The 110,746-nt window shown below is 41.9% G+C and overlaps 4 protein-coding genes and 10 pseudogenes across 10 annotated transcripts; 9 read left to right on the top strand and 5 right to left on the bottom strand.

The window, feature by feature from the left end:
- Positions 1-8,935: 8,935 nt before the first annotated feature.
- Positions 8,936-15,449, top strand: LOC122109354 (T-cell surface glycoprotein CD1b-like). Of its 3 annotated transcripts, none has more exons than XM_042681669.1 (6): positions 8,936-9,163; positions 9,455-9,721; positions 10,526-10,708; positions 13,213-13,491; positions 14,251-14,344; positions 14,917-15,449. In XM_042681669.1, the coding sequence occupies exons 1-5, from the start codon at positions 9,103-9,105 to the stop codon at positions 14,334-14,336; spliced, it is 876 nt and encodes a 291-aa protein (XP_042537603.1). In that variant the 5' UTR covers positions 8,936-9,102; the 3' UTR covers positions 14,337-14,344; positions 14,917-15,449. The 3 variants fall into 3 exon arrangements, with proteins under 3 accessions (XP_042537603.1, XP_042537602.1, XP_042537604.1); XM_042681668.1 differs by having other exon boundaries at positions 8,943-9,163; positions 10,526-10,804; XM_042681670.1 differs by having other exon boundaries at positions 9,084-9,163; positions 9,556-9,721; positions 10,526-10,804.
- A 2,596-nt stretch (positions 15,450-18,045) lies between these two features.
- LOC122109231 lies at positions 18,046-18,655 on the bottom strand (annotated as a pseudogene).
- A 3,184-nt stretch (positions 18,656-21,839) lies between these two features.
- LOC122109355 lies at positions 21,840-24,653 on the top strand (annotated as a pseudogene).
- A 4,960-nt stretch (positions 24,654-29,613) lies between these two features.
- On the top strand, positions 29,614-35,250 carry LOC122109352 (annotated as a pseudogene).
- Positions 35,251-35,540: 290 nt separating this feature from the next.
- LOC122109230 lies at positions 35,541-39,082 on the bottom strand (annotated as a pseudogene).
- Positions 39,083-42,232: 3,150 nt separating this feature from the next.
- On the top strand, positions 42,233-45,839 carry LOC122109593 (annotated as a pseudogene).
- Positions 45,840-49,992: 4,153 nt separating this feature from the next.
- LOC122109733 (T-cell surface glycoprotein CD1b-like) lies at positions 49,993-56,218 on the top strand. Its single transcript, XM_042682319.1, has 6 exons — positions 49,993-50,216; positions 50,509-50,775; positions 51,228-51,506; positions 53,910-54,188; positions 54,950-55,043; positions 55,632-56,218. The coding sequence occupies exons 1-6, from the start codon at positions 50,156-50,158 to the stop codon at positions 55,651-55,653; spliced, it is 1,002 nt and encodes a 333-aa protein (XP_042538253.1). The 5' UTR covers positions 49,993-50,155; the 3' UTR covers positions 55,654-56,218.
- LOC122109229 lies at positions 55,973-59,513 on the bottom strand (annotated as a pseudogene).
- A 5,070-nt stretch (positions 59,514-64,583) lies between these two features.
- On the top strand, positions 64,584-70,701 carry LOC122109228 (annotated as a pseudogene).
- A 6,648-nt stretch (positions 70,702-77,349) lies between these two features.
- Positions 77,350-83,916, top strand: LOC122109732 (T-cell surface glycoprotein CD1b-like). Of its 2 annotated transcripts, none has more exons than XM_042682317.1 (6): positions 77,350-77,527; positions 77,819-78,085; positions 78,898-79,176; positions 81,602-81,880; positions 82,631-82,724; positions 83,299-83,916. In XM_042682317.1, exons 1-6 carry the CDS (start codon positions 77,467-77,469, stop codon positions 83,318-83,320), a joined length of 1,002 nt encoding a protein of 333 aa, XP_042538251.1. In that variant the 5' UTR covers positions 77,350-77,466; the 3' UTR covers positions 83,321-83,916. The 2 variants fall into 2 exon arrangements, with proteins under 2 accessions (XP_042538251.1, XP_042538252.1); XM_042682318.1 differs by having other exon boundaries at positions 77,448-77,527; positions 77,920-78,085.
- Positions 83,917-87,367: 3,451 nt separating this feature from the next.
- Positions 87,368-87,977, bottom strand: LOC122109227 (annotated as a pseudogene).
- Positions 87,978-90,997: 3,020 nt separating this feature from the next.
- On the top strand, positions 90,998-94,741 carry LOC122109393 (T-cell surface glycoprotein CD1c-like). 4 transcript variants are annotated; one of them, XM_042681753.1, is made up of 6 exons: positions 90,998-91,314; positions 91,602-91,805; positions 92,533-92,811; positions 93,027-93,305; positions 93,923-94,013; positions 94,146-94,741. In XM_042681753.1, the coding sequence occupies exons 1-6, from the start codon at positions 91,254-91,256 to the stop codon at positions 94,165-94,167; spliced, it is 936 nt and encodes a 311-aa protein (XP_042537687.1). In that variant the 5' UTR covers positions 90,998-91,253; the 3' UTR covers positions 94,168-94,741. The 4 variants fall into 4 exon arrangements, with proteins under 4 accessions (XP_042537687.1, XP_042537688.1, XP_042537686.1 ...); XM_042681754.1 differs by having other exon boundaries at positions 91,602-91,868; positions 93,027-93,201; XM_042681752.1 differs by having other exon boundaries at positions 91,602-91,868.
- Positions 94,742-98,961: 4,220 nt separating this feature from the next.
- LOC122109394 lies at positions 98,962-105,159 on the top strand (annotated as a pseudogene).
- Positions 104,914-108,453, bottom strand: LOC122109226 (annotated as a pseudogene).
- Between the last annotated feature and the right edge of the window lie 2,293 nt (positions 108,454-110,746).

The raw sequence follows: 110,746 nt of genomic DNA, 5'->3' as shown, positions 1-110,746 counted from the left end.
TTTTGGGTCTGGTCATGGGGCCTGAACTCTGGGCCTGGGCGCTGTCCCTCAGCTCTTCAGCTCAAGGCTAGCGCTCTACCACTTGAGCCACAGCCCCACTTCTGGCTTTTTTCCTTTTGCTTATGTATACAAGGCAAGTGCTCTACCACTGAGCCACCTTCCCAGCCCTTGATACATTTTTAAAAATGTGATACAATAATGTATTTCTTTCTGTTTCCTCTGGATGGATTAGTTGTTTTTTGCTGCTCCTGGGGCTTGAACTCTGGGCCTGGGCACTGTCCCTGAGCCTCTTTCTGCTCAAGGCTAGCTCTGCCATTTGAGCCAGAGTGCCACTTCTGGCTTTTTCTTAGTAGTTTATTAAAGATGAGTCCCCTGGACTTTCCTGACCAGACTGGCTTCAAATGGCAAACCTCAGATCTCAACCTCCTGAGTAGCTAGGATTACAGGCATGAGCCACCAGTGCCTAGCTTGCTTGGATACCTTTTAATGATCACCAACCCATTGTTAAAATTTGTCCATTCAACAGAACCTTCAGGACTTGGAGTTAATGGAAAACATTCTGCTAAGAATGTGGAAACAAAGGTTCAAGGAGGTAAATTGACCTTTCAAAAGTAAATATGAGCTATGCTGAAGTCATTTGAAGGAATTGGGGTAGGCATAAAAAGAATTAAAGTCGAGATTAGAGTGGAAGTGAGAATGCTGTAGGCATCCCAGCACTCTGCAGGGCACATTGTATTCTCTGACATACAATTTGTATGAAGATAATTGTTGGCCAGAAGAGACAGGAAGTCGCTACAGAGCAGAAACGTTGCTGAATCAGAGATCAAACACAAGTCCTGAGAGTCTGATGTGATCTCAGGGAGATGTTGCACCTGCTGCTGTGTTGAGCTCTTCTCTTCCCAGGTGCGGAGAACAGCATGGTAAAAGTAACTCTGCAGCTCCCTGTTGCAAAGGCTCTGTACTTAGCCAGGTATGCCTGGCCACTAAGTCTCTGAGCCTTGGTGTCTTCAGCTGTCTTCCATCATTCTGGAAGTTGGGGCTGGAAGGAAGCCTGAGTCTCTCCAATAGGCTTGTCCTTATGGGTTGCACAGAGTCTGGGGTCTTCTTTTCTACATCTTTTCAGGATCCAGGTCTTATTGCCTTCTCATATTTCTTCCTTTCTCTTCACCATGTTTCCTTTCTTCTAGAGCCTTCCCTGGATCAAACTCTTTCCGTGTCATCCAAATTTCATCTTTTGCCAACAGCACCTGGAAGCAATTATCAAGGCTCAGGCTGTCTAGGTGAACTGCAGACTCATGGGCTAGGACAGTGACTCAGGCACTGCCATATTACTAAAGGACTGGTGCAAGGGCAAGTTCGGTGAAGAGGAGACAGCTGAGCTGGTGAGCTGAACTCTTTGCGATCGGTCTTCACTCTCACTTGAGAACTTCAAGTCAGCATCACTGAGTTCAGTTGGAATGTGAATCCAGTCCTCAGACCAGGCAGGATCCAGGAACTTTTCAGTCTTTGGTTCAGGACATTCTCCTCCCCTCCTTTCTCTTCCCCTGCCCTCTCTCCCTTCCCCTCCATTCTCCTTCCCTTCCTCCAGTTTATTCAGCATGAATAAAAGCATTGGAGAAAAAGAGATCAGCTAGCAGTTAAATTATGTGCTTCCTTTTATTTATTATTTTAGTTTACTATTTATTTAATATTCATACTTCATGTTTTCTTTATTTTTAATATCATGACTTTAAGTCATGGGTCAAGATGTTGCGTGAAGGTTTTCCTTGTGTTTCTCACTTGAATGGACCCTAGTTTGCAGTGAAACAAAGATTTGAATCACTGGTCTCACTCAGGCTAATTTCTTTGGGCCCTGATCTCACTTTTTGTACAATGCAGATTGTGTTTCCCAACATAAGATTTGATTCAGCCCTCTCAATCATGTCAAGTTCCCAGCTGAAGTAGCAATTCCAGGTAGTGACTTTTCCAGGTTAGTCTGAGTAAAGTGTCATACCCCACTACTGTCACATTTTATTCAAAAATTTTTTTAAGTATCTATTTTGAATATTCATTTTTCAGAGCACTCTATTTTTTTACATATTTGCTACTATTGTCATTTAAAATATGAGCCATGTAACACTCTAAATTTAATCTATCTTGCTCAAAGTTATATCCTTCTGCCTAATGATGGCCTGATTTAGTGTGCATTTAAATGTATATGTAAAAATACAAATCTGTTTGAATGAGAAAAAGACACTGAATTTTGACTCATTGAAGAACTTTTATTGCCATCAGTCTGTCTCTGAAGGCCTTAGATCTCCAGCGTGCTGGTGTCACACTGGAGATTCAGGTGACATAGTTACAAAGTAATTTTATTCATTATGAAGAACGACATTATGCCATTTGCTGGGAAATGGACAGACCTGTAAAAATTATATTTAGTGAGGTCAGTCTGGCTCAGGGAGACGAAGTTATCTCTCATGTGGAAGTTCTATCTAAATTATATATATATATATTCAGGGTCATATGCATGTACACAAACATATTAACTAAAGTATGGTATATGCAGGGGAAGATTCCAATGGTGTAACTCATTTCAACAACAAACTTGCAATTTAACAAAATGAATCCAGGAATTTTGAGCATGTTTTGTGTGTGTGTGTGTGTGTGTGTGTGTGTGTGTGTGTGTGTGTGCATGCGCGAGTGTGTGCTCATGTGCATGCATGCACGCACATGCATGCTAGGAGCACAAGAATGGGGAGTGGAAGGGTGGGCAAATGCAGTCACAGTATTCATTGTACCTGTGTGAAAGTAGATCCAGGTTACTTGAGGGGATCAGTGGGGTTGGAAGAAATGGGGGAAATAATGAAAAGCAGAACATCGATCAAGGTACATTGGTCAAGGTATGTTGAATTGAACCCCTTTGTGTGACTACTTGCAAAGAATGAAAGAAAAAGATGCAGGTGGATCACTGGCAGTGTTCCAAGTTGGTAAAATGCCAACTCTCAGTGCGCTCCTACAGGTTATCACCATTTCACATGTGGTAAGATGTAGACACACACATGGAACATGGGAAGGAGAAAGGAGATCCCAGAGATCCCATTGGAGTATTCCGTATTGTGAGTGGCAAGGCGAGATACCAATTAATTGCTTCTCTGGGTTTCTCTTCTGTTCTACTTTGGTGATCCCCAGGGACTCTCCTAGGGAAAGATGACTCTTATGCACTGTGACATTTTTTGGGAATGTCAAGGTGCCTGAGTAAGATAACTGAATACATACTAGTTCTCCTTCTGGAAAGATACTGGCTTTGCAGAATATCTTTCTAATATATTCCTCTTGGAAAATGGGGTAAGTTGACAACAAAAAAGCTTTTTGTAAGTGGACCAGGATAGGTAGAAATAGAATTGTGGACCTCTGAGAATATTACCTGCAGATGAAAGAAGATATGCTGCACTTAGTCTTGGGCTTCTGTTCAAATGAGAAAGAAAGCTTTAGGCACTGATTCTCCAGTGTACCCACAGAAGACACCTAGAGGTTTTTGCTACTTATACTTTATCCATATTGAGTTAAAGCAGATCATTACCTTTTCTCCATTAACCACTTTGCTCCCTCTATCACTTTCTTTTATAAATGATCCCATCATTTTTATTAGTTTATCAAGATGAAACTTATTTCCAATTTTCTGATAATTTTCACTGAATAGCCAGACACTTGAGCCTCCTTTATAGTCTATCAGACTTTACATTCCCTCTTCCATAATCCTGACCCAAGAGTGAACACCATAGACAAAAACACAACATATGTTATGAATTACTTGTTATGACTGATAATATAATAATGATTGCACATTGAATGTTAGTGTGACTTAAATGCCATTACCAGTGTGAAAATGAAAAAGTACATGACATTGTTAAAGCTATTTGGATAACAAAAATAATTTGAATGAAAAAGGAAAACAAGATAAAAGAGAAAAATAATTTGAATGGCATCTCTTTAGAGCAGACATTAACACACTTACTGGCCAGTTACTATTTTTCTCTTTCTACAGATGAGAGCAGCAGTCATTTAACTAATGAGTAATGGAGACAATAATGTTCCAAAATTTCTGCTTTAAATAACAAACCACTCATTTGAAAAATAATGATTAGAAGTCTTTTGTCTTAGTCTGATTTCTACTATTTTATAAAAATACTTTAGACAATCATCTTCAAAAGGGAAAGTTTTATTTTGGCTTATAGTTTTTGAGGCCTCAGTCTTGATCAGTTTAGTTCTGACATCTAGACCTACACACATACACACATATCTATCACCTGTGCAGAAGCTGGACATTCTATAGCAGCTGTAAAGTGAAGGAAGAAGGAGGAGGGAAAGACAGAGAAAGAAAGAGAGAAAGAGAACAGCAGACCAATATTTCAGTTTCCTTCAATGGTATGATTTTTGTCACCTATGATCTCCTTGTAGGCAGAAGCTTGTTCCTCCTCTTCCTCCTCCTCCCCTTCCTCCTTCTTCCTCTTCTTCCTCTTCTTCTCCTTCTACCCCTTCTTCTCCTTCTTGTTCCTTCTCCTCCTCCTCTTCCTCTTTCTCCTCCTCTCCTCCTACTTCCTCTTCTTCTTCTTTCTCCATCTTCCCCTCCTCTTCCTCCTCCTCCTCCTTCTCCTTCTGCCTCCCCTTCTCCTTCTCTTTCTCCTTCTCTCCTTTTTCTTGATCTCCCCCTTCTCCTTTTCTTTCCTTAATCCTTCTCTAGATTTCAATATGCATTTACATTTTGCTAGCTAGGTAGGTTTCATGTTAAGTACTCAACACACACACAAAGTAGGATGAGGTGAGACTTTAGGAGGTTATGGATATGTCCTTGGACTTCAGTGTGCTTATGATTTATGAGTATATCTCTATGACCAAACACTGACTTACATATATTAAACATGTAGAGCTTCTTAGATACCAATGACCCTAAATAAAGAGATTAAGAGAATTTTTTTGTTGGTCATGGGGCTTGAATACTGGGCCTGGATGCTGACCCTGAGCTGTTCAGCTCAAGGCTAAAGCTCTATCTCTTGAGCCACAGCACTATTTCTGTTTTTTTTTTTTTTAGTGGTTTATTAGCGATAAGAGTCTTATAGACTTTCCTGCCTGGGCTGGCTTTGAACCAGGATCCTCATATCTTAGTCTCCTGAGTAACTAGGATTATAGGCATGAGCCACCGGCACCAGGCGATGAAGAGAATTTTTGAAGCACAAATGCCACTGTCTCACAATGATTACAAACTGAAATGTGATTATATCTACACAGAAATTACAGTGACCCAAATCTGCTCACCTGCACTCGTGTAGACTGAACCTAGTGAATGTAGGCCTCACTTGTGGTGGAAGGCTCATAACATCGCCTCTGAGCATCAGTTACCAAACTGCACCTGCTTTGTTATATCCATTTCCAGTGCATGTTTCCATTTGTCAGCTGTCTGCTGCCCACAACATCCCTCACAGCAACATCCATATTGGGAAAATGTTATCTTGTCTAGAGTGCAGCCACCTGCTTTTCTTTGGATGAATGATCTTTGGATGCCTTTATAGAATTTCAGATTCTCCACAGAGGCTTGAGATATGCATAATCTTCCCAGCTCCTTGTCACTTCAGTAGCCAGTTCCAGAAGTGGCTTTGCCTGTGTTTGGTCTCCTGAAACCTCTTGTGTGCAATAGCATCAGCTCCTGACTCTCAATGTGTCTTGGGAATCAAGAAATTATTTCCTTTCTCCTTTTTCTTCAGGTTGGGTAGATTGGCAAAACGAAATCAAACAGGTCTCAAAAGATATATGTAAAGTCACCTTGAACTCAGCATGCTAAAGAACCTAAGATGTGTTTTTTCTTTTTCTTTTCTTTTTTTTTTGCCAGTACTCATCCTTGAACTCAGGGCATGGGCGACGTCCTTGAACTATCTGTGCTCAAGGCTAGCACTCTACTACTACCTTCTTTTTGTTCTTAATATATATTTTTTATTGTAAAGATACTGCACAGAGTTGTTACAGTTACATGAGCAAGTTAATGAGTCCATTTCCTATGGAGAATTGTTACCCTTTCCTTTATTTTCCCCTACCATCCCTTTCCTCCCCACCTCCCCAACTCTTCCCTTCTCTCCCTGCCCCCTGCAAAGTTGTAAACTTTGTTTTCAACATAGTGTCTGTACATCTCATTGGTACAATGGGTCATCCTTGATCCTTATTTCAGCATTTTGTTATTTCCCTTTCCCTCCCCAAATTAGAAAAAAATTTATATACAAGATGCAGGACAATGGAATCAAATACAGTGACAACAGGGGTTGTAACAAGGGGGAATAACATACAAAGAAACAAAAGAAATCACATAGTACACTATAAGTACATTAAAACAAACAGCAACAAAGATGAAGCCTCTTGTGTCCCTATCTTGGGGTTCATTTCGCTTAGCATCAGCTTGTATAGTCATATGTACATAGCTTTTGACCTCTTCTGCTTGTCCTAGACAGATACTAGTTATTGCAAATAAGGGAAACCATGGGACCTATGTTTCTTTGAGTCTAGCTTACTTCAATTAGTGTATTTTTTCCAAGTCTTTCCATTTCCTAACAAATGGGGCTGTGTCATTCTTTCTGATGGAGGTATAGAAATCCATTTTTTATACATACCACATTTTCCTGATCCATTTATCTACTGAGGTGTATCTGGACTGGTTCCATATCTTAGCTATGTCTACCACTACTCTTTTTATATTTTTTATTGTAAAAAACTGTACAGAAGGGTTACAGTTACACGAGCAACGTAATGAGTACATTTTCTATCAAACATTGTTACCTCCTCCTTTGTTTTTCCCCTACCATCTTTTCCCTCCCACCTCCACAACTCTACCACTGCTCTTTTTTTCTACCACTACACTTGAACTACAGTGCCTCTTCAGGCCTTTTCTGAAACATAGGTCTCATTGTTTCCCTTATTTGCAACAATTAGTATATGTCTAGGATAATCTTAGCAGGTGAGCAAAATAGCTCAATAGCTATGTACATATAGCCATGTAAGATGATGCTAAGTGAAATGAATTCCAAGACATGGACAGAAGAGGTTTTCCTTTGTTGTTGTTTTTTAATGCACCGTGTGATTTCTTGTTTCTTTTGTGTGTTGTTCCCCCTATGGTATACCCCCTGTTGTCACTGTATTTGATTTTGGTACCCTGGGTTTTGCATATATGTTTATCTGAATTAAGGAAGGGTAGGGGAACAACAGAATGGTGAGACAAAGGACAACAGGGGAACTAATGCGACAGTGACAGTCACAAGACAACATGCTGGAAATGACCTGTGTAACTTGCAGGGGGTGGTAGGAGAGAGAAAATAGGAGAAAATGACGGAAGAGGTAACAAGTTTGACAGGAAATGTACTTATTACCTTACTTATGTGACTCTAATCCCTCTGTACATCAACTTGACAATAAAGAGATACATAGAAGATGAAAAAAAAAAAAGAATCGCCTGGACTTTCCTGCACGGAGTGACTTTGACCTCCAGTCTTCAGATCTCAGCTTCCTGAGAAGCTAGGATTACAGGTGTGAATCAATGGTGCCCAGCTTAAAATACATTTTCAATACCTGTCACTGCTAAAATTATTCTTTAAAACATTAGGATATTTCCGTTAGCATGCCAGTACGGTCCATATGTATGTCATAAGCGTTTATATTCTACACTTAAAGCAAAAACGTATATGTTATGGATGTGCTGGGTGTTTTGATTCCATTTTTATTAAATAATTAGGCTACTAGAATTCATGTGAAAACAACAAGGGCTCGGAAAATATGAAATAAAAGCATTAGTTTCAAAGGAAAAGATACTAGAATATTATATATGGTACTTCACTTCTGATCAGTTTTAATATACAGCTTTATCTACATCCCATTCTATTACTGTAAGTTTATTGAGATGCATGTGTCTGTGTATAGACAGGCAGAACAAAACAGGGAAAATAGGCAAAGTATTGACAAATAAAATATATATTGAGTAATACATATTAGTTCTTGTCTACATGATAATCAAAACACCCTCAAAGGATCCCATGGTCCAAGAGCTGGTGGCTCACAGCTCTAATCCTAACTATTCAGGAACCTGAAATCTGAGTATTGGGGTTTGAAGCCAGACTGAATAAGAAAGTCAGTGAGACTCTTATGTCCAATAACTGCCAGAAAACCAGAGGTTGAGCTGTGGTTAAAGTGTTAGAGTGCTAGACTTGAGCCAAAGAATTCAGGGATAGAGCCAGACCCTGAGTCTAAAACTAAAACTAACATAAATACATTTGTTTGAACAAATTTTGAGGTACTTATCAGCTTTTAAAATCATCATCCTACTTTCATTTAATTGTGGATATTTAAAATTTTGTATTTAAATATTTCAAGCTCACAGATATATTTATTCTTTATATTTGGCAGCTTGGTTAACAAATAAAGAAAATAATGTTTTTCTGCTGTCTTTTCAGTTGTGAAGTTCTGCTTTTTCCACTGGGACCTTGGCAAATTGTCTATTTTTGATTTTTACTGTTTTATTGGAAAATTCTGGAAAGTTTAATGAAGTAGAAGAGAAGATGAGAACAGGCACCCAGGACTAAGAATATGAGATTAGGGAATCCAGACAAGGAAATAAAACAGGGAATGAAGCTGTGGACAACAGGAGGAAAAGAATCATGACATTAAGGGAGAAGACAGAATAGTGGGAGGATGGAGGATGAACTGGGTGCATAAACCAAAAACTCCTTCCATGGTTCAAATGCTCATGAAGCTGAGCAACTGTTGTGTATTCCCCTGTATGTATAGATATGACATCGAAGCTTAGAGAGGTTGAGAAGCTTGTATTGTGACAAGGGGAATTTCTTTTGAGATCATCTGATGAACCTGGAGTCATGGAGAGAAGCTGCAGGGCAAGGAAGGAAGAGGGAAGTGAAACCTGGAGTGGAGAAGGCAGGCTGTGCAAGAACACATTTCCCTCTCTGATCTGCAAGTTCTATGAAGAGAGTTTTCAAGTGGGAGAGACAGGAAGTCTGTACGGAGTCCTGAGCAGCAGCATTGCAGAATCAGACATCAAGCAGAGCCCTGAGCTCCTGAGGTCCTCTCTGGGAGATGCTGCTCCTGCCACTTGTGTTGCTAGCTGTGCTCTTCCCAGCTGGGGACAATCAGGATGGTAAGAGCAACTGGGGTAGCAGCCTGCCCTGTGGCGGAGGGTCTGGATAAAGACAGGCTGCACTTATCTGGTGAGCTTGGTCCACTAGGCTCTGAGGCCTCCTGCCTCCAGTGTCTTGACCATTCTGGAAGTTGGGGCTGAAGGCTGAGGCCCAAGGCTCTTAAAGAGACAGTGCTCATTGGTTGCACAGATTCTGAGTTTGTGCTTTCACATCTTCTCAGTGTGCATGCTTTCATCCCTCCTCCATCCCATTCCTAAGTTTCCTTTCATGTTTCTCCCCTTTATCCACAGCCTTCCAGGAGCCAATCCGTCTGCACTGCATTCAGATCTCATCATTTACCAACAGCATGTGGGCAGAAACTCAATTTTCATGTTGGTTGGATGATTTGCAGATTCATGGCTGGGACCGTGAGTCAGCCACTCCCATATTTCTGAAGCCTTGGTCCAAGGGGAATTTCACTGATGCTGAAGTGAAAGAGCTTGTGGAGATATTCCGAGTGTACTACTTCGCCTTCATTGAGGAAGTGCAGAAACATGCCAGTGATTTCCAGTTGCAATGTGAGCACTGTTGCCTCTCCTCCTCTCTCCTCTCCTGAGTCCCCCTCTCCACCCCTGTCTGCCTGCACACCTTTCTCTAGAGAAATCTCTACATCTCTTTGAAGTACTCAGATCTGGCTGCTTTTCCTTTGGTCTCTGATGGAGGAAATCACTTTCTTTGTGACCATGGCATTGTTTTTCTTGTAAGAAACTTGTTCTGCCTTTCCTTCCCTGTGCCTGAATGCCCTAAAATGTGACTTCTTCTTACTCAATTTTGGTGACTTTATCCTTCCTGATTGGTCCTCCCTAAGTGAGTATCCTATTTCTCTCAGGATGCTGAATTTTTTTTTTGCTGATCACCGGGCTTGAACTCTGAGCCTGGGTGATGTCCCTCTGCACTTTAGCTTAAGGATAGCACTCTACAACTTGAGCCACAGCAACAGTTAGGGCTTTTTTTTTTTTACTTATGTGATGCTGAGGAATTGAATTCAGAAGCTCATGCATGCCAGGCAAGCACTCTACCACTGAGCCATCTTCCCAGCCCCAGGCTGCTGAAATTTTGACTCCAAGTCCCTGATTCTCAACCCACCTGTTCTATCTCCTCTCCTCCATCACACACCCTACTCTGGCCCATCCGTGGCATGCTTGCCCCTTCTTAATGCTCCTCTATCTGAGAGCCTCTAAGTGTTCTAATAGTTTCAGCGCATCATTTCATACTCCTGAATTATATGCTCATCAAATCTGAAATCCTGAACCCTTTCCACAGTCTTTATTTCCAGTTTGACGTTTAGTAGCTGAACTTTTATCTGTGTTCCTCCTCCTTAGATCCCTTTGAGATCCAGGGCACAGCAGGCTGTGAACTGCACTCTGGGGGAGCCATCCTAAGCTTCCTGACAGGAGCATTAGGAAAAATGGATTTCCTGTATATCAAGAATCACTCCTGTGTACCTGCACCAGAAGGTGGCAGAAGAGCTCAGAAATTCTGCACATTCATCCACCAGTACAAAGGTATCTTGGAAATCGTGGACACTCTCCTCTATAAAACCTGCCCCGGATATCTCTTGAGCCTTCTTGAAGCGGGAAAGGAGGATCTGGAGAAGCAAGGTTTGTCCTGCTCTGTTTCCCTTTTGACCACCTTCCTTAAACTTAAAGAGCATCATAAAATTAATTTATTCCAAGTAAAAATACAAAGTAATATTATGACATTGACCAGATATGAAAGGCCCTCCCAGAAACAACTCTATTGATGATGAAGAGAACTCTCCTTTAAAGAAAATATGAAATAAAATGAAAAATGTGTAAGTCTGTATAATTTTTCTTTTAGCAAAACAACTTTTTTAGATTCTTTTTTTATTAATAAGTTTAATTTATCGTGAAAATACCATACAGAGGGGTTACAATTACATGGGAGGGTAATGAGTACATTTCTTATCAAGCATTGTTGACTCCTCCTTTGTTTCCCCTTCCCATAACCTCCCCCTTTGTTTCCCCTTACCTTCCCTGCTACCCCTCCACCCGCGCCCACCCCAAAGTTGTAAAGTTTGTTTTTTGGCATAATGTCTTGTACATCTCATTGTTGTAATGGGTCCACATGTATCCCTATTTAAACCTTTCGTTTTTTCCCTTCCACTCCACAAATTATACCAACATCAAATACAGTGAAAACAGGGGTTATACCGTGGGGGAGGGACATACAAAGCAACAAAGAAATCATCTTATAAATACATTAGAAACAATAGCACGAAAGAAAAATCATTTGAGTCCTAACACCTAACATCAACTTATCTGAACTTTTCTGCTTGTCTCAGACATATAATAGTTATTGTAAATGAGGGAAACCATGGGACCTATATTTCTTTGGGTCTGGCTTACTTCACTTAATATAATTTTTTCCAAGTCTTTCCATTTACTAAAAAAGGTGGCAATGACATTTTGTCTGATGGAGGCATAGAATTCCATTGTGTATATATACCACATTAGCTTGATCCATTCATCTATGGAGGGGCATCTGGATTGGTTCCATATCTTAGCTATGGTAAATAATATTGCAATAAACATAGTTGTACTGGTAGCTTTAGTATGGTCTTGTTTGTGATCATTCGGGTAAATGCCCAAAAGTGGGATTGCTGGGTCATAGGGGAGCTGTGTCTGGAGTCTTCTAAGAAACCTCCATACAAGTTTACACTCCCACCAACAATGCAGTAAGGTTCCCTTCTGTCCATATCCCCTCCAGCATCTGTTGTTATTAGAGTTCTTGATTATAGGCCATTCTAACTGAGGTGAGGTGGTATCTCAGTTTTGTTTTGATTTGCATTTCTTTTATGGCTAGGGAGGTTGAGCATTTTTTCATGTGTCTATTGGCCATCCTTCTTTCTTCTTCAGAGTAGTTTCTCTTTAAGTCTTTAGCCCACTTATTTATTGGACAGTTCTTTCTTTGAGAATTTGTTGTTGGGGATTTAATTTTTTGAGTTCCAGATATATTTTTACTATGAGACCTTTGTCTATTGTATGGCTAGTGAAGATCTTCTCCCAATCCGTGGGCTTTCTATTGATCTTGCTAGCTATGTCCTTTGCCATGCCAAAGCTCTGCAACTTCATGCAATCCCATTTGTCCAACCTGTCATTGATTTGTTGTGTTTCTGGGTCTCTATGAAGAGAATTTAAGCCTGTGCCAAGAAGACCTAGGGTTTCTCTTATTCCATCCTGTAATGTTTTCAGGGTGTCTCCTTTGACTTCGAGGTCTTTGATACATTTGGAGTTGATTCTGGTGCAGGGTGATATATAAGGATCTAGCTTTCGTTTTCTATAAGTGATTAACTAATTTTGCCTGCATCACTTACTGAAGAGGCTGTCTTTCTTCCATTCTATTTTTTTTAGCTCCCTTATTGAAGATTAGATGGCTATAGATCTGTGGGTTCATTTCTGGGTTTTCAGTTCTATTCCATTGGTCCTGAGGTCTGTTCTTGTGCCAGTACCAAGCTGTTTTGATTACTATTGCTTTGTAGCAGAGTTGGAAATGTGGTATTGATATTCCTCCAGCAATGTTTTTGCTATTCGGGGTCTCTCATTGTTCCATATGAATTTTTGGATTGTCTCTTCTATTTTCTTGAAGAATGAGGTTGCAATATTGAAAAGTATCATATTGAATTTGTAGATAGCCTTGGGAAGTATTGGCATTTTCATGATGTTGAATACCAGCATGAAGGAAAGGTACATATTTGACAGTAGAAAAATGATTTCAGTGAATTACAATGTTTAAAGTTTGCAATGAAAATAAATCCTCAATAAAGATGTATACCATTTTTCTTTTTCTCTTATTTTTATACAAACAGAACAAACAGTTGCATGCAATAACAAATTGTAGAGCTTAGAAGAAAGAGTGAGAGTCCATCAGTCATTGATTTTGTTACCAAGAAAGTGGGGGGTCAATGTCCAAATATGTGGACTTTGAAGTCCATATGCCCCAGGGTAGAGTTATTTTCTAGTATTGTCTCTGCCTCTTCCTGCTCCAGTGAAGCCTGAAGCCTGGCTGTCCAGTGGCCCCAGTCTTGGGCCTGGCCATCTGCGGCTGGTGTGTCATGTCTCTGGCTTCTACCCAAAGCCTGTGTGGGTGATGTGGATGCGAGGTGATCAGGAGCAGCTGGACACCCAGAGAGATGACTTCCTGCCCTATGCTGATGGGACGTGGTATCTGCGAGCAAGCCTGGATGTGAAAGCTGAGGAGGCGAAGGGCCTGAGCTGCCATGTGAAGCACAGCAGTCTAGGGGGACAGACCATCGTCCTCTACTGGGGTGAGAGAGAGCTGGAGGTCTGGCTGGGAGTGGGAGCAGGTAGCTCTAAAGCAAAGAGGGAGAGGGTGTGTAAGGGACAGGGAATGATGAGGAGGAAAGGCTAGAAGACATTTGGTGGGCGAAAGGGGACAGGAGGCAGGCAGAATGGGGAGGTATAAGGAAGAAGATGATCCAAGGACATTTAGAAAGATACTGAGCTGGGCATGAGAGCATTTTCTTGTAACCTCAGCACTAGTGAGTTTGAGACACAGCATGACAATTTAATGGCCAAATTACATTATACAGGGAGACACTGTCTCAAAAGTGGTGATGGTAACGTGTGTTTTCATGTGTTCACACTCAGTAAATTGTCCACCCTTAAATAGACGCAGTTCTTAGCTGGGTGATAGTGTCTCATGTGTGTAATCCTAGCTCCTTGGGAGGCTGATCTCTGAGGATCGAGGTTTGAAGACATCCCAGGCAGACAAGTCCCTGGGGTTCTCATGTCTAGTTAACCAGACAAAAGTCAAAAGTGGAGATGTAGCGGGAGTGGTAGAGCACCAACGTGGAGCAAGAAAAGCTAAGGGAGAGTGATAGAGTCTGAGTTCAAAGTCCAGTAGTGACAATATCCTATCTATCCACTTTATCTCAGTAAAGTTGTTAACCTCAGACTCCCCCCAAAATTGGGATGATAGGAGGATGGTTAGGTAGGCAAAGGAAGGCCAGGTAATGGAGCAAGTGTCATTAGAAGTGACAATTGATTACTCTTCCAATCCACAGGATACTCTGTCTCTGTTGGTTTAATCATTGCTGCAGTAATAGTGCCTTGCTTGATCCTTTTGCTGTGCCTTGCACTGTGGTTTTAGAAGCGCTGGTGAGTTTTTTTAACCCTTCTTTACTGTCTGTTCCATACTTTTTGATCTTTCATGTACTAATAGCCCATTAGTTGTCCTCTTTCTACCAAGAGTTTCCTCTTAACCTTGATCCCTGGGGAGAGGTAATTTAAAGAATTTTGGCAAAATACATCTAACATAGAACTTTTACCATCATTAGTGCTTCTAACAATATTAAGAACACAGATGCTATTTTATTTGTTCTCCTTGCAATGTGAAACTGTCCTCACATTTGAAGCCATGTTTCCTTCCCCGTTTCCCCGGGCCCTGGGATAGTGACTCTTGTACTTTTGCTTTCTACGGATGTGATTGGAATTACACGGTATTCATCCTGTGACTGGCCTCTTACTCTTAGCCATCTGTTGTCTGAATATATCTCTATGGCAGCTACGTCAGAATTACCTTTCTTCTTCAGGCTGAGTCCTTTCCACTGCATGTCTAAATACCATCGAGCACTTGAGCTGCTTCTTCCATTGGGTTCTGTGAAGAATGCTGTATATGACTCTGTTCATATCTCTTATATATATTTTTTTAAAACTTATGTTCTTTACAGGTCATATGATGATATTCCATGAGCCCCAATCTTTCTTCTCTCTCCTTTGGAATAAGTACCAAGATGCCGAGAAACCTGTGAACTCAAGAGATAGTTTTGTTATGTCAATAATTATTGTTTTGGCAGGAAAACATGTGCTTCATATAATTTCTTTTGTTAATGTGTGTTACAATGACTGATTGCTCATATGGCAAAAGAACTCTATATCTTTTCATCTTTCCTACTTATTGAGAATGTATGCATTTGGAATTAGTTTGAGAATATATGGTTCTAGTTTTTCATCTACCTTTTCATCTACAAGCCTTATCCTTGTTAGGTATTGTTATGAATGAGTTTTTGACTTCATAAGATGAGTTGAGATATGTTTCCTGTCTTGTTACTCTCCAGAGTATGGGACAGCATGGCTGTGTTTGTGAAGAATTGGATGAGTTCACTTGTTTAGCCTTTTATGTTGGGAAATATTTTGTCAGGAAAGTTAAATTTTATGGTCAGATTTTTTCTCATTAATTTTCTGGGCTTTATTTCTTGTTTAATATCATTTTTTTAATATCATTCTTGTTTAATATCATCTTGTTTAATTACATATTACACAAAATTAAAAGAACAATATATTTGGTATTTATAAATTATTAAATGAAAATACAGGAATATATATTTATCTTTACAGAGCTTTGCTTTTCTTCTAAACTAACCAAATCTTCTGCCATTTTATGATATTAAAAAGTAAACTAGTGTATGCATGCCCGAGAATAAATGGGGAGTGGGATTAATAATCGCAAGGCTGATTTATTTCTTCCTTGGCCTAAGGAAAGTTGCTGTTTGTCCCTTTGGGCTTAGGAGAGCAAGAAACATACTCTCTATCTATTCAATCTTTAAAATGGTTATTACATTTATTTCCCTCATTTAATAAGGGAGCCATACTCAGACTTCTTGGCCAAGAAACTCTAGCTTCTAAAGAGAGTCTCTAGTGTTCCCTGGAAGAAGAGTCTCTGGGGTTTCCATTGCCCCTCACATTAAGGGTAGAACAGATCAAAACTGTCCACTGTGGTCCCACCTAAGGTATGCTTCTAGGAATACAGACCAAGCCCGTTCCCCTTCCAGAAAATAGCCTCTTCTTCCACTCAGGTGTGAAGTCCTCAAAACAGGAATTTCAGTCACCTCAGCCTGGTCCCTGTTTCTCCTCACTTCTGAAGGCCCCCAGGAATACTAACTGGATTGTTGTCCTGTGGTGGACGGTTGATGAAGCCTCTGCTCTGGACCTGGGGGATCTGATGACTTATTCAGTGGTTTTCCAATGTCTTTCAGAAGCAAACCCCCTGATGCAAATGAAATGTTACCCTGAACCCCAATATGAAATACAGCTACAAGGGGAGCTGTTCTTGTTAAGGGTGAGTTGCCCAGTCTGCTCACCTCTCCCAACTCACACCCCTTTACCTCCCCAAGGACTCCAGAGGCTCAACCCCTAAAATACTTTGATGCTTTGCCAAGCAGTGTGTAAACCACTGGCCTAGTTTGTCCTGATCAAGTCAGAGGTTTCCTCCTATCCCAACTGCTTGCCATAGATAGGCTCTGAGTTTATGGTTCAGCACACTGAATAACAGACCAAGTGGCTCATACAGTTTAACCACCTCCCCCATAAATACCATTAAAAACTGCAGCCCTCTCTCAAAAGCAAAAGTGTGGACTAAATACCTGAGGCCAATTTGGTCCCACATTCCAGCAAGCATGATTAGGATGCCACATTCTAGGACAGGGAAAAATCTCGAAGCAGTCAACGGTGGACTGGCTAAGCTGATGAGTGCTCAGGACCATGGCAGGGTTCTAGAGCACTGTGAAGGAAATCAGTGTTGGAGAGCAGCAATTTGAGCACCTTGGAAAGTGCAGCAGTGAGGTCTTACTCAGGGCCTGTGTTTAGAATGAATTTTTCCCTCTAAAGAAAAAGCTATAGTTTGGATTTGTTGTAGAGGACTGTTGAGGCCTAAAGTTAGTGTCCTCAGACTCTGAAGTAGAGACTAATAATGTAAATGCAAACAAGGTGGCTTCAAAGGAAATATGAAAATGCTTGTAGGTATTCTAGAACCCACACACCTGGCCCCTGATAAAGCAGCACCAAAGCCCACCCCAAAGCATATGCCAGTAATGGAATACCTGTCACCATCACACCATGGGGCTCAGAGCTGGAATGTTCCTCTCAGGGCATCAAAAATCTCACTGAGACAATGCAGGACGCAGACTGTATTCTAGATGAGCATTTATGCCCATAGCCAGGAAAGGAAAATCAGAGCCCCAATTTAGAGTTTCAGTGTAGGTGCAGAGGTCCCCCAAATAGGCAACAATTGTGTCCCAGTGGGAGGGAAGGGTAGCAGGCAGTTTCAGCTACCAAAGATTCCACCCACCCAGGCTCCACAGCCCTGCCCTCAATCAGCACAGGAGGCAGCAGCAAGTGCATAATGCACACAGAGGGGATGTGGAAGGAACAAGGCCAGTTTCAGAACAGCTGTTTTCTCCAAAGCCCTGCCAGTGACTTTCTGCAGAGAGGTGCCAGAGTCCTCCCTCGGTCTGGATACAGAGTTTCTTGCTTAACCTTGAGGCATGGAGAAAAGGGGTGAAATTGTGGGGGTCGGGGGAGGGAGAGGAAGGGCAAAGACCTATCCCTTCTTGTTCTTGACATTGCAAGAGGGAATGTTTTCTCCGTGAAGAATCTTACCATCACCAGATTAGACAAACAGTCCAGCAAGCACAGGAACACACATGCACATGCACACACATCCAAGCAGCCCTCAGCCATGGCCACTGCTCCCAGTCACCTCATTACCAAGGTTTCATTCCAAAGGGATGCAACTTCTGGGGTCTCAAATCCCACTCAGCCAATGGGGGCACAATTCCTCATGCAAGTCCACCTTCCTTGGAGTTGTAAAGCCAGCCTCAAGTGGTTTCCTATGTCCATCCACTAGAGCATCCAATAGATCATTCCCCCATCTTCCCTCCCAATTCCTGGAATGGTTGCGTCTCCTAGATTCTCACCTTCTTAAAACATTCCCCAATATCTCCTGCTCACTCTTCCAGACACCTGCCTGGCTCCCTCATGCATGACCTTCCTTACCTTGCCCTTCCCTGCTCCATTACCATTCATTTCCCATCTTTCCCCCACCTTGTTCCAAAGGCATTCTTTGTGCTGCCTTTGCTCTCCTGCCCACCTCCTTCCTCAGCCACACTTAGCCAGACCTGGCCCCAGACTTTCTCTGACTTGCTACCAAAAGTGCTCCTAAGGTTAGTTACCAGGGTCCTCAGCGCCATAGCCCCAGTCAGCAAGGCCCTCACTGATGCCCAGTGCTCCTCCCACAGACAACGGGCCTCCTCCAGGGCTCCATCCCATATAGAGCTGTGAACTCTGCCCAGCCCGCCCTGCTGTGGATAAAGTCGGCCAGGCATGTGTCCAGGTATGCCATCATCCACTCCTGCCCCAATTGGGGCTCCCTTGGAAAAGTTCATCAGAGACCTGGGTGAAGTTGCTGGGCTGCGTCTGCGGTCCCATGCAGCTGAGCTGCCAGAACAGAGAAGGAGTGTGGGAAGTGGGTCTCAGATTCATCTCCAGCTGCCTCCATGGCTTGATGCAGCATGTCAGCTTCTGGACCCTCCTCAGGCCCAGCTCCACAGACATAACCCTCTGCCTCACTTTATAGTCTACGAAGTCAGCCACCAGAGCCCGCGTGTATGGGGCTGAGGCTGGGGTCACCATCCAGGCGACCAGCCTGGATGGCAGCCGTGAGGACCCAGCTCTGGTGCCAAGGAGCTTCCAGCTGGGGCCTTTCATCTTCCTGGCCCGCGTGGAGCTCTGGTAAGGGGAAGAAGAGATCAGAACTTGGTGGAGAAGGGCTGGCTTGAGAGCTGGCCTGGGAAGGGCTGGGATCTCCTGGGACTGAACCCCTGCAACCAACGTTCTACCAGCTGTGGTAGAGTCCATGTTCTACCAACTGTGGCTGAGTCCATGTGCTTTGAGCCCCTATAGAAACTTCCTACCTACAATACCCTAGGTTTTCAGTACCTTTCCTCCTGACTCTTCCTTTGTATTCCTTTAAACCACACTTCTACATTTTCAGATCTAGTTAGGTTGCTGTCCCAAGTGTCAGTTTGATTTTTTCTGGTACTCACTTTTCCATTATTATAATGAAATAGGTCAGAAAATCAACTTAGAAAGAGCACATGTTTATGTATCTCATGTTCCTGGAATTTCTAGTTTAAAGTTGGGCAGTTCTATTGTTTTGGGTCTTTAGCAAGAATGCAGCTGACAAGGATAAGAGTGTTTCTCAGAGTAAACCATTGACAGCCTGAGTGAGGATGCAGAGAGCAGGGAGAGACAGAGAGAGAGGGACAGATAGAGGGAGGAAGGGAGGGAGGGAAATCTGTAACACATCCAATTTGTAGTGGAGGGAGGGAGGAAAAGAGAGAGAGAAATCTGTAACACATCCAGTTTGTAGCAGTGAGTAAGGCCATGCATTTGGGGGCTGAAAGGAAGAAGGCTATATGCATCACACACTTAAGGCAAATAATCAGCAGCTCTAGCAGAAGCAAATATTTAATCTCTTTTTTTCTAGATCTCATATAGGTTTGGATTTAGGAGAAGGGAAAAGGAGGCTTCTTATAGAATTCTTATAAAATTAGCCATTATACCTGAATGTTAGATGTACAATGTATAATCAGTCACAGCTATAGAGCCTTAGAGAAGTTGTCTTCCTCATTTGTAGGCTTCATGCAAACTGGGAAGCCTTCCTCCGCCTCCCACCTCTGCCATTCTGGAAGCTGGTGCCACAGGGCAGGCTTAAATGGTTAAACACATAGGTGGCTCCTCCCTCCAGCATTCCACATTCTCTTATTCAAATCTCAATCTTATAGCTCTCACGCAATTACAAGAGAGTAGGGGAATTTGTGTTTCTCCTGTCCCTGGACTCCCATGGCAAAAAAATCCCCCAATGTGACAAATGTCTGGCTTTCTATCTGCTATGGATTTCTAAAACCCCCAAAGTGAGAACTTGCTGGAAATGAAGGCAAAACCTTGTGCTTTTGAGGAACTTGTATAGGGTTTATGCTGTGTCTCAGTGTAACCCGTGTTGTTAGTTCATGGACACTGTCAGTTTTCTGTGGCAGTAATAGGAAAAGATGATTGAGGGGACACCCAACCTCTTTATTAATACAGACAAATGTGATATTCAGGGGGCATATGTGCACATAGGATATATATATATATATACACACACATTAAAAACAAGAGTATAGAATCAAATGTATACATTTGTTAATTTAAAAAGGAAGAATTGCACCTTCACCTTCATGAATGTTAATTTGGGAACACTATCATAATAGATGTATTGTCTGGGATCTAAAATTGATGTTATGTTCAGATGTTGAGATATAACATTGACCGTAACAGAATTACTAACAAACCAACCACTAAGTAGCTCCCATAACTTACCTATATAAATTCAATATAGACAAATGCTGTCTTTTTAGGATGATGTATATTTGGTGCTAGTTGGGGTTTGAATAAGGGCCTGCTGTTTTTTTTTTTTGGTCGTGGGGGCTTGAACTCTGGGTCTGAGCGCTGTCCCTCAGCTCTTCAGTTTAAAGCTAGGACTCTACCACTTGAGCTACAGTGCCACTTCCAGGGCCTGCTGTTTTTAAGGTTTTCATTGCTCAAGTCTGGTGCTGCACCACTTGAGCCATAGTGCCACTTCTGGTGTTCTGTTGGTTAATAGGAAATAAGCGTCTCAGAGTGTCTTGGTCATGCTGGCTTTGAACTGCAGTCCAAAGGTATCGGCTTCCTTAGTAGCTAGGATTCCAAGCATAATCTATTGGTTCTTGGCTGGACAATATATTTTGATGAGGTCACAAATTTACCTTAAATATAGATATTGGTTTTCACTGCAATGCTGCCTTTGTCCTTGCTATCACCCAAGAAGTTATCCTTTACGTGGAAATGAATACTGCACAACTAAAATCTTAATTAAAGGCTCATCAGGCAGTCAAAATGCATTCCTGGGTAGTCAAATGTTGTTTAAGAAAATGTTTAAAAAGCCCACCAGGTTTGTAGGTGGGATTCCATGCATGGAAATATTATTCACCAGAGTGCATTACAGTCCTGAGTGTCCTTCTGCAGTTGGGAATGATGTGACAGATGAGATTATCCTGTCAATCTCCATATGCTCCCATGCTTGAAGAGATACCTGTGGACAGATAGGTATTTTGGTGAATAAATATGTGAATTAGAGTCAGTAGAAGGGCTTATTCATATTTTTATAGACGTGTGTACTAACAATGACCGCAATCTCATCACTAAGGCAGTTTTGGGTGCCTGGAGCAGTCACAGGAGATGTGAGACCACAAATTCTCCAATTTACAAAAGAACCAGTGAATCTCAAGAAATGAGAAAGGATAAAGGGTGAGACGGAGCAGAGATGAGTTTCAGGACACCTGGAATTGGGAGGGAAGGCTGGGTTGATCAGAATAAGAGACATGTAGAAGTCAGGATGGCCGAGCAGTCTAATCACTGCGTTCAGAATAAGAGACATGATTGAGTGTAGAGACACAGTTATGTATAGAAACTGGGCAACCATACAACTTCTCATTTGTAATTTTACAGCTAGATGAAGTGACCTTTGCATGTCACACAATCCTTGGAAGAGGAACAGCTGAGGAAGAGAGTTACATGGGGGCAGAACTTAGTGAAAAGGAGGGTGGCTGGAAATGAGAGAGGAGGGAATGACTTGAGTTCAGATGGGAGTGAAATGAAGGATGGAGTAGGAAGGTGAGGCTTAGAAAATACAAAAGTTTTCTTATATTCAGTTGCTGTTGGAAACCATTGTTTGTTGGTGGGAGAAGCAAGACAGAAGCGAGTTGAAGCAGGGTAGCTTAGTTACTAGCAGACATCAAAGATCAGCTTTGTTTAGAGAAGGAAACACACATCTGCTTATGCTATGCTGTTTCTTCAACTTCCACTGCTGGCTGCTCTCCTCCCAGGCAGTGTCAATGCGGAGGGTAAGAACATCTCTGTCAGCTACTGAGTCGTGTGGATGGGAGTGGATTTTAGTTGGCTTTCTAAGATATTGTACTGTGAATGCTAAGATGCTTATAATCTGCATCATTGTGTCCAAGTTCAGTTGATTGTTTTTGAGCATGGTGCTAGAGCACCAAGGGCTTGGGGAGGGAAATTATTATTGATGAACTGGTTATTATCCTTGTCTCTCTAGTAACTGGTTTGTTTTCTATCTTCTCTCTGTTTTGCTTATGTTTTCACTTATGCTACTGGACATGCATCCATCCATAGTGATCCATGAACATACCACATTGCCTCTCAGCCAGATCTCATACTATGCCAATGAATCCTGGGCACAAACTCTGGGGTCTGCTTGGCTGGATGAATTACAGACTCATCGTTGGGACAGTGAAACAGAAACACCAATTTTCTTGCACACATGGTCCAACGGAAACTTTAGTAATGAGGAGTTGACAGATCTGGAGCTGCTTTTCCGTGTGTATATGATTGGGATAAGTCAGGAGATTCATACCTACTCCACAGACTTGGGGCGTAGGTGTAAGTTTAACCAACTGGGAGAATTCTTCAGAGGGTTCTTGTAATTGAAACCCTTTCTCTATTCCTTTTGATGAGATTTTTCATCATCTCATCTCACAACAAAAGTCTCCATGCCTCCATCTCTCCAGTTATGTGTTGAACATTAATCAAAATTACCTAGATTTTTGCCACTTCAACAGTCTTTTCTATTGTGCTTTGTTGTGTTTTTTTGTGATCTTCATCTGTGTCATTAAGTTAGAGGTAGAGAACTGTCTTATCCTATGCTTGAGTCTTTTAAAATATAATCCCTTCTGCTATTTCTTCAATTTCTTTAGACATTTGGAGTCATTATCTAGCTCTTGTGATGCTGAGTCTATGCATCATGAGATTTGGGCTCCCTTCTGTCTGTAGTTCCTGGTCTGTATTATGTCAGTCTCACCTCTTATTTTCCCTGAACTTCATTGGTCAATCTTTAATTCAAGGACTTTGTTTGTTATTTCCTTCCTTCTCATCTTCAGCAGATATTTGCTCTCCCTTGTTTCTGACTGGATGTTTCTTTGGCTCACTCCCCTACAAAATATGACGCATCTTTGCACTCTTCTTTTTGAGACGAGGCCCTTAGATTCTAACCTGGCTTTCATTTTTGTTTATTTGAACTCTTTATCTCATTCTTTCCTTTCTGAAGATCCTGTTGAATTACAAGTGAGACTTGGCTGTGAGCTGTCCTCTAGCGAGAGTGCCAAAGGCTTCATGCAGGTGGCCTTGGAAGGATCAGATTTTTTAAGTTTTCAGAACACAACCTGGGTGCCATCTCCTGAAGGTGGGAAACAGGCCCAGAAGGCGTGTGATCTCCTCAATCTGTATGAGGGCATCAAGCAAATCGTAGAGAACCTTATGAGCAAAACCTGCCCTCGGTTCCTCTTGGGTATCCTGGATGCAGGAAAGATGTATCTTCAGAGAAAAGGTCAGTTCAACCTTTCCCTTAAAGGTGTTTTCTTCATGTTTTCCCCTTCTCACCTTCCTGTTTGAACTCAGGACATGGTGGAGGACAAGAGGGATTGGGTTGCAGGGTGAGAATTCCCTAAGGGAGACAAAAGCCATTAGGCAGATATCTATGACTGAAGCCATGTGTTAGGTGCACATCTGTCCTCATGTGACTCCCTCTTGTATTCTCTACAGTGAGGCCAGAGGCCTGGCTGTCAAGCTCCTCTATCCTTGAGTCTGGCAGACTAATGTTGGTTTGCCACGTCTCTGGTTTCTTCCCAATGTCCATTTGGGTGATGTGGATGAGGGGTGAGCAAGAGCAACTGGACAGCAAACGCGATGATGTTCTTCCCAATGCTGATGGGACTTGGTATGTTCGTGTGATCCTCGAGGTGGAGGCTGAGGATGCTGTTGGTTTGTCTTGTCATGTGAAACACAGCAGTCTAGGAGACCAGGACCTCATTCTCTACTGGGGTAAAGTTAGAGGTTGGGTGTGCCAGTGGGTTTTCATTGAGACTGAAGGTAGAAATGGGGAAAGTTGGTGATATCAGCTGCAGATGAGGGATGTCATGAAAAAAATACATACAGAAACGAATGCCTGATTCATGGAATGAAGAAGTGGAACATGAATGAGAAATGGATCCAGGAAATCTGGAGGGAAGTTAAGGAATTGTCATGTGAGCTGGGTAGTGTTGTGCTCACATCTGTAATCCTAGCTAAGTGGGAGGCTGAGATCTGAGGATCGTGGTTTGAAGTCAGCCAGAGCAGGAAAGACTGTGAGACTGCTATCTCCAATCAATTACCCCAAATCTGGAAGTGGAGATGTGAGTGAAATGGTAGAGCACCAACCGTGAGCCAAAGAAGGTCAGGACTGCTCAAGTCCAGACAATGCCCAGGCCTATATAATGCTAGCTTGAGAAGCAGCACATAAACAGCAACAAACCTCAGAGAAGTATAGAAATAGAGTGTCTGAACCAGATTGATTGCTGTGGCTTATGCCCAATACACATATTAAGCCAGGCAGTCTAGGGATGATTCAGATGTGTGCATGAGATTCAGATGGTGTCTTTGGATGTCTTCCATATCTACAGGACACAGTCTTTCCATGAACTTGATCATCTTGGCAGTGGTTGTGCCCTTGATCCTTTTGATAGTCCTTGTGTTATGGTTTAAGAGGCGTTGGTGAGTTCCTGTGTTTTCTTATGTCTTCAGAGTCGTCTTATTGTATACTTTTATATTCTCTGTTACCTTGCTCAGCCTTTCTCTCAACACCTCCTCCTGACCCAGGTTTCTGTCACTTCTGTCTTGTCACAGGTCCTATCGGGGTATTCCATGAGAAGTCTCACTGTGTTTCCTACGTTGTATTGAGAAGCCAGCAGTCCTGGAGCTCAGGACAACCAAGTGATGCCATCCTTTCTTCCATGTATCTCATCTGATTCTCTTTTTGTCTGAGAATCACTCCTGAGTATCATTCAATTTGATTTCTGCAACTCTGTACATAATGGCACTTCAATTTTCAGTAGTGGACAAATTGCAAGTCTATTTCTGATGTTTCTTTAGAGGTAGGTTTTACAGGACCTTTTAGCAGGAAACCACAAGCATGCATCATTTCCTGCTTGTCTTGCAGGTACTTGAGCTTTCTTCTCCATTTTATGTTTAAGTGTTTAGGGGGTAAGGGCATTGCAAAGTGCCATTCATCTATATAATTCTGCTTGCTGAAAAATTAAGCAAAACATTCAAAGAAGTAGCATGTCCATGTTGGATCAACTCATGTTGGTAGATTTTGTTTTATCATTTTGTTTATTCCTAACATTTGAAACATTCATGGCACTCTTTGTTTGAGGGCTGACATAGCTTAGAAATTCCAACATCGGGGCTGGGGAGGTGACTCAGCGGTAGGGTGCTTGCCTTCCATGTCTGAGGCCCTGGGTTTGAATCCTCAGCAGCACATAAGCAAAAAGAAAAAAAGTCGGAAGTGGCACTGTGGCTCAAGTGGTAGAGTGCTAGCCTTGAGCTGAAGAGCTGAGGGACAGCGCCCAGGCCCAGAGTTCAGGCCCCATGACCAGACACCCAACCCCCCCAAAAAAGAAATACCAACATTCTTTAGTTCCCTCTCCTTATGGGTAAATATTAAGGAAATACTGCATCTAACCTCCTTCATACATGCATTTGTCAAATTCTATGTGTCTTAAGATAGATGTATTTTCTGGATTTTTTTTCTTTTTTTATTTATTTTTATTTTTTAACATGTTCTGTTTTTTTTTTGTATACATTTTTATTGTAAAAATACTGTACAGAGGGGTTACAGTTACATGAATAAGGTAATGAGTACATTTCCTATCGGACATTGTAACCTCCTCCTTTTCTTTTTCCCTACCATCCTTTCTTTCTTCACCTCTCCAACTCCTCCTCTCCCATATCCTAGAAGTTGTAAAGTTCTGGATTTTTTTTCTATGAATAATATTGATTGATTTTTACAATTTAGAATTGGAAATAATTGTGTGTATTTATATCATATAATGTGGTATTAGAGTGCACAAACACACTGTGAAATGATTAAATCAATGTACATGATTAGATCATAGGACTGATTTATCTATTACATTTAATTTAGAATCTAGGCCATAAAATTTGAAACCAGGTAGTATCATGCTTTTATTTTTATTTTCATTCTAAGTATATTGTGCTTATTCTTAGTGCTTTATGATTTCATGTCATTTTTATCTATTCTTATTTTATTTAAATAGGGCCACTTAGATTTCTATGAGCACAGAAAATTAATCTGGAATCTGTAGATTGTTTTAGATAGACTGGATATTTTAGCCATATCAGCATTTCCAATTTCAATGATCATTGGATTTTTCCCTTATTTGTTTTAACTTCCTTGATCAATGGATTACACTTTTTGTGTATTAGTTTTGACTCTCCTTCCATTCTTATTTCTAATTATTTTATTCTTTTTCATGTTATTATAAGCATGATTCTTTCATTGAAAATTTAGTATAAAGGTATTGTACAGAGGAGTTACAGTTACATAAGTAAGTCAATGTGTACATTTCTCGTTGAATATTGTTACCCCTCTGGATTGTCTCCCACCTGACTTCCTGCCCCTATGTTTTAAAGTTCATTTCCAACATAAGGTCTTGTGGGTATTGTTATTGCATTGATTCACCCTTTGTCTTTTTTCTCACCATTTGGGGTTATTTCTTAATTTCCTGGGAACCTATCCCACTGAACATAGGCCTCACTTGTGGCGGGAGGCTCACAATGCATCCTCTGAGCATCAGTTACCAACTGCACCTTCTCTGTTGCTTCCAATCTGTGCATGCTTCCATTTGTCAACTGTCTGTTTCCCACAGCATCACTCAAACAGCATTCACGTTGGGAAAATGTTATCTTGTCTAGAATGCTACCACCTGTTCATTTCAGCTCTCTGAATGATCTTCGGATGCCTTTATGGAATTTCAGATGCTCCACATAGAGGCTCGAGATATGCAGAGCTTTCCCAGCTCCTTGGCACATTGATAGCCAGTTCTAGAAGACGCTTTGCCTGTGTTTGGTCTCCTGAAACTCTTGCGTGCAATAGCATCAGCTCCTGACTCTCAACGTGTCTTGGGACTCAAGAAATCACTTCTTTTGTCCTTTTCCTTCAGGTTGCATAGTCAGGCAAAATTACCTCTTCACAGTAAATGAGATCACAGAGGTCTCAGAGGATTTAGGTAAATTCAGTTTGAGCTTAGTATGGTATAAGACTATAATGTGTGTAAACACACACATGTACAATTTAGGTGTTAGGGCATTTTCCAGAGCCGGTCTGGGCTCTCTAGCTCTTGAGCTATGTGCCAATTTTGGTCTTTTCTGAGTTGTTTATTGGAGATAAGAGTCTCAAGGACCTTCTTACCTGGGATAACTTTGTACTGCAATGCTCAGATCTCAGCCTTAAAACATTAGGAGACTCACCTTCGTATGCCAATACGGTCCATTGGTGTGGCTCTAACACATTTAATGCCAAGAGAGAAATTTTTTGGCAGGGTGTGTGTTTTAGTTACATTTTTATTAAAAAAACTAGGCTACTAGAATTCATGCAAAAACAATAAGGACTCAGAATACATGAAATAAAAGTATTGTTTCAAAGAAAAAGATACTAGAGGGGGTGGGAAGGTGGCTCAGTGGTAGAGCGCTTGCCTTGCATGTGTGAGGCCCTGGTTGGATTTCTCAGCACCACATAAGCAAAAAGAAAAAAGCCAGAAGTGGCGCTTTGGCTCAAGTGGTAGAGTGCTCACCTTGAGCTGAAGAGCTGAGGGACACCGGCCAGGCCCAGAGTTCAGGCCCCACAACCGAACCCCCCCCCCCAAAAATAAAAAGATACTAGAATATTATATATGATATTTGTGTATTTCTTGTCAGCTTTAATAAACAGCTTTATCTACATCCCATTCTATTACTGTAAGTTTATTAAGATGTGTGTTTCTGTTTGTAGAGAGGCAGAAGAAACAGGAAAAATAAACCAAGCAATCACAAATTAAGTATACATTGAGTGATACACATGACATCCTGTCTACAGATAATCAAATTACACTCAAAGTCTAGGAGTTGGTGGCTCACAGTTCTAATCTTAACTACTCAGGAACCTGTGATTTGATCTGAGTATTGGTGTTCAAAGCCAGCTCAAATAGGAACCTTGAGGAGTCTCATATGCCCAATAACTCTCAGAAAAACAGAAGTAGAGTTGTGGTCAAGTGTTAGAGTGCTAGTCTTGAACAAAAGAACTTAGGGAGAGTGCCAGGTCCTGAGTTCAAGCTCCATATTTGACAAAAACAAAAGTAATCCTATGGTTAGTCATTGTTGATGGGTACCATAGACCAGAAGAGAACATACCTTTTACTAATACCAGGGAGAAATCCAACTCCAAGGAAGAACAAAAATATCTTCATTATGCTAGCCACCATGAATAGAACTTGACATATTTCTGTCCAGTGTATCCTGGTCCCAGCGTTGCCAAGGAAAACACACCCCCCTTGAGCACTGGAGAGAACAATACTTTCTTTCCATGGAGAAGATCCAAAATAAGATCAGCTTCAACAGGTGGCTGTTGAAGAACCCACAGTCAGCGGTGTGCTCTCAGGTTAACTCTAAGTAACTGGCATGCATACTGTCATCTTGTGTGGCAACAGAGGTGGCTCAGACCTCTCCCTCTTGGAGCCTGAAAACCTGAAAGCTGGAGGTGAGCTTGAGGACCATTTGTACCTCTGATTAACTGGACCAATAGAACCCATTTGAATTTGCAATAGGGAAATACACCCCACACAAGCTGATAAGCCTAGCAGAGATTGAGTATACAGTGTATCACATGAAAAGGAGGAGTGGCAGGCCCAAGCCTATTAACTGGACAAGTGGTGGCAAACTAAAACTAAACTAACATCAATAGATTTGTTTGAACAAATTTTAAGGTACTTATCTGCTTTAAAATCGCAGTCCTGCTTTGATTTAATTGTGGCTATTTAAATTTTTATGTTTAAATGGCCTGAAAATGTTTCAACTCACAGATATATTTATTCTTTATATTTAGCAGCTTGGTCAACAAAAAAAGAACATAAGGTTTTTCTACTGTCATTTCAGTAGTGTTGTTCTGCTTTTTCCACTAGAACTTTGGCAAATTGTTTTTTTTTTTTTTTTTTTAACAATTTAATTGGAAAATTCTGGATAGTTTGATAAAGTAGAAGAGAAGATGTGAAAACAGGAACCCAGAACTAAGAATATGAGATTAGGGAATCCAGACAGCGGATAAAACAGGGAATGAAGCTGTGGACAATAGTAAGAAGAGTCATTACATTAAGGGAGAAGACAGAACAGTGGGAGGATGGAGGATGAACTGGGTGCATAAACCAAAAACTCCTTCCATGGTTCAAATGCTCATGAAGCTGAGCAACTGTTGTGTATTCCCCTGTATGTATAGATATGACATGGAAGCTTAGAGAGGTTGAGAAGCTTGTATTGTGACAAGGGGAATTTCTTTTGAAGTCATCTGATGAAAATGGATTCATGGAGAGAAGCTGCAGGCCAAGGAAGGAAGAGGGAAGTGAAACCTGGAGTGGAGAAGGCAGGCTGTGCAAGGACACATTTCCCTCTCTGATCTGCAAGTTCTATGAAGAGAGTTTTCAGGTGGGAGAGACAGGAAGTCTGTACGGAGTCCTGAGCAGCAGCATTGCAGAATCAGACATCAAGCAGAGCCCTGAGCTCCTGAGGTCCTCTCTGGGAGATGCTGCTCCTGCCACTTGTGTTGCTAGCTGTGCTCTTCCCAGCTGGGGACAATCAGGATGGTAAGAGCAACTGTGGTAGCAGCCTGCCCTGTGGCGGAGGGTCTGGTAAAGACAGGCTGCACTTAGTCTGGTGACCTTGGTCAACTAGGCTCTGAGGCCTCCTGTCTCCAGAGTCTTGACCATTCTGGAAGTTGGGGCTGAAGGCTGAGGCCCAAGGCTCTTAAAGAGCCAGTGCTCATTGGTTGCACAGATTCTGAGTTTGTGTTTTCACATCTTCTCAGTGTCCATGCTTTCATCCCTCCTCCATCCCATTCCTAAGTTTCCTTTCATGCTTCTCCCCTTTATCCACAGCCTTTCAGGAGCCAATCCGTCTGCACTGCATTCAGATCTCATCATTTGCCAACAACACTTGGGCACAAACTCAAGTTTCATGCTGGCTGAATGATTTGCAGATTCTTGGCTGGGACTGTGAGTCAGCCATTCCCATATTTCTGAAGTCTTGATCCAAGGGGAATTTCACTGATGCTGGAGTGACAGAGCTGTTGGAGCTATTCCGCGTGTACTACTTCGGATTCATTGATGAAGTGCAAAAACATGCCAGTGATTTCCAGTTGCAATGTGAGCACTCTTGCCTCTCCTCCTTCTCTCCCCTGCCCTGAATCCCCCTCTCCACCTGTATTTGCCTGCACACCTTTCTCTAGCACAATCTCTACATCTCTTTGAAGTATTGAGATCTGGCTGCTTTTTCTTTGGTCTCTAATTGGTTCTCTCTAAGTATCTTACATCTCTCAGGATGCTGAAATTTTGACTCCAACTCCCTGATCCTCAACCTACCTGTTCTATCTCCTTTCCAGCATCACACATCCTACTCTGGCCCATCCATCCCATACTTTCCCCTTCTTAATTCTCCTCTATCTGAGAGCCTCTTAGTGTTCTAATAGTTTCAGCTCATCATTTTATATTCCTGAATTATATGCTCATCAAATCTGAAATCCTGAACCCTTTCCACAGTCTTTATTTCTAGTTTGCTGTTTAGTAACTGAAATTTTATCTGTTTTCCTCCTTCTTAGATCCCTTTGAGATCCAGGGCACAGCAGGCTGTGAGCTGCATTCTGGGGAAGCCATCCTAAGCTTCCTGAGAGGAGCGTTAGGAAGTCTGGATTTCCTGTATATCAAGAATAACTCCTGTGTACCTGCACCGGAAGGTGGCAGAAGTGCTCAGAAGTTCTGCATATTAATCTACCAGTACAAAGGTTTCTCGCAAATTGTGGACACTCTCCTCTGTAAAACCTGCCCCGGATATCTCTTGAGCCTTCTTGAAGCGGGAAAGGAGGATCTGGAGAAGCAAGGTTTGTCCTGCTCTGTTTCCCTTTTGACCACCTTCCTTAAACTTAAAGAGCATCATAAAATTAATTTATTCCAAGTAAAAATACAAAGTAATATTATGACATTGACCAGATATGAAAGGCCCTCCCAGAAACAACTCTATTGATGATGAAGAGAACACCCCTTTAAAGAAAACATGAAATAAAATGAAAAATATGTAAGTATGTGTAATTTTTCTTTAAGCAAAAAAACTTTTTTACACTCTTTTTTATGAATACGCTTTTTTATTGTGATACTGTACAGAGGGGTTACAATTACATGGGCAAGATAACAAGTACATTTCTTATCAAGCATTCTTAACTTCCTCCTTTGTTTCCCCTCACCATCCCTCTGTCCCTTCCCTCCCTTCACCTCCCCCACCTCCAAAGTTGTAAAGTTGGTTTTTTGACATAACTTCTTGTACATCTCATTGTTGCAATGGGTCCATGTGTATCCCTATTTAAACAATTTGTTTTTTCCCTTCCACTCCACAAATTATACCAACATGGAATACAGTTAAAATAGGTGTTTTATTATGGAGGAGGGACATACAAAGCAACAAAGAAATCATCTTATAAATATGTTAGAAACAATAGCAAGAAAGAAAAATCATTTGGGTCCTAATCTTGGGGTTCACTTCACCTAACATCAGCTTATCTGAACTTTTCTGCTTGTCTCAGACATATACTAGTTATTGCAAATAAGGGATACCATGGGACCTATGTTTCTTTGGGCCTGGCTTACTTCACTTAATATAATTTTTTCCAAGTCTTTCCATTTCTTAACAAATGGGGCAATGTCATTCTTTCTGATGGAGGCTTAGAATTCCATTGTGTATATATACCACATTTTCTTGATCATTCATCTACGAAGGATGGTTCCATATCTTAGCTATGGTAAATAATGTTGCAGTAAACATAGTTGTTCTGGTAGCTTTAGTATGGTCATGTTTGTGATCATTCGGGTAAATGCCCAAAAGTGGGATTTCTGGGTCATAGGGGAGCTCTATGTGGAGTCTTCTGAGGAACCTCTATACTACTTTCCAAAGTGGTTGAACAAGTTTACACTCCCACCAACAATGAAGTAAGATTCCCTTCTGTCCACATTCCCCCCAGCATCTGTTGTTATTAGAGTTCTTGATTATAGCCATTCTAACTGGGGTGAGGTGGTATCTCAGTGTTGTTTTGATTTGCATTTCTTTTATAGCTAGGGGATTGATTATTTCTTCATGTGTCTATTGGCCATCCTTCTTTCCTCTTCAGAGTAGTTTCTCTTTAAGTCATTAGCCCACTTATTTATTGGACAGTTCTTTTTTGAAGATTTGTTGTTGAGGGATTTAATTTTTTGAGTTCCAGGTATATTTTAAATATGAGACCTTTGTTCATTGTATGGCTAGTGAAGATCTTCTTAATCAGTCGGCTTTCTATTGGTCTTGCTAGCTATGTCCTTTGCCATGCAAAAGCTCTGCAACTTCATCCAATCCCATTTGTCCAACCTTTCTTTGATTTGTTGTTTCTGGGTCCCTTTTAAGAAATTTTCAGCCTCTACCAAGGAGACCTAGGGTTTGTCCTATTCTGTTCAGTAATGTTTTGAGGGTGTCTGCTTTGACTCTGAGGTCTTTGATACATTTGGAATTAATTCTGTTGCAGGATATAAGGATCTGGCTTTAGTTTTCTACAGGTGAGTAACTAATTTTTCCAGCACCATTTATTCAAGAGGTTGTCTTTCTTTCATTCTATTTTTTTAGCTCCCTTATTGAAGATTAGATGGCTATATTTCTGTGGGTTCATTTCTGGGTTTTCATTTCTATTCCATTGGTCCTGAGGTCTGTTCTTGTGCCAGTACCAAGCTGTTTTGATTACTATGGCTTTGTAGTAGTGTTTGATATGTGGTATTGACATTCTTGCAGCACTTTTTTTTTCTGTTAAGGATCTTTTCGGGGTCTCTCATTGTTCCATATGAATTTTTGGATTGTCTCTTCTATTTTCTTGAAGAATGAGGTTGGAGTATTAATAGGTATCACATTGAATTTGTAGATAGCTTTGGGAAGCATTGGCATTTTCATGATGTTGAATACCAGCATGAAGGAAAGGTACATTTTTGACAGTAGAAAAATGATTTCAGTGAATTACAATGTTTAAAGTTTGCAATGAAAATAAATCCTCAATAAAGATGTATGCCATTTTTCTTTATCTCCTATTTTTATATAAACAGTTTCATGCAATAACAAATTGGAGAGGTTAGAAGAAAGACTGGGAGTCCATCAGTCATTGATTTTGTTATCAAGGAAGTGGGGGGTCCATGTCCAAACATGTGGACTTTGAAGTCCATATGCTCCAGGTTAGAGTTATTTTCTTGTATTGTCTCTGCCTCTTCCTGCTCCAGTGAAGCCTGAAGCCTGGCTGTCCAGTGGCCCCAGTCCTCGGCCTGGCCATCTGCGGCTGGTGTGTCATGTCTCTGGCTTCTACCCAAAGCCTGTGTGGGTGATGTGGATGCGAGGTGATCAGGAGCAGCTGGACACCCAGAGAGATGACTTCCTGCCCTATGCTGATGGGACGTGGTATCTGCGAGCAACCCTGGATGTGAAAGCTGAGGAGGCAAAGGGCCTGAGCTGCCATGTGAAGCACAGCAGTCTAGGGTGACGGGCCATCGTCCTCTACTGGGGTGAGAGAGAGCTGGAGTTCTGGCTGGGAGTGGGAGCAGGTGGCTCTAAAGCAAAGAGGGAGAGGGTGTGTGAGGGACAGGGAATGGTGAGGAGGAAGGGCTAGAAGACATTTGGTGGGCGAAAGGGGACAGGAGTCAGGCAGAATGGGCAGGTAGAAGGAAGAAGATGATCCAAGGACATTTAGAAAGATACTGAGCTGGGCATGAGAGCATTTTCTTGTAATCTCAGCACTAGTGAGTTTGAGACACAGCATGACAATTTAATGGCCAAATTACATTATATAGGGAGACACTGTCTCAAAAGTGGTGATGGTAATATGTGTGATTGCATGTGTTCACACTCAATAAATTGTCCACCCTTAAATAGATGCAGTTCTTAGCTGGGTGATAGTGGCTCATGTGTGTAATCTTAGCTCCTTGGGAGGCTGATCTCTGAGGATCGAGGTTTGAAGACATCCCAGGCAGACAAGTCCCTGGGGTTCTCATGTCTAGTTAACCAGACAAAAGTCAAAAGTGGAGATGTAGCGGGAGTGGTAGAGCACCAATGTGGAGCTAGAAATTCTAAGGGAGATTGTTAGAGTCTGAGTTCAAAGTCCAGTATTGACAGTATCCTATCTATCAACTTTATCTCAGTAAAGTTGTTAACCTCAGACTCCCCCCAAAATTGGGATGATAGGAGGATAGTTAGCTAGGCAAAGGAAGGCCAGGTAATGGAGCAAGTGTCATTAGAAGTGAAAATTGATTACTCTTCCAATCCACAGGATACTCTGTATCTGTTGGTTTAATCATTGCTGCAGTAATAGTGCCTTGCTTGATCCTTTTGCTGTGTCTTGCACTGTGGTTTTGGAAGGGCTGGTGAGTTTTTTTTTAACCCTTCTTTTCTGTCTGTTCCATACTTTTTGATCTTTCATGTACTAATAGCCCATTAGTTGTCCTCTTTCTACCAAGAGTTTCCTCTTAACCTTGATCCCTGGGGAGAGGTAATTTAAAGAATTTTGGCAAAATACATCTAACATAGAACTTTTGCCATCATTAGTGCTTCTAACAATATTACGTACATTGATGCTGTTTTATTTGTTCTTCTTGCAATGTGAAACTGTCCTCACATTTGAAGCCATGTTTCCTTCCCCCCTTCCCCAGGCCCTGGGATAGTGACTCTTGTACTTTTGCTTTCTATGGATGTGATTGGAATTACACGGTATTCATCCTGTGACTGGCCTCTTACTCTTAGCCATCAGTTGTCAGAATATATCTCTATGGCAGCTACGTCAGAATTACCTTTCTTCTTCAGGCTGAGTCCTTTCCACTGCATGTCTAAATACCATAGGAGCACTTGAACTGCTTCTTCCATTGGGTTCTGTGAAGAATGCTGTTATATGACTGTGTTCATCTCTCATATATGTATATATATATATACATATTTAAAACTTATGTTCTTTACAGGTCATACGATGATATTCCATGAGCTCCCAATCTTTCTTCTCTCTTCTTTGGAATAAGTACCAAGACGCTGAGAAACCTGTGAACTCAAGAGATAGTTTTATTATGTAAATAATTGTTGTTTTGGCAGAAAAACATGTGCTTCATATCATTTCTTCTGTTAATGTGTGTTACAATGACTGATTGCTCATATGGCAAAACAAAACTATGGTTTCATCTTTCCTGCATGTTGAGAATGTTTGCATTTGGATTTAGTTGGGAATATTTGGTTCCAGTCTTTCATCCACCTGTATTTGTTTCTAGCCTTATCCTTGTTAGGTATTGGTATGAATGAGTTTTTTACCTCATAAGATCAGTTGAGATATGTTTCCTGTCTTCTTATTCTCCGGAGTATGGGGCAGCATGGCTGTGTTTGTGAAGAATTGGATGAGTTCACTTGTTAGGCATTTTATGTTGGGAAATATTTTGTCAGGAAAGTTAAATTTTATGGTTAGATTTTTTTCTTATTAAATTTCTGGGCTTTATTTCTTGTTTAATATCATCATTACATATTACACAAAATTAAAAGTCCAATGAACTTGGTATTTATAAATTATTAAATAAAAATACAGGAATATAAATTAATCTTTATAGAGCTTTTCTTTTCTTCTAAACTAACAAAATCTTCTGCTATTTTATGATTTAAAAGAGTAAAATAGTGTATGTATGCTCTAGAAAGAGTGGGGAGTGGGATTAGTAATTGCAAGGCTGAGTTATTCCTTCCTTGACCTAAGCAAAGTTGCTATTTGTCCCTTTGGGCTCAGGAGAGCAAGAAACATCCTATCTATTTAATCTTTAAAAATGGTCATTATATTTATTTCCCTCATTTAATTAAAATGAAATGGATTTTAAAATTGGGAACCTGGGGCTGAGAAAGTGGCTCAGTGGTTGTGTGCTTGCCTTGCATGCCTGAGGCCCTTGGTTCGATTCCTCAGCACCAAATAAGCAAAACAAATAAAGCTGGAAGTGGCGCTGTGGCTCAAGTGGTAGAGTGCTAGCCTTGAGCTGAAGAGCTGAGGGACAGCGTCCAGTCCCAGAGTTCAGGCCCCACGACTGGACCCAAAAAACAAAACAAAACTGGGAGCCATACTCAGACTTCTTGGCCAAGAAACTCTAGCTTCTAAAGAGAGTCTCTAGTGTTCCCTGGAAGAAGAGTCTCTGGGGTTTCCATTGCCCCTCACATTAAGGGTAGAACAGATCAACACTGTCCACTGTGGTCCCACCTAAGCTATGCTTCTAGGAATACAGACCAAGCCCGTTCCCCTTCCAGAAAATAGCCTCTTCTTCCACTCAGGTGTGAAGTCCTCAAAACAGGAATTTCAGTCACTTCAGTCTGGTTCCTGTTTCTCCTCACTTCTGAAGGCCCCAGGAATACTAACTGGATTGTTGTCCTGTGGTGAATGGTTGATGAAGCATCTGCTCTGGACCTGGGGGAGCTGATGACTTATTCAGTGGTTTTCCAATGTCTTTCAGCAGCAAACCCCCTCATGCAAATGAAATGTTACCCTGAATCCCAATATGAAACACAGCTACAAGGGGAGCTGTTCTTGTTAAGGGTGAGTTGCCCAGTCTGCTTACTTCCCCCAACTCACACCCCTTTACCTCCCCAAGGACTCCAGAGGCTCAACCCCTAAAATACTTTGATGCTTTGCCAAGCAGTGTGTAAGCCACTGGCCTAGTTTGTCCTGATCAAGTCAGAGGTTCCCCCGTACCCCAACTGCTTGCCATAGATAAGCTCTGAGTTTATGGTTCAGCATACTCAATAATGACCAAGTGGATCATGTAGTTTAACCACCTCCCCCAAGAATACCATTAAAAACTGCAGGCCTCTCTCAAAAGCAAAATTGTGAAGTAAACACCTGAGGCCAATTTCATCCCATATTCAGGCAAGCATGACTAGGATGCCACATTCTAGGAGCAAGGGAAAAATCCCCAAGCAGTCAACTGTGGTCTGGCTAAGCTGATGAGTGCTCAGGACCATGGGCAGGGTTCTAGAGCACTGTGAAGGAAATCAGCGTTGGAGAGCAGCAATTTGAGCACCTTGGAAAGTGCAGCAGTAAGGTCTGACTCAGGTCCTGCGTTTGGAATGAATTTTTCCCTCTAAAGAGAAAGCTATAGTCTGGATTTGTTCTATAGGACTGTTGAGGTCTAAAGTTAGTGTCCTCAGACTCTGAATTAGAGACTCATAATGTAAATGCAAATGAAGTGGCTTCAAAGGAAATATAAAAAATGCTTGTAGGTATGATGACTGATAAAGCAGCACCAAAGCCCACCCCAAAGCATATGCCAGTAATGGAATACCTGTGACCATCACACCATGGGGCTCAGAGCTGGAATGTTCCTCCCAGGGCATCAAAAAATCTCACTGAGAAGCAAGGACCCAGATTGTATCCTAGGTGAGCATTTATGCCCATATCCAAGAAAGGAAAATTAGAACTCCAATTTAGAGTTTTGAGTTTAACACCCTCAAAGGGAAAAACCAGAGCCCCAATTTAGAGATTCAGTATAGGTGCAGAGGTCCCCCACATAGGCAACATTTTAGGAACCATTGTGCCCCAGTGGGAGGGAAGGGTAGCAGGCAGGTTCAGCTACCAAAGCCTCCACCCACCCAGGCTCCACAGCCCTGCCCTCAATCAGCACAGGAGGCAACAGCAAGTTCAAGATGCACAGAGGGGATGAGGAAGGAACAAGGCCAGTTTCAGAGCAGCTGCTTTCTCCAAAGCCCTGCCAGTGACTTTCTGCAGAGAGGAAGGGCAAAGACCTATCCCTTCTTGTTCTTGACATTGCAAGAGGGAATGTTTTCTCTGTGAAGAATCTTTCCATCAGGAGATTAGGCAAACAGTCCGGCATGCACAGGAGCACACGTGCACATGCACACACATCCAAGCAGCCCTCAGCCATGGCCACCTCTCCCAGTCACCTCATTACCAAGGTTCATTCCAAAGGGATGAACCTTCTGGGGTCCCAAATCCCAGCCAATGGGGCACTATTCCTCATGCAAGTCCAACTTCCTGGGAGTTGTAAAGCCAGCCTCAAGTGGTTTCCTATGCTAATCCTATAGAGAATCCTATAGATCATTCCCCCTTCTTCCCTCCCAATTCCTGGAATGGTTGCTTCTCCTAGACTCTCACCTTCTTAAAACATTCCCCAATATCTCCTGCTCACTCTTCCAGACACCTGCCTGGCTCCCTCATATATGACCTTCCTTCCCCTGCCCTTCCCTGCTCCATGACCATTCATTCCTCCCCTTTCTCCCCTCCCCCACCCCTCACCTTGTTCCAAAGGATTCTTTGTGTTGTCTTTGCTCTCCTGCCCCCCTCCTTCCTCAGCCACACTTAGCCACACCTGGCCCCAGACTTTCTCTGACTTGCTACCAAAAGTGCCCCTAAGGTTAGTTACCAGGGTCAACAGCGGCATAGCCCCAGTCAGCAAGGTCCTCACTGATGCCCAGTGCTCCTCCCACAGACACCAGGGCCCCATCCTGTATAGAGCTGTGAACTCTGCCCAGCCCGCCCTGCTGTGGATCCAGTTGGGCAGGCATGTGTCCAGGTATGCCATCATCCACTCCTGCCCCAATTGGGCTCCCTTGGAAAAGTTCATCAGAGATCTGGGTGAAGTTGCTGGGCTGAGTCTGCAGTCCCATGCAACTGAGCTGCCAGAACAGAGAAGGAGTGTGGGAAGTGGGTCTCTGATTCATCTCCAGCTTCCTCTATGGCTTGATGCAGCAGGTCAGCTTCTGGACCCTCCTCAGGCCCAGCTCCACAGACATAACCCTCTGCCTCACTTTATAGTCTACGAAGTCAGCCACCAGAGCCCGCGTGTATGGGGCTGAGGCTGGGGTCACCATCCAGGCAACCAGCCTGGATTGCAGCCCTGAGGACCCAGCTCTGGTGGCAAGGAACTTCCAGCTGGGGCTTTTCATCTTCCTGGCCCGCGTGGAGCTCTGGGAAGGGGAAGAAGAGATCAGAACTTGGTGGAGAAGGCCTGGCTTGAGAGCTGGCCTGGGAAGGGCTGGGATCTCCTGGGACTGACCAGCTGTGGTAGAGTCCATGTCAAACCAGCTGTGGCAGTGCCCAGGTTCTACCAACTGTGGCTGAGTCCATGTGCTTTGAGCCCCTACAGAAACTTTCTACCTACAATACCCTAGGTTTTCAGTACTTTTCCTCCTGACTCTTTCTTTGTACTCCTTTAAACCACACTTCTACATTTTCAGATCTAGTTAGGTGGCTGTCCCAAGTGCCAGTATGATTTTTTCTGGTACTCACTTTTCCATTATTATAAAGAAATAGGTCAGAAAATCAACTTAGAAAGAGCACATGTTTATGTAGCTCATGTTCCTGGAATTTCTAGTGTAAAGTTGGGCAGTTCTATTGTTTTGGGCCTTTAGCAAGAGTGCAGATGAGAAGGATAAGAGTGAGTCTCAGAGTAAACCATTGACAGCCTGAGTGAGGATGCAGAGAGGAGGGAGAGACAGAGAGAGAGGGACAGAGAGAGGGAGGGAGGGAAAGAGGGAAATCTGTAACACATCCAATTTGTAGTGGAGGGAGGGAGGAAAGGAGAGAGAGAAATCTGTAACACATCCAGTTTGTAGCAGTGAGTAAGGCCATGCATTTGGGGGCTGAAAGGAAGAAGGCTATATGCATCACACACTTGAGGCAAATAATCAGCAGCTCTAGCAGAAGCAAATATTTAATCTCTTTTTTTCTAGATCTCATATAGGTTTGGATTTAGGAGAAGGGAAAAGGAGGCTTCTTATAGAATTCTTATAAAATTAGCCATTATACCTGAATGTTAGATGTACAATGTATAATCAGTCACAGCTATAGAGCCTTAGAGAAGTTGTCTTCCTCATTTGTAGGCTTCATGCAAACTGGGAAGCCTTCCTCCGCCTCCCACCTCTGCCATTCTGGAAGCTGGTGCCACAGGGCAGGCTTAAATGGTTAAACACATAGGTGGCTCCTCCCTCCAGCATTCCACATTCTCTTATTCAAATCTCAACCTTATAGCTCTCACCCAATTACAAGAGAGTAGGAGAATTTGTGTTTCTCCTGTCCCTGGACTCCCATGGCAAAAAAATCCCCCAATGTGACAAATGTCTGGCTTTCTATCTGCTATGGATTTCTAAAACCCCCAAAGTGAGAACTTGCTGGAAATGAAGGCAAAGCCTTGTGCTTTTGTGGAACTTGTATAGGGTTTATGCTGTGTCTCAGTGTAACCCGTGTTGTTAGTTCATGGACACTGTCAGTTTTCTGTGGCAGTAATAGGAAAAGATGATTGAGGGGACACCCAACCTCTTTATTAATACAAACAAATGTGATATTCAGGGGGCATATGTGCACATAGGATATATATATATATACACACACATTAAAAACAAGAGTATAGAATCAAATGTATACATTTGTTAATTTAAAAACGGAAGAATTGCACCTTCACCTTCATGAATGTTAATTTGGGAACACTATCATAATAGATGTATTGTCTGGGATCTAAAATTGATGTTATGTTCAGATGTTGAGATATAACATTGACAGTAACAGAATTACTAACAAACCAACCACTAAGTAGCTCCCATAACTTACCTATATAAATTCAATATAGACAAATGCTGTCTTTTTAGGATGATGTATATTTGGTGCTAGTTGGGGTTTGAATAAGGGCCTGCTGTTTTTTTTTTTTTTGGTCGTGGGGGCTTGAACTCTGGGTCTGAGCGCTGTCCCTCAGCTCTTCAGTTTAAAGCTAGGACTCTACCACTTGAGCTACAGTGCCACTTCCAGGGCCTGCTGTTTTTAAGGTTTTCATTGCTCAAGTCTGGTGCTCCACCACTTGAGCCATAGTGCCACTTCTGGTGTTCTGTTGGTTAATAGGAAATAAGCGTCTCAGAGTGTCTTGGTCATGCTGGCTTTGAACTGCAGTCCAAAGGTATCGGCTTCCTTAGTAGCTAGGATTCCAAGCATAATCTATTGGTTCTTGGCTGGACAATATATTTTGATGAGGTCACAAATTTACCTTAAATATAGATATTGGTTTTCACTGCAATGCTGCCTTTGTCCTTGCTATCACCCAAGAAGTTATCCTTTACGTGGAAATGAATACTGCACAACTAAAATCTTAATTAAAGGCTCATCAGGCAGTCAAAATGCATTCCTGGGTAGTCAAATGTTGTTTAAGAAAATGTTTAAAAAGCCCACCAGGTTTGTAGGTGGGATTCCATGCATGGAAATATTATTCACCAGAGTGCATTACAGTCCTGAGTGTCCTTCTGCAGTTGGGAATGATGTGACAGATGAGATTATCCTGTCAATCTCCATATGCTCCCATGCTTGAAGAGATACCTGTGGACAGATAGGTATTTTGGTGAATAAATATATGAATTAGAGTCAGTAGAAGGGCTTATTCATATTCATATAGACGTGTGTACTAACAATGACCGCAATCTCATCACTAAGGCAGTGGTGGGTGCCTGGAGCAGTCACAGGAGATGTGAGACCACAAATTCTCCAATTTACAAAAGAACCAGTGAATCTCAAGAAATGAGAAAGGATAAAGGGTGAGAAGGAGCAGAGATGAGTTTCAGGACACCTGGAATTGGGAGGGAAGGCTGGGTTGATCAGAATAAGAGACATGTAGAAGTCAGGATGGCCGAGTGGTCTAAGGCACTGCGTTCAGAATAAGAGACATGATTGAGTGTAGAGACACAGTTATGTATACAAACTGGGCAACCATACAACTTCTCATTTGTAATTTTACAGCTAGATGAAGTGACCTTTGCATGTCACACGCCCCTTGGAAGAGGAACAGCTGAGGAAGAGAGTTACATGGGGGCAGAACTTAGTGAAAAGGAAGGTGGCTGGAAATGAGAGAGGAGGGAATGACTTGAGTTCAGATGGGAGTGAAATGAAGGATGGAGTAGGAAGGTAAGGCTTAGAAAATACAAAAGTTTTCTTATATTCAGTTGCTGTTGGAAACCATTGTTTGTTGGTGGGAGAAGCAAGACAGAAGCGAGTTGAGGCAGGGTAGCTTAGTTACTAGCAGACATCAAAGATCAGCTTTGTTTAGAGAAGGAAACACACATCTGCTTATGCTATGCTGTTTCTTCAACTTCCACTGCTGGCTGCTCTCCTCCCAGGCAGTGTCAATGCGGAGGGGAAGAACATCTCTGTCAGCTACTGAGTCGTGTGGATGGGAGTGGATTTTAGTTGGCTTTCTAAGATATTGTACTGTGAATGCTAAGATGCTTATATTCTGCATCTTTGTGTCCAAGTCCAGTTGATTGTTTTTGAGCATGGTGCTAGAGCACCAAGGGCTTGGGGAGGGAAATTATTATTGATGAACTGGTTATTATCCTTGTCTCTCTAGTAACTGGTTTGTTTTCTATCTTCTCTCTGTTTTGCTTATGTTTTCACTTATGCTACTGGACATGCATCCATCCATAGTGATCCATGAACATACCACATTGCCTCTCAGCCAGATCTCATACTATGCCAATGAATCCTGGGCACAAACTCTGGGGTCTGCTTGGCTGGATGAATTACAGACTCATCGTTGGGACACTGAAACAGGAACAGCAATTTTCTTGCACACATGGTCCAACGGAAACTTTAGTAATGAGGAGTTGACAGATCTGGAGCTGCTTTTCCGTGTGTATATGATTGGGATAAGTCAGGAGATTCATACCTACTCCACAGACTTGGGGCGTAGGTGTAAGTTTAACCAACTGGGAGAATTCTTCAGAGGGTTCTTGTAATTGAAACCCTTTCTCTATTCCTTTTGATGAGATTTCTCATCATCTCATCTCACAACAAAAGTCTCCATGCCTCCATCTCTCCAGTTATGTGTTGAACATTAATCAAAATTACCTAGATTTTTGCCACTTCAACAGTCTTTTCTATTGTGCTTTGTTGTGTTTTTTTGTGATCTTCATCTGTGTCATTAAGTTAGAGGTAGAGAACTGTCTTATCCTATGCTTGAGTCTTTTAAAATATAATCCCTTCTGCTATTTCTTCAATTTCTTTAGACATTTGGAGTCATTATCTAGCTCTTGTGATGCTGAGTCTATGCATCATGAGATTTGGGCTCCCTTCTGTCTGTAGTTCCTAGTCTGTATTATGTCAGTCTCACCTCTTATTTTCCCTGAACTTCATTGGTCAATCTTTAATTCAAGGACTTTGTTTGTTATTTCCTTCCTTCTCATCTTCAGCAGATATTTGCTCTCCCTTGTTTCTGACTGGATGTATCTTTGGCTCACTCCCCTACATAATATGACGCATCTTTGCACTCTTCTTTTTGAGACGAGGCCCTTAGATTCTAACCTGGCTTTCATTTTTGTTTATTTGAACTCTTTATCTCATTCTTTCCTTTCTGAAGATCCTGTTGAATTACAAGTGAGACTTGGCTGTGAGCTGTCCTCTAGCAAGAGTGCCAAAGGCTTCATGCAGGTGGCCTTGGAAGGATCAGATTTTTTAAGTTTTCAGAATACAACCTGGGTGCCATCTCCTGAAGGTGGGAAACAGGCCCAGAAGGCGTGTGATCTCCTCAATCTGTATGAGGGCATCAAGCAAATCGTAGAGAACCTTATGTGCAAAACCTGCCCTCGGTTCCTCTTGGGTATCCTGGATGTAGGAAAGATGTATCTTCAGAGAAAAGGTCAGTTCAACCTTTCCCTCAAAGGTGTTTTCTTCATGTTTTCCCCTTCTCACCTTCCTGTTTGAACTCAGGACATGGTGGAGGACAAGAGGGATTGGGTTGCAGGGTGAGAATTCCCTAAGGGAGACAAAAGACATTAGGCAGATATCTGTGACTGAAGCCATGTGTTAGGTGCACATCTGTCCTCATGTGACTCCCTCTTGTATTCTCTACAGTGAGGCCAGAGGCCTGGCTGTCAAGCTCCTCTATCCTTGAGTCTGGCAGACTAGTGTTGGTTTGCCACGTCTCTGGTTTCTACCCAATGTCCATTTGGGTGATGTGGATGAGGGGTGAGCAAGAGCAACTGGACAGCAAACGCGATGATGTTCTTCCCAATGCTGATGGGACTTGGTATGTTCGTGTGATCCTGGAGGTGGAGGCTGAGGATGCTGTTGGTTTGTCTTGTCATGTGAAACACAGCAGTCTAGGAAACCAGGACCTCATTCTCTACTGGGGTAAAGTTAGAGGTTGGGTGTGCCAGTGGGTTTTCATTGAGACTGAAGGTAGAAATGGGGAAAGTTGGTGATATCAGCTGCAGATGAGGGATGTCATGAAAAAAATACATACAGAAATGAATGCCTGATTCATGGAATGAAGGAGTGGAACATGAATGAGAAATGGATCCAGGAAATCTGGAGGGAAGTTAAGGAATTGTCATGTGAGCTGGGTAGTGTTGTGCTCACATCTGTAATCCTAGCTAAGTAGGATGCTGAGATCTGAGGATCGTGGTTTAAAGTCAGCCAGAGCAGGAAAGACTGTGAGACTGCTATCTCCAATCAATTACCCCAAATCTGGAAGTGGAGATGTGAGTGAAATGGTAGAGCACCAACCGTGAGCCAAAGAAGGTCAGGACTGCTCAAGTCCAGACAATGCCCAGGCCTATATAATGCTAGCTTGAGAAGCAGCACATAAACAGCAACAAACCTCAGAGAAGTATAGAAATAGAGTGTCTGAACCAGATTGATTGCTGTGGCTTATGCCCAATACACATATTAAGCCAGGCAGTCTAGGGATGATTCAGATGTGTGCATGAGATTCAGATGGTGTCTTTGGATGTCTTCCATATCTACAGGACACAGTCTTTCCATGAACTTGATCATCTTGGCAGTGGTGGTGCCCTTGATCCTTTTGATAGTCCTTGTGTTATGGTTTAAGAGGCGTTGGTGAGTTCCTGTGTTTTCTTATGTCTTCAGAGTTGTCTTATTGTATACTTTTATATTCTCTGTTACCTTGCTCAGCCTTTCTCTCAACACCTCCTCCTGACCCAGGTTTCTGTCACTTCTGTCTTGTCACAGGTCCTATCGGGGTATTCCATGAGAAGTCTCACTGTGTGTCCTACGTTGTATTGAGAAGCCAGCAGTCCTGGAGCTCAGGACAACCAAGTGATGCCATCCTTTCTTCCATGTATCTCATCTGATTCTCTTTTTGTCTGAGAATCACTCCTGAGTATCATTCAATTTGATTTCTGCAACTCTGTACATAATGGCACTTCAATTTTCAGTAGTGGTCAAATTGCAAGTCCATTTCTGATGTTTCTTTAGAGGTAGGTTTTACAGGACCTTTTAGCAGGAAACCACAAGCATGTATCATTTCCTGCTTGTCTTGCAGGTACTTGAGTTTTCTTCTCCATTTTATGTTTAAGTGTTTAGGGGGTAAGGGCATTGCAAAGTGCCATTCATCTATATAATTCTGCTTGCTGAAAAATTAAGCAAAACATTCAAAGAAGTAGCATGTCCATGTTGGATCAACTCATGTTGGTAGATTTTGTTTTATCATTTTGTTTATTCCTAACATTTGAAACATTCATGGCACTTTTTGTTTGAGGGCTGACATAGCTTAGAAATTCCAACATTGGGGCTGGGGAGGTGACTCAGTGGTAGGGTGCTTGCCTTCCATGTCTGAGGCCCTGGGTTTGAATCCTCAGCAGCACATAAGCAAAAAGACAAAAAGTCAGAAGTGGCGCTGTGGCTCAAGTCGTAGAGCGCTAGCCTTGAGCTGAAGAGCTGAGGGACAGCGCCCAGGCCCAGAGTTCAGGCCCCATGACCAGACACACAATCCCCCCAAAAAAGAAATACCAACATTCTTTAGTTCCCTCTCCTTATGGGTAAATATTAAGGAAATACTGCATCTAACCTCCTTCATACATGCATTTGTCAAATTCTATGTGTCTTAAGATAGATTTATTTTCTGGATTTTTTTTCTTTTTTATTTATTTTTATTTTTTTAACATGTTCTGTTTTTTTGTATACATTTTTATTGAAAAATACTGTACAGAGGGGTTACAGTTACATGAATAAGGTAATGAGTACATTTCCTATCGGACATTGTAACCTCCTCCTTTTCTTTTTCCCTACCATCCTTTCTTTCTTCACCTCTCCAACTCCTCCTCCCCCATATCATAGAAGTTGTAAAGTTCTAGATTTTTTTTCTATCAATAATATTGATTGATTTTTACAATTTAGAATTGGAAATAATTGTGTGTATTTATATCATATAATGTGGTACTAGAGTGCACAAACACACTGTGAAATGATTAAATCAATGTACATGATTAGATCATAGGACTGATTTATCTATTACATTTAATTTATAATCTTGGCCGTAAAATTTGAAACCAGGCAGTATCATGCTTTTATTTTTATTTTCATTCTAAGTATATTGTGGTTATTCTTAGTGCTTTGTGATTTCATGTGAATTTTTTCTATTCTTATTTTATTTAAATAGGGCCACTCAGATTTCTATGAGCACAGAAAATTAATTTGGAATCTGTAGATTGTTTTAGATAGAATGGATATTTTAACCATATCAGCATTTCCAATTTCAATAATCATTGGATTTTTCCCTTATATGTTTTAACTTCCTTGATCAATGGATTATACTTTTTGTGCATTAGTTTTGACTCTCCTTCCATTCTTATTTCTAATTATTTTATTCTTTTTCATGTTATTATAAGCATGATTCTTTCTTTAAAAATTTAGTATAAAGGTATTGTACAGAGGAGTAACATTTACGTAAGTAAGGCAATGTGTACATTTCTCGTTGAATATTGTTACCCCTCTGGATTGTCTCCCACCTGACTTCCTGCCCCTATGTTTTAAAGTTCATTTCCAACATAGGGTCTTGTGGGTATTGTTATTGCATTGATTCACCCTTTGTCTTTTTTCTCACCACTTGGGGTTATTTCTTAATTTCCTGGGAACCTATCCCACTGAACATAGGCCTCACTTGTGGCGGGAGGCTCACAATGCATCCTCTGAGCATCAGTTACCAACTGCACCTTCTCTGTTGCTTCCAATCTGTGCATGCTTCCATTTGTCAACTGTCTGTTTCCCACAGTTTCACTCAAACAGCATTCACGTTGGGAAAATGTTATCTTGTCTGGAATGCTACCACCTGTTCATTTCAGCTCTCTGAATGATCTTCGGATGCCTTTATGGAATTTCAGATGCTCCACATAGAGGCTCGAGATATGCAGAGCTTTCCCAGCTCCTTGGCACATTGATAGCCAGTTCTAGAAGCCGCTTTGCCTGTGTTTGGTCTCCTGAAACTCTTGCGTGCAATAGCATCAGCTCCTGACTCTCAACGTGTCTTGGGACTCAAGAAATCATTTCTTTTCTCCTTTTCCTTCAGGTTGCATAGTCAGGCAAAATTACCTCTTCTCAGTAAATGAGATCACACAGGTCTCAGAGGATTTAGGTAAATTCAGTTTGAGCTTAGTATGCTATAAGACTATAATGTGTGTAAACACACACATGTACAATTTAGGTGTTAGGGCATTTTCCAGAGCCGGTCTGGGCTCTCTAGCTTTTGAGCTGTGTGCCAATTTTGGTCTTTTCTGAGTTGTTTATTGGAGATAAGAGTCTCAAGGACCTTCTTACCTGGGATAATTTTGTACTGTAATGCTCAGATCTCAGCCTTAAAACATTAGGAGACTCACCTTCGTATGACAATACGGTCCATTGGTGTGGCTCTAACACATTTAATGCCAAGAGAGAAATTTTTTGGCAGGGTGTGTGTTTTAGTTACATTTTTATTAAAAAAACTAGGCTACTAGAATTCATGCGAAAACAATAAGGACTCAGAATACATGAAATAAAAGTATTGTTTCAAAGAAAAAGATACTAGAGGGGGTGGGAAGGTGGCTCAGTGGTAGAGCGCTTGCCTTGCATGTGTGAGGCCCTGGTTGGATTTCTCAGCACCACATAAGCAAAAAGAAAAAAGTCAGAAGTGGAGCTTTGGCTCAAGTGGTAGAGTGCTCACCTTGAGCTGAAGAGCTGAGGGACACCGGCCAGGCCCAGAGTTCAGGCCCCACAACCGAACCCCCCCCCCAAAATAAAAATTTACTAGAATATTATATATGATATTTGTGTATTTCTTGTCAGCTTTAATAAACAGCTTTATCTACATCCCATTCTATTACTGTAAGTTTATTAAGATGTGTGTTTCTGTTTGTAGAGAGGCAGAAGAAACAGGAAAAATAAACCAAGCAATCACAAATTAAGTATACATTGAGTGATACACATGACATCCTGTCTACAGATAATCAAATTACACTCAAAGTCTAGGAGTTGGTGGCTCACAGTTCTAATCTTAACTACTCAGGAACCTGTGATTTGATCTGAGTATTGGTGTTCAAAGCCAGCTCAAATAGGAACCTTGAGGAGTCTCATATGCCCAATAACTCTCAGAAAAACAGAAGTAGAGTTGTGGTCAAGTGTTAGAGTGCTAGTCTTGAACAAAAGAACTTAGGGAGAGTGCCAGGTCCTGAGTTCAAGCTCCATATTTGACAAAAACAAAAGTAATCCTATGGTTAGTCATTGTTGATGGGTACCATAGACCAGAAGAGAACATACCTTTTACTAATACCAGGGAGAAATCCAACTCCAAGGAAGAACAAAAATATCTTCATTATGCTAGCCACCATGAATAGAACTTGACATATTTCTGTCCAGTGTATCCTGGTCCCAGCGTTGCCAAGGAAAACACACCCCCCTTGAGCACTGGAGAGAACAATACTTTCTTTCCATGGAGAAGATCCAAAATAAGATCAACTTCAACAGGTGGCTGTTGAAGAACCCACAGTCAGCGGTGTGCTCTCAGGTTAACTCTAAGTAACTGGCATGCATACTGTCATCTTGTGTGGCAACAGAGGTGGCTCAGACCTCTCCCTCTTGGAGCCTGAAAACCTGAAAGCTGGAGGTGAGCTTGAGGACCATTTGTACCTCTGATTAACTGGACCAATAGAACCCATTTGAATTTGCAATAGGGAAATACACCCCACACAAGCTGATAAGCCTAGCAGAGATTGAGTATACAGTGTATCACATGAAAAGGAGGAGTGGCAGGCCCAAGCCTATTAACTGGACAAGTGGTGGCAAACTAAAACTAAACTAACATCCATAGATTTGTTTGAACAAATTTTAAGGTACTTATCTGCTTTAAAATCGCAGTCCTGCTTTGATTTAATTGTGGCTATTTAAATTTTTATGTTTAAATGACCTGAAAATGTTTCAACTCACAGATATATTTATTCTTTATATTTAGCAGCTTGGTCAACAAAAAAAGAACATAAGGTTTTTCTACTGTCATTTCAGTAGTGTGGTTCTGCTTTTTCCACTAGAACTTTGGCAAATTGTTTTTTTTTCTTTTTTAACAATTTAATTGGAAAATTCTGGATAGTTTGATAAAGTAGAAGAGAAGATGTGAAAACAGGAACCCAGAACTAAGAATATGAGATTAGGGAATCCAGACAAGGAGATAAAACAGGGAATGAAGCTGTGGACAACAGTAGGAAGAGTCATTACATTAAGGGAGAAGACAGAACAGTGGGAGGATGGAGGATGAACTGGGTGCATAAACCAAAAACTCCTTCCAGGGTTCAGATGCTCATGAAGCTGAGCAACTGTTGTGTATTCCCCTGTATGTATAGATATGACATGGAAGCTTAGAGAGGTTGAGAAGCTTGTATTGTGACAAGGGGAATTTCTTTGGAAGTCATCTGATGAAAATGGATTCATGGAGAGAAGCTGCAGGCCAAGGAAGGAAGAGGGAAGTGAAACCTGGAGTGGAGAAGGCAGGCTGTGCAAGAAGGACACATTTCCCTCTCTGATCTGCAAGTTCTATGAAGAGAGTTTTCAGGTGGGAGAGACAGGAAGTCTGTACGGAGTCCTGAGCAGCAGCATTGCAGAATCAGACATCAAGCAGAGCCCTGAGCTCCTGAGGTCCTCTCTGGGAGATGCTGCTCCTGCCACTTGTGTTGCTAGCTGTGCTCTTCCCAGCTGGGGACAATCAGGATGGTAAGAGCAACTGGGGTAGCAGCCTGCCCTGTGGCGGAGGGTCTGGATAAAGACAGGCTGCACTTAGTCTGGTGACCTTGGTCAACTAGGCTCTGAGGCCTCCTGTCTCCAGAGTCTTGACCATTCTGGAAGTTGGGGCTGAAGGCTGAGGCCCAAGGCTCTTAAAGAGCCAGTGCTCATTGGTTGCACAGATTCTGAGTTTGTGTTTTCACATCTTCTCAGTGTCCATGCTTTCATCCCTCCTCCATCCCATTCCTAAGTTTCCTTTCATGCTTCTCTCCTTTATCCACAGCCTTTCAGGAGCCAATCCGTCTGCACTGCATTCAGATCTCATCATTTGCCAACAACACTTGGGCACAAACTCAAGTTTCATGCTGGCTGAATGATTTGCAGATTCTTGGCTGGGACCGTGAGTCAGCCATTCCCATATTTCTGAAGTCTTGGTCCAAGGGGAATTTCACTGATGCTGGAGTGACAGAGCTGTTGGAGCTATTCCGCGTGTACTACTTCGGATTCATTGATGAAGTGCAAAAACATGCCAGTGATTTCCAGTTGCAATGTGAGCACTCTTGCCTCTCCTCCTTCTCTCCCCTGCCCTGAATCCCCCTCTCCACCTGTATTTGCCTGCACACCTTTCTCTAGCACAATCTCTACATCTCTTTGAAGTATTGAGATCTGGCTGCTTTTTCTTTGGTCTCTAATTGGTTCTCTCTAAGTATCTTACATCTCTCAGGATGCTGAAATTTTGACTCCAACTCCCTGATCCTCAACCTACCTGTTCTATCTCCTTTCCAGCATCACACATCCTACTCTGGCCCATCCATCCCATACTTTCCCCTTCTTAATTCTCCTCTATCTGAGAGCCTCTTAGTGTTCTAATAGTTTCAGCTCATCATTTTATACTCCTGAATTATATGCTCATCAAATCTGAAATCCTGAACCCTTTCCACAGTCTTTATTTCTAGTTTGCTGTTTAGTAACTGAAATTTTATCTGTTTTCCTCCTTCTTCGATCCCTTTGAGATCCAGGGCACAGCAGGCTGTGAGCTGCATTCTGGGGGAGCCATCCTAAGCTTCCTGAGAGGAGCGTTAGGAAGTCTGGATTTCCTGTATATCAAGAATAACTCCTGTGTACCTGCACCGGAAGGTGGCAGAAGAGCTCAGAAGTTCTGCATATTAATCTACCAGTACAAAGGTTTCTCGCAAATTGTGGACACTCTCCTCTGTAAAACCTGCCCCGGATATCTCTTGAGCCTTCTTGAAGCGGGAAAGGAGGATCTGGAGAAGCAAGGTTTGTCCTGCTCTGTTTCCCTTTTGACCACCTTCCTTAAACTTAAAGAGCATCATAAAATTAATTTATTCCAAGTAAAAATACAAAGTAATATTATGACATTGACCAGATATGAAAGGCCCTCCCAGAAACAACTCTATTGATGATGAAGAGAACTCTCCTTTAAAGAAAATATGAAATAAAATGAAAAATATGTAAGTATGTGTAATTTTTCTTTAAGCAAAAAAACTTTTTTACACTCTTTTTTATGAATACGCTTTTTTATTGTGAAAATACTGTACAGAAGGGTTACAATTACATGGGCAAGATAACAAGTACATTTCTTATCAAGCATTCTTAACTTCCTCCTTTGTTTCCCCTCACCATCCCTCTGTCCCTTCCCTCCCTTCACCTCCCCCACCTCCAAAGTTGTAAAGTTGGTTTTTTGACATAACTTCTTGTACATCTCATTATTGCAATGGGTCCATGTGTATCCCTATTTAAACAATTTGTTTTTTCCCTTCCACTCCACAAATTATACCAACATGGAATACAGTTAAAACAGGTGTTATACTATGGAGGAGGGACATACAAAGCAACAAAGAAATCATCTTATAAATATGTTAGAAACAATAGCAAGAAAGAAAAATCATTTGGGTCCTAATCTTGGGGTTCACTTCACCTAACATCAGCTTATCTGAACTTTTCTGCTTGTCTCAGACATATACTAGTTATTGCAAATAAGGGATACCATGGGACCTATGTTTCTTTGGGCCTGGCTTACTTCACTTAATATAATTTTTTCCAAGTCTTTCCATTTCTTAACAAATGGGGCAATGTCATTCTTTCTGATGGAGGCTTAGAATTCCATTGTGTATATATACCACATTTTCTTGATCATTCATCTACGAAGGATGGTTCCATATCTTAGCTATGGTAAATAATGTTGCAGTAAACATAGTTGTTCTGGTAGCTTTAGTATGGTCATGTTTGTGATCATTCGGGTAAATGCCCAAAAGTGGGATTTCTGGGTCATAGGGGAGCTCTATGTGGAGTCTTCTGAGGAACCTCTATACTACTTTCCAAAGTGGTTGAACAAGTTTACACTCCCACCAACAATGAAGTAAGATTCCCTTCTGTCCACATTCCCCCCAGCATCTGTTGTTATTAGAGTTCTTGATTATAGCCATTCTAACTGGGGTGAGGTGGTATCTCAGTGTTGTTTTGATTTGCATTTCTTTTATAGCTAGGGGATTGATTATTTCTTCATGTGTCTATTGGCCATCCTTCTTTCCTCTTCAGAGTAGTTTCTCTTTAAGTCATTAGCCCACTTATTTATTGGACAGTTCTTTTTTGAAGATTTGTTGTTGAGGGATTTAATTTTTTGAGTTCCAGGTATATTTTAAATATGAGACCTTTGTTCATTATATGGCTAGTGAAGATCTTCTTAATCAGTCGGCTTTCTATTGGTCTTGCTAGCTATGTCCTTTGCCATGCAAAAGCTCTGCAACTTCATCCAATCCCATTTGTCCAACCTTTCTTTGATTTGTTGTTTCTGGGTCCCTTTTAAGAAATTTTCAGCCTCTACCAAGGAGACCTAGGGTTTCTCCTATTCTGTTCAGTAATGATTTGAGGGTGTCTGCTTTGACTCTGAGGTCTTTGATACATTTGGAATTAATTCTGTTGCAGGATATAAGGATCTGGCTTTAGTTTTCTACAGGTGAGTAACTAATTTTTCCAGCACCATTTATTCAAGAGGTTGTCTTTCTTTCATTCTATTTTTTTAGCTCCTTTATTGAAGATTAGATGGCTATATTTCTGTGGGTTCATTTCTGGGTTTTCATTTCTATTCCATTGGTCCTGAGGTCTGTTCTTGTGCCAGTACCAAGCTGTTTTGATTACTATGGCTTTGTAGTAGTGTTTGATATGTGGTATTGACATTCTTGCAGCACTGTTTTTTCTGTTAAGGATCTTTTCGGGGTCTCTCATTGTTCCATATGAATTTTTGGATTGTCTCTTCTATTTTCTTGAAGAATGAGGTTGGAGTATTAATAGGTATCACATTGAATTTGTAGATAGCTTTGGGAAGCATTGGCATTTTCATGATGTTGAATACCAGCATGAAGGAAAGGTACATTTTTGACAGTAGAAAAATGATTTCAGTGAATTACAATGTTTAAAGTTTGCAATGAAAATAAATCCTCAATAAAGATGTATGCCATTTTTCTTTATCTCCTATTTTTATATAAACAGTTGCATGCAATAACAAATTGGAGAGGTTAGAAGAAAGACTGGGAGTCCATCAGTCATTGATTTTGTTATCAAGGAAGTGGGGGGTCCATGTCCAAACATGTGGACTTTGAAGTCCATATGCTCCAGGTTAGAGTTATTTTCTTGTATTGTCTCTGCCTCTTCCTGCTCCAGTGAAGCCTGAAGCCTGGCTGTCCAGTGGCCCCAGTCCTGGGCCTGGCCATCTGCGGCTGGTGTGTCATGTCTCTGGCTTCTACCCAAAGCCTGTGTGGGTGATGTGGATGCGAGGTGATCAGGAGCAGCTGGACACCCAGAGAGATGACTTCCTGCCCTATGCTGATGGGACGTGGTATCTGCGAGCAACCCTGGATGTGAAAGCTGAGGAGGCAAAGGGCCTGAGCTGCCATGTGAAGCACAGCAGTCTAGGGGGACAGGCCATCGTCCTCTACTGGGGTGAGAGAGAGCTGGAGTTCTGGCTGGGAGTGGGAGCAGGTGGCTCTAAAGCAAAGAGGGAGAGGGTGTGTGAGGGACAGGGAATGGTGAGGAGGAAGGGCTAGAAGACATTTGGTAGGCGAAAGGGGACAGGAGTCAGGCAGAATGGGCAGGTAGAAGGAAGAAGATGATCCAAGGACATTTAGAAAGATACTGAGCTGGGCATGAGAGCATTTTCTTGTAATCTCAGCACTAGTGAGTTTGAGACACAGCATGACAATTTAATGGCCAAATTACATTATATAGGGAGACACTGTCTCAAAAGTGGTGATGGTAATATGTGTGATTGCATGTGTTCACACTCAATAAATTGTCCACCCTTAAATAGATGCAGTTCTTAGCTGGGTGATAGTGGCTCATGTGTGTAATCTTAGCTCCTTGGGAGGCTGATCTCTGAGGATCGAGGTTTGAAGACATCCCAGGCAGACAATTCCCTGGGGTTCTCATGTCTAGTTAACCAGACAAAAGTCAAAAGTGGAGATGTAGCGGGAGTGGTAGAGCACCAATGTGGAGCTAGAAATTCTAAGGGAGATTGTTAGAGTCTGAGTTCAAAGTCCAGTATTGACAGTATCCTATCTATCAACTTTATCTCAGTAAAGTTGTTAACCTCAGACTCCCCCCAAAATTGGGATGATAGGAGGATGGTTAGCTAGGCAAAGGAAGGCCAGGTAATGTAGCAAGTGTCATTAGAAGTGACAATTGATTACTCTTCCAATCCACAGGATACTCTGTCTCTGTTGGTTTAATCATTGCTGCAGTAATAGTGCCTTGCTTGATCCTTTTGCTGTGCCTTGCACTGTGGTTTTGGAAGGGCTGGTGAGTTTTTTTTTAACCCTTCTTTTCTGTCTGTTCCATACTTTTTGATCTTTCATGTACTAATAGCCCATTAGTTGTCCTCTTTCTACCAAGAGTTTCCTCTTAACCTTGATCCCTGGGGAGAGGTAATTTAAAGAATTTTGGCAAAATACATCTAACATAGAACTTTTGCCATCATTAGTGCTTCTAACAATATTACGTACATTGATGCTGTTTTATTTGTTCTTCTTGCAATGTGAAACTGTCCTCACATTTGAAGCCATGTTTCCTTCCCCCCTTCCCCAGGCCCTGGGATAGTGACTCTTGTACTTTTGCTTTCTATGGATGTGATTGGAATTACACGGTATTCATCCTGTGACTGGCCTCTTACTCTTAGCCATCAGTTGTCAGAATATATCTCTATGGCAGCTACGTCAGAATTACCTTTCTTCTTCAGGCTGAGTCCTTTCCACTGCATGTCTAAATACCATAGGAGCACTTGAACTGCTTCTTCCATTGGGTTCTGTGAAGAATGCTGTTATATGACTGTGTTCATCTCTCATATATGTATATATATATATACATATTTAAAACTTATGTTCTTTACAGGTCATACGATGATATTCCATGAGCTCCCAATCTTTCTTCTCTCTCCTTTGGAATAAGTACCAAGACGCTGAGAAACCTGTGAACTCAAGAGATAGTTTTATTATGTAAATAATTGTTGTTTTGGCAGAAAAACATGTGCTTCATATCATTTCTTCTGTTAATGTGTGTTACAATGACTGATTGCTCATATGGCAAAACAAAACTATGGTTTCATCTTTCCTGCATGTTGAGAATGTTTGCATTTGGATTTAGTTGGGAATATTTGGTTCCAGTCTTTCATCCACCTGTATTTGTTTCTAGCCTTATCCTTGTTAGGTATTGGTATGAATGAGTTTTTTACCTCATAAGATCAGTTGAGATATGTTTCCTGTCTTCTTATTCTCCGGAGTATGGGGCAGCATGGCTGTGTTTGTGAAGAATTGGATGAGTTCACTTGTTAGGCATTTTATGTTGGGAAATATTTTGTCAGGAAAGTTAAATTTTATGGTTAGATTTTTTCTTATTAAATTTCTGGGCTTTATTTCTTGTTTAATATCATCATTACATATTACACAAAATTAAAAGTCCAATGAACTTGGTATTTATAAATTATTAAATAAAAATACAGGAATATAAATTAATCTTTATAGAGCTTTTCTTTTCTTCTAAACTAACAAAATCTTCTGCTATTTTATGATTTAAAAGAGTAAAATAGTGTATGTATGCTCTAGAAAGAGTGGGGAGTGGGATTAGTAATTGCAAGGCTGAGTTATTCCTTCCTTGGCCTAAGCAAAGTTGCTATTTGTCCCTTTGGGCTCAGGAGAGCAAGAAACATCCTATCTATTTAATCTTTAAAAATGGTCATTATATTTATTTCCCTCATTTAATTAAAATGAAATGGATTTTAAAATTGGGAACCTGGGGCTGAGAAAGTGGCTCAGTGGTTGTGTGCTTGCCTTGCATGCCTGAGGCCCTTGGTTCGATTCCTCAGCACCAAATAAGCAAAACAAATAAAGCTGGAAGTGGCGCTGTGGCTCAAGTGGTAGAGTGCTAGCCTTGAGCTGAAGAGCTGAGGGACAGCGTCCAGGCCCAGAGTTCAGGCCCCACGACTGGACCCAAAAAACAAAACAAAACTGGGAGCCATACTCAGACTTCTTGGCCAAGAAACTCTAGCTTCTAAAGAGAGTCTCTAGTGTTCCCTGGAAGAAGAGTCTCTGGGGTTTCCATTGCCCCTCACATTAAGGGTAGAATAGATCAACACTGTCCACTGTGGTCCCACCTAAGCTATGCTTCTAGGAATACAGACCAAGCCCGTTCCCCTTCCAGAAAATAGCCTCTTCTTCCACTCAGGTGTGAAGTCCTCAAAACAGGAATTTCAGTCCCCTCAGCCTGGTTCCTGTTTCTCCTCACTTCTGAAGGCCCCAGGAATACTAACTGGATTGTTGTCCTGTGGTGAATGGTTGATGAAGCATCTGCTCTGGACCTGGGGGAGCTGATGACTTATTCAGTGGTTTTCCAATGTCTTTCAGCAGCAAACCCCCTCATGCAAATGAAATGTTACCCTGAATCCCAATATGAAACACAGCTACAAGGGGACCTGTTCTGTTTAAGGGCGAGTTGCCCAGTCTGCTCACCTCTCCCAACTCACACCCCTTTACCTCCCCAAGGACTCCAGAGGCTCAACCCCTAAAATACTTTGATGCTTTGCCAAGCAGTGTGTAAGCCACTGGCCTAGTTTGTCCTGATCAAGTCAGAGGTTCCCCCGTACCCCAACTGCTTGCCATAGATAAGCTCTGAGTTTATGGTTCAGCATACTCAATAATGACCAAGTGGGTCATGTAGTTTAACCACCTCCCCCAAGAATACCATTAAAAACTGCAGGCCTCTCTCAAAAGCAAAATTGTGAAGTAAACACCTGAGGCCAATTTCATCCCATATTCAGGCAAGCATGACTAGGATGCCACATTCTAGGAGCAAGGGAAAAATCCCCAAGCAGTCAACTGTGGTCTGGCTAAGCTGATGAGTGCTCAGGACCATGGGCAGGGTTCTAGAGCACTGTGAAGGAAATCAGCGTTGGAGAGCAGCAATTTGAGCACCTTGGAAAGTGCAGCAGTAAGGTCTGACTCAGGTCCTGCGTTTGGAATGAATTTTTCCCTCTAAAGAGAAAGCTATAGTCTGGATTTGTTCTATAGGACTGTTGAGGCCTAAAGTTAGTGTCCTCAGACTCTGAATTAGAGACTCATAATGTAAATGCAAATGAAGTGGCTTCAAAGGAAATATAAAAAATGCTTGTAGGTATGATGACTGATAAAGCAGCACCAAAGCCCACCCCAAAGCATATGCCAGTAATGGAATACCTGTGACCATCACACCATGGGGCTCAGAGCTGGAATGTTCCTCCCAGGGCATCAAAAAATCTCACTGAGAAGCAAGGACCCAGATTGTATCCTAGGTGAGCATTTATGCCCATATCCAAGAAAGGAAAATTAGAACTCCAATTTAGAGTTTTGAGTTTAACACCCTCAAAGGGAAAAACCAGAGCCCCAATTTAGAGATTCAGTATAGGTGCAGAGGTCCCCCACATAGGCAACATTTTAGGAACCATTGTGCCCCAGTGGGAGGGAAGGGTAGCAGGCAGGTTCAGCTACCAAAGCCTCCACCCACCCAGGCTCCACAGCCCTGCCCTCAATCAGCACAGGAGGCAACAGCAAGTTCAAGATGCACAGAGGGGATGAGGAAGGAACAAGGCCAGTTTCAGAGCAGCTGCTTTCTCCAAAGCCCTGCCAGTGACTTTCTGCAGAGAGGAAGGGCAAAGACCTATCCCTTCTTGTTCTTGACATTGCAAGAGGGAATGTTTTCTCCGTGAAGAATCTTTCCATCAGGAGATTAGGCAAACAGTCCGGCATGCACAGGAGCACACGTGCACATGCACACACATCCAAGCAGCCCTCAGCCATGGCCACCTCTCCCAGTCACCTCATTACCAAGGTTCATTCCAAAGGGATGAACCTTCTGGGGTCCCAAATCCCAGCCAATGGGGCACTATTCCTCATGCAAGTCCAACTTCCTGGGAGTTGTAAAGCCAGCCTCAAGTGGTTTCCTATGCTAATCCTATAGAGAATCCTATAGATCATTCCCCCTTCTTCCCTCCCAATTCCTGGAATGGTTGCTTCTCCTAGACTCTCACCTTCTTAAAACATTCCCCAATATCTCCTGCTCACTCTTCCAGACACCTGCCTGGCTCCCTCATATATGACCTTCCTTCCCCTGCCCTTCCCTGCTCCATGACCATTCATTCCTCCCCTTTCTCCCCTCCCCCACCCCTCACCTTGTTCCAAAGGATTCTTTGTGTTGTCTTTGCTCTCCTGCCCCCCTCCTTCCTCAGCCACACTTAGCCACACCTGGCCCCAGACTTTCTCTGACTTGCTACCAAAAGTGCCCCTAAGGTTAGTTACCAGGGTCAACAGCGGCATAGCCCCAGTCAGCAAGGTCCTCACTGATGCCCAGTGCTCCTCCCACAGACACCAGGGCCCCATCCTGTATAGAGCTGTGAACTCTGCCCAGCCCGCCCTGCTGTGGATCCAGTTGGGCAGGCATGTGTCCAGGTATGCCATCATCCACTCCTGCTCCAATTGGGCTCCCTTGGAAAAGTTCATCAGAGATCTGGGTGAAGTTGCTGGGCTGAGTCTGCAGTCCCATGCAACTGAGCTGCCAGAACAGAGAAGGAGTGTGGGAAGTGGGTCTCTGATTCATCTCCAGCTTCCTCTATGGCTTGATGCAGCAGGTCAGCTTCTGGACCCTCCTCAGGCCCAGCTCCACAGACATAACCCTCTGCCTCACTTTATAGTCTACGAAGTCAGCCACCAGAGCCCGCGTGTATGGGGCTGAGGCTGGGGTCACCATCCAGGCAACCAGCCTGGATTGCAGCCCTGAGGACCCAGCTCTGGTGGCAAGGAACTTCCAGCTGGGGCTTTTCATCTTCCTGGCCCGCGTGGAGCTCTGGGAAGGGGAAGAAGAGATCAGAACTTGCTGGAGAAGGCCTGGCTTGAGAGCTGGCCTGGGAAGGGCTGGGATCTCCTGGGACTGACCAGCTGTGGTAGAGTCCATGTCAAACCAGCTGTGGCAGTGCCCAGGTTCTACCAACTGTGGCTGAGTCCATGTGCTTTGAGCCCCTACAGAAACTTTCTACCTACAATACCCTAGGTTTTCAGTACTTTTCCTCCTGACTCTTTCTTTGTACTCCTTTAAACCACACTTCTACATTTTCAGATCTAGTTAGGTGGCTGTCCCAAGTGCCAGTATGATTTTTTCTGGTACTCACTTTTCCATTATTATAAAGAAATAGGTCAGAAAATCAACTTAGAAAGAGCACATGTTTATGTAGCTCATGTTCCTGGAATTTCTAGTGTAAAGTTGGGCAGTTCTATTGTTTTGGGCCTTTAGCAAGAGTGCAGATGAGAAGGATAAGAGTGAGTCTCAGAGTAAACCATTGACAGCCTGAGTGAGGATGCAGAGAGGAGGGAGAGACAGAGAGAGAGGGACAGAGAGAGGGAGGGAGGGAGGGAGGGAAATCTGTAACACATCCAATTTGTAGTGGAGGGAGGGAGGAAAGGAGAGAGAGAAATCTGTAACACATCCAATTTGTAGCAGTGAGTTCGGTCATTCATTTGGGGGCTGAAAGGAAGAAGGCTATATGCATCACACACTTGAGGCAAATAATCAGCAGCTCTAGCAGAAGCAAATATTTAATCTCTTTTTTTCTAGATCTCATATAGGTTTGGATTTAGGAGAAGGGAAAAGGAGGCTTCTTATAGAATTTCTATAGAATTAGCCATTATACCTGAATGTTAGATGTACAATGCATAATCAGTCACAGCTGTAGAGCCTTAGAGAAGTTGTCTTCCTCATTTGTAGGTTTCATGCAAACTGGGAAGCCTTCCTCCATCTCCCACCTCTGCCATTCTGGAAGCTGGTGCCACAGGGCAGGCTTAAATGGTTAAACACATAGGTGGCTCCTCCCTCCAGCATTCCACATTCTCTTGTTCAGATCTCAACCTTATAGCTCTCACCCAATTACAAGAGAGTAGGAGAATTTGTGTTTCTCCTGTCCTTGGACTCCCATGGCAAAAAATCCCCCAATGTGACAAATGTCTGGCTTTCTATCTGCTATTTATTTCTAAAACCCCAGAGTGAGAACCTGCTGGAAATGAAGGCAAAGCCTTGTGCTTTTGAGGAACTTGTATAGGGTTTATGCTGTGTCTCAGTGTAACCAAGTTGTTAGTTCATGGACACTGTCAGTTTTCTGTGGCAGTAATAGGAAAAGATGATTGAGGGGACACCCAACCTCTTTATTAATGCAGACAAATGTGATATTCAGGGGGAATATATGCACATTGGATATATATATATATATATATATATATGTATATATATATATATATATATATACATTAAAAACAAGAGTACAAAATCAAATGTATACATTTGTTTATGTAAAAAGGAAGAATTGCACCTCCACCTTCATGAATGTTAATTTAGGAAAACTATGATAACAGATGTATTGTCTGGGGTCTAAAATTGATGTTATGTTCAGATGTTGAGACATTACATTGACAGTAACAGGGTTACTAACAAACCACTAGGTAGCTCGCATAATTTACCTATATAAACTCAATATAGAAAATGCTGCCTTTTTAGGATGATGTATATTTGGTGCTGGTTGAGGTTTGAATAAGGGCCTGCTGTTTTTTTTTTTTGTTGTTGTTGCTCTTGGGTGCTTGAACTCTGGGTCTGAGCGCTGTCCCTCAGCTCTTCAGTTTAAAGCTAGCACTCTACCACTTGAGCTACAGTGCCACTTCCAGGGCCTGTTGTTTTTAAGTTTTTCATTGCTCAAGTCTGGTGCTCCACCACTTGAGCCATAGTGCCACTTCTGGTGTTCTGTTGGTTAATAGGAAATAAGCATCTCAGAGTGTCTTGGTCATGCTGGCTTTGAACTGCAGTCCAAAGGTATCGGCTTCCTTAGTAGCTAGGATTCCAAGCATAATCTATTGGTTCTTGGCTGGACAATATATTTTGATGAGGTCACAAATTTACCTTAAATATGGATAATGGTTTTCACTGCAATGCTGCCTTTGTCCTTGCTATCACCCAAGAAGTTAGCCTTTGGGTGGAAATTAATACTGCACAACTAAAATCTTAATTAAAGGCTCATCAGGAAGTCAAAATGCATTCCTGGGTACTCAAATGTTGCTTAAGAAAATGTTTAAAAAGCCCACCAGGTTTGTAGGTGGGATTCCATGCATGGAAATATTATTCACCAGAGTGCGTTACAGTCCTGAATGTCCTTCTGCAGTTGGGAATGCTGTGACAGATGAGATTATCCTGTCAATCTCCATAATCTCACATGCATGATGAGATACCTGTGGACGGATAGGTATTTTGGTGAATAAATATATGAATTAGAGTCAGTAGAAGGGCTTATTCATAGTTTTATATTCTGGTGTACTGGGAATGTCTGCAATGTGACCACTATGGCATTGGTGGGTGCCTGGAGCAGTCATAGGAGATGTGAGACCACAAATTCTCCAATTTACAAAAGAACCAGTGAATCTCAAGAAATGAGAAAGGATAAAGGGTGAGAAGGAGCAGAGATGAGTTTCAGGACACCTGGAATGGGGAGGGAAGGCTGGGTTGATCAGAATAAGAGACATGTAGAAGTCAGGATGGCCGAGCGGTCTAAGGCACTGCGTTCAGAATAAGAGACACGATTGAGTGTAGAGGCACAGTTATGTATAGAAACTGGGCAACCATTCAACTTCTCCTTTGTAATTTTACAGCTAGATGAAGTGACCTCTGCATGAAGTGACCTTTGCATGTCACACACCCCTTGGAAGAGGAACAGCTGAGGAAGAGAGTTACATGGGGGCAGAACTTGTGAAAAGGAGGGTGGCTGGAAATGAGAGAGGAGGGAATGACTTGAGTTCAGAAGGGAGGGGAAATGAAGGATGGAGTAGGAAGGTGAGGCTGAGAAAATAGAAATGTTTTCTTTTTTTTTTTCTTTATTTTATTTTATTTTATTTGTGAACATACTGTACAGAGGGGTTACAATTACATGGGCAGGATAATGCATACATTTCTTATCAAGCATTGCAGCCTCCTACTTTGTTTACCCTTCACCTCCCTTCTCAGCCTCCCCCCTCCCTCCCTACCCAATCCTCCCCCCCCACCCCACCGACATTGTAAAGCTCGTTTTTGACATGACAATTTGTACTTCTCATTGTTGCAAGAAGTCCACCTGAATCCTTAAACGACTTGTTTTTCCCCATCTCCTCCACAAGTTATACTGACATCAAATATATTGAAATCATGGGTTATACTGTGGGGAAGGGACATACAAAGCAACAAAGAAATAATCTTATAAATGTGTTAGAAATACATGCATGAACGAAAAAAAACCTTAAAATACCTATCTAAGGGTTCATTTCCCTAACATCACATTATCTGACTTTTTCCGCTTGACTCGTACATATACTAGATATTGCAAATAAGGGAAACCATGGAACCTGTGTTTCTTTGTGCCTGGCTTACTTCACTTAATATAATTTTTTCCAAGTTTTTCCACTTCCTAACAAATAGAGAAATGTCAATCTTTCTGATGGAGGCATAGAATTCCATTGTGTATATATACCACATTTTCTTGCTCCATTCATCTACTGAAGAGCATCTGGGTTGGTTCCATATCTTAGCTATGGTAAAAAATGCTGTAATAAACAAAGTTGTGCTGGTAGCTTTAGTGTGGTCTTGTTTGTAAACATTTGGGTAAATGCCCAAAAGTGGGATTGCTGGGTCATAGGGGAGCTCTATGGGAGGTCTTTTGAGGAACCTCCATACTGCTTTCCAAAGTGGTTGAACAAGTTTACATTCCCACCAACAATGAAGTAAGGTTCCCTTCTGTCCACATCCCCTCCAGCATCTGTTGTTGTTAGAGTTCTTGATTTTTGCCATTCTAACTGGAGTGAGGTGGTATCTCAATGTTCTAGATCCTTATATATCACCCTGCACCAGAATCAACTCCAAATGTATCAAAGACCTCGAAGTCAAAGCAGACACTCTGAAAACATTACAGGATGGAATAGGAGAAACCCTAGGTCTCCTTGGTTCAGGCCGAAATTTTCTGAATAGGGACCCGGAAACACAACAAATCAAAGAAAGATTGGAAAAACGGGATTGCATAAAGTTGCAGAGCTTCTGCATGGCAAAGGACATAGCTAGCAAGATCAATAGAAATCCCACGGATTGGGAGATCTTTACTAGCCATACAACGGACAAGGGTCTCATATCTAAAATATACTTGGAACTCAAAAAATTAAATCCCCCAACAACAAATCCTCAAAGAAACAACTGCCCAATAAATAAGTGGGCTAAAGACTTAAAGAGAAACTTCTCTGAAGAGGAAAGAAGGATGGCCAATAGACACATGAAGAAATGCTCAACATCCCTAGCCATAAAATATAAAGGTTTTCTTATATTCAGTTGCTGTTGTAAACCATTGTTTGTTGGTGGGAGAAGGAAGACAGAAGAGAGTTGAGGCAGGGTAGCTTAGTTGCTAGCAGACATCAAAGATCAGCTTTGTTTAGAGAAGGAAACACACATCTGCTTATGCTATGCTGCTTTTAACTGCCACTGCTGGCTGCTCTCCTACCAGGAGGGAGGGTAGGGACATCTCTGTGGGCTGCTTAGTAGGGTAGATGGGAGTGGATTTGAGTGGGCTTTCCATGACGCTTTACAGTTAGTCCCAAGATGCTTATAATCTGCATCTTTTTGTCCAAGTCCAGTTGATTGTTTTTGAGCATGGTGCTAGAGAACCAAGGGCTTGGGGAGGGAAATTATTATTGATGAACTGGTTGTTATCCTTCTCTCTCTAGTAACTGGTTTGTTTTCTATCTTCTCTCTGTTTTGCTTACATTTTCACTTATGCTACTGGACATTCATCCATCCATAGTGATCCATGAACATACCACATTTCGTCTTATCCAGGTCTCTTACTATGCCAATGAATCCTGAGCACAAACTCTGGGGTCTGCTTGGCTGGATGAATTACAGACTCATCGTTGGGACAGTGAAACTGGAACAGCAATTTTCTTGCACACATGGTCCAAGGGAAACTTCAGTAATGAGGAGTTGACAGATCTGGCGCTGCTTTTCCGTGTGTATATGATTGGGTTAAGTCAAGAGATTCATACCTACTCCACATACTTGGGGCTTAGGTGTAAGTTTAACAAATTGGGGGAATTCTTCAGAGGGTTCTTGTAATTGAAACCCTTCTCTATTCCTTTGACGAAATTTCTCATCATCTCATCTCACAACAAAAGTCTACATGCCTCCATCTCTCGAGTTATATCTTGAACATTAATCAAAATTACCTAGATTTTTGCCACTTCAGCAGTCTTTTCTATTGTGCTTTGTTGTGTTTTCTTGTGATCTTCATCTGTGGCTTAAATTTGGAGGTAGAGAATTGTCTTATCCTGTGCTTGACTCTCTTAAAACATAATCCTTTCTGCTATTTCTTCAATTTCTTTGACATTTGGAGTCATTATCTAGCTCTTGTGATGCTGACTCTATGCATCATGAGATTTGGGCTCCCATCTCTCTGAAGTTCCTAGTCTGTATTATGTCAGTCTCACCTCTTATTTTCCCTGAACTTTTCAATCTCCTTTTAATTCAAATTACTTGTTCTCCCTTGTTTCTGACTGTATGTATCTTTGGCTCATTCTCCTACCTATGTAAGACTCTTCTTTCCATTCTCCATTTCCAGAGAAGGTCCTTAAATTCTAATATTGCTTTCATATTTGTTATTTGAACTCTTTATCTCATTCTTTTCTTTCTGAAGATCCTGTTGAATTACAAGTGAGACTTGGCTGTGAGCTGTCCTCTAGAGAGAGCTCCAAAGGCTTCTTACAGGCAGCTTTAGATGGATCAGATTTTCTGAGTTTCCAAAACAGAACTTGGGTGCCATCTCTGGAGGGTGGGAAACAGGCCCAGAAGGCATGTGATCTCCTCAATCAGTATGAAGGCATCAAGGACACCGTGGAGAGCCTCCTGAGCAAAACCTGTCCCCAGTTTTTCTTGGGTATCCTGGATGCAGGAAAGATGTATCTTCAGAGACAAGACCAGTTCAGCCCTTCCGTCTAAGGTGTTTTCTTCATGACTTCCCCTTCTCACCTTCCTGTTTGAACTCAGGACATGGTGGAGGACAAGAGGGAGTGAGGTTGCAGGGTGAGAATTCCCTAAGGGAGACAAAAGACATTAGGCAGATATCTATGCACTGAAGCCATGTGTTAGATGCACATCTGTCCTCATGTGACTCCCTCTTGTATTCTCTATAGTGAGGCCAGAGGCCTGGCTGTCAAGCTCCTCTATCCTTGGGTCTGGCAGACTAATGTTGGTTTGTGTTTGTTGAAAAATTAAACCTAACACTCAACAAAGTATGTTGGTAGATTTTTTTCCCCCTAGTATTCCTTCCTAACACTGTGACATTTGAAACATTCATGCCTCTCTTTGAACGCTAACATAGCTGAGAAATTCTAGCATCCTAAAACTCTCTCTCCTTTTGGATGTATCTGTAAGGAAATAGCACAGGTAACCTCCTTTACACATTAATTTGTCAAATTGTATTAAACTTAAAGTAGATGCATCCTGAAATTTCCCATCAACAGTATGATTGATTTTGAAATTTTTATTATGTGTATTTGTATCATATAATGTGTTGTTAGAATGCACATATACACTGTGACATGACCAGAGCAAATGATTAGATCAGAGCCCTGACATATCCATTACCTTTAATTTAGAATCCTGACAATAAAATTTGAAATCAGGAGGCTGGGAAGGTGTCTCAGTGGTGGAGTGCTTGCCTTGCATGCATGAGGCCCTGGGTTCAATTCCTCAGCACCACACAAGCAGAAAAAACCGGTAGTGGTGCTGTGGCTCAAGTGGTAGAACGCTAGCCTTGAGCTGAAGAGCTGAGGGACAGAGCCCAGGCTCAAAGTTCAGGCCCCACGACCCAACCACCCCCCCTAAAAAAATGATAAGGGTGTATGAGGCTTTCAGTTTAATTTTTCTTTCTGAGCATTATTATGGTTATTCTGGGTCTTCTGTGATTACTTCTGAATTTTAGATTTTTTCTACTCTTACTTAAAAGGGCCAGTTAGATTTTTATGAGGATATCAAATTAATCTGGAATATGTAAATTGTTTTTGTTCTAGGTAGAATATATGTGTTAACACTATCAAAATTTCCAGCCAATGATCATTGGATTTTTTCCTATTTATTTTAACTTTCCAGATAAATGCATTGCAGTTTTCTATGTACTAGTTTTGAATATCCCTGGGTGTTTATTCCTAATTATTTTATTCTTTTTTATTTTTATTTTTTTGACCGGTCATGAGGCCTGAACCCTAGGCCTGGGCCCTGTCCCTCAGCTCTTCAGCTCAATGTTAGCGCTCTAAAACTCTCTCTCCTTTTGGATGTATCTGTAAGGAAATAGCACAGGTAACCTCCTTTACACATTAATTTGTCAAATTGTATTAAACTTAAAGTAGATGCATCCTGAAATTTCCCATCAACAGTATGATTGATTTAAATCACAGTGGCACTTCCGGCTTTTTCTGTTTATGTGGTGCTGAGGAATCGAACCCAGGGCCTCATGCATGCAAGGCAAGCGCTCTACCACTGAGCCACCTTCCCAGCTCTACTTTATTCTTTTCTATGCTCTTATAAGTAGGATTATGTCTTAATTTCCTTTTTGTAAATTTCCTTTTTGGTCAGTACTGGGCCTAGTGACTAGAGGCCTAGTCACTTTCCCTGAGCTCTTTTGCTCAAGGCTAGCGGTCTGCCATTTTGAGCCACAAGTCCACTTCCAGTTTTCTGGTGTCTAATTGTAGGTAAAGATCTCACAGTCTCCTCCTGCTCTGGCTGGCTTCAAACCATGAGCCTCAGACCTCAGCCTTCTGATTACAAGCATCAGTAACTGGCACTTAGTCTTAATTACCTTTTTCTTTCCTTTTCTTTTTGTGCTTGAACTCTAGGCCTGAGCTCTGTCCCTGAGCTTTTGTGCTCAAGGCTATCACTCTACCACTTGAGCCACAGGCCCATTTTCAGCTTTTCATGGTTAATTAGAGATAAGAGTCTTAGGGACCTTCCTGCCCACGTTGGCTTCCAACCATGATCCTCAGACCTCAGCCTCCTGAGTAGCTATGATTATGGGTATGAACCATCAGTGCCAGGCTTTACTTTCCCTTTTAATATGATTTGTTATTAGTCTGGACAAAGAGAACTGATTACTGTATGTTGATTTTTTTATTTTGCAATTTTTCTGAATTTGTTTTACTCATTATAGCAGGCACATGGAACTCATTCTGTTCTTTGTCTATCAGTTATACTTCACTCAAGTTGTTGAAAGATACAACTTAACTGTGCCATGAAGATTCTGAGCTAAAAATAAAGTGTATGAGTTCATGTCCAAGTTCAGGATCAGATTAGATCTTGAGTTGGGACAGAGCTGAAATAGTTGTGTGTATATAGCAGTATTCAGTAAACACCAGTTGAGTACATGAATAGACGAATGCATGTATAAATCAGCATGCAAATTAAAAATATACTTGTTATAAAATAATAAACATGCTAAATGACATGAAAACATACTTGTCATATGGTTGACTATTATTACTTGATACATTTTTTATTTTTTTATTTTTTTGGGTCTGGTCATGGGGCCTGAACTCTGGGCCTGGGCGCTGTCCCTCAGCTCTTCAGCTCAAGGCTAGCGCTCTACCACTTGAGCCACAGCCCCACTTCTGGCTTTTTTCCTTTTGCTTATGTATACAGGGCAAGTGCTCTACCACTGAGCCACCTTCCCAGCCCTTGATACATTTTTAAAAATGTGATACAATAATGTATTTCTTTCTGTTTCCTCTGGATGGATTAGTTGTTTTTTGCTGCTCCTGGGGCTTGAATACGGGCCTGGGCACTGTCCCTGAGCCTCTTTCTGCTCAAGGCTAGCTCTGCCATTTGAGCCAGAGTGCTACTTCTGGCTTTTTCTTAGTAGTTTATTAAAGATGAGTCTCCTGGACTTTCCTGACCAGACTGGCTTCAAATGGCAAACCTCAGATCTCAACCTCCTGAGTAGCTAGGATTACAGGCATGAGCCACCAGTGCCTAGCTTGCTTGGATACCTTTTAATGATCACCAACCCATTGTTAAAATTTGTCCATTCAACAGAACCTTCAGGACTTGGAGTTAATGGAAAACATTCTGCTAAGAATGTGGAAACAAAGGTTCAAGGAGGTAAATTGACCTTTCAAAAGTAAATATGAGCTATGCTGAAGTCATTTGAAGGAATTGGGGTAGGCATAAAAAGAATTAAAGTCGAGATTAGAGTGGAAGTGAGAATGCTGTAGGCATCCCAGCACTCTGCAGGGCACATTGTATTCTCTGACATACAATTTGTATGAAGATAATTGTTGGCCAGAAGACACAGGAAGTCGCTACAGAGCAGAAACGTTGCTGAATCAGAGACCAAACACAAGTCCTGAGAGTCTGATGTGATCTCAGGGAGATGTTTCACCTGCTGCTGTGTTGAGCTCTTCTCTTCCCAGGTGCGGAGAACAGCATGGTAAAAGTAACTCTGCAGCTCCCTGTTGCAAAGGCTCTGTACTTAGCCAGGTATGCCTGGCCACTAAGTCTCTGAGCCTTGGTGTCTTCAGCTGTCTTCCATCATTCTGGAAGTTGGGGCTGGAAGGAAGCCTGAGTCTCTCCAATAGGCTTGTCCTTATGGGTTGCACAGAGTCTGGGGTCTTCTTTTCTACATCTTTTCAGGATCCAGGTCTTATTGCCTTCTCATATTTCTTCCTTTCTCTTCACCATGTTTCCTTTCTTCTAGAGCCTTCCCTGGATCAAACTCTTTCCGTGTCATCCAAATTTCATCTTTTGCCAACAGCACCTGGAAGCAATTATCAAGGCTCAGGCTGTCTAGGTGAACTGCAGACTCATGGGCTAGGACAGTGACTCAGGCACTGCCATATTACTAAAGGACTGGTGCAAGGGCAAGTTCGGTGAAGAGGAGACAGCTGAGCTGGTGAGCTGAACTCTTTGCGATCGGTCTTCACTCTCACTTGAGAACTTCAAGTCAGCATCACTGTGTTCAGTTGGAATGTGAATCCAGTCCTCAGACCAGGCAGGATCCAGGAACTTTTCAGTCTTTGGTTCAGGACATTCTCCTCCCCTCCTTTCTCTTCCCCTGCCCTCTCTCCCTTCCCCTCCATTCTCCTTCCCTTCCTCCAGTTTATTCAGCATGAATAAAAGCATTGGAGAAAAAGAGATCAGCTAGCAGTTAAATTATGTGCTTCCTTTTATTTATTATTTTAGTTTACTATTTATTTAATATTCATACTTCATGTTTTCTTTATTTTTAATATCATGACTTTAAGTGATGAGTCAAGATGTTTAGTGAAGGTTTTCCTTGTGTTTCTCACTTGAATGGACCCTAGTTTGCAGTGAAACAAAGATTTGAATCACTGGTCTCACTCAGGCTAATTTCTTTGGGCCCTGATCTCACTTTTTGTACAATGCAGATTGTGTTTCCCAACATAAGATTTGATTCAGCCCTCTCAATCATGTCAAGTTCCCCAGCTGAAGTAGCAATTCCAGGTAGTGACTTTTCCAGGTTAGTCTGAGTAAAGTGTCATACCCCACTACTGTCACATTTTATTCAAACATTTTTTTAAGTATCTATTTTGAATATTCATTTTTCAGAGCACTCTATTTTTTTACATATTTGCTACTATTGTCATTTAAAATATGAGCCATGTAACACTCTAAATTTAATCTATCTTGCTCAAAGTTATATCCTTCTGCCTAATGATGGCCTGATTTAGTGTGCATTTAAATGTATATGTAAAAATACAAATCTGTTTGAATGAGAAAAAGACACTGAATTTTGACTCATTGAAGAGCTTTTATTGCCATCAGTCTGTCTCTGAAGGCCTTAGATCTCCAGCGTGCTGGTGTCACACTGGAGATTCAGGTGACATAGTTACAAAGTAATTTTATTCATTATGAAGAACGACATTATGCCATTTGCTGGGAAATGGACAGACCTGTAAAAATTATATTTAGTGAGGTCAGTCTGGCTCAGGGAGACGAAGTTATCTCTCATGTGGAAGTTCTATCTAAATTATATATATATATATATATATATATATTCAGGGTCATATGCATGTACACAAACATATTAACTAAAGTATGGTATATGCAGGGGAAGATTCCAATGGTGTAACTCATTTCAACAACAAACTTGCAATTTAACAAAATGAATCCAGGAATTTTGAGCATGTTTTGTGTGTGTGTGTGTGTGTGTGTGTGTGTGTGTGCATGCGCGAGTGTGTGCTCATGTGCATGCATGCACGCACATGCATGCTAGGAGCAGAAGAATGGGGAGTGGAAGGGTGGGCAAATGCAGTCACAGTATTCATTGTACCTGTGTGAAAGTAGATCCAGGTTACTTGAGGGGATCAGTGGGGTTGGAAGAAATGGGGGAAATAATGAAAAGCAGAACATCGATCAAGGTACATTGGTCAAGGTATGTTGAATTGAACCCCTTTGTGTGACTACTTGCAAAGAATGAAAGAAAAAGATGCAGGTGGATCACTGGCAGTGTTCCAAGTTGGTAAAATGCCAACTCTCAGTGCGCTCCTACAGGTTATCACCATTTCACATGTGGTAAGATGTAGACACACACATGGAACATGGGAAGGAGAAAGGAGATCCCAGAGATCCCATTGGAGTATTCCGTATTGTGAGTGGCAAGGCGAGATAACAATTAATTGCTTCTCTGGGTTTCTCTTCTGTTCTACTTTGGTGATCCCCAGGGACTCTCCTAGGGAAAGATGACTCTTATGCACTGTGACATTTTTTGGGAATGTCAAGGTGCCTGAATAAGATAACTGAGTACATACTAGTTCTCCTTCTGGAAAGATACTGGCTTTGCAGAATATCTTTCTAATATATTCCTCTTGGAAAATGGGGTAAGTTGACAATAAAGAAAGCTTTTTGTAAGTGGACCAGGATAGGTAGAAATAGAATTGTGGACCTCTGAGAATATTACCTGCAGATGAAAGAAGATATGCTGCACTTAGTCTTGGGCTTCTGTTCAAATGAGAAAGAAAGCTTTAGGCACTGATTCTCCAGTGTACCCACAGAAGACACCTAGAGGTTTTTGCTACTTACATTTTATCCATATTGAGTTAAAGCAGATCATTACCTTTTCTCCATTAACTACTTTGCTCCCTCTATCACTTTCTTTTATAAATGATCCCATCATTTTTATTAGTTTATCAAGATGAAACTTATTTCCAATTTTCTGATAATTTTCACTGAATAGCCAGACACTTGAGCCTCCTTTATAGTCTATCAGACTTTACATTCCCTCTTCCATAATCCTGACCCAAGAGTGAACACCATAGACAAAAACACAACATATGTTATGAATTACTTGTTATGACTGATAATATAATAATGATTGCACATTGAATGTTAGTGTGACTTAAATGCCATTACCAGTGTGAAAATGAAAAAGTACATGACATTGTTAAAGCTAATTGGATAATAAAAATAATTTGAATGAAAAAGGAAAACAAGATAAAAGAGAAAAATAATTTGAATGGCATCTCTTTAGAGCAGACATTAACACACTTTATAAGAATGCTGGCCAGTTACTATTTTTCTCTTTCTACAGATGAGAGCAGCAGTCATTTAACTAATGAGTAATGGAGACAATAATGTTCCAAAATTTCTGCTTTAAATAACAAACCACTCATTTGAAAAATAATGTTGAAGTCTTTTGTCTTAGTCTGATTTCTACTATTTTATAAAAATACTTTAGACAATCATCTTCAAAAGGGAAAGTTTTATTTTGGCTTATAGTTTTTGAGGCCTGAGTCTTGATCAGTTTAGTTCTGACATCTAGACCTACACACACACACACACATATCTATCACCTGTGCAGAAGCTGGACATTCTATAGCAGCTGTAAAGTGAAGGAAGAAGGAGGAGGGAAAGACAGAGAAAGAAAGAGAGAAAGAGAACAGCAGACCAATATTTCAGTTTCCTTCAATGGTATGATTTTTGTCACCTATGATCTCCTTGTAGGCAGAAGCTTGCTCCTCCTCTTCCTCCTCCTCCCCTTCCTCCTTCTTCCTCTTCTTCCTCTTCTTCTCCTTCTACCCCTTCTTCTCCTTCTTGTTCCTCCTCCTCCTCCTCTTCCTCTTTCTCCTCCTCTCCTCCTACTTCCTCTTCTTCTTCTTTCTCCATCTTCCCCTCCTCTTCCTCCTCCTCCTCCTTCTCCTTCTGCCTCCCCTTCTCCTTCTCTTTCTCCTTCTCTCCTTTTTCTTGATCTCCCCCTTCTCCTTTTCTTTCCTTAATCCTTCTCTAGATTTCAATATGCATTTACATTTTGCTAGCTAGGTAGGTTTCATGATAAGTACTCCACACTCACACAAAGTAGGATGAGGTGAGACTTTAGGAGGTTATGGATATGTCCTTGGACTTCAGAGTGCTTATGATTTATGAGTATATCTCTATGACCAAACACTGACTTACATATATTAAACATGTAGAGCTTCTTAGATACCAATGACCCTAAATAAAGAGATTAAGAGAATTTTTTTGTTGGTCATGGGGCTTGAATACTGGGCCTGGATGCTGACCCTGAGCTGTTCAGCTCAAGGCTAAAGCTCTACCTCTTGAGCCACAGCACTATTTCTGTTTTTTTTTCAGTGGTTTATTAGAGATAAGAGTCTTATAGACTTTCCTGCCTGGGCTGGCTTTGAACCAGGATCCTCATATCTTAGTCTCCTGAGTAACTAGGATTATAGGCATGAGCCACCGGCACCAGGCGATGAAGAGAATTTTTGAAGCACAAATGCCACTGTCTCACAATGATTACAAACTGAAATGTGATTATATCTACACAGAAATTACAGTGACCCAAATCTGCTCACCTGCACTCCTGTAGACTGAACCTAGTGAATGTAGGCCTCACTTGTGGTGGAAGGCTCACAACATCGCCTCTGAGCATCAGTTACCAAACTGCACCTGCTTTGTTGTATCCATTTCCAGTGCATGTTTCCATTTGTCAGCTGTCTGCTGCCCACAGCATCACTCACAGCAACATCCATATTGGGAAAATGTTATCTTGTCTAGAGTGTAGCCACCTGCTTTTCTTTGGATGAATGATCTTTGGATGCCTTTATAGAATTTCAGATTCTCCACATAGAGGCTTGAGATATGCATAATCTTCCCAGCTCCTTGTCACTTCAGTAGCCAGTTCCAGAAGTGGCTTTGCCTGTGTTTGGTCTCCTGAAACCTCTTGTGTGCAATAGCATCAGCTCCTGACTCTCAATGTGTCTTGGGAATCAAGAAATTATTTCCTTTCTCCTTTTTCTTCAGGTTGGGTAGATTGGCAAAACGAAATCACACAGGTCTCAAAAGATATATGTAAAGTCACCTTGAACTCAGCATGCTAAAGAACCTAAAATGTGTTTTTTCTTTTTCTTTTTTCCAGTCCTCATCCTTGAACTCAGGGCATGGGCGACATCCTTGAACTATCTGTGCTCAAGGCTAGCACTCTACTACTACCTTCTTTTTGTTCTTAATATATATTTTTTATTGTAAAGATACTGCACAGAGGGGTTACAGTTACATGAGCAAGTTAATGAGTCCATTTCCTATGGAGAATTGTTACCCTTTCCTTTATTTTCCCCTACCATCCCTTTCCTCCCCACCTCCCCAACTCTTCCCTTCCCTCCCTGCCCCCTGCAAAGTTGTAAACTTTGTTTTCAACATAGTGTCTGTACATCTCATTGGTACAATGGGTCATCCTGGATCCTTATTTCAGCATTTTGTTATTTCCCTTTCCCTCCCCAAATTAGAAAAAAATTTATATACAAGATGCAGGACAATGGAATCAAATACAGTGACAACAGGGGTTGTAACAAGGGGGAAGAACATACAAAGAAACAAAAGAAATCACATAGTACACTATAAGTACTTCAAAACAAACAGCAACAAAGATGAAGCTTCTTGTGTCCCTATCTTGGGGTTCATTTCGCTTAGCATCAGCTTGTATGGTCATATGTACATAGCTTTTGACCTCTTCTGCTTGTCCTAGACAGATACTAGTTATTGCAGATAAGGGAAACCATGGGACCTATGTTTCTTTGAGTCAAGCTTACTTCAATTAGTGTATTTTTTCCAAGTCTTTCCATTTCCTAACAAATGGGGCGGTGTCATTCTTTCTGATGGAGGCATAGAAATCCATTTTATATACATACCACATTTTCCTGATCCATTTATCTACTGAGGTGCATCTGGACTGGTTCCATATCTTAGCTATGTCTACCACTACTCTTTTTATATTTTTTATTGTAAAAAACTGTACAGAGGGGTTACAGTTACATGAGCAATGTAATGAGTACATTTTCTATCAAACATTGTTACCTCCTCCTTTGTTTTTCCCCGAACATCTTTTCCCTCCCACCACCACAACACTACCACTACTCTTTTTTTCTACCACTACACTTGAACTACAGTGCCTCTTCAGGCCTTTTCTGAAACATAGGTCCCATTGTTTCTCTTATTTGCAACAATTAGTATATGTCTAGTTTAATCTTAGCAGGTGAGCAAAATAGGTCAATAGCTATGTACATATAGCCATGTAAGATGATGCTAAGTGAAATGAATTCCAAGACATGGACAGAAGAGGTTTTCCTTTGTTGTTGTTTTTTAATGCACCGTGTGATTTCTTGTTTCTTTTGTGTGTTGTTCCCCCTATGGTATACCCCCTGTTGTCACTGTATTTGATTTTGGTACCCTGGGTTTTGCATATATGTTTATCTGAATTAAGGAAGGGTAGGGGAACAACAGAATGGTGAGACAAAGGACAACAGGGGAATTAATGCGACAGTGACAGTCACAAGACAACATGCTTGAAATGACCTGTGTAACTTGCAGGGGGTGGTAGGAGAGAGAAAATAGGAGAAAATGACGGAAGAGGTAACAAGTTTGACAGGAAAAGTACTTATTACCTTACTATGTGACTGTAATCCCTCTGTACATCAACTTGACAATAAAGAGATACATAGAAGATGAAAAAAAAAAAAAAAAGAATCGCCTGGACTTTCCTGCACGGAGTGACTTTGAACTCCAATCTTCAGATCTCAGCTTCCTGAGAAGCTAGGATTACAGGTGTGAATCAATGGTGCCCACCTTAAAATACATTTTCAATACCCGTCACTGCTAAAATTATTCTTTAAAACATTAGGATATTTCCGTTAGCATGCCAGTACAGTCCATATGTATGGCATAAGCGTTTATATTCTACATTTAAAGCAAAAAAGTATATGTTGTGGATGTGCTGGGTGTTTTGGTTCCATTTTTATTAAAAAATTAGGCTACTAGAATTCATGTGAAAACAACAAGGACTCGGAAAATATGAAATAAAAGCATTAGTTTCAAAGGAAAAGATACTAGAATATTATATATGGTACTTCACTTCTGATCAGTTTTAATAAACAGCTTTATCTACATCCCATTCTATTACTGTAAGTTTATTGAGATGCATGTGTCTGTGTATAGACAGGCAGAACAAAACAGGGAAAATAGGCAAACTATTCACAAATAAAATATATATTGAGTAATACATATTAGTTCTTGTCTACAAGATAATCAAAACACCCTCAAAGGATCCCATGGTCCAAGAGCTGGTGGCTCACAGCTCTAATCCTAACTATTCAGGAGCCTGAAATCTGAGTATTGGGGATTGAAGCCAGACTGAATAAGAAAGTCAGTGAGACTCTTATGTCCAATAACTGCCAGAAAACCAGAAGTAGAGCTGTGATTAAAGTGTTAGAGTGCTAGACTTGAGCCAAAGAATTCAGGGATAGAGCCAGACCCTGAATCTAAAACTAAAACTAACATAAATATATTTGTTTGAACAAATTTTGAGGTACTTATCAGCTTTTTAAATCATCATCCTACTTTCATTTAATTGTGGATATTTACATTTTGTATTTAAATATCTCAAGCTCACAGATATATTTATTCTTTATATTTGGCAGCTTGGTTAACAAATAAAGAAAATAATGTTTTTCTGCTGTCTTTTCAGTTGTGAAGTTCTGCTTTTTCCACTGGGACCTTGGCAAATTGTCTATTTTTGATTTTTACTGTTTTATTGGAAAATTCTGGAAAGTTTAATAAAGTAGAAGAGAAGATATGAAAACAGGAACCTAGAACTAAGAATATGAGATTAGGGAATCCAGACAAGGAGATAAAGCAGGGAATGAAGCTGTGGACAACAGTAGGAAGAGTCATTACATTAAGGGAGAAGACAGAACAGTGGGAGGATGGAGGATGAACTGGGTGCATAAACCAAAACTCCTTCCAGGGTTCAGATGCTCATGAAGCTGAGCAACTGTTGTGTATTCCCCTGTATGTACAGATATGACATCGAAGCTTAGAGAGGTTGAGAAGCTTGTATAGTGACATGGGGAATTTCTTTTGAAGTCATCTGATGAAAATGGATTCATGGAGAGAAGCTTCAGGCCAAGGAAGGAAGAGGGAAGTGAAACCTGGAGTGGAGAAGGCAGGCTGTGCAAGGACACATTTCCCTCTCTGATCTGCAAGTTCTATGAAGAGAGTTTTCAGGTGGGAGAGACAGGAAGTCTGTACCGAGTCCTGAGCAGCAGCATTGCAGAATCAGACATCAAGCAGAGCCCTGAGCTCCTGAGGTCCTCTCTGGGAGATGCTGCTCCTGCCACTTGTGTTGCTAGCTGTGCTCTTCCCAGCTGGGGACAATCAGGATGGTAAGAGCAACTGGGGTAGCAGCCTGCCCTGTGGCGGAGGGTCTGGTAAAGACAGGCTGCACTTAGTCTGGTGAGCTTGGTTAACTAGGCTCTGAGGCCTCCTGTCTCCAGAGTCTTGACCATTCTGGAAGTTGGGGCTGAAGGCTGAGGCCCAAGGCTCTTAAAGAGACAGTGCTCATGGGGTGCACAGATTCTGAGTTTGTGCTTTCACATCTTCTCAGTGTGCATGCTTTCATCCCTGCTCCATCCCATTCCTTCCTTTCTTTACATGTTTCTCCCCTATTTCCACAGCCTTCCAGGAGCCAATCCGTCTGCACTGCATTCAGATCTCATCATTTGCCAACAGAACGTGGGCACAAACTCAATTTTCAAGCTGGCTGGATGATTTGCAGATTCATGGCTGGGACCGTGAGTCAGCCACTCCCATATTTCTGAAGCCTTGGTCCAAGGGGAATTTCACTGATGCTGAAATGACCGAGCTGTTGGAGCTAATCCGAGTGTACTACTACGGATTCATTGATGAAGTGCAGAAACATGCCAGTGATTTCCAGTTGCAATGTGAGCACTGTTGCCTCTCCTCCTTCTCTACCCTGCTTTGAATCCCTCTCTCCACCCCTATCTGCCTGCACACCTTTCTCTAGAGCAATCTTTACATCTCTGAAGTACTCAGATCTGGCTGCTTTTCCTTTGGTCTCTGATGGAGGAAATCACTTTCTTTGTGACCAAGGCCTTGTTTTTCTTGTAAGAAACTTGTCCTGACTTTCCTTCCCTGTGCCGGAATGCCCTAAAATGCGACTTCTTCTTACTCAATTTTGGTGACTTTATCCTTCCTGATTGGTCCTGTCTAAGTGAGTATTTTATTTCTCTCAGGATGCTGAATTTTTTTTTTTTTTTTGTTGGTCACGGGGCTTGAATTCTGAGCCTGGGTGCTGTCCCTCTGCACTTCAGCTCAAGGCTAGGGCTCTACCACTTGAGTCACAGCACCAGTTAGGGCTTTTTTTTTTTTACTTATGTGGTGCTGAGGAATCGAACCCAGAACCTCATGCATGCCAGCCAAGCACTCTACCACTGAGCCATCTTCCCAGCCCCAGGCTGCTGAAATTTTGACTCCAACTCCCTGATTCTCAACCCACCTGTTCTATCTCCTTTCCACCATCACACACCCTACTCTGGCCCATCTATGGCATGCTTGCCCCTTCTTAATGCTCCTCTATCTGAGAGCCTCTAAGTGTTGTAATAGTTTCAGCACATCATTTTATACTCCTGAATTATATGCTCATCAAATCTGAAATCCTGAACCCTTTCCACAGTCTTTATTTCTAGTTTGTTGTTTAGTAGCTGAACTTTTTATCTGTGTTCCTCCTCCTTAGATCCCTTTGAGATCCAGGGCACAGCAGGCTGTGAGCTGCATTCTGGGGGAGCCATCCTAAGCTTCCTGACAGGAGCATTAAGAAAACAGGATTTACTGTATATCAAGAATCACTCCTGTGTACCTGCACCAGAAGGTGGCAGAAGAGCTCAGAATTTCTGCACATTCATCCACCAGTACAAAGGTATCTCGGAAATCGTGGACACTCTCCTCTGTAAAACCTGCCCCGGATATCTCTTGAGCCTTCTTGAAGCGGGAAAGGAGGATCTGGAGAAGCAAGGTTTGTCCTGCTCTGTTTCCCTTTTGACCACCTTCCTTAAACTTAAAGAGCATCATAAAATTAATTTATTCCAAGTAAAAATACAAAGTAATATTATGACATTGACCAGATATGAAAGGCCCTCCCAGAAACAACTCTATTGATGATGAAGAGAACTCTCCTTTAAAGAAAATATGAAATAAAATGAAAAATATGTAAGTCTGTATAATTTTTCTTTAGCAAAACAACTTTCTTAGATTTTTTTTTTATTAATAAGTTTAATTTATCGTGAAAATACCATACAGAGGGGTTACAATTACATGGGAGGGTAATGAGTACATTTCTTATCAAGCATTGTTGACTCCTCCTTTGTTTCCCCTTCCCATAACCTCCCCCTTTGTTTCCCCTTACCTTCCCTGCTACCCCTCCACCCGCGCCCACCCCAAAGTTGTAAAGTTTGTTTTTTGGCATAATGTCTTGTACATCTCATTGTTGTAATGGGTCCACATGTATCCCTATTTAAACCTTTTGTTTTTTCCCTTCCACTCCACAAATTATACCAACATCAAATACAGTGAAAACAGGGGTTATACCGTGGGGAGGGGGGACATACAAAGCAACAAAGAAATCATCTTATAAATACATTAGAAACAATAGCATGAAAGAAAAATCATTTGAGTCCTAACACCTAACATCAACTTATCTGAACTTTTCTCCTTGTCTCAGATATAATAGTTATTGTAAATGAGGGAAACCATGGGACCTATATTTCTTTGGGTCTGGCTTACTTCACTTAATACAATTTTTTCCAAGTCTTTCCATTTCCTAACAAAGGTAGCAATGACATTTTTTCTGATGGAAGCATAGAATTCCATTGTGCATATATACCACATTTTCTTGATCCATTCATCTTTGGAGGGGCATCTGGATTGGTTCCATATCTTAGCTATGGTAAATAATGTTGCAATAAACATAGTTGTACTGGTAGCTTTAGTATGGTCTTGTTTGTGATCATTCGAGTAAATGCCCAAAAGTGGAATTTCTGGGTCATAGGGGAGCTGTGTCTGGAGTCTTCTAAGAAACCTCCATACAAGTTTACACTCCCACCAACAATGCAGTAAGGTTCCCTTCTGTCCACATCCCCTGCAGCATCTGTTGTTATTAGAGTTCTTGATTATAGGGCATTCTAACTGGGGTGAGGTGGTATCTCAGTGTTGTTTTGATTTGCATTTCTTTTATGGCTAGGGAGGTTGAGCATTTTTTTAATGTGTCTATTGGCCATCTTTCTTTCCTCTTCAGTGTAGTTTCTCTTTAAGTCTTTAGCCCACTTATTTATTGGACAGTTCTTTCTTTGATGATTTATTGTTGGAGGATTTAATTTTTTGAGTTCCAGGTATATTTTAACTATGAGACCTTTGTCTGTTGTATGGCTAGTGAAGATCTTCTCCCAATCCATGGGCTTTCTATTGATCTTCCTAGCTATGTCGTTTGCCATGCGGAAGCTCTGTAACTTCATGCAATCCTATTTGTCCCACCTTTCTTTGATTTGTTGTGTTTCTGGGTCTCTATGAGGAGAATTTAAGCCTGTGCCAAGAAGACCTAGGGTTTCTCCTATTCTGTCCTGTAATGTTTTCAGAGTGTCTGCATTGACTCTGAGGTCTTTGATACATTTGGAGTTGATTCTGGTGCAGGGTAATATATAGGAATCTAGCTTTAGTTTTCTACAAATAGTTAACCAATTTTGCCAGCACCATTTACTGAAGAGGCTGTCTTTCTTCCATTCTATATTTTTTAGTTCCCTTATTGAAGATTAGATGGCTATAGATCTGTGGGTTCATTTCTGGGTTTTCAGTTCTATTCCATTGGTCCTGAGGTCTGTTCTTGTGCCAGTACCAAGCTGTTTTGATTACTATGGCTTTGTAGCAGAGTTTGAAATGTGGTATTGATATTCCTCCAGCACTGTTTTTGCTATTCGGGGTCTTTCATTTTTCCATATGAATTTTTGGATTGTCTCTTCTATTTTCTTGAAGAATGAAGTTGCAATATTGAAAAGTACCACATTGAATTTGTAGATAGCCTTGGGAAGTATTGGCATTTTCACAATGTTGAATACCAGCATGAAAGAAAGGTACATATTTGATAGTAGAAAAATGATTTCAGTGAATTACAATGTTTAAAGTTTGCAATGAAAATAAATCCTCAATAAAGATGTACACCATTTTTCTTTTTCCCTTATTTTTTTTTCTCTTATTTTTATACAAACAGTACAAACAGTTGCATGCAATAACAAATTGTAGAGCTTAGAAGAAAGAGTGAGAGTCCATCAGTCATTGATTTTGTTTTCAAGGAAGTCGGGAGGTCTATGTCCAAACATGTGGACTTTGAAGTCCATAAGCCCCAGGTTAGAGTTATTTTCTAGTATTGTCTCTGCCTCTTCCTGCTCCAGTGAAGCCTGAAGCCTGGCTGTCCAGTGGCCCCAGTCTTGGGCCTGGCCATCTGCGGCTGGTGTGTCATGTCTCTGGCTTCTACCCAAAGCCTGTGTGGGTGATGTGGATGCGAGGTGATCAGGAGCAGCTGGACACCCAGAGAGATGACTTCCTGCCCTATGCTGATGGGACGTGGTATCTGCGAGCAAGCCTGGATGTGAAAGCTGAGGAGGCGAAGGGCCTGAGCTGCCATGTGAAGCACAGCAGTCTAGGGAGACAGACCATCGTCCTCTACTGGGGTGAGAGAGAGCTGGAGTTCTGGCTGGGAGTGGGAGCAGGTGGCTCTAAAGCAAAGAGGGAGAGGGTGTGTGAGGGACAGGGAATGGTGAGGAGGAAGGGCTAGAAGACATTTGGTGGGCGAAAGGGGACAGGAGTCAGGCAGAATGGGCAGGTATAAGGAAGAAGATGATCCAAGGACATTTAGAAAGATACTGAGCTGGGCATGAGAGCACTTACTTGTAATCTCAGCACTAGTGAGTTTGAGACACAGCATGACAATTTAATGGCCAACTTACATTATAGGGAGACACTCTCTCAAAAGTGGTGATGGTAACATGTGTGTTTTCATGTGTTCACACTCAGTAAATTGTCCACCCTTAAATAGATGCAGTTCTTAGCTGGGTGATAGTGGCTCATGTGTGTAATCCTAGCTCCTTGGGAGGCTGATCTCTGAGGATCAAGGTTTAAAGACATCCCAGGCAGACAAATCCCTGGGGTTCTCATGTCTAGTTAACGAGACAAAAGTCAAAAGTGGAGATGTAGTGGAGTGGTAGAGCACCAATGTGGATCTAGAAAACCTAAGGGAGAGTCTGAGTTCAAAGTCCCCTAGTGACAATATCCTATCTATCCACTTTATCTCAGTAAAGTTGTTAACCTCAGACTCCCCCCAAAATTGGGATGATAGGAAGATGGTTAACTAGGCAAAGGAAGGCCAGGTAATGGAGCAAGTGTCATTAGAAGTGACAATTGATTACTCTTCCAATCCACAGGATACTCTGTCTCTGTTGGTTTAATCATTGCTGCAGTAATAGTGCCTTGCTTGATCCTTTTGCTGTGCCTTGCACTGTGGTTTTGGAAGCGCTGGTGAGTTTTTTTTAACCTTTCTTTTCTGTCTGTTCCCTACTTTTTGATCTTTCATCTACTAATAGCCCATTAGTTGTCCTCTTTCTACCAAGAGTTTCCTCTTAACCTTGATCCCTGGGGAGAGGTAATTTAAAGATTTTTGGCAAAATACATCTAACATAGAACTTTTACGATCATTAGTGCTTCTAACAATATTAAGTACATAAATGCTGTTTTATTTGTTCTTCTTGCAATGTGAAACTGTCCTCACATTTGAAGCCATGTTTCCTTTCCCCCTTCCCCAGGCCCTGGGATAGTGACTCTTGTACTTTTGCTTTCTATGGATGTGATTGGAATTATTGGTATTCATCCTGTGACTGGCCTCTTACTCTTAGCCATCTGTTGTCTGAATATATCTCTATGGCAGCTACGTCAGAATTACCTTTCTTCTTCAGGCTGAGTCCTTTCTACTGCATGTCTAAATACCATAGGAGCACTTGAGCTGCTTCTTCCATTGGGTTCTGTGAAGAATGCTGTATATGACTCTGTTCATATCTCTTATATATCTATTTTTTAAAACTTATGTTCTTTACAGGTCATATGATGATATTCCATGAGCTCCCAACATTTCTTCTCTCGCGTTTGGAATAAGTACCAAGACGCTGAGAAACCTGTGGACTCAAGAGATAGTTTTGTTATGTCAATAATTATTGTTTTGGCAGGAAAACATGTGCTTCATATCATTTCTTGTGTTAATGTGTGTTACAATGACTGATTGCTCATTTGGCAAAACAACTCTATATGTTTTCATCTTTTCTGCTTGTTGAGAATGTATGCATTTGGATTTACTTTGAGAATATTTGGTTCTAGTTTTTCATCTACCTGTATGTGTTTCTAGCCTTATCCTTGTTAGGTATTGGTATGAATGACTTTTTGACTTCATAAGGTGAGTTGAGATTTGTTTCCTGTCTTGTTACTCTCCAAAGTATGGGGCAGCATGACTGTGTTTGTGAAGAATTGGATGAGTTCACTTGTTTAGCCTTTTATGTTGGGAAATATTTTGTCAGGAAAGTTAAATTTTATGGTCAGATTTTTTTCTCATTAAATTTCTGGGCTTTATTTCTTGTTTAATATCATCATTACATATTACACAAAATTAAAAGAACAATATATTTGGTATTTATAAATTATTAAATAAAAATACAGGAATATATATTTATCTTTACAGAGCTTTGCTTTTCTTCTAAACTAACCAAATCTTCTGTCATTTTATGATATTAAAAAGTAAACTAGTGTATGCATGCCCAAGAATAAATGGGGAGAGTGATTAATAATCGCAAGGCTGATTTGTTTCTTCCTTGGCCTAAGGAAAGTTGCTGTTTGTCCCTTTGGGCTCAGGAGAGCAAAAAACATACTCTCTATCTATTTAATCTATAAAATGGTTATTACATTTATTTCCCTCACTCAATAAGGGAGCCATACTCAGACTTCTTGGCCAAGAAACTCTAGCTTCTAAAGAGAGTCTCTAGTTTTCCCTGGAAGAAGAGTCTCTGGGGTTTCCATTGCCCCTCACATTAAGGGTAGAACAGATCAAAACTGTCCACTGTGGTCCCACCTAAGCTATGCTTCTAGGAATACCAACCTGCTGCGGACCGGCTCTTTCGGAACGATGGAGGATACCTAGGGGAGGAACCTGGAATAGGGGGGGAGATGGCAAACAGACAACTCACACACATTAGGAGTGGGTGCTGGTGCAATTTAATGCAGAGGATAACAAACTTTTATAACAGAAGTCTTCACGAGAAAGGGCTAAAGGTTACACAATCTTGCTGCATGGCTTCATTTTTGGGTGGTCACCAGCTGGTCACCTGATAGGCATTTGTTTCAGGCTTATCTCTAAGAAATACAACGATTATGATGTTTGTTACCAATTAACCATTACCTATCTTTATAGAGGCCTTAACTTTCCCATAAGATCTTTCCTGTTTCTTCTTTAATAGTAAACCTCAAGGAGACCTAGATCTAGCAAGTCTCTTAGTAAATAAAAGAGAGTAGCAGGAAATTCTTTCTCCTAAATAGTTATCTCAGCAATTGCCATACATTCTTTCTGTTCTAGCCGAGCCTACAGCTTCTTGTAAGTCCCTTACAAACAATTCCTTCTGCTGAAGTGACTTCGTGAAACCCCCAATACTTTTATATTTACTTATAACTTGTCTACTAGCCTCCATAAGAGGGGTTTCAGGGTAGCACTTAACTCTGGTGAGTTAGTCATATTTTTAAGACACTCATCAGATTTTGGAGTCGTCAACACTCTTAAGAAAGAGCTTTGAATAAGGGAACGTTGACAATGAGTAAGTACAAAGAGCAGTAGAAGCAGTAAAAGATTAATAGGCACTCTTATATAGTGAAGAAAGGCAGAAACACATCTTTCCCAGGGGTTTGCCAGCTTTTCCAGGAGTAGGCCTCTTAGAAGCCCTATTCTCTGAGGTAGACTTCGGTGAAGTCCCAATACTCAGAGATAGGTCTCTGTAAAGCCCCATTCTCAGGTCTGAAAGCAGGTTTCCCATGCTAAGCAGACTCCACTGGAGTAGGCGTGGCACAAACCAAGCCCGTTCCCCTTCCAGAAAATAGCCTCTTCTTCCACTCAGGTGTGAAGGCCTCAAAACAGGAATTTCAGTAACCTCAGCCTGGTCCCTGTTTCTCCTCACTTCTGAAGGACCCCAGGAATACTAACTGGATTGTTGTCCTGTGATGAATGGTTGATGAAGCATCTGCTCTGGACCTGGGGGAGCTGATGACTTATTCAGTGGTTTTCCAATGTCTTTCAGCAGCAAACCTCCTCATGCAAATGAAATGTTACCCTGAACCCCAATATGAAACACAGCTACAAGGGGAGCTGTTCTGTTTAAGGGCGAGTTGCCCAGTCTGCTCACCTCCCCCAACTCACACCCCTTTACCTCCCCAAGGACTCCAGAGGCTCAACCCCTAAAATACTTTGATGCTTTGCCAAGCAGTTTGTAAGCCACTGGCCTAGTTTGTCCTGATCAAGTCAGAGGTTCCCCCGTACCCCAACTGCTTGCCATAGATAAGCTCTGAGTTTATGGTTCAGCATACTGAATAACAGACCAAGTGGCTCATACAGTTTAACCACCTCCCCCATAAATACCATTAAAACCTGCAGCCCTCTCTCAAAAGCAAAAGTGTGGACTAAATACCTGAGGCTAATTTGGTCCCACATTCCAGCAAGCATGATTAGGATGCCACATTCTAGGACAAGGGAAAAATCTCGAAGCAGTCAACGGTGGTCTGGCTAAGCTGATGAGTGCTCAGGACCATGGCAGGGTTCTAGAGCACTGTGAAGGAAATCAGTGTTGGAGAGCAGCAATTTGAGCACCTTGGAAAGTGCAGCAGTGAGGTCCGACTCAGGGCCTGCGTTTGGAATGAATTTTTCCCTCTAAAGAGAAAGCTATAGTTTGGATTTGTTCTAGAGGACTGTTGAGGCCTAAAGTTAGTGTCCTCAGACTCTGAAGTAGAGACTACTAATGTAAATGCAAACAAGGTGGCTTCAAAGGAAATATGAAAATGCTTGTAGGTATTCTAGAACCCACACACCTGGCCCCTGATAAAGCAGCACCAAAGCCCACTCCAAAACATATGCCAGTAATGGAATACCTGTCACCATCACACAATGGGGCTCAGAGCTGGAATGTTCCTCTCAGGGCATCAAAAATCTCACTGAGACAATGCAGGACCCAGACTGTATTCTAGATGAGCATTTATGCCCATAGCCAGGAAAGGAAAATCAGAGCCCCAATTTAGAGTTTCAGTGTAGGTGCAGAGGTCCCCCAAATAGGCAACAATTTAGGCACCATAGTGTCCCAGTGGGAGGGAAGGGTAGCAGGCAGTTTCAGCTACCAAAGATTCCACCCACCCAGGCTCCACAGCCCTGCCCTCAATCAGCACAGGAGGCAGCAGCAAGTGCATAATGCACACAGAGGGGATGTGGAAGGAACAAGGCCAGTTTCAGAACAGCTGTTTTCTCCAAAGCCCTGCCAGTGACTTTCTGCAGAGAGGTGCCAGAGTCCTCCCTCGGTCTGGATACAGAGTTTCTTGCTTAACCTTGAGGCATGGAGAAAAGGGGTGAAATTGTGGGGGTCGGGGGAGGGAGAGGAAGGGCAAAGACCTATCCCTTCTTGTTCTTGACATTGCAAGAGGGAATGTTTTCTCCGTGAAGAATCTTACCATCACCAGATTAGACAAACAGTCCAGCAAGCACAGGAACACACATGCACATGCACACACATCCAAGCAGCCCTCAGCCATGGCCACTGCTCCCAGTCACCTCATTACCAAGGTTTCATTCCAAAGGGATGCAACTTCTGGGGTCTCAAATCCCACTCAGCCAATGGGGGCACAATTCCTCATGCAAGTCCACCTTCCTTGGAGTTGTAAAGCCAGCCTCAAGTGGTTTCCTATGTCCATCCACTAGAGCATCCAATAGATCATTCCCCCATCTTCCCTCCCAATTCCTGGAATGGTTGCGTCTCCTAGATTCTCACCTTCTTAAAACATTCCCCAATATCTCCTGCTCACTCTTCCAGACACCTGCCTGGCTCCCTCATGCATGACCTTCCTTACCTTGCCCTTCCCTGCTCCATTACCATTCATTTCCCATCTTTCCCCCACCTTGTTCCAAAGGCATTCTTTGTGCTGCCTTTGCTCTCCTGCCCACCTCCTTCCTCAGCCACACTTAGCCAGACCTGGCCCCAGACTTTCTCTGACTTGCTACCAAAAGTGCTCCTAAGGTTAGTTACCAGGGTCCTCAGCGCCATAGCCCCAGTCAGCAAGGCCCTCACTGATGCCCAGTGCTCCTCCCACAGACAACGGGCCTCCTCCAGGGCTCCATCCCATATAGAGCTGTGAACTCTGCCCAGCCCGCCCTGCTGTGGATAAAGTCGGCCAGGCATGTGTCCAGGTATGCCATCATCCACTCCTGCCCCAATTGGGGCTCCCTTGGAAAAGTTCATCAGAGACCTGGGTGAAGTTGCTGGGCTGCGTCTGCGGTCCCATGCAGCTGAGCTGCCAGAACAGAGAAGGAGTGTGGGAAGTGGGTCTCAGATTCATCTCCAGCTGCCTCCATGGCTTGATGCAGCATGTCAGCTTCTGGACCCTCCTCAGGCCCAGCTCCACAGACATAACCCTCTGCCTCACTTTATAGTCTACGAAGTCAGCCACCAGAGCCCGCGTGTATGGGGCTGAGGCTGGGGTCACCATCCAGGCGACCAGCCTGGATGGCAGCCGTGAGGACCCAGCTCTGGTGCCAAGGAGCTTCCAGCTGGGGCCTTTCATCTTCCTGGCCCGCGTGGAGCTCTGGTAAGGGGAAGAAGAGATCAGAACTTGGTGGAGAAGGGCTGGCTTGAGAGCTGGCCTGGGAAGGGCTGGGATCTCCTGGGACTGAACCCCTGCAACCAACGTTCTACCAGCTGTGGTAGAGTCCATGTTCTACCAACTGTGGCTGAGTCCATGTGCTTTGAGCCCCTATAGAAACTTCCTACCTACAATACCCTAGGTTTTCAGTACCTTTCCTTCTGACTCTTCCTTTGTACTCCTTTAAACCACACTTCTACATTTTCAGATCTAGTTAGGTTGCTGTCCCAAGTGCCAGTTTGATTTTTTTTGGTACTCACTTTTCCATTATTATAATGAAATAGGTCAGAAAATCAACTTAGAAAGAGCACATGTTTATGTATATCATGTTCCTGGAATTTCTAGTGTAAAGTTGGGCAGTTCTATTGTTTTGGGTCTTTAGCAAGAGTGCAGCTGACAAGGATAAGAGAGTTTCTCAGAGTAAACCATTGACAGCCTGAGTGAGGATGCAGAGAGGAGGGAGAGACAGAGAGAGAGGGACAGATAGAGTGAGAGAGGGAGAGAAATCTGTAACACATCCAATTTGTAGTGGAGGGAGGGAGGAAAAGAGAGAGAGAAATCTGTATCACATCCAGTTTGTAGCAGTGAGTAAGGTCATGCATTTGGGGGCTGAAAGGAAGAAGGCTATATGCATCACACACTTGAGGCAAATAATCACCAGCTCTAGCAGAAGCAAATATTTAATCTCTTTTTTTCTAGATCTCATATAGGTTTGGATTTAGGAGAAGGGAAAAAGAGGCTTCTTATAGAAGTCCTATAAAATTAGCCATTATATCTGAATGTTAGATGTACAATGTATAATCAGTCACAGCTGTAGAGCCTTAGAGAAGTTTTCTTCCTCATTTGTAGGCTTCATGCAAACTGGGAAGCCTTCCTCCATCTCCCACCTCTGCCATTCTGGAAGCTGGTGCCACTGGGCAGGCTTAAATGGTTAAACACATAGGTGGATCCTCCCTCCAGCATTCCACATTCTCTTGTTCAGATCTCAACCTTATAGTTCTCACCCAATTACAAGAGAGTAGGAAAATTTGTGTTTCTCCTGTCCATGTACTCTCATGGCAAAAAAATCCCACATTGTCACAAATGTCTGGCTTTCTATCTGCTATGGATTTCTAAAACCCCAGAGTGAGAACCTGCTGGAAATGAAGGCAAAGCCTTGTGCTTTTGAGGAACTTGTATAGGGTTTATGCTGTGTCTCAGTGTAACCATGTTGTGAGTTCATGGACACTGTCAGTTTTCTGTGGCAGTAATAGGAAAAGATGATTGAGGGGACACCCAACCTCTTTATTAATGCAGACAAATCTGATATTCAGGGGGCATATGTCCACATTGAATATATATATATATATATATATATATATATATATATATACACACACACACACACACATTAAAAACAAGAGTATATAATAAAATGTATACATTTGTTAATTTAAAAAGGAAGAATTGCACTTTCACCTTCATGAATGTTAATTTGGGAACACTATCATAATAGATGTATTGTCTGGGATCTAAAATTGATGTTATGTTTAGATGTTGAGATATAACATTGACCGTAACAGAATTACTAACAAACCAACCACTAAGTAGCTCGCATAACTTACCTATATAAATTCATTATAGACAAATGCTGCCTTTTTAGGATGATGTATATTTGGTGCTGGTTGATGTTTGAATAAGTTCCTACTGTTTTCTTCTGTTTTTGTTTTTTTTTGTTGGTCGTGGGGGCTTGAACTCTGGGTCTGAGCGCTGTCTCTCAGCTCTTCAGTTTAATGCTAGCAGTCTACCACTTGAGCTACAGTGCCACTTCCAGGGCCTGCTGTTTTTAAGCTTTTCATTGCTCAAGTCTGGTGCTGCACCACTTGAGCCATAGTGTCACTTCTGGTGTTCTGTTGGTTAATAGGAAATAAGCGTCTCAGAGTGTCTTGGTCATGCTGGCTTTGAACTGCAGTCCTCAGATATCAGCCTCCTTAGTAGCTAGGATTCCAAGCATAATCTATTGGTTCTTGGCTGGACAATATATTTTGATGAGGTCACAAATTTACCTTAAATATAGATAATGGTTTCCACTGCAATGCTGCCTTTGTCCTTGCTATCACCCAAGAAGTTAGCCTTTGCGTGGAAATGCATCCTGCACAACAAAATCTTAATTATAGGCTCATCAATGAGTCTAAATGCATTCCTGGGTAGTGAAATGTTGCTTAAGAAAATGTTTAAAAAAAGCCCATCAGGTTTGTAGGTGGGATTCCACGCATGGAAATATTATTCACCTGAGTGCATTACAGTCCTGAATGTGCTTCTGTAGTTGGTAATGCTGTGACAGATGAGAGTATCCTGTCAATCTCCATATGCTCACATGCTTGATGAGATATCTGTGGACGGGTAGGTATTTTGGTGAATAAATATGTGAATTAGACTCAGTAGAAGGGCTTATTCATAGTTTTATAGACGTGTGTACTAACAATGACCGCAATCTCATCACTAAGGCAGTGGTTGGTGCCTGGAGCAGTCACAGGAGATGTGAGACCACAAATTCTCCAATTTACAAAAGAACCAGTGAATCTCAAGAAATAAGAAAGGATAAAGGGTGAGAAGGAGCAGAGATGAGTTTCAGGACAGCTGGAATTGTGAGGGAAAGCTGGGTTGATCAGAATAAGAGACATGTAGAAGTCAGGATGGCCGAGCGGTCTAAGGCGCTGCGTTCAGAATAAGAGACATGATTGAGTGTGGAGGCACAGTTATGTATAGAAACTGGGCAACCATACAACTTCTCCTTTGTAATTTTACAGCTAGATGAAGTGACGTTTGCATGTCACACGCCCCTTGGAAGAGGAACAGCTGAGGAAGAGAGTTACATGGGGGCAGAACTTAGTGAAAAGGAGGGTGGCTGGAAATGAGAGAGGAGGGAATGACTTGAGTTCAGAAGGGAGGGAAATGAAGGATGGAGTAGGAAGGTGAGGCTGAGAAAACAGAAAGGTTTTCTTATATTCAGTTGCTGTTGGAAACCATTGTTTGTTGGTGGGAGAAGCAAGACAGAAGCGAGTTGAGGCAGGGTAGCTTAATTGCTAGCAGACATCAAAGATCAGCTTTGTTTAGAGAAGGAAACACACATCGGCTTATGCTATGCTGTTTCTTCAACTTCCACTGCTGGCTGCTCTCCTCCCAGGCAGTGTCAATGCGGAGGGTAAGAACATCTCTGTCAGCTACTGAGTCGGGTGGATGGGAGTGGATTTTAGTTGGCTTTTAAGATATTTTACTGTGAATGCTAAGATGCTTATAATCTGTATCTTTGTGTCCAAGTCCAGTTGATTGTTTTTGAGCATGGTGCTAGAGCACCAAGGGCTTGGGGAGGGAAATTATTATTGATGAAATGGTTATTATCCTTCTCTCTCTAGTAACTGGTTTGTTTTCTATCTTCTCTCTGTTTTGCTTATGTTTTCACTTATGCTACTGGACTTCATCCATCCATAGTGATCCATGAACATACTACATTTCGTCTCAGCCAGATCTCATACTATGCCAATGAATCCTGGGCACAAACTCTGGGGTCTGCTTGGCTGGATGAATTACAGACTCATCGTTGGGACAGTGAAACAGGAACAGTAATTTTCTTGCACACATGGTCCAAGGGAAACTTCAGTAATGAGGAGTTGACAGATCTGGAGCTGCTTTTCCGTGTGTATATGATTGGGATAAGTCAGGAGATTCATACCTACTCCACAGACTTGGGGCTTAGGTGTAAGTTTAACCAATTGGGAGAATTCTTCAGAGGGTTCTTGTAATTGAAACCTTTTCTCTATTTCTTTTGATGAGATTTCTCATCGTCTCATCTCACAACAAAAGTCAACATGCCTCCATCTCTCGAGTTATATCTTGAACATTAATCAAAATTACCTAGATTTTTGCCACTTCAGCAGTCTTTTCTATTGGTCTTTGTTGTGTTTTCTTGTGATCCTCATCTGTGTCTTAAAGTTAGAGGTAGAGATTTGTCTTATCCTATGCTTGAGTCTTTTAAAATATAATCCCTTCTGCTATTTCTTCAATTTCTTTAGACATTTGGAGTCATTATCTAGCTCTTGTGATGCTGAGTCTATGCATCATGATATTTGGGCTCCCTTCTGTCTGTAGTTCCTAGTCTGTATTATGTCAGTCTCAACTCTTATTTTCCCTGAACTTCATTGGTCAATCTTTAATTCAAGGACTTTGTTTCTTATTTCCTTCCTTCTCATCTTCAGCAGATATTTGCTCTCCCTTTTTTCTGACTGGATGTATCTTTGGCTCACTCTCCTACATAATATGACGCATCTTTGCACTCTTCTTTTTGAGATGAGGGCCTTAGATTCTAACCTGGCTTTCATTTTTGTTTATTTGAACTCTTTATCTCATTCTTCCCTTTCTGAAGATCCTGTTGAATTACAAGTGAGACTTGGCTGTGAGCTGTCCTCTAGCGAGAGTGCCAAAGGCTTCATGCAGGCGGCCTTGGAAGGATCAGATTTTCTAAGTTTTCAGAATACAACCTGGGTGCCATCTCCTGAAGGTGGGGAACAGGCCCAGAAAGTGTGTGATCTCCTCAATCTGTATGAGGGCATCAAGCAAATCGTGGAGAACCTTATGAGCAAAACCTGCCCTCGGTTCCTCTTGGGTATCCTGGATGCAGGAAAGACGTATCTTCAGAGACAAGGTCAGTTCAACCTTTCCCTCAAAGGTGTTTTCTTCATGTCTTCCCCTTCTCATCTTCCTGTTTGAACTCAGGACATGGTGGAGGACAAGAGGGAGTGGATTGCAGGGTGAGAATTCCCTAAGGGAGACAAAAGCCATTAGGCAGATATCTATGACTGAAGCCATGTGTTAGGTGCACATCTGTCCTCATGTGACTCCCTCTTGTATTCTCTACAGTGAGGCCAGAGGCCTGGCTGTCAAGCTCCTCTATCCTTGGGTCTGGCAGACTAATGTTGGTTTGCCACGTCTCTGGTTTCTACCCAATGTCCATTTGGGTGATGTGGATGAGGGGTGAGCAAGAGCAACTGGACAGCAAACGCGATGATGTTCTTCCCAATGCTGATGGGACTTGGTATGTTCGTGTGATCCTGGAGGTGGAGGCTGAGGATGCTGTTGGTTTGTCTTGTCATGTGAAACACAGCAGTCTAGGAGACCAGGACCTCATTCTCAATTGGGGTAAGGGTAGGGGTTGGGTGTGCCAGTGGGTTTTCATTGAGACTGAAGGTAGAAATGGGGAAAGTTGGTGATATCAGCTGCAGATGAGGGATGTCATGAAAAAAATACATACAGAAACGAATGCCTGATTCATGGAATGAAGGAGTGGAACATGAATGAGAAATGGATCCAGGAAATCTGGAGGGAAGTTAAGGAATTGTCATGTGAGCTGGGTAGTGTTGTGCTCACATCTGTAATCCTAGCTAAGTGGGAGGCTGAGATCTGAGGATCGTGGTTTAAAGTCAGCCAGAGCAGGAAAGACTGTGAGACTGCTATCTCCAATTAATTACCCCAAATCTGGAAGTGGAGATGTGGGTGAAGTGGTAGAGCACCAACCATGAGCCAAAGAAGGTCAGGACAGCTCAAGTCCAGACAATGCCCAGGCCTATAGAACGCTAGTTTGAGAAGCAGCACATAAACAGCAACAAACCTCAGAGAAGTATAGAAATAGAGTGTCTGAACCAGATTGATTGCTGTGGCTTATGCCCAATACACATATTAAGCCAGGCAGTCTAGGGATGATTCAGATGTGTGCATGAGATTCAGATGGTGTCTTTGGATGTCTTCCATATCTACAGGACACAGTCTTTCCATGAACTTGATCATCTTGGCAGTGGTGGTGCCCTTGATCCTTTTGATAGTCCTTGTGTTATGGTTTAAGAGGCGTTGGTGAGTTCTTGTGTTTTCTTATGTCTTCTGAGTCGTCTTATTGTATACTTTTATATTCTCTGTTACCTTGCTCAGCCTTTCTCTCAACACCTCCTCCTGACCCAGGTTTCTGTCACTTCTGTCTTGTCACAGGTCCTATCGGGGTATTCCATGAGATGTCTCACTGTGTTTCCTACGTTGTATTGAGAAGCCAGCAGTCCTGGAGCTCAGGACAACCAAGTGATGCCATCCTTTCTTCCATGTATCTCATCTGATTCTCTTTTTGTCTGAGAATCACTCCTGAGTATCATTCAATTTGATTTCTGCAACTCTGTACATAATGGCACTTCAATTTTCAGTAGTGGTCAAATTGCAAGTCCATTTCTGATGTTTCTTTAGAGGTAGGTTTTACAGGACCTTTTAGCAGGAAACCACAAACATGTATCATTTCCTGCTTGTCTTGCAGGTACTTGAGCTTTCTTCTCCATTTTATGTTTAAGTGTTTAGGGGGTAAGGGCATTGCAAAGTGCCATTCATCTATATAATTCTGCTTGCTGAAAAATTAAGCAAAACATTCAAAGAAGTAGCATGTCCATGTTGGATCAACTCATGTTGGTAGATTTTGTTTTATCATTTTGTTTATTCCTAACATTTGAAACATTCATGGCACTTTTTGTTTGAGGGCTTACATAGCTTAGAAATTCCAACATTGGGGCTGGGGAGGTGACTCAGTGGTAGGGTGCTTGCCTTCCATGTCTGAGGCCCTGGGTTTGAATCCTCAGCAGCACATAAGCAAAAAGGAAAAAAGTCAGAAGTGGCGCTGTGGCTCAAGTCGTAGAGCGCTAGCCTTGAGCTGAAGAGCTGAGGGACAGCGCCCAGGCCCAGAGTTCAGGCCCCATGACCAGACACACAATCCCCCCAAAAAAGAAATACCAACATTCTTTAGTTCCCTCTCCTTATGGGTAAATATTAAGGAAATACTGCATCTAACCTCCTTCATACATGCATTTGTCAAATTCTATGTGTCTTAAGATAGATGTATTTTCTGGATTTTTTTTCTTTTTTATTTATTTTTATTTTTTTAACATGTTCTGTTTTTTTGTATACATTTTTATTGAAAAATACTGTACAGAGGGGTTACAGTTACATGAATAAGGTAATGAGTACATTTCCTATCGGACATTGTAACCTCCTCCTTTTCTTTTTCCCTACCATCCTTTCTTTCTTCACCTCTCCAACTCCTCCTCCCCCATATCATAGAAGTTGTAAAGTTCTAGATTTTTTTTCTATCAATAATATTGATTGATTTTTACAATTTAGAATTGGAAATAATTGTTTGTATTTATATCATATAATGTGGTACTAGAGTGCACAAACACACTGTGAAATGATTAAATCAATGTACATGATTAGATCATAGGACTGATTTATCTATTGCATTTAATTTAGAATCTTGGCCGTAAAATTTGAAACCAGGCAGTATCATGCTTTTATTTTTATTTTCATTCTAAGTATATTGTGGTTATTCTTAGTGCTTTGTGATTTCATGTGAATTTTTTCTATTCTTATTTTATTTAAATAGGGCCACTCAGATTTCTATGAGCACAGAAAATTAATTTGGAATCTGTAGATTGTTTTAGATAGAATGGATATTTTAACCATATCAGCATTTCCAATTTCAATGATCATTGGATTTTTCCCTTATTTGTTTTAACTTCCTTGATCAATGGATTATACTTTTTGTGCATTAGTTTTGACTCTCCTTCCATTCTTATTTCTAATTATTTTATTCTTTTTCATGTTATTATAAGCATGATTCTTTCTTTAAAAATTTAGTATAAAGGTATTGTACAGAGGAGTTACAGTTACATAAGTAAGTCAATGTGTACATTTCTCGTCGAATATTGTTACCCCTCTGGATTGTCTCCCACCTGACTTCCTGCCCCTATGCTGTAAAGTTCATTTCCAACATAGGGTCTTGTGGGTATTTTTATTGCATTGATTCACCCTTTGTCTTTTTTCTCACCATTTGGGGTTATTTCTTAATTTCCTGGGAACCTATCCCACTGAACATAGGCCTCACTTGTGGCGGGAGGCTCACAATGCATCCTCTGAGCATCAGTTACCAACTGCACCTTCTCTGTTGCTTCCAATCTGTGCATGCTTCCATTTGTCAACTGTCTGTTTCCCACAGCATCACTCAAACAGCATTCACGTTGGGAAAATGTTATCTTGTCTAGAATGCTACCACCTGTTCTTTTCAGCTCTCTGAATGATCTTCGGATGCCTTTATGGAATTTCAGATGCTCCACATAGAGGCTCGAGATATGCAGAGCTTTCCCAGCTCCTTGGCACATTAATAGCCCGTTCTAGAAGCCGCTTTGCCTGTGTTTGGTCTCCTGAAACTCTTGCGTGCAATAGCATCAGCTCCTGACTCTCAACGTGTCTTGGGACTCAAGAAATCACTTCTTTTCTCCTTTTCCTTCAGGTTGCATAGTCAGGCAAAATTACCTCTTCACAGTAAATGAGATCACACAGGTCTCAGAGGATTTAGGTAAATTCAGTTTGAGCTTAGTATGCTATAAGACTATAATGTGTGTAAACACACACATGTACAATTTAGGTGTTAGGGCATTTTCCAGAGCCGGTCTGGGCTCTCTAGCTCTTGAGCTATGTGCCAATTTTGGTCTTTTCTCAGTTGTTTATTGGAGATAAGAGTCTCAAGGACCTTCTTACCTGGGATAATTTTGTACTGTAATGCTCAGATCTCAGCCTTAAAACATTAGGAGACTCACCTTCGTATGCCAATACGGTCCATTGGTGTGGCTCTAACACATTTAATGCCAAGAGAGAAATTTTTTGGCAGGGTGTGTGTTTTAGTTACATTTTTTATTAAAAAAACTAGGCTACTAGAATTCATGCGAAAACAATAAGGACTCAGAATACATGAAATAAAAGTATTGTTTCAAAGAAAAAGATACTAGAGGGGGTGGGAAGGTGGCTCAGTGGTAGAGCGCTTGCCTTGCATGTGTGAGGCCCTGGTTGGATTTCTCAGCACCACATAAGCAAAAAGAAAAAAGCCAGAAGTGGCGCTTTGGCTCAAGTGGTAGAGTGCTCACCTTGAGCTGAAGAGCTGAGGGACACCGCCCAGGCCCAGAGTTCAGGCCCCACAACCGAACCCCCCCCCCAAAAAAAATAAAAAGATACTAGAATATTATATATGATATTTGTGTATTTCTTGTCAGCTTTAATAAACAGCTTTATCTACATCCCATTCTATTACTGTAAGTTTATTAAGATGTGTGTTTCTGTTTGTAGAGAGGCAGAAGAAACAGGAAAAATAAACCAAGCAATCACAAATTAAGTATACATTGAGTGATACACATGACATCCTGTCTACAGATAATCAAATTACACTCAAAGTCTAGGAGTTGGTGGCTCACAGTTCTAATCTTAACTACTCAGGAACCTGTGATTTGATCTGAGTATTGGTGTTCAAAGCCAGCTCAAATAGGAACCTTGAGGAGTCTCATATGCCCAATAACTCTCAGAAAAACAGAAGTAGAGTTGTGGTCAAGTGTTAGAGTGCTAGTCTTGAACAAAAGAACTTAGGGAGAGTGCCAGGTCCTGAGTTCAAGCTCCATATTTGACAAAAACAAAAGTAATCCTATGGTTAGTCATTGTTGATGGGTACCATAGACCAGAAGAGAACATACCTTTTACTAATACCAGGGAGAAATCCAACTCCAAGGAAGAACAAAAATATCTTCATTATGCTAGCCACCATGAATAGAACTTGACATATTTCTGTCCAGTGTATCCTGGTCCCAGCGTTGCCAAGGAAAACACACCCCCCTTGAGCACTGGAGAGAACAATACTTTCTTTCCATGGAGAAGATCCAAAATAAGATCAGCTTCAACAGGTGGCTGTTGAAGAACCCACAGTCAGCGGTGTGCTCTCAGGTTAACTCTAAGTAACTGGCATGTATACTGTCATCTTGTGTGGCAACAGAGGTGGCTCAGACCTCTCCCTCTTGGAGCCTGAAAACCTGAAAGCTGGAGGTGAGCTTGAGGACCATTTGTACCTCTGATTAACTGGACCAATAGAACCCATTTGAATTTGCAATAGGGAAATACACCCCACACAAGCTGATAAGCCTAGCAGAGATTGAGTATACAGTGTATCACATGAAAAGGAGGAGTGGCAGGCCCAAGCCTATTAACTGGACAAGTGGTGGCAAACTAAAACTAAACTAACATCCATAGATTTGTTTGAACAAATTTTAAGGTACTTATCTGCTTTAAAATCGCAGTCCTGCTTTGATTTAATTGTGGCTATTTAAATTTTTATGTTTAAATGACCTGAAAATGTTTCAACTCACAGATATATTTATTCTTTATATTTAGCAGCTTGGTCAACAAAAAAAGAACATAAGGTTTTTCTACTGTCATTTCAGTAGTGTGGTTCTGCTTTTTCCACTAGAACTTTGGCAAATTGTTTTTTTTTCTTTTTTAACAATTTAATTGGAAAATTCTGGATAGTTTGATAAAGTAGAAGAGAAGATGTGAAAACAGGAACCCAGAACTAAGAATATGAGATTAGGGAATCCAGACAAGGAGATAAAACAGGGAATGAAGCTGTGGACAACAGTAGGAAGAGTCATTACATTAAGGGAGAAGACAGAACAGTGGGAGGATGGAGGATGAACTGGGTGCATAAACCAAAAACTCCTTCCAGGGTTCAGATGCTCATGAAGCTGAGCAACTGTTGTGTATTCCCCTGTATGTATAGATATGACATCGAAGCTTCGAGAGGTTGAGAAGCTTGTATTGTGACAAGGGGAATTTCTTTGAGATCATCTGATGAACCTGGAGTCATGGAGAGAAGCTGCAGGGCAAGGAAGGAAGAAGGAAGTGAAACCTGGAGTGGAGACGGCAGGCTGTGCAAGAAGGACACATTTCCCTCTCTGATCTGCAAGTTCTATGAAGAGAGTTTTCAAGTGGGAGAGTCAGGAAGTCTGTACCGAGTCCTGAGCAGCAGCATTGCAGAATCAGACATCAAGCAGAGCCCTGAGCTCCTGAGGTCCTCTCTGGGAGATGCTGCTCCTGCCACTTGTGTTGCTAGCTGTGCTCTTCCCAGCTGGGGACAATCAGGATGGTAAGAGCAACTGTGGTAGCAGCCTGCCCTGTGGCGGAGGGTCTGGTAAAGACAGGCTGCACTTAGTCTGGTGACCTTGGTCAACTAGGCTCTGAGGCCTCCTGTCTCCAGAGTCTTGACCATTCTGGAAGTTGGGGCTGAAGGCTGAGGCCCAAGGCTCTTAAAGAGCCAGTGCTCATTGGTTGCACAGATTCTGAGTTTGTGTTTTCACATCTTCTCAGTGTCCATGCTTTCATCCCTCCTCCATCCCATTCCTAAGTTTCCTTTCATGCTTCTCCCCTTTATCCACAGCCTTTCAGGAGCCAATCCGTCTGCACTGCATTCAGATCTCATCATTTGCCAATAACACTTGGGCACAAACTCAAGTTTCATGCTGGCTGAATGATTTGCAGATTCTTGGCTGGGACTGTGAGTCAGCCATTCCCATATTTCTGAAGTCTTGATCCAAGGGGAATTTCACTGATGCTGGAGTGACAGAGCTGTTGGAGCTATTCCGCGTGTACTACTTCGGATTCATTGATGAAGTGCAAAAACATGCCAGTGATTTCCAGTTGCAATGTGAGCACTCTTGCCTCTCCTCCTTCTCTCCCCTGCCCTGAATCCCCCTCTCCACCTGTATTTGCCTGCACACCTTTCTCTAGCACAATCTCTACATCTCTTTGAAGTATTGAGATCTGGCTGCTTTTTCTTTGGTCTCTAATTGGTTCTCTCTAAGTATCTTACATCTCTCAGGATGCTGAAATTTTGACTCCAACTCCCTGATCCTCAACCTACCTGTTCTATCTCCTTTCCAGCATCACACATCCTACTCTGGCCCATCCATCCCATACTTTCCCCTTCTTAATTCTCCTCTATCTGAGAGCCTCTTAGTGTTCTAATAGTTTCAGCTCATCATTTTATATTCCTGAATTATATGCTCATCAAATCTGAAATCCTGAACCCTTTCCACAGTCTTTATTTCTAGTTTGCTGTTTAGTAACTGAAATTTTATCTGTTTTCCTCCTTCTTAGATCCCTTTGAGATCCAGGGCACAGCAGGCTGTGAGCTGCATTCTGGGGAAGCCATCCTAAGCTTCCTGAGAGGAGCGTTAGGAAGTCTGGATTTCCTGTATATCAAGAATAACTCCTGTGTACCTGCACCGGAAGGTGGCAGAAGAGCTCAGAAGTTCTGCATATTAATCTACCAGTACAAAGGTTTCTCGCAAATTGTGGACACTCTCCTCTGTAAAACCTGCCCCGGATATCTCTTGAGCCTTCTTGAAGCGGGAAAGGAGGATCTGGAGAAGCAAGGTTTGTCCTGCTCTGTTTCCCTTTTGACCACCTTCCTTAAACTTAAAGAGCATCATAAAATTAATTTATTCCAAGTAAAAATACAAAGTAATATTATGACATTGACCAGATATGAAAGGCCCTCCCAGAAACAACTCTATTGATGATGAAGAGAACACCCCTTTAAAGAAAACATGAAATAAAATGAAAAATATGTAAGTATGTGTAATTTTTCTTTAAGCAAAAAAACTTTTTTACACTCTTTTTTATGAATACGATTTTTTATTGTGAAAATACTGTACAGAGGGGTTACAATTACATGGGCAAGATAACAAGTACATTTCTTATCAAGCATTCTTAACTTCCTCCTTTGTTTCCCCTCACCATCCCTCTGTCCCTTCCCTCCCTTCACCTCCCCCACCTCCAAAGTTGTAAAGTTGGTTTTTTGACATAACTTCTTGTACATCTCATTGTTGCAATGGGTCCATGTGTATCCCTATTTAAACAATTTGTTTTTTCCCTTGCACTCCACAAATTATACCAACATGGAATACAGTTAAAACAGGTGTTTTACTATGGAGGAGGGACATACAAAGCAACAAAGAAATCATCTTATAAATATGTTAGAAACAATAGCAAGAAAGAAAAATCATTTGGGTCCTAATCTTGGGGTTCACTTCACCTAACATCAGCTTATCTGAACTTTTCTGCTTGTCTCAGACATATACTAGTTATTGCAAATAAGGGAAACCATGGGACCTATGTTTCTTTGGGCCTGGCTTACTTCACTTAATATAATTTTTTCCAAGTCTTTCCATTTCTTAACAAATGGGGCAATGTCATTCTTTCTGATGGAGGCTTAGAATTCCATTGTGTATATATACCACATTTTCTTGATCATTCATCTACGAAGGATGGTTCCATATCTTAGCTATGGTAAATAATGTTGTAGTAAACATAGTTGTTCTGGTAGCTTTAGTATGGTCATGTTTGTGATCATTCGGGTAAATGCCCAAAAGTGGGATTTCTGGGTCATAGGGGAGCTCTATGTGGAATCTTCTGAGGAACCTCTATACTACTTTCCAAAGTGGTTGAACAAGTTTACACTCCCACCAACAATGAAGTAAGATTTCCTTCTGTCTACATTCCCCCCAGCATCTGTTGTTATTAGAGTTCTTGATTATAGCCATTCTAACTGGGGTGAGGTGGTATCTCAGTGTTGTTTTGATTTGCATTTCTTTTATAGCTAGGGGATTGATTATTTCTTCATGTGTCTATTGGCCATCCTTCTTTCCTCTTCAGAGTAGTTTCTCTTTAAGTCATTAGCCCACTTATTTATTGGACAGTTCTTTTTTGAAGATTTGTTGTTGAGGGATTTAATTTTTTGAGTTCCAGGTACATTTTAAATATGAGACCTTTGTTCATTGTATGGCTAGTGAAGATCTTCTTAATCAGTCGGCTTTCTATTGGTCTTGCTAGCTATGTCCTTTGCCATGCAAAAGCTCTGCAACTTCATCCAATCCCATTTGTCCAACCTTTCTTTGATTTGTTGTTTCTGGGTCCCTTTTAAGAAATTTTCAGCCTCTACCAAGGAGACGTAGGGTTTCTCCTATTCTGTTCAGTAATGTTTTGAGGGTGTCTGCTTTGACTCTGAGGTCTTTGATACATTTGGAATTAATTCTGTTGCAGGATATAAGGATCTGGCTTTAGTTTTCTACAGGTGAGTAACTAATTTTTCCAGCACCATTTATTCAAGAGGTTGTCTTTCTTTCATTCTATTTTTTTAGCTCCTTTATTGAAGATTAGATGGCTATATTTCTGTGGGTTCATTTCTGGGTTTTCATTTCTATTCCATTGGTCCTGAGGTCTGTTCTTGTGCCAGTACCAAGCTGTTTTGATTACTATGGCTTTGTAGTAGTGTTTGATATGTGGTATTGACATTCTTGCAGCACTGTTTTTTCTGTTAAGGATCTTTTCGGGGTCTCTCATTGTTCCATATGAATTTTTGGATTGTCTCTTCTATTTTCTTGAAGAATGAGGTTGGAGTATTAATAGGTATCACATTGAATTTGTAGATAGCTTTGGGAAGCATTGGCATTTTCATGATGTTGAATACCAGCATGAAGGAAAGGTACATTTTTGACAGTAGAAAAATGATTTCAGTGAATTACAATGTTTAAAGTTTGCAATGAAAATAAATCCTCAATAAAGATGTATGCCATTTTTCTTTATCTCCTATTTTTATATAAACAGTTTCATGCAATAACAAATTGGAGAGGTTAGAAGAAAGACTGGGAGTCCATCAGTCATTGATTTTGTTATCAAGGAAGTGGGGGGTCCATGTCCAAACATGTGGACTTTGAAGTCCATATGCTCCAGGTTAGAGTTATTTTCTTGTATTGTCTCTGCCTCTTCCTGCTCCAGTGAAGCCTGAAGCCTGGCTGTCCAGTGGCCCCAGTCCTGGGCCTGGCCATCTGCGGCTGGTGTGTCATGTCTCTGGCTTCTACCCAAAGCCTGTGTGGGTGATGTGGATGCGAGGTGATCAGGAGCAGCTGGACACCCAGAGAGATGACTTCCTGCCCTATGCTGATGGGACGTGGTATCTGCGAGCAACCCTGGATGTGAAAGCTGAGGAGGCAAAGGGCCTGAGCTGCCATGTGAAGCACAGCAGTCTAGGGGGACAGGCCATCGTCCTCTACTGGGGTGAGAGAGAGCTGGAGTTCTGGCTGGGAGTGGGAGCAGGTGGCTCTAAAGCAAAGAGGGAGAGGGTGTGTGAGGGACAGGGAATGGTGAGGAGGAAGGGCTAGAAGACATTTGGTGGGCGAAAGGGGACAGGAGTCAGGCAGAATGGGCAGGTATAAGGAAGAAGATGATCCAAGGACATTTAGAAAGATACTGAGCTGGGCATGAGAGCATTTTCTTGTAATCTCAGCACTAGTGAGTTTGAGACACAGCATGACAATTTAATGGCCAAATTACATTATATAGGGAGACACTGTCTCAAAAGTGGTGATGGTAATATGTGTGATTGCATGTGTTCACACTCAATAAATTGTCCACCCTTAAATAGATGCAGTTCTTAGCTGGGTGATAGTGGCTCATGTGTGTAATCTTAGCTCCTTGGGAGGCTGATCTCTGAGGATCGAGGTTTGAAGACATCCCAGGCAGACAAGTCCCTGGGGTTCTCATGTCTAGTTAACCAGACAAAAGTCAAAAGTGGAGATGTAGCGGGAGTGGTAGAGCACCAATGTGGAGCTAGAAATTCTAAGGGAGATTGTTAGAGTCTGAGTTCAAAGTCCAGTATTGACAGTATCCTATCTATCAACTTTATCTCAGTAAAGTTGTTAACCTCAGACTCCCCCCAAAATTGGGATGATAGGAGGATAGTTAGCTAGGCAAAGGAAGGCCAGGTAATGGAGCAAGTGTCATTAGAAGTGACAATTGATTACTCTTCCAATCCACAGGATAATCTGTCTCTGTTGTTTTAATCATTGCTGCAGTAATAGTGCCTTGCTTGATCCTTTTGCTGTGCCTTGCACTGTGGTTTTGGAAGGGCTGGTGAGTTTTTTTTTAACCCTTCTTTTCTGTCTGTTCCATACTTTTTGATCTTTCATCTACTAATAGCCCATTAGTTGTCCTCTTTCTACCAAGAGTTTCCTCTTAACCTTGATCCCTGGGGAGAGGTAATTTAAAGAATTTTGGCAAAATACATCTAACATAGAACTTTTGCCATCATTAGTGCTTCTAACAATATTACGTACATTGATGCTGTTTTATTTGTTCTTCTTGCAATGTGAAACTGTCCTCACATTTGAAGCCATGTTTCCTTCCCCCCTTCCCCAGGCCCTGGGATAGTGACTCTTGTACTTTTGCTTTCTATGGATGTGATTGGAATTACACGGTATTCATCCTGTGACTGGCCTCTTACTCTTAGCCATCAGTTGTCAGAATATATCTCTATGGCAGCTACGTCAGAATTACCTTTCTTCTTCAGGCTGAGTCCTTTCCACTGCATGTCTAAATACCATAGGAGCACTTGAACTGCTTCTTCCATTGGGTTCTGTGAAGAATGCTGTTATATGACTGTGTTCATCTCTCATATATGTATATATATATATATATATATACATATTTAAAACTTATGCTCTTTACAGGTCATACGATGATATTCCATGAGCTCCCAATCTTTCTTCTCTCTCCTTTGGAATAAGTACCAAGACGCTGAGAAACCTGTGAACTCAAGAGATAGTTTTATTATGTAAATAATTGTTGTTTTGGCAGAAAAACATGTGCTTCATATCATTTCTTCTGTTAATGTGTGTTACAATGACTGATTGCTCATATGGCAAAACAAAACTATGGTTTCATCTTTCCTGCATGTTGAGAATGTTTGCATTTGGATTTAGTTGGGAATATTTGGTTCCAGTCTTTCATCCACCTGTATTTGTTTCTAGCCTTATCCTTGTTAGGTATTGGTATGAATGAGTTTTTTACCTCATAAGATCAGTTGAGATATGTTTCCTGTCTTCTTATTCTCCGGAGTATGGGGCAGCATGGCTGTGTTTGTGAAGAATTGGATGAGTTCACTTGTTAGGCATTTTATGTTGGGAAATATTTTGTCAGGAAAGTTAAATTTTATGGTTAGATTTTTTCTTATTAAATTTCTGGGCTTTATTTCTTGTTTAATATCATCATTACATATTACACAAAATTAAAAGTCCAATGAACTTGGTATTTATAAATTATTAAATAAAAATACAGGAATATAAATTAATCTTTATAGAGCTTTTCTTTTCTTCTAAACTAACAAAATCTTCTGCTATTTTATGATTTAAAAGAGTAAAATAGTGTATGTATGCTCTAGAAAGAGTGGGGAGTGGGATTAGTAATTGCAAGGCTGAGTTATTCCTTCCTTGGCCTAAGCAAAGTTGCTATTTGTCCCTTTGGGCTCAGGAGAGCAAGAAACATCCTATCTATTTAATCTTTAAAAATGGTCATTATATTTATTTCCCTCATTTAATTAAAATGAAATGGATTTTAAAATTGGGAACCTGGGGCTGAGAAAGTGGCTCGTGGTTGTGTGCTTGCCTTGCATGCCTGAGGCCCTTGGTTCGATTCCTCAGCACCAAATAAGCAAAACAAATAAAGCTGGAAGTGGCGCTGTGGCTCAAGTGGTAGAGTGCTAGCCTTGAGCTGAAGAGCTGAGGGACAGCATCCAGGCCCAGAGTTCAGGCCCCACGACTGGACCCAAAAAACAAAACAAAACTGGGAGCCATACTCAGACTTCTTGGCCAAGAAACTCTAGCTTCTAAAGAGAGTCTCTAGTGTTCCCTGGAAGAAGAGTCTCTGGGGTTTCCATTGCCCCTCACATTAAGGGTAGAACAGATCAACACTGTCCACTGTGGTCCCACCTAAGCTATGCTTCTAGGAATACAGACCAAGCCCGTTCCCCTTCCAGAAAATAGCCTCTTCTTCCACTCAGGTGTGAAGTCCTCAAAACAGGAATTTCAGTCACCTCAGCCTGGTTCCTGTTTCTCCTCACTTCTGAAGGCCCCAGGAATACTAACTGGATTGTTGTCCTGTGGTGAATGGTTGATGAAGCATCTGCTCTGGACCTGGGGGAGCTGATGACTTATTCAGTGGTTTTCCAATGTCTTTCAGCAGCAAACCCCCTCATGCAAATGAAATGTTACCCTGAATCCCAATATGAAACACAGCTACAAGGGGACCTGTTCTGGTTAAGGGTGAGTTGCCCAGTCTGCTCACCTCTCCCAACTCACACCCCTTTACCTCCCCAAGGACTCCAGAGGCTCAACCCCTAAAATACTTTGATGCTTTGCCAAGCAGTGTGTAAGCCACTGGCCTAGTTTGTCCTGATCAAGTCAGAGGTTCCCCCGTACCCCAACTGCTTGCCATAGATAAGCTCTGAGTTTATGGTTCAGCATACTCAATAATGACCAAGTGGATCATGTAGTTTAACCACCTCCCCCAAGAATACCATTAAAAACTGCAGGCCTCTCTCAAAAGCAAAATTGTGAAGTAAACACCTGAGGCCAATTTCATCCCATATTCAGGCAAGCATGACTAGGATGCCACATTCTAGGAGCAAGGGAAAAATCCCCAAGCAGTCAACTGTGGTCTGGCTAAGCTGATGAGTGCTCAGGACCATGGGCAGGGTTCTAGAGCACTGTGAAGGAAATCAGCGTTGGAGAGCAGCAATTTGAGCACCTTGGAAAGTGCAGCAGTAAGGTCTGACTCAGGTCCTGCGTTTGGAATGAATTTTTCCCTCTAAAGAGAAAGCTATAGTCTGGATTTGTTCTATAGGACTGTTGAGGCCTAAAGTTAGTGTCCTCAGACTCTGAATTAGAGACTCATAATGTAAATGCAAACGAAGTGGCTTCAAAGGAAATATAAAAAATGCTTGTAGGTATGATGACTGATAAAGCAGCACCAAAGCCCACCCCAAAGCATATGCCAGTAATGGAATACCTGTGACCATCACACCATGGGGCTCAGAGCTGGAATGTTCCTCCCAGGGCATCAAAAAATCTCACTGAGAAGCAAGGACCCAGATTGTATCCTAGGTGAGCATTTATGCCCATATCCAAGAAAGGAAAATTAGAACTCCAATTTAGAGTTTTGAGTTTAACACCCTCAAAGGGAAAAACCAGAGCCCCAATTTAGAGATTCAGTATAGGTGCAGAGGTCCCCCACATAGGCAACATTTTAGGAACCATTGTGCCCCAGTGGGAGGGAAGGGTAGCAGGCAGGTTCAGCTACCAAAGCCTCCACCCACCCAGGCTCCACAGCCCTGCCCTCAATCAGCACAGGAGGCAACAGCAAGTTCAAGATGCACAGAGGGGATGAGGAAGGAACAAGGCCAGTTTCAGAGCAGCTGCTTTCTCCAAAGCCCTGCCAGTGACTTTCTGCAGAGAGGAAGGGCAAAGACCTATCCCTTCTTGTTCTTGACATTGCAAGAGGGAATGTTTTCTCCGTGAAGAATCTTTCCATCAGGAGATTAGGCAAACAGTCCGGCATGCACAGGAGCACACGTGCACATGCACACACATCCAAGCAGCCCTCAGCCATGGCCACCTCTCCCAGTCACCTCATTACCAAGGTTCATTCCAAAGGGATGAACCTTCTGGGGTCCCAAATCCCAGCCAATGGGGCACTATTCCTCATGCAAGTCCAACTTCCTGGGAGTTGTAAAGCCAGCCTCAAGTGGTTTCCTATGCTAATCCTATAGAGAATCCTATAGATCATTCCCCCTTCTTCCCTCCCAATTCCTGGAATGGTTGCTTCTCCTAGACTCTCACCTTCTTAAAACATTCCCCAATATCTCCTGCTCACTCTTCCAGACACCTGCCTGGCTCCCTCATATATGACCTTCCTTCCCCTGCCCTTCCCTGCTCCATGACCATTCATTCCTCCCCTTTCTCCCCTCCCCCACCACTCACCTTGTTCCAAAGGATTCTTTGTGTTGTCTTTGCTCTCCTGCCCCCCTCCTTCCTCAGCCACACTTAGCCACACCTGGCCCCAGACTTTCTCTGACTTGCTACCAAAAGTGCCCCTAAGGTTAGTTACCAGGGTCAACAGCGGCATAGCCCCAGTCAGCAAGGTCCTCACTGATGCCCAGTGCTCCTCCCACAGACACCAGGGCCCCATCCTGTATAGAGCTGTGAACTCTGCCCAACCCGCCCTGCTGTGGATCCAGTTGGGCAGGCATGTGTCCAGGTATGCCATCATCCACTCCTGCCCCAATTGGGCTCCCTTGGAAAAGTTCATCAGAGATCTGGGTGAAGTTGCTGGGCTGAGTCTGCAGTCCCATGCAACTGAGCTGCCAGAACAGAGAAGGAGTGTGGGAAGTGGGTCTCTGATTCATCTCCAGCTTCCTCTATGGCTTGATGCAGCAGGTCAGCTTCTGGACCCTCCTCAGGCCCAGCTCCACAGACATAACCCTCTGCCTCACTTTATAGTCTACGAAGTCAGCCACCAGAGCCCGCGTGTATGGGGCTGAGGCTGGGGTCACCATCCAGGCAACCAGCCTGGATTGCAGCCCTGAGGACCCAGCTCTGGTGGCAAGGAACTTCCAGCTGGGGCTTTTCATCTTCCTGGCCCGCGTGGAGCTCTGGGAAGGGGAAGAAGAGATCAGAACTTGGTGGAGAAGGCCTGGCTTGAGAGCTGGCCTGGGAAGGGCTAGGATCTCCTGGGACTGACCAGCTGTGGTAGAGTCCATGTCAAACCAGCTGTGGCAGTGCCCAGGTTCTACCAACTGTGGCTGAGTCCATGTGCTTTGAGCCCCTACAGAAACTTTCTACCTACAATACCCTAGGTTTTCAGTACTTTTCCTCCTGACTCTTTCTTTGTACTCCTTTAAACCACACTTCTACATTTTCAGATCTAGTTAGGTGGCTGTCCCAAGTGCCAGTATGATTTTTTCTGGTACTCACTTTTCCATTATTATAAAGAAATAGGTCAGAAAATCAACTTAGAAAGAGCACATGTTTATGTAGCTCATGTTCCTGGAATTTCTAGTGTAAAGTTGGGCAGTTCTATTGTTTTGGGCCTTTAGCAAGAGTGCAGATGAGAAGGATAAGAGTGAGTCTCAGAGTAAACCATTGACAGCCTGAGTGAGGATGCAGAGAGGAGGGAGAGACAGAGAGAGAGGGACAGAGAGAGGGAGGGAGGGAGGGAGGGAAATCTGTAACACATCCAATTTGTAGTGGAGGGAGGGAGGAAAGGAGAGAGAGAAATCTGTAACACATCCAGTTTGTAGCAGTGAGTTCGGTCATTCATTTGGGGGCTGAAAGGAAGAAGGCTATATGCATCACACACTTGAGGCAAATAATCAGAAGCTCTAGCAGAAGCAAATATTTAATCTCTTTTTTTCTAGATCTCATATAGGTTTGGATTTAGGAGAAGGGAAAAGGAGGCTTCTTATAGAATTTCTATAGAATTAGCCATTATACCTGAATGTTAGATGTACAATGCATAATCAGTCACAGCTGTAGAGCCTTAGAGAAGTTGTCTTCCTCATATGTAGGTTTCATGCAAACTGGGAAGCCTTCCTCCATCTCCCACCTCTGCCATTCTGGAAGCTGGTGCCACAGGGCAGGCTTAAATGGTTAAACACATAGGTGGCTCCTCCCTCCAGCATTCCACATTCTCTTGTTCAGATCTCAACCTTATAGCTCTCACCCAATTACAAGAGAGTAGGAGAATTTTTGTTTCTCCTGTCCTTGGACTCCCATGGCAAAAAATCCCCCAATGTGACAAATGTCTGGCTTTCTATCTGCTATTTATTTCTAAAACCCCAGAGTGAGAACCTGCTGGAAATGAAGGCAAAGCCTTGTGCTTTTGAGGAACTTGTATAGGGTTTATGCTGTGTCTCAGTGTAACCATGTTGTGAGTTCATGGACACTGTCAGTTTTCTGTGGCAGTAATAGGAAAAGATGATTGAGGGGACACCCAACCTCTTTATTAATGCAGACAAATGTGATATTCAGGGGGAATATATGCACATTGGATATATATATATATGCATATATATATATATATATACATTAAAAACAAGAGTACAAAATCAAATGTATACATTTGTTTATGTAAAAAGGAAGAATTGCACCTCCACCTTCACGAATGTTAATTTAGGAAAACTATGATAACAGATGTATTGTCTGGGGTCTAAAATTGATGTTATGTTGAGATGTTGAGACATTACATTGACAGTAACAGGATTACTAACAAACCACTAGGTAGCTCGCATAATTTACCTATATAAGCTCAATATAGAAAATGCTGCCTTTTTAGGATGATGTATATTTGGTGCTGGTTGAGGTTTGAATAAGGGCCTGCTGTTTTTTTTTGTTGTTGTTGTTGCTCTTGGGTGCTTGAACTCTGGGTCTGAGCGCTGTCCCTCAGCTCTTCAGTTTAAAGCTAGCACTCTACCACTTGAGCTACAGTGCCACTTCCAGGGCCTGTTGTTTTTAAGTTTTTCATTGCTCAAGTCTGGTGCTCCACCACTTGAGCCATAGTGCCACTTCTGGTGTTCTGTTGGTTAATAGGAAATAAGCGTCTCAGAGTGTCTTGGTCATGCTGGCTTTGAACTGCAGTCCAAAGGTATCGGCTTCCTTAGTAGCTAGGATTCCAAGCATAATCTATTGGTTCTTGGCTGGACAATATATTTTGATGAGGTCACAAATTTACCTTAAATATAGATATTGGTTTTCACTGCAATGCTGCCTTTGTCCTTGCTATCACCCAAGAAGTTAGCCTTTGGGTGGAAATTAATACTGCACAACTAAAATCTTAATTAAAGGCTCATC

The sequence above is a fragment of the Dipodomys spectabilis genome, unplaced genomic scaffold (assembly GCF_019054845.1).
Source record: "Dipodomys spectabilis isolate Male_0828 unplaced genomic scaffold, ASM1905484v1 ptg000069l, whole genome shotgun sequence".
Classification (NCBI taxonomy): Eukaryota; Metazoa; Chordata; class Mammalia; order Rodentia; family Heteromyidae; genus Dipodomys; species Dipodomys spectabilis.
The sequence above is the reverse complement of the archived record's forward strand: the minus strand, read 5'-3'. Positions and strand labels throughout refer to the sequence as shown.

Excerpts from the sequence above, each read along its gene's own strand:
- LOC122109393 (XM_042681752.1), top strand. The coding sequence starts at position 91,254 with ATGCTGTTTCTTCAACTTCCACTGCTGGCTGCTCTCCTCCCAGGCAGT. Across the intron at positions 91,315-91,601 it reads AGGCAGTGTCAATGCGGAGG|TGATCCATGAACATACTACA; the intron begins GTAAGAACATCT and ends ATCCATCCATAG. Across the intron at positions 92,812-93,026 it reads GACGTATCTTCAGAGACAAG|TGAGGCCAGAGGCCTGGCTG; the intron begins GTCAGTTCAACC and ends TATTCTCTACAG.
- LOC122109354 (XM_042681668.1), top strand. The coding sequence starts at position 9,103 with ATGCTGCTCCTGCCACTTGTGTTGCTAGCTGTGCTCTTCCCAGCTGGG. Across the intron at positions 9,722-10,525 it reads CAGTGATTTCCAGTTGCAAT|ATCCCTTTGAGATCCAGGGC; the intron begins GTGAGCACTGTT and ends CCTCCTCCTTAG. Across the intron at positions 13,492-14,250 it reads GACCATCGTCCTCTACTGGG|GATACTCTGTCTCTGTTGGT; the intron begins GTGAGAGAGAGC and ends TCCAATCCACAG.
- LOC122109733 (XM_042682319.1), top strand. The coding sequence starts at position 50,156 with ATGCTGCTCCTGCCACTTGTGTTGCTAGCTGTGCTCTTCCCAGCTGGG. Across the intron at positions 50,776-51,227 it reads CAGTGATTTCCAGTTGCAAT|ATCCCTTTGAGATCCAGGGC; the intron begins GTGAGCACTCTT and ends CCTCCTTCTTCG. Across the intron at positions 54,189-54,949 it reads GGCCATCGTCCTCTACTGGG|GATACTCTGTCTCTGTTGGT; the intron begins GTGAGAGAGAGC and ends TCCAATCCACAG.
- LOC122109732 (XM_042682317.1), top strand. The coding sequence starts at position 77,467 with ATGCTGCTCCTGCCACTTGTGTTGCTAGCTGTGCTCTTCCCAGCTGGG. Across the intron at positions 77,528-77,818 it reads AGCTGGGGACAATCAGGATG|CCTTCCAGGAGCCAATCCGT; the intron begins GTAAGAGCAACT and ends CTATTTCCACAG. Across the intron at positions 82,725-83,298 it reads CTGTGGTTTTGGAAGCGCTG|GTCATATGATGATATTCCAT; the intron begins GTGAGTTTTTTT and ends TGTTCTTTACAG.